General features: G+C 41.6%; 2 protein-coding genes across 9 annotated transcripts; one reads left to right on the plus strand and one right to left on the minus strand.

The window, feature by feature from the left end:
- Nucleotides 1–3444: 3444 nt before the first annotated feature.
- On the minus strand, nucleotides 3445–14248 carry stmn2b (stathmin 2b). Its single transcript, XM_060942043.1, has 5 exons — nucleotides 14230–14248; nucleotides 10196–10291; nucleotides 9172–9347; nucleotides 8634–8825; nucleotides 3445–3522 (listed from the first exon to the last, which is right to left on the minus strand). Exons 1-5 carry the CDS (start codon nucleotides 14246–14248, stop codon nucleotides 3445–3447), a joined length of 561 nt encoding a protein of 186 aa, XP_060798026.1.
- A 33045-nt stretch (nucleotides 14249–47293) lies between these two features.
- si:dkeyp-120h9.1 (Y+L amino acid transporter 2-like) lies at nucleotides 47294–117071 on the plus strand. Of its 8 annotated transcripts, none has more exons than XM_060942735.1 (11): nucleotides 78755–78884; nucleotides 79681–79734; nucleotides 85873–86483; nucleotides 102651–102776; nucleotides 106304–106448; nucleotides 106535–106658; nucleotides 113373–113476; nucleotides 113746–113842; nucleotides 113967–114116; nucleotides 114217–114400; nucleotides 116559–117071. In XM_060942735.1, the coding sequence occupies exons 3-11, from the start codon at nucleotides 86039–86041 to the stop codon at nucleotides 116654–116656; spliced, it is 1473 nt and encodes a 490-aa protein (XP_060798718.1). In that variant the 5' UTR covers nucleotides 78755–78884; nucleotides 79681–79734; nucleotides 85873–86038; the 3' UTR covers nucleotides 116657–117071. The 8 variants fall into 8 exon arrangements, with proteins under 8 accessions (XP_060798720.1, XP_060798716.1, XP_060798718.1 ...); XM_060942732.1 differs by lacking the exon at nucleotides 79681–79734 and adding an exon at nucleotides 83086–83192; XM_060942734.1 differs by lacking the exons at nucleotides 78755–78884; nucleotides 79681–79734 and adding exons at nucleotides 80889–82175; nucleotides 83086–83192.
- The last annotated feature ends 27108 nt before the right edge of the window (nucleotides 117072–144179 follow it).

The raw sequence follows: 144179 nt of genomic DNA on the forward strand, positions 1-144179 counted from the left end.
GTAGAATAGGATAAAGCAGCTACAGATAATGAGATGAGACCTTTAAAAAGTGAGGCAACAATAGTATACATTACATTACTCACAGTATTAAAAGCTAAAAATAAATATATGAGTAGTTTTCTTATCGGGCGGCATGGTGGTGTAGTGGTTAGCGCTGTTGCCTCACAGCAAGAAGGTCCGGGTTCGAGCCCCGTGGCCAGCGAGGGCCTTTCTGTGCGGAGTTTGCATGTTCTCCCCGTGTCCGCGTGGGTTTCTTCCGGGTGCTCTGGTTTCCCCCACAGTCCAAAGACATGCAGGTTAGGTTAACTGGTGACTCTAAATTGACCGTAGGTGTGAATGGTTGTCTGTGTCTATGTGTCAGCCCTGTGATGACCTGGCGGCTTGTCCAGGGTGTACCCCGCCTTTCGCCCGTAGTCAGCTGGGATAGGCTCCAGCTTGCCTGCGACCCTGTAGAAGGATAAAGCGGCTAGAGATGATGAGATGAGATGAGTTTTCTTATCTCCCATCAGTTCTTTTCTGGAAAAATGAGTGTTCCAGTCTTCATTCTGAATAATCACCACAAACACATGGCTCAGATCAGTCTTTGTATGTGTGTTACTTTGATAGTTGAGATATCTTTTCCAAATATTACAGAATAAATAATTAATTTGTATGTTAGACAATGTGCTGAAGTAGTACTGTGTCCTTTCATAGTATTTGTTGTGTCCTTCCTTAGAATTATGTTAATGACTGAAATATTAGTACATCTTTCCCTTTGAAGCAATGATGAGCTGGAACAGTATTGTAAAATGAAACACATGATAACTCATGATATTACCAGTGACTAGATGGCTATTGGTTCTCTAAGAGATATACTGTATCATTATTGCATTACTCATAATGAAGTACTAAACAATTACTGTATTATTACTACTGAGCAATTACTGAGTATTCACTAGGAGGCAATTGTAGTGAATTAGGTGTTAATATAGGCCTAGTACTAGTAGATCATTCACTTCTGCTTCATCCCATGTAATTGTGGAGGCATAAAAAAGAGGCTGGCAAGGGAACGACGGTTATTATTCTATCCACATTCACTGGATATGAGCAATCGTGCATTCTGATTGGCTACTCTACTACTAGGCGATCAGCTCATATACCATGAGTAGAGAAAAACAAAATGGCAGAGCGTCTTGTTGAACCAACCAAGGATGAAATAAAAACTCTAGTCGAAAACAAAGCCCCCAAAATTGTTATCAAGTATTTAAAAGAAACAGAAATAGCTAAAAGAATATGTTCCCCACCACCACCACCACCACCACCCCACCCAAAAAAAATAATAATAATAATCTCAAGTTCCATGCTCCAGCCCAGTTGGTGGTGGTAATGCACATTTAAGTTGGTTTGCCAACCACCACAAACAAACAAACAACCTGAAGAAGAAGAAGCCAAAAAAAACCAAAATACCAAAAAAAAGCAACAAACTATGGAATAAAAGTATTTGATGACAAGAACGTATCTTTTTTATTGTCAAGAATTATTATTATAGCATTTTTCACAAACAGCTACTGTCATTTGGTAGGTTTATTTACATTCTAAGCGGAAATTATTTGGTCGGACATTTTGCATAAAGTTTTTATTTATCGAATTTGTAAAAAATAAAAATAAAAATGCTCTGTTTCTCAAAATCCAGTGAATGTGGATAGAATAAAACAGTTATTCCACTCAGTCTCGTCATACACGGCTTATAACTCATGTACGACTCGATTTTATGGAATAACTGTTAAATAGCTGCTATTAACATAAGTGACAACATGAACTTTCTCATGGATGTTCCATGACATTAAACATAACTGTAAATGTATGAAAAATATGACAGGCAGTTTAGTTAAAAAAAAGTATCAATTGTATTCATTGGCAAATTGCTGCAGAATAAGAGGAATAAAACACTTTTGGTGTGCTGTTATAGAAAAATAATCAACTATTTACGTTTTTATTTTTAAATTATTTACACTATAAAAATAATCATCTATCACCCTGCCTTGGATTATTTCCACATAATCCAATTATGAATTCTTCATAGACAAGTAAAAAAAGAAGAAGAAGAAGAAGAAGAAGAAGAAGAAGAAAGCAGAAAGTAAACAGCCACAGACACATCCTGTCATTCACAGAACCCCAAACCTTTATTCATCACAGCTTGCTCACATCAATACATGTGTTAAGGGAAGAAAGCACATGAACAGGAGAAAGAATGCAGAAGGAAGGTCTGTGACAAGGGGATGTTTCAAATCCCCTGCTCACACAAGCGCACTGAGACACTCCCTGTGGTCCACCCACGTCTCTTTAGACACATACACACACTTACACACAGGCACACACACTTTGCTATGGATGAGAATGTGAGGTCACCTTGCTCTCCGTCGTGCCTCTGTGGTGTCAGATGTGCTATCTTCAGACATCCAGCAGTCCCTGGTAGGCCTCTATGGCTACAACTTTAGTTTCTCTCTGGCATGCTTTGATTAGAAAGAGAGAACCGTAAACGAGCCACTACAGAATGGAAATTTGCGAGATCGACTGTACATAAGTGGCATCCAAGTGGCCATGAGGCATAGATGTCATATCACATAATCAAGTACTGTGACTGAAGATTTAGTGAGCTCCTCGAGCAGGATGTCATCTTTGCTAAATCCTGTGTACATTTATACATGGTGTGTATGAATGTATGTATGTATGACTTATATATTGGTGTGTGTGTGTGTGTGTGTGTGTGTGTGTGTGTGTGTGTGTGTGTGTGTGTGTGTGTGATCTAACTCTCATGAAAATCTGAAATGTGTGTGTGACCTGATGTGACTAAATATGTTCTTCACACCCATATACACACATAAAAACATGGCCATTTGGGGTTGAAGAGGTCAAACCGCTAAATATCAGCTAGCCAGCAAATTCACAAACACCAAAGCCTGTTATAAGAGAAACTGCAGCAGATCGGAGAGATACAGTGAGAAGAAATGAATACATCCATTGATATATCGAGAGAAAATTATAAAATGGCACAATGCAATACTTTTGTCGCCTCATATATATATAAAACAAAAAAAGGAAGTATTTACAAAAACAGAAAAATCAATACCCACTTTTGACTTGTTTCATTTTGAATCGAGCAAAAACATTCTTGTTTAGGGAGCAGTAGGATGCATGATGCTTCTGGCTTTCATTTTTTCACTTTTTTCTTTTGGCAAGGGGAAGTTGGGAGAGGAATGTGCTGTTGGTGCAGACTGGGTTTGTCCTTCGCCCTCGGGTTAGGAAGTGAAGAGCAGGGGAGTGTATGTGGTGTGTGTGTGTGTGTGTGTGTGTGTGTGTGTGTGTGTGTGTGTGTGTGTGTGTATGAGACTCGTTTTCTACATGGGACTGGGTGAAAGGGAGAGAGGGTCTCTGACTTGGTCAGGTAGGTGATGGGGAGACATATTAGAACTGGAGATCTTCTTCTGCACTCAGCTCATCCCGCAGTTCCTTGTTCCTACGTACCACCTGGGCATGTCTCTCCTGGAAACACAGAACCAAAAATAAACATCACATTACGCTTTATATTTGAATCCATGTGTCATTTTTTTTCTTTCCTATACCCTCTGTGCTATAAAATAAAAATTCTAGTAAAAGTTATTTATAGTGACAGTTCTTTAATCATTTTCTTTTAGCGCCACAGAGAACTGCACTTTGCACCAATAATGTTTACGATATGTGCTGCAGCATGGAAAACCATTTCAAATGGTGACATTTTGACATTTTTTTTCATATATAGTTCTGAAAACTACATTTCCCTGAAATGAAATGCACTGAATTATCTTTTACACGTATCTCAAACAGAAGTAAAGTTTTAGCATTTTAAAGTCACATGGAATGACATGATCTTGTTCCAATTCAACTGAAAGACGCTGACACGCTAACTGTCTAAGTGTCTATCATTATTTTTGCTGCTGTGTTTGTTTAACTGCCTCATTATAGAAAGTAAATAACATGATTTCTGGCTTAGTAGTTTCATAACCACACACCACTAATTCAATATAGGACTCGTGATTGAGCAGATATCGAGCTATTGTGATGCACAGTTTCAAGTGAAATGCAATGAAGATTACTGTATTACAGTAAAAACCCATGTACTGTATAAGAACCTGGATTTTTCCAAGTTAGCCTAAACGGGTTCTTATATAAATGGTATTTACTGTGAAATTAGGCTATTTATGTTCTTACATGGGTTCTTATTTTCTTACGAAAAGAGCTACTCATTGCCATTAGGTGTGGTCTATCATTAATGTAAATTATGTATAAATTTTCTCCAAATGACTGCGATCTAAGCAAATACAAATGAAATAATACAGATAAGCACGTACTGTATGTAAAATCAAGGAAACAAAACGTATACAACTGTAGAATGTATAGCCAAGTTCCCTTTTCAGGCTCTTCAGTTGTATGGCATGGTAGTAAACTTGTTTGTAAAAGGTCATAAAAACATGCAAATGATGCCTTTGGGTTTAGTTCTTGTGGCAAGGCAAGGCAAGGCAAGTTTATTTATATAGCACATTTCATACACAGTGACAGTTCAATGTGCTTTACAGAAGTAAAAGCAAAACAGTAAACAATAGAGAATAAAATTACATAAAATAAATGGGAAAAATATAATAAGAATTAAACAATAGTAGAAATAAAATAATAAAATGAAGTAGAAGTTCAAATAGGGGGAGAGAAAAAAAACAGCAGAATAAAATAGAATAAAAGTTAAGTAAAATTTGAAACATGCAGAAACTGTAAAAGTACAGATTATAAAAACATGTATAGAAGACAATATTAATTATTTAACAAAAAGCATCTGAAAACAGCTTGGTCTTTAACCTAGATTTGAAGCTGCCAACAGCAGGAGCATTTTTGATGTCCTCTGGCAGTTGGTTCCATAGCTGCACTGCATAGTAGCTAAAAGCTGCTTCACCATACTTTGTTTTAACAACAGGTTTTAATAGTAAATTTTTCTGTTGCGATCTGGTAGATCTGACTGGGTTAGGCCGCTGCAACATATCAGAGAGGTAATTGGGCCCTGTACCATTTAGAGATTTGTACACCAGCAGCAGTGGCAGCGGGGGCGTGGTCAAGCGTCGGTCTGTGAATGGAGAGTGGAGTCAGGGAAGGTAAGTGGCAGGATCATTGCACCTGAGGGGAATTAACCTGTGTTTGTGTGTCTTCCCCAGTGACCGCGCCCTATAAGAGGAGAGGGAGAGCAGAGGAAGGGAGCTCTCCCCAACCTGAACACTGGTGTGCATGCGTGTGGCTGGGAGAGTGAATGGTTGCAAAGCTGAAAAGCAAAATAAAAGAGTTAGTGAGAACTCAGTTCTGGCCTGCCGTGCTTCTGTGCTCCACCCACCTTAAACCATTTCCACAGTTCTTAAACGCAGAAGTCTAAAAAGAACAGGGCTCTAGTCCTTGAGGTCTGATTTGATCATCAGAACCATCAGCTGTAATAAGGAAGCCAGTCCTCTGAAATAATTTCCGAAAAAGTGATTTGTCTGCTGAAAGCTCCTTCCAAGCATCAGCAGTCCATTTTGTCATGAGGATTCGTTTCTTCTGAGCAGTAAGCTTATTTTCTTTGATCAAAATGTTTTTAGTTTTGACTCCATTTGAAAATAACAACCCGCTTTTAAAATTTTAGCCTAAGATAGGTTCTTATGTAAAAGAAGAACAACAACTTTATTCATCACATGTACACTTGTGAAATTACTCTCTGCATTTAACCCATCTGAAGCAGTGAACACGCGCACACACACACACACACACACACACACACACGTCAGCAATGAGCGCGCACACACACACACACACACACACACACACACACACACACACACACACACACACAGAGCAATGGGCAGCCATGCTAACAGCGCCCAGGGAGCAGTTAGGGGTTAGGTGCCTCAGTCAAGGGCACTTCAGCCTAAGGTCACCCCATGTTAACCTAACCACGTGTCTTTGGATTGTGGGGGAAACCAGAGCATCCGGAGGAAACCTACACAGACACAGGGAGAACATGCAAATTCCACACGGACAGGCCCCCGTCAGCCACTAGGCTCAAACCCAGAACCTTCTTGCTGTGAGGCGACAGTGCAAACCACTACACCACCATGCTGCCCCAAAGGGGGTCTAAACAGAAAATCTTAGCCTCACAGGTTCTTAAAATCCAGGTTCTTATACATGGGTTTTTACTGTATTTGAAGTAAAGCTATGCTGTGCTGAGTGTTTAGCTCTGCCATATTTAAAACACTATACAGTGAAATGCAGCTGATTATTGAGCTGATTACACTTCATAGTGACTTGTATCTAGCTCACAACTACTAAGAAAACAATGTAATGAAGGTTTCATTGTGCAAGAAATAAAACATAACGGGGCGTACGGTTATAGGAAAGTAATCAATGACAGGGTGGTGTGAAATTGATTATTTTTCCAATAACAGAATGTCCTGAAATGTTTTATTCTTCTTCTACCACAGTAATTTGATTACAATGCTAATAATTTTGACTTAGTAATGAGTGACAATTTGTACTTTGGAACAGTTTACAGTAATATTTATGTTTTTGTTATCACTTACTTTAAAACAGCTATAAACAGTTGTTTCCTCACCAATTTCTCTTTTTTGTCTCTCTTAATGTTAATAAGACAAAAAAAAAACCCACAGCTTGTCATGTTACGAATGAAGCAGAATAGCGCGAATGTTCTCTGTTGTTTTGAAAAACTTACTTAAAACTCTTATAAAGTAATAACTGTGGAGCTCTTCCATAAATAAACATCACCACACAGAAGATTTCACCAAATCCTCAACTATACTCTTGTTTTATTAAATAACAACATATTTTTATCTGTTTATTTTTGGCTTAATCTATCACGCAAGTCCCTGTGTTACATTGTTACTATAGAAATGATCATTCATCAGAATGAGTCTGGTTTCCTGAACTACTGTCAGAGATGCTGTTACAGAAACTTTATCAAGACCTTCTGACCAATCAGATTTAAGAATTCAACAGTGCTGTGGTATATACTGATTATATTTGTTTCATCTATCTATCTATCTATCTATCTATCTATCTATCTATCTATCTATCTATCTATCTACAGTATATATATATATATATATATATATATATATATATATATATATATATATATATATATATATAAAAAAGTGAAATATCTGACTTAATATGATGTGAAATTGAGTCGTACATGAGCTGATAGCTGACGAGGCACATAGCGCCAAGTAGGCTATAAGCCATGTATGACAAGATTGAGTGGAATAACTGTTTTATTCTCTCCACATTCACTGGATTTTTAGAAACAGAGCATTTTTGTTTTTATTTTTTGCAAATTCGATAAATAAAAACTTTATGCAAAACGTCCGGTAAAATCATTTCCGCTTAGCGGACACGTAGCAAATTGCATACATGCATAGTAAAATATTCAAATTTGACAAGATTTACATCAACAGTTAATCAATGAAAACACATTTTATCGAAAAAAATTAAGCTTCAAACTTTTTGAGTGGAGTTTTTATTTCATCCTCGGTTGATTCAACAATGCGCTCCGCCATTTTGTTTTTCTCTACTCACGGTATATGAGCTGATATCCTTGTAGTAGAGTAGCCAATTAGAGCATGCGATTGCTCATATCCAGTGAATGTGGATAGAATAAATATTTATATATATTTATTCTATCCACATTTATATGTTTATTCTATCCACATTCACTGGATATGATCAATTGCGAGCTCTGATTGGCTACTCTACTATGAGGCTATTAGCTCATATACTATGAGTAGAGAAAAACAAAATGGCGGAGCGTGTTGCTGAACCAACCGAGGACGAAATAAAAACTCTACTCGAAAACAAAACCCCCAAAAAATACAAAAAAAAGCAACAAAACATAGAATGAATGTATTTGATGGTAAGAACATATCTTTTTTTATTTTTCAAGAATTATTATTATAGCATTTTTCACAAATTGCTACTGTCATTTCGCTGGTTTGTTTACATTCTAAGTGGAAATTATTTTGTTGGATGTTTTGTATAAAGTTTTTATTTATTTGATTTGATAAAAATAAAAATGCTCTGTTTCTCAAAATCCAGTGAATGTGGATAGAATAAAACAGTTATTCCACTCAATCTTGTCGTACATGGCTTATACCCAACTCAGTGCTATGCACTTCATTGGCTATCAGCTCATGTACAACTCGATTTTGTGGAATAACTGTTAAATAAATAAATATATATGACATCCATGCACATAAAATTAATGTTGGTATGACTGTAGGTCAAAGAAAAAGACAACCTAAAAGATGATATGCACAAATCATTTAACATGTGGTTGTTGGGTTAATTGTGGGCCATTATCTTTTGGTTTCTGATAGCTGGACATAGGATTACTCCTAAGCTACTTAGCATGTTCCTCTGTAACCTCTAGATAGTGTAAATATATGATTCCAGTGTGCCTCTAGTCCTTCCTACTGGAAACATATTGCATTTCAAATAACTTTTTGAAATTCAATTTAGTCCAAAAAAATCAATTTCTCATCATATTCAGGAAGGTGCTGGTTTTTTTCCTTACTGTAGGAAATCCTCACCTTCTCCTGTAGGCGCTCCAGCATAGCTGTGAGCAGAGCCTCACGGTTCTTGGTGATGTGCTCCATCTTCATGATAAGCTTCTCCTCTGCCATTTTGCTGAAGTTGCTGTTTTCCTCCATAGCCTTGAGCAGCACATCGCGCTCGTGCTCACGTTTCTCGGCCAGAGCCTTTAGCACCTGAGCCTCCTGAGACTGCACACAGAAAGGGAAGAGTAAAAGTTTCAGGGTAGGGGGAGGGGAAGGGGGAGAGGAACGGAGAAAGACCAGAGAGACAAATTAATTGTGAAAAAAAATTTTGAATGATGCCTGGCTACTCAATTCCTACCAAAAAGTTCTGATCAATAAGTGAGAAAGCAAAAATTGTGAATGACTTAGCAGAAACATCTATAACAAAATAATTAATGATGGTTTGTATAAATCAATGCAAATTTCAGGTTCAGAATGCAGCTACGACTATTAATGCTAACTTCCTGCATTTTCACCAAAAAAAAAATGCAATATTCTGAAGAAACACTGATGAAGCAAATGTGTCACTCACTTTCCTTCGGTCCTCAGCTGCCTCCAGCTTCTTCTGAATGTCTTCCAGGGAAACGTCCCTCTTCTTGGGGGGAGAGGTGATGCTGTAACCCCCCTCAGATGTAGGGGAAGGCGTTTTCAGGATCACTTCAAAGGCTTGTCCAGAAGCTCGCTTGTTAATGGGCGTAACCTTCATGTCTAAGCACAGACACAGCACAGTGAGACGTATGGACAACAAGTGATTAAGTGATTCAACATTAGGACCACCTATTCATGCTTGTAATGAATCGGGGCCCATCAAAAAAGATCCCCAATTATTTTGGCTCATTTATTCTATTAGAATCTAATAATCTATTGTAAAGTGTATTAATGGGATGCAACTTCACTCCCTGTTACAGATGGGAGCACAGGAATTAAATAAATGCAGTAAAAACAAACTGTTTTTAATTATAGGTATTGAATTTAAAACTGTGTGGATGTGCCAGAAGCCAAAGGGCATTCTCAGCCAAAAGAGATTAATGATCCAAAAGTGGAGTCTGGTCCATTAACATAAGAATTTATTGCCATGTTTGTGTACAGCAAACAAGCAAGTTATTAAAACCAAGAAGCCAGTCGGTCAATTAAATGCAAAGGAGGAACGTGACAATAATAAAGACTTGTTCTTCTTAATTTACCCACAAATGTATTTATTCCACTTGAATGATGTACGTCAAACCAGCTACCAGATTTGGGACACTACAACATCCTGAACTACTTAGTATTTGGCTTCAAACTTGAAAAAAATTTCACGGCCCACTAGATGGCGCGTCGCAGCCCACCAATGGGCCATAGCCCGGTGGTTGAGAAAAACTGCACTAAACAACATTATAAAGAAATCTAATGCAATGTTGAGACATTTATTGATCTTTTGGTTGTGAATGTCTCCGCAAAGTTTCTTGTTGGCATGTATACCTCAAGTTGTACACGTTAAAATGTCTCATCTAACAATTTGCTATAAATGTTATCTGATAACTTGGAATTTATGCAACTTTTTTTAAACTTCCTACCTTCGAACTCGCCCATCATCTTGTTCCGAGCCTCTGGGTACAAGCAGGAGCAGATGAAAGAGACAAGGGACAGCTCCTTCATCTTCTCTTTGTAAGCTGCAGCAAAACACACCACATCAAATAAGTCCTTGGCCCAGATCTGTTATCTCTTTATATCAGTGTATATCATGCAAAATGGGTATTCATTTTCAACTGAGATGGAAAACAGCATCACAGCAGGCTCTCAGAGGCCTGAATTAGCCACGGCATTGTTTCCAATTATGTGCATAGTTCTTATAGCTGAGGAAGAGGCTTGATGCCATGAAATTCAAATAAGCATATTCCCCATAGTCTTCCTCTTCCTTCCTTGAATGTACATTAAATTATTTATTTACTCAGCAGGCGTCTAACTGCATAACTCCATTGCGATGCTTTTTTTTTTTTAGATTCAATTGTGCAAGTTGGCAGGATGATAACCTACATAATGACTCTTTCTAGTTCATTGGTTTTGCTGAGTTGTTAGAAATCATGTGGGTCTTTGGAGGATGATATTGATGATATATTACACCTTACAGGAACTCTGCATCGCCCCTGCAGATGAGTATCAGCTGATAAATCTGTCCTCTGATGTGTTAAATTTTACATTTTTATCAATCCAACCCTATTTTCTCATCACAGTGGCATCCCAGCATCCTGTCTCATTGCTCCAGCCATTTCGAGAATTCTCCCACACGCTTATCACCATGATAACCCAACACACTGAAGAAACACAGGTCAGAATCAACAAAGACAGGGGAGGCACCCCACTGAGATTAACGACCACGGACAGGCAAATTAAAGCTGTTCGCTTTGGGTGGTGTGTGAGCCCTAATTTGTAATTATCAGAGTGAACCATCTGGGTGAGCAGAGCGGGGTGGGGTGGGGGGTGGGGGGGTGTTGGTGGAAGAATACTAAGGATGCATACTGAGCATTCAGACATGTCAAGGCACCGTCCCTTTTTCTACGTCTCAGTCAGGATGAAAGGAGAATGACTGACAGTTCAATGGAGCGTTTAATTTAGGTCTTCTGATGAGGTGGTCAGAAAGGAAATTCCAGACAGGATAAAAGTCTGTGCTCTGTAAAATCCGTTTTAATTATTGAGCATCATCAGAGACCACACCCATACAATGACCACTGGGTTATAATTGCACAATAAAGCTTCTTATATTAATGAAAGAATAAGGTAAAATAAGTGCAGCTTTGCGATGATCAACAATCATGCACTAAGAATGCAATAAATAACGCATTTGGATTTAATTCCATCTACAAAGTGACATAAGGAGCACAATGTCAACATTGCAAGTATGACCACAAAATCCATATCAGTAAGAAAATGGCTGTCTTTGTGTGGCAGGTTTGATAATGAAACAGCTTGGCCAGGCTAAAAATCAATAATCTGACCCGCCCTACACTCACCCTATGTCCTGCATACATACATGTAACCTTTATGAAAGGAAGGATCATACTGTTTTATATTTCCTGTGGCACTATAAATACAGATCGAGCATAAACCTTAGTGGTGCGTGATCAGACATATTGGTGTCTGTGTATTTATAACTATCAAACAATGCGGGTTGCTTGTGCATTTGTGTCCCTGAAATAATCCCGTTTAATTGCATGTTTGGATAACGTTTCTTACATCTAATGCGAGCTGTAGAATCAAAATGTAATCAAAACTGGACTCTGCTTATGAATACAAAGCATGACACAGTGACTCTTGGACTTTCTGAATAATTAAATTTTTGCATGTATGCATGTCAATTTTTTGCCAAATATTAGTTTTTAGAGCACACTAAGGAGTGCCTACACCTAATTATTTATACTGTATATAGAACAAAACTGCATTGATGCAAAGTGAATGGATGCACAAGCAGCTTCATAATTCCTCTAAAGTCACTAATATATAGGGATCTGATCAAAATACCTACACCAAGATAATCATTGAAATCAACATATGGTTCGTTACATCTTCATGAACTGCAACCTCGTAGAGATATGATTTGAGGTCATATTTCAAGGATGGCAGCTCTCACCCTAAAAGATTATATATATATATATATATATATATATATATATATATATATATATATATATATATATATATATATAATGGGTTTTTTTCAAGGGCAGAATACACCAATCATCAAAGATATTTAATAAATACATGATGATGATGATGCTTTGTACAGTAATAAAAACCATAAAGTACAATGCAGGGATTTCTAGGATGTTACAGATGAAAGTGTTTTATCAGCTATGCAGGCGAAGCAAGAAGCATTATGCAATTTTTACAAGCTCTATGTTTATTACTGTATTATACTGCAGCTACTCCCTAGACTATGGTGTATTATATTATTGTTATTCACTTCCAAGTCATCCGTTCTGTGAAAGCAGCAAGATTTTTGGAAATAATCCATAAATGTCTAAGTGATTAGATCTACCCAAAGGCTTTTAATATTCCAACAACTGATTGACATGCCCTGCATCATTAGTTGGAATTTGCTCATAAATCTGCAACAACAACAACAACAACCTTTCCTTTAGTCCTGAAAAATAGCTATATAAAAATCTGACAGAAAAGTAGCACTAGATTAAATGGCCAGTAGACTTCATTCTCTGTAAAGCAATATCTCACCTTAAAACAGCCTCAGACTTTTTGATTCAAATAAAATCATTGCTGCTTTACTGACTCATTTCAGTGCAACAATCCAGAACTGCAGTCGCAATTACTTTAAAATAACGAGAATTTTTTAAAATAAATAAATAAATACAAACAAAGCAAGGGAATTACCATCCCTTTTTAATTTTCTTTATAGATCTCAAGTATGTTGTTTTGGCATGAATTACCACTTCATAGCTCCACTATAACGTTCTCAATAACTTCCCAATCATCACATTTTGTTGTTTCAGGTGTCACGAGATGAAAACCAATCTAGCGAGCAGGCCCACAACCCCAGCATCCACCCATCATGACTCAATAGTGCCAGCATCTGATCCGCCCCTGTACTCTACTCACCCAAATCTATACAAGCAATAAAATATGTCTAACAACTTCAGGTCACATTTCCATGACATTCTTCTCTAACAGCATGCATGCATACATCTAATCTATCTATCTATCTATCATGGCTCGTGACAGCAGCTTCTTGGCCAGAAATCCATGCACATGCATAGAATGGAACTGCTCATGAATAAATCATTTATATTGCCTATAGTCTATCTTGTAGGCTTGTGGTTGAATGCAAATAAAAAGCAGATAGCAGCACTAATGTCATTTCACAGATGTTGCAAAGTCTAATAATAATTAAAAAAAGGCCTGTGTGACTAAATAAATATGATGTAGCCTTGTGAGTAACAAAATGTCGGCGTGGTACCACAAATTCGCCATGTCGGGGATTAAGAAGCGACAGGATGAGAATTCGGGTCTGACCGCATAGCATCCAGTTTAATCGCTTTCAGAAAAGAGTGCGTGGATTAAAACGAAGCCGAAGATCTTGGACAGGGTTCTAAGAGTCCGCTGTCCGTTATTGTGCTGCTTAAGTCGATCATAAACCGAGAGCGTGATCTTGGGTGGGGTCCCTTCTGCATCATGCTGGAGAAAGAAGCCTGTGATGGGCAGGTGCAGCACCATCCAGCCCGGGATTTAACGCATTCTCAGCTGATCGACAGCCATTTATTTCCATACACACCTCACCTCACAAATAATTTCATGCATTCACATATTTTCAGAAATCAGCTGATGCAAGTGATGCACAAAAGATCCAGGTGACATCTAAACATTCATCATCATACTCAAATGTGTCCATATATTATATAAATACACACATTTGTTAGGCCTATTATATTTTATTTTTCATATTATAGCAGGCTCCAGTAGGATGCTGTTTTGGATGGAGCTCATGCATGCAGGCGGGGATTTTGTGCATCATGGGTGTCGTCTCCGTTCTGTAGCTTCTCATGCATCATCAACCTCAAAAAGATAAAAGTGGTTTCCAGAATCAGCCAGATGAACTTACCGACTGCGGTTTTGGCCATGGCTGCGGCTGTCGTTGCTGTGGGCGAAAACGAGCTGGAGTTCCGGACGGTGTGGAGATACAGGTCTGTTCTGTAAGGCACTGAGTCAGCAGAACGGCGCTCTGAGGCGGAGGAGAGGAGCGAGGAGACCGACAGCTCGAGATTATTAACACACGGTCGCGCGCTCCCGGTACCCTAGGCGCGCGCTTGGATATGGTGCGCCAAATAGTCCATAAACGACTCATAACCGACACTCCAGAATAAATAAGATTAATTTATTCTTAAAACGTTCTAAGGTGCATTTGCACAACAAATGTGGTGTTCATGAAAATATAGCTAGTTTAAAAAAAATCTGATCAGACAGAATTGTTAGTGTGACTTTACATATACCGTAAAATACCAAATAATAGCCGAGTTCCAATTAACCGCCGAGTTCCCTTTAACGGCCGGGTGTACGCGTGTGTTGTGACAAATAAAGGCAGGTTCCGAATACTCGCCGGGGTCTAAAAAAAAAAAAAAAAGCGTCCGAACGTTCTATCTAGAATCTTGAGGCCCAGCACTTTTCTGGTTTTCTGGTGTTTAAACGATTTTGCATTGCATAGTTTTCTACCGAAACAATATGAATGAATGAATGAATGAATGCAAAATGAAATTATTTCTATAATACTGTTTACAACATTTTGTTACGTGATAATAAACATGCCATTTCAATGTTATAATCTTGGTCTACCGTAATATTTCTTGAGGAATGCAACTCCGTAACTTTTGACAGATGTCTTAGCCACCCCTTTGGGTATACCCAACGAAAGCCAGCGTGTGTGGTGACATTGAGGACTGCGGGTTTCCAAGGTTGGACTGCTGCTTCTGTTAAACGACCTAAATTGCCGAATGCATGCGTCAAAGCACACACTGAGTTTTATTAAAGACCTTATACCATTTCACTTGCCCTTACCCATTCGGATCTGGAAGACGCTTTACAAAAAAGGTGAGAGCGTTCTAACATGCATTTCAGTCTGCTCGCGGCCAATCTAATCCAAGGGGCCTTTTCAACAAGTAATCTGTCGTGCAAGTTGGGCAGAAGCACGCGTCAGGCAGGCAACATGTAGGCCTACAAGTCAGTAACCTATTCAACTAACTTTCATCCGAACTTTAAGTTTTCTACGGGGTCGAGCCACCGTACCAACTCACTCGGGGAATAGGCTCATATCGGCCAAATAGGGAGACGTCTTGGAGAGAAACGTGAGAATGCAAGATGACAGTATGTAGCCACTGCAGGTCACTTATTTTTCAGCATAAGAAAAAACCCTTTGGTTTGACACTTCGCACCCTAATTATGTTGCTTCAACGTCGCGCCCTCCATGCAATTTCAGATTGACAGACATCGCGAAGCGCAAAGGGTGGAGGCTGCATGGGTGAGGGTGATAGCAAGTGACCATAACTTTGCAGAGTAATTAAATCACAGTGCTGCGCACAGACAATGGTGTGGTTTCTTGATTATTTTGTAAAGCATGCGCTTAACTAGTCATTAACAGGAAAAGGTGTGTGATTTATCCTTTATCCACCCCGACTGTGCCATGCGAAGATGCATTCTGCGTCTTCAAAATTCCCCGAAGTCGGCACCGTGCTATCTGTAATCTAACTCTAAACAAACTGTAAGTTATACTGGTTAAAAGTAGGCCTATCTGAGAATGATTTTTTCCCCGTTTTGAGGTAGATTTTGGGGAAGGTGTTTGTGAAAAAGGAATTAATCGCCTGTTCCAAATAGCCGCCTAGTCTCTAATACGCGCCGGGTCTCTTACGTGATTGAGACAAATAATCGCCCGGGCTATTATTTGGTATTTTACGGTAATTGGATTGAATTGGGGGCGGCACGGTGGTGTAGTGGGTAGCGCTGTCACCTCATAACAAGAAGGTCCGGGTTCGAGCCCCGTGGCTGGCGAGGGCCTTTCTGTGTGGAGTTTGCATGTTCTCCCTGTGTCTGTGTGGGTTTCCTCCGGGTGCTCCAGTTTCCCCCACAGTCCAAAGACATGCAGGTTAGGTTAACTGGTGACTCTAAATTGACCGTAGGTGTGAATGTGAGTGTGAATGGTTGTCTGTGTCTATGTGTCAGCCCTGTGATGACCTGGCGACTTGTCCAGGGTGTACCCCGCCTTTCGCCCATAGTCAGCTGGGATAGGCTCCAGCTTGCCTGCGACCCTGTAGAACAGGATAAAGCGGCTAGAGATAATGAGATGAGATGAGATGAGATGGATTGAATTGGGGACGGCACGGTGGTGTAGTGGGTAGCGCTGTCGCCTCACAACAAGAAGGTCCGGGTTCGAGCCCCGTGGCCGGCGAGGGCCTTTCTGTGTGGAGTTTGCATGTTCTCCCCGTGTCTGCATGGGTTTCCTCCATTGCTCCGGTTTCCCCCACAGTCCAAAGACATGCAGGTTAGGTTAACTGGCAACTCTAAATTGACCGTAGGTGTGAATGTGAGTGTGAATGGTTGTCTGTGTCTATGTGTCAGCTCTGTGATGACCTGGCGACTTGTCCAGGGTGTACCCCGCCTTTCGCCTGTAGTCAGCTGGGATAGGCTCCAGCTTGCCTGCGACCCTGTAGAACAGGATAAAGCAGCTAGAGATAATGAGGTGAATGAATTGAATTGGATTGAATTGGATTGGATGGCACGGTGGTGTAGTGGTTAGCACTGTCAACTCAGAGCAAGAAGGTCCTGGGTTCGAGCCCAGCGGCCGTCGGGGGCCTTTCTATGTGGAGTTTGCATGTTCTCCGCGTGTCTGTGTGGGTTTCCCCTACAGCCAAAAGACATGCAGGTTATGCTAATTGGTGGCTCTAAATTGACTGTGGGTGTGAATGGTTGTATGTCTCTGTGTGTTAGCCCTGCGATGACCTGGCGACTTGTCCAGGGTGTACACCGCCTCTCACCCATAGTCAGCTGGGATAGGCTCCGGCTTGCCTGCAACCTTGCAGGATAAGCAGCTACAGATAATGGATGGATGTATGAATTGAATTAAATTGACTTGATGGCGGCATGGTGGTGTAGTGGTTAGCACTGTCACCTCACAGCAAGAAGGTCCTGGGTTCGAGCCCAGCAGCCGACGGGGGCCTTTCTGTGTGGAGTTTGCATGTTCTCCACGTGTCTGCGTGGGTTTCCCCTACAGCCAAAAGACATGCAGGTTATGCTAAATGGTGGCTCTAAATTGACCGTGATTGTGAATGGTTGTATGTCTCTGTGTGTTAGCCCTGCGATGACCTGGCGACTTGTCCAGGGTGTACCCCGCCTCTCGCCCATAGTCAGCTGGGATAGGCTCCGGCTTGCCTGCAACCCTGCAGGATAAGCGGCTACAGGTAATGGATGGATGGATGAATTGAATTGACTTGATGGTGGCATGGTGGTGTAGTGGTTAGCACTGTCACCTCACAGCAAGAAGGTCCTGGGTTCGAGCCCAGCAGCCGAAGGGGGCCTTTTTGTGTGGTGTTTGCATGTTCTCCCTGTGCCTGCATGGGTTTCCTCCAGGTGCTCTGGTTTCCCCCACAGTCCAAATACATGCAGGTTAGGTTAAATGGTGGCTCTAAATTGACCGTAGATGTGAATGTGCATGGTTGTTTGTCTCTATGTGTCAGCCCAGCGATAATCTGGTGACTTGTCCAGGGTGTACCCCGCCTCTCACCCATAGTCAGCTGGGATAGGCTCCGGCTTGCCCACGACCCTGCACAGAATAAGTAGATATGGATAATGGATGGATAGATGGATGGATTGAATTTAATTGACTTATCTTTATTGTCATTGTAAATGTATACAAGAAGGGCAACACAATGGTGTGGTGGTTAGCACTGTCGCTTCACAAGGTTCTGGGTTCAAGCCCACTGGCCGATGGAGGCCTTTCTGTGTGGAGTTTGCATGTTCTCCCCGTGTCTGTGTGGGTTTCCTCTGGGTGCTGCAGTTTCCTCCCACAGTCCAAAGACACACAGTTACACCAATTGGCTACTCTAAATTGCCCATAGGTGTAAATGTGAGTGTGAATGGTTGTTTCCTAAGCCCAGAAATGGTAGGGTTGGGGCAGGAAGGGCATTTGGCGTAAAACTATGCTCCAATTAATATGACATGAATCAGTAGGGTCCACATCGACCCCGATCTGGCAACAGTGCTGGACAAGGAGGAAGAAGAAATGTAGACAGTGAAATTAAAATTGCCACTCTATGGTGCAAACATAGAAAGACAAAAAAAGACAAAATGAGAATTGTGATACTAGAAATTAAATTAAATAATCTGTATAAAAATAAGGTGCAGGTGCATAGCAGCATGAATGAATTATATTCTTATTTGTGTTTATTATTATTATGATTTCAAGTGCAAATTGCTTTCGGAGTCTCACTAAAGTGAAGCTTGACTGATCTTCTTCAAATAAGACCCCATTTATTTTGGTTTTAAAATGTTTTTTGGGTGAATGGGTCACAAGTGGATAGCGCTAAATACAAGTATAAACGATCACCAAGACACATTCACTCAAACCACTCACCTAGGAGGTCTGGGATGCATCTTTTGTAGTGTAAATGCTAATGTGTCATGATGCGTCCCCGACAAGGATGCAACAGGAAAATACATCTTAAATGCAGGAAATGATGGTTCTTTTGGTGACAGCGCACCAACACTCTTCTTGTTCTGTGCTCTTTTTCAAGTTGCAAATGACTGCCAATCTCAACAGTTGGAATAGCCTGTACATGTATATAATTTCTTGAAATGTTTTCGTTTGGCTAACCCACGCTAAACATATCTGGAATTTGTCTGGCAAGAGAGATTGATGTAATAACTGTACGCAGGGCCCTTTGACCTTCTAGAGGAAGTAGCATAGGCAGTAACGAAATCTGAATACAAGTAATCAGCAGGACACCTTGGAGACACACGATAGGCACAGGTGTAAATTGCAGTGTGTCTCAGCTGTCCACTTGTGACTTGATCACCCAAGACGCATTTTAGAACCAAGTGAAAACGGGGCCTAATTAGCATGAGGTACTGCAATTTTATATAGGGACTATGCTGTTGAGTTTAAATAGGCTAGCGTATTTATTTCAATTCATCACAAAAGTAATGATTTAGTTTCAGAATAATGACTTGAAAGAAAGCAATCAAAATAATTCCACAGTTGATGAAAACTAGATCTAGTCATTCAGTTAGGATAAAAGAAATGGCACCATGTAAAATCATAAAGAGTTAGAGCTTGTCTATGGTCGTTGATAGTATCACAATGACTGAGCTGCATTACTGGAACATTTAGCACATGCCAGGTTTAGGAAGCACTTTTTTACTGTTTAGTTGTTAATTTGTCATTTCAGCTCTCTGTGAGCTTTGGTTTGGAGTTTTGTGGGTGTCACTAAATGTTGCTGTGCCATGTAGCCGCTTAGTAAAGTTATGGGCGATTGGCATTTAGGAGCATATGCACATCAGTACAAAGAAAATCTGACAGGATTTTTGGGGGCCTGCAAAAATATTTACACACATTGATAAAATGCTGATGCATGAGGCCCAATGTATCTATCTGAAGGCAGGTGTATGATAATTATGAAGAAGAAAAAGAAGAAGAAGAGGAAGAACTTTATTTATCACACATACACTTAAATACAGTGAAATTCTTCTCTGCATTTTACCCATCAGCGGCACGGTGGTGTAGTGGTTAGCGCTGTCACTTCACAGCAAGAAGGTCCGGGTTCGAGCCCCGTGGCCGGCGAAGGCCTTTCTGTGCAGAGTTTGCATGTTGTCCGCGTGGGTTTCCTTTGGGTGCTCCGGTTTCCCCCACAGTCCAAAGACATGCAGGTTAGGTTAACTGGTGACTCTAAATTGACCGTAGGTGTGAGTGTGAATGGTTGTCTATGTGTCAGCCCTGTGACGACCTGGTGACTTGTCCAGGGTGCACCCCGCCTTTCGCCCGTAGTCAGCTGGGATAGACTCCAGCTTGCCTGCGACCCTGTAGAACAGGATAAAGCGGCTAGAGATAATGAGATAAGATGAGATTTTACCCATCTGAAGCAGTGAACACATACGTGAGCACTGAGCACACACACATACCCAGAGCAGTGGGCAGTCATGTTACAGCTCCCGGGGAACAGTTGGGGGTTAGATGCCTTGCTCAAGGGCACTTCAGCCCAAGGCCACCCCGTGTTAACCTAACCGCACATCTTTAAACATAATAAAAAGTTCTCCCAATTTCACCCATTCATTTTTTATGAAGACAGGCAAAATCATTCACAGTTGAGAAAGGAATATTACCAGGTGGTGATCAGATTATTGAAAGCACACAAACTGCCTTTTGAGATCTCAATCAATGATGCAAATGCTTGATAATATGAGTTTGCTGTCAACAACCAACAAATTTGCATTTTCAAAACATGCTGCAAACACACTGCACAAAGTATTATGTGCAAGTCATATCTTTCTCCCTTTCTCCCACCTCTCTCTCTCTCTCCCTCTCTCAAGCGCTCTCTCTCTCTCTCTCTCTCACACACACTACACTATGAGCATCGTTAGAATTCATCATTAGCATAATTTGAAATAGACTATACTCCATTTTTACTGAATAAATGCAGACAGACCCAAAAATCATTCAACATTTTGCATAATAATCATGAAAGCCAAGGCTAGCATCATAAAGTGAATGCATTTAGCATGGCTTACCTTTAGAAGTGTTGAAGGTGATGCGTGAAACATATTAGCGCCTAAGTGGCCTCTGACTTGCTAACTGTACCTTATGCACAAAATTATGTTGAATTAATGACAAGTCAAACGTACTACTTCCCCAAATATGACCGACAGGGTGTGTGTGTTTTTTTCTTTTCTTGTTTTTGTCTTTATTTTATTTCATTCAGCCAAAAGCTTTTCATTATTAAAATAATAAATCTAAATCAATTAGCCTAATAAAACACAAAATTTGGTGACAAAAGCTTGGCCTGAGGGTGGGGGAGGGGAGTGAAGCTGGGCACAAGAACTCCTTTGGGGGGCATGGCCTACAAATGCATATGATACGAATGAATATGACCGACAGGGTGGGGTTTTTTTCTTTTCCTGTTTTTGTTTTTATTTTATTTCATTCAGCCAAAAGCTTTTCATTATCTCATCTCATTATCTCTAGCTGCTTTATCCTGTTCTACAGGGTCGTAGGCAAGCTGGAGCCTATCCTAGCTGACTACGGGCGAAAGGCGGGGTACACCCTGGACAAGTCGCCAGGTCATCACAGGGCTGACACATAGACACAGACAACCATTCACACTCACATTCACACCTACAGTCAATTTAGAGTCACCAGTTAACCTAACCTGCATGTCTTTGGACTGCGGGGGAAACCGGAGCACCTGGAGGAAACCCATGCGGACACGGAGAGAACATGCAAACTCCGCACAGAAAGGCCCTCGCCGGCCACGGGGCTCGAACCCGGACCTTCTTGCTGTGAGGCGACAACGCTAACCACTACACCACCGTGCCGCCCTAAATCTAAATCAATTAGCCTAATAAAACACAAAGTTGGGTGGCAAAACTTGGCCTGAGGGTGGGGGAGAGGAGTGAGGGTGGGCACAATAACTCCTTTGGGGGGCATGGTCTACGAATGCATATGATACGAATGAATATGACCGACAGGGTGTGGTTTTTTTTCTTTTCCTGTTTTTGTTTTTATTTTATTTCATTCAGCCAAAAGCTTTTCATTATTAAAATAATAAATCTAAATCAATTAGCCTAATAAAACACAAAATTTGGTGACAAAAGATTGGCCTGAGGGTGGGGGAGGGAAGTGAAGGTGGGCACAAGAACTCCTTTGGGGGGCATGGCCTACGAATGCATATGATATGAATGAATATGACCGACAGAGTGTGGGGTTTTTTTTTCCTGTTATTGTTTTTATTTTATTTCATTCAGCCAAGAGCTTTTCATTATTAAAATAATGAATCTAAATCAATTAGCCTAATAAAACACAAAGTATGGGTGGCACTGTGGTGTAGTGGTTAGCGCTGTCGCCTCACAGCAAGAAGGTCCGGGTTCGAGCCCTGTGGCCGGCGAGGGCCTTTCTGTGTGGAGTTTGCATGTTCTCCCTGTGTCCGCGTGGGTTTCCTCCGGGTGCTCCGGTTTCCCCCACAGTCCAAAGACATGCAGGTTAGGTTAACTGGTGACTCTAAATTGACCGTAGGTGTGAATGTGAGTGTGAATGGTTGTCTGTGTCTATGTGTCAGCCCTGTGATGACCTGGCGACTTGTCCAGGGTGTACCCCGCCTTTCGCCCGTAGTCAGCTGGGATAGGCTCCAGCTTGCCTGCGACCCTGTAGAACAGGATAAAGCGGCTAGAGATAATGAGATGAAAACACAAAGTTGGGTGGCAAAAGCTTGGCCTGAGGGTGGGGAAGGGGAGTGAGGGTGGGCACAAGAACTCCTTTGGGGGGCATGGCCTACGAATGCATATGATATGAATGAATATGACCGACAGAGTGTGGGTTTTTTTTTTCCTGTTATTGTTTTTATTTTATTTCATTCAGCCAAGAGCTTTTCATTATTAAAATAATGAATCTAAATCAATTAGCCTAATAAAACACAAAGTATGGGTGGCACTGTGGTGTAGTGGTTAGCGCTGTCGCCTCACAGCAAGAAGGTCCGGGTTCGAGCCCTGTGGCCGGCGAGGGCCTTTCTGTGTGGAGTTTGCATGTTCTCCCTGTGTCCGCGTGGGTTTCCTCCGGGTGCTCCGGTTTCCCCCACAGTCCAAAGACATGCAGGTTAGGTTAACTGGTGACTCTAAATTGACTGTAGGTGTGAATGTGAGTGTGAATGGTTGTCTGTGTCTATGTGTCAGCCCTGTGATGACCTGGCGACTTGTCCAGGGTGTACCCCGCCTTTCGCCCGTAGTCAGCTGGGATAGGCTCCAGCTTGCCTGCGACCCTGTAGAACAGGATAAAGCGGCTAGAGATAATGAGATGAAAACACAAAGTTGGGTGGCAAAAGCTTGGCCTGAGGGTGGGGAAGGGGAGTGAGGGTGGGCACAAGAACTCCTTTGGGGGACATGGCCTACGAATGCACTCCCATGACAGTGACCCTGTCGTTTTACATCTGGTCGTAGAAAATGGACAATGTTTTTGGGGTGCTTATGAACTATGTGGCTTTCCATAGTGACAGGCTGCCGCACTCACTCGCCCCTGCTTTAGCACACCGGAGAATTCTGTGTAAGACGCCAAAAATGTCTTCTCCATCGTCTGTTTCCTGGCTAACATGGGTATACACACGATAATTAAACTAATCTACCCTTCCATAGTCCATGTCCCGAATAAATAAGCCATCTAGAGATCATTTTGTAGCTGCTACTGTGCTTGATTTAAGTGCATCTGTAATCAGGGTCAAATCAATATCGCTCCTGTATCCTTGTTGATGTACAAATGAAAACTCTCATGCTGTGGGCCGAGCATGAATAATGAAAGAAGTAGTGTCTGTAATATGTATTATAAAAGCTGTAGCCTACTGTCTGAGCTAAACAGCTGATGATAAATTAAATAGCTGGTGCACAGCCAGAGCTCTGCTGGTCAAGTCAAGTTTATTTTTTATAGTGCTTTTAACAACAGACATTGTCGCAAAGCAGCTTTACAGAATATTAAAGACTTAAAACATGAGCCAATTTTATCCCTAATCTATCCCCAGTGAGCAGGCCTGTGGCGACAGTGGCAAGGAAAAACTCCCTCAGACGACATGAGGAAGAAACCTCGAGAGGAACCAGACTCAAAAGGGAACCCATCCTCATTTGGGTGATAACAGATAGTGTGATTATAACATTTTTAATAGTTTTAACGTGAAGTCTGTTTTGTTGATCTCATCTCATCTCATTATCTCTAGCCGCTTTATCCTGTTCTACAGGGTCGCAGGCAAGCTGGAGCCTATCCCTGGATAGGATAGCTGGAGCGGGTGAAAGGCAGGGTACACCCTGGACAAGTCGCCAGGTCATCACAGGGCTGACACAGACAACCATTCACACTCACATTCACACCTACGGTCAATTTAGAGTCACCAGTTAACCTAACCTGCATGTCTTTGGACTGTGGGGGAAACCGGAGCACCCAGAGGAAACCCACGCGGACACGGGGAGAACATGCAAACTCCGCACAGAAAGGCCCTCGCCGGTCACGGGGCTCGAACCCGGACCTTCTTGCTGTGAGGCGACAGCGCTAACCACTACACCACCATGCCGCCCCTGTTTTGTTGATAATAATAATAATAATAATAATAATAATTCATATAGCGCCTTTCTCAAAACCCAAGGTCGCTTTACAATTATAGGGGGGAAAAAAGTCCACCAAATAGAGGTCAGGATGCCATTCCAATGGTGTAGCAGCCACAGTCCCACCAAAAGGCGCATGAAAACAAGTCCCACAACACCAGCACAGCTGCCGCGCTACCGCCAGGCAACATCACTCAGAACACCACGCCATGGATCCACAAAGCGAGCACAGACGCACCACCACGCAGAGCTCTGGTATGTCCCAAACGGCCTGCACAGCTGCCGCGACGCCACCGAGCAACATCGTTCGGACGTCACACCAAGCACTAAAGCACTGCTGCACAGAGCACTGGACAACCATGATGTTAAAATGAGCAACGAGCTCACTGCAGTCCATAGCTAGGAGCACAGGCATCACCCATGGCAAACCAAGGCCTGGAGGGAACCAACGCCCAAAACTGGGTCCGGAGTTACACTACAACCGGGGGACAAAAACACTCAAACAAAAACAAACATCAAACTACACAAACACACATACACAAAAAAAAAGCTCCGGTAAGAAGCGGCAGACAGAGTGCGCACGACATACTCTCAGCTGGAAACGGAAACTGTACAGTTGTTCTGTGTTGATGTTATAAACTGTTCATTGATGGAAACTTGAGTGCAAAACTGTTCATGACAACTGCAGTCCTAAAGTTAGCAAGTCAGCTGTAGTCCTCAGCCATAAAAGCATTACTGTAAGTGTCCAGAGCATCTTCCAAGTGCAACTTTCGACTGTTCATATGGGGCCGTCCTCCACAGGAGCAATATGATGAGACTCCAGCCAAACATAGGGCACCAGGATGGATCAGGCAGGTCTGAGGAGCAGAAGAGATCAGCATCTCGATCTCAGGATTGACATGTAACTCAGAGGGACAGACAGAGTGGGGGGAGGGGAGAGAGAGAGAGAGAGAAAGAACACAGGTTGTTAGGTATGCCCAATGTCACCTGAATAAGTAGGAACAGTATACATATTACACTGAGTACAAGCAGGGACTCCGGCAAAACTAACTATGACAGCATAACTAAAAGGGGAGAAGGTAACACAGGCATGAGGGAGCCCCGGGATATAAAGCAGCAGCCACTACACCGTCAACAAACTTGAGTGAGCAAGCAAGTGGGGACTGACAGCATCCATACATCCCAGTTTATCAAAACATTCTATGTCTGAGGACCCTCCAGATCTACACCTTTACCTAATAAACACTATTAACAAAAGGCTTGACTAAACAGATATGTTTTCAGCCTAGACTTAAATGCTGAGATAGTGTCTGAGTCCCGAACACTACTTGGAAGGCTGTTCACTACCAGTCAAAAGGTACAAACATTGTTCGCACAGTACCTAAGCGAACTTCCGGTCCTTTATGACCCACCATGCCTACTTAGATCAAAAGGTACAGGCTATCTGCTGGTACCTCGTATAGTAAAGGCTACATCAGGGGGCGAAGCCTTTTCTGACAAAGCCCCACAGTTAGGGAACATCCTTCCAAGTAGTGTTCGGGACTCAGACACAGTCTCAGCGTTTAAGTCTAGGTTGAAAACATATCTGTTTAGTCAAGCTTTTTGTTAATAGTGTTTATTAGGTAAAGGAGTAGATCTGGAGGGTCCTCAAACATAGAGTGTTTTGGTAAACTGGGATGTATGGATGCTGTCAGTCCCCCACTTGCTTGTTCACTCGAGTTTGTTGATGGTGTAGTGGCTGGCTGCTTTATATATCCCAGGGCTCCCTCATGCCTGTGTTACCTTCTGGCTCTCCCCTTTTAGTTATGCTGTCATAGTTAGTTTTGCCGGAGTCCCTGCTTGCACTCAGCACAAAACGTATACTGTTCTTACTCATTAGGTGACATTGGGCATACCTAACAACCTGTGTTCTCTCTCTCTCTCTCTCTCTCTCACTCCCACTCTGTCTGTCCCTCTGAGTTACATGTCGATCCTGAGACCGAGACGTTGACCTCTTCTGCTCCTCAGACCTGCCTGATCCATCCTGATGCCCTACGTCTGGCTGGAGTCTCATCATATCGCTCCTGTGGAGGACGGCCCCATATGGACAGTCGAAAGTCGCACTTGGAAGATGCTCTGGATGCTTACAGTAATGCTTTTATGGCTGAGGACTACAGTTAACTTGCTACCTTTAGGACTGCAGTTGTCATGAACAGTTTTGCATTCAAGTTTCCATCAATGAACAGTTTATAACATCAACAAAACAGACTTCATGTTAAAACTATAATGAGTTTCCTGGTTTCACAGTTATACTTTGTGACTATATAGGACATGGTGTAGGTACATTCAGTCTGTCTCTTTAAGAAACTACATTTCCCATCAGCCAACTTCCGCGTTGACCTACGTCACGCGTGGGCGGGATCATCTACGTCACATCCTCCAGGAAGGCATAAACCACCTGGAAACTCCTAGCTCCTCCTCTTTTGGCGCCGTGATTTCAACACGGACACAGGGAGGAATCCCTCGCTCCGTGAGCAAACCCAAAAAGACATCTTTTCTTTTCTTTCTTGCAAGAATCAGAGTTTCGCGCTTTTCTTTGTTTACCTTTGGCCACGGTAGACTCTAAGATTGCGCGATTTTAAACTCAGCTTGAGTTACAACCGGTTTTTTATTTGTTCCTTATAAGTACTTACAACACTGCAACCAGGCAGTTATTTTAAAGTTAAGAAGCGACTAGATCCTTTTTAACTCAAAAGCTGTGCACATTGTTTAATCAGAGACTTTCTTTTCATCACGAGCGACCACGCGTCGGATCAAGAAGTCCTCTGCTCCACGGAATCGATTCATGGAGACCTCCACAACGGTGAAACTCCAAAGTCTCAGAACATCTCTTCATAATTTTGCTAAAGGCAAGATACTGAGTAAGACTGGCATTTGGTCAGATAAACCTAGTCTTAGGAATTAACTTTTATTGAAGTAGTGTGAATTTACCTCAGGAACGGTTTGTTACACTGTAAACACGCAGCGTGTTGAATTGATTTATTGTTTTGTTTTAATCTCTCAGTTGTTTTAATAGATAGGCTGTGCATGCTTCTCTTTATTCCTGACTAACACTTTAATTTCCTTATCACACATTTTGACCTTATCAAGGTTTCAGTGGATTCAGTACTGTTATAAGCTAGTGAAATTAGCCTACGGCTAATTTCTTTTGTCCCATTAGCATCCAAAGCTAAGTGTATTGTCTTAGAAACATGTGGCAGTCCTCCCACACACACACAGACACACCTTAGCTAGCTTTCCTTTGCCTTAGCTAAACACAAGGCTAATCTAGGCCTACACAAACATGTGGCCTCTCACAAACACACCTTAGCTAGCTTTCCTTTGCCTTAGCTAAACACAAGGCTAATCTAGGCCTACACAAACACGTGGCCTCTCACAAACACACCTTAGCTAGCTTTCCTTTGCCTTAGCTAAACACAAGGCTAATCTAGGCCTACACAAACACGTGGCCTCTCACAAACACACCTTAGCTAGCATTCCTTTGTCTTAGCTTAGCCACACGAGGTTAATCTAGGCCCACACAAACACGTGGTCACAGGCCTCACCTGGCCTCACAAATACACCTCAGTTAGCATCCCACGCTAGCTTCTTTCTTTTGCTAGGCCATAGGCCTTACCACGTGGTCAACTCCTCCCCCCACAAACACACGTGGAGTTAGCTTCTTCTTCTTCTTCTTCTTTTAATTGGCGGTTGGCAAACAACTTTTTGGAAGCATTACCGCCACCTACCGAAATGGAGTGTGAGTCTGGGTGTAAACTATCTCTACTATAAACAAAATAATAATTAAATAAAAAATATATATTATTATTATAATAATAAAGAAAATTAAAAAAAAGTAAAGAAAGAGTGAAAGAAATGAAAGAGAGAATCCATTATATTCTTCTAATCAGTCCAGTGACTTCCATAAAGTGAAATAAATGCTTAAAGCACATCTCGCTTGAGTTCCTCTGCAAAATTGCTTTTACATTAAAAGGCACACTTTCTGACTGTAATCCAAGGATGAGGTGCTGCCTCTCCTGCTCAAACTTGACACAATGTTCAATTGCATGCTCCACAGTCTCAATAGAACCACATACACCACACTTTCCATCCACATGCTTTTTAAAGAGAAATAGAGTACTGTTCAGACCAGAATGCCCAAACCTCATTCTAGATATAATATCCTCCTCTTTGGTGGATCTTGCTGTTGGCCTTGCATGACCTACCACCCTTTGAATTGCATAATATTTCCTCCCAGTAGCTGCACCATTCCACTCACTCTGCCATAACTCTCTGGACTTTGACTTAATTAGTGACTTTACCTCAGTCTTACTATAGGCAATTTCTAAGGTGACCTCAGGGGTCACACATGCTTTTTTGGCGTTCATGTCTGCCATGGAGTTAGCTACCAGAGCTAATCCTTTTTGTAGGCCACACACAAGGCCTCTCTCTCTCTCCCATGTGGACACACACGAACATACCTAGCTAGCATCCCACGCTAGCCTTCTGCTCAGGCCATAGGGCCTTTCACTCACACAGGCCACACACACAAGCACACATTAGCAACACGTGCTAATTCTTTGTTTTACTTAGCAACACGTGGTCAACTCCACCACATGGACACAAGGCCTCACATCCACAAACACACCTTAGCAACAGAGCTAATCCTTTGTTCTACTTAGATAACATTCCTTTGTCTTAGCTAGCATTCCTTTGTCTTAATTAGCACACAAAGCTAATCTTTTGTCTTCACACACACACACACACACCTCACTGTTTGTATATTTCAACTGCCATTATCCATTTTTATATTTGTTATAATAAATTCATTTATTATTGAAACTGTGTGTTTATTTGTGTTCCAATATCTTTGAAGTCCCCAATCTCCAAAGAATTCTAAAAGGTGCATATGATTTATGTAATATGGTAAGTGATCATAATTTGGAATATACCATAATTTAGCTGTTTGGTAATTTATTATTAAGCACCAAAATTAATGGTATTAATTAATGAGACTGATTCCATGAAAATGATTCAATGGTATGATTCAAATGAGACTGATTCAATTTTAATTATTAACCTTCAGGTTTAATGAGATTGATCACTCAATTACCCAAATGCACCCACAATGGTTATAGAAGCAAGTTATATATAATCATGTTGTCTGTTATCACCCAAATGAGGATGGGTTCCCTTTTGAGTCTGGATCCTCTCAAGATTTCTTCCTCATGTCGTCTGAGGGAGTTTTTCCTTGCCACTGTCGCCACAGGCTTGCTCACTGGGGATAGAGTAGGGAAAAAATTAGCTCATTTTTAAAGTCTTTAATTTTCTGTAAAGCTGCTTTGTGACAATGTCTGTTGTTAAAAGCACTATAAAAAATAAACTTGACTTCATTTTATTACAGTGCTAGAAATCACATGGATTCACGAATTCAAAAAACAGAAAGGCCTGTAATTTGTTATATAGTGGAAATGTCATAAATGTAAAAATCTGTATAGATCCAATATATACAGTTAGGTCCATAAATATTTGGACATAGGCAACATTTTTTTAATTTTGGTTCTGTACATTACCACAATGAATTGTGAACAAAACAATTCAGATGCAGTTGAAGTTCAGACTTTCAGCTTTAATTCAGTGGGTTGAACAAAATGATTGCATAAAAATGTGAGGAACTAAAGCATTTTTTAAACACAATCCCTTCATTTCAGGGGCTCAAAAGTAATTGGACAAATTAAATAATTGCAAATAAAATGTTCATTTCTAATACTTGGTTGAAAACCCTTTGTTGACAATGACTGCCTGAAGTCTTGAACTCATGGACATCACCAGACGCTGTGTTTCCTCCTTTTTAATGCTCTGCCAGGCCTTTACTGCAGCGGTTTTCAGTTGCTGTTTGTTTGTGGGCCTTTCTGTCTGAAGTTTAGTCTTTAACAAGTGAAATGCATGATCAATTGGGTTGAGATCAGGTGACTGACTTGGCCATTCAAGAATATTCCACTTCTTTGCTTTAATAAACTCCTGGGTTGCTTTGGCTTTATGTTTTGGGTCACTGCCCATCTGTATTATGAAACGCCGCCCAATCAGTTTGGCTGGATTTGAGCACACAGTACATCTCTGAATACCTCAGAATTCATCCGGCTGCTTCTGTCCTGTGTCACATCATCAATAAACACTAGTGACCCAGTGCCACTGGCAGCCATGCATGCCCAAGCCATCACACTGTCTCCGCCGTGTTTTACAGATGATGTGGTATGCTTTGGATCATGAGCTGTACCACGCCTTCGCCATACTTTTTTCTTTCCATCATTCTGGTAGAGGTTGATATTGGTTTCATCTGTCCAAAGAATATTTTTCCAGAACTGTGCTGGCTTTTTTAGATGTTTTTTAGCAAAATCCAATCTAGCCTTTTTAGTCTTGAGGCTTATGAGTGGCTTGCACCGTGCAGTGAACCCTCTGTATTTACTTTCATGCCGTCTTCTCTTTATGGTAGATTTGGATATTGATACGCCTACCTCCTGGAGAGTGTTGTTCACTTGGTTGGCTGTTGTGAAGGGGTTTCTCTTCACCATGGAAATTATTCTGTGATCATCCACTACTGTTGTCTTCTGTGAGTGTCCAGGTCTTTTTGCATTGATGAGTTCACCAGTGCTTTCTTTCTTTCTTTCTTTCTTTCTTTCTTTCTTTCTTTCTTTCTTTCTTTCTTTCTTTCTTTCTCAGGATGTACCAAACTGTAGATTTTGCCACTCCTAATATTGTAGCAATTTCTCAGATGGATTTTTTCTGTTTTCACAGCTTAAGGATGGCTTGTTTCACCTGCATGGAGAGCTGCTTTGACCGCATGTTTTCTTCACAGCAAAATCTTCCAAATGCAAGCACTACACCTCAAATCAACTCCAGGCCTTTTATCTGCTTAATTGAGAATGACATAACGAAAGAATTTCCCACACCTGCCCATGAAATAGCCTTTGAGTCAATTGTCCAATTACTTTTGGCCCCTTTAAAAACAGGGTGGCACATGTTAAGGAGCTGAAACTCCTAAACCCTTCATCCAGTTTTAATGTGGATACCCTCAAATGAAAGCTGAAAGTCTTGACTTTATGTCCATGTCCATTATATAACTATAACTTGAATATGTTTCAGTAAACAGGTAAAAAAAAAAATTGTGTCAGTGTCCAAATATATATGGACCTAACTGTAGCTAAAACTTTACTGTACATGTTGCACAATAAACAATGAACCTAATGTTTAAATATTTGGATTATGTTTTTCTTCTGCTTATTATTATTATTATTATTATTATGGAGGCACGGTGGTGTAGTGGTTAGTGCTGTTGTCTCACAGCAAGAAGGTCCTGGGTTCGAGCCCCGTGGCTGGTGTGGGCCTTTCTGTGTGGAGTTTGCATGTTCTCCCCGTGTCCGCGTGGGTTTCCTCCAGGTGCTCCGGTTTCCCCCACAGTCCAAAGACATGCAGGTTAGGTTAACTGGTGACTCTAAATTGACCGTAGGTGTGAATGTGAGTGTGAATGGTTGTCTGTGTCTATGTGTCAGCCCTGTGATGACCTGGCGACTTGTCCAGGGTGTACCCTGCCTTTCGCCCGTAGTCAGCTGGGATAGGCTCCAGCTTGCCTGCGACCCTGTAGAACAGGATAAAGCGGCTAGAGATAAATTATCTCTATTAATACATACGTACGTACATGTGGAAAAATATCCTCCATCTCATGTGTCACTGAGCAAGGGGCAAAGATCAATCCGTAAAAAAATTAAAGAACACAGGGATTCCAAGATCCATAAGAAAGCAGAGGAAATGTCCAAACTGGCAGACCGAGATGAAATAACAAAGCATGTTGCAACTATGCATAAATCCAAGACTGAGACCACTTGTCGTGTGTTTAGAACCGCGTACAAAATAGCAAAACACAGACGCCCTCTATCTGACATGCAAGCCGATGTAACCCTGCAAAAATTAAATGGCCTGGACATGGGGCGAGTTCTACACACCAATAAAACATGTTCTGAAATAGTAGATCACATCGCTAAAGAGATGAAGAAAACAATGGCGAATGACATCGTGTCACACCAGCGCAAACTGTGTGTACTGATAGATGAGTCAACTACCATCAGTGGCAAATCAGTTCTAGTTATTTGCCTCCGGACAGCAGTGGCCAATGGTGATGATCCCGACACATTTTTCTTTGACCTGGTCGAGTTAAATGGTACCACTGCTACTGAGATCACGTTCACATTGCTGTCCTTCCTCCTGAAGCATGGCTTCACTGAAGATTTTTTACGAGAGTGCTTTGTGGCTTTTGTTTGCGATGGAGCATCCATTATGCTGGGCTGAAAAGCTGGAGTGGCAGCGCAGTTGTGTGCGAAGTTTCCCCATTTGTTTGTCTGCCTCAACCACAGGCTTGAATTAGCAGTTGGGGATGTTTTAAAGCAGATCAATGGCATAAACAACTTTAAGATCTTCTTCGACAAGCTGTACAGCCTTTATCAAGCTTCACCAAAAAATCAGCGTGAGCTGAGCAGCTGTGCGCAGCGCGTTGAGCAGCGCCTTCTTGTTATTGGCCACGTCCTTTCCGTGCGCTGGGTCGCATCCAGTGAGCGCACCGTGAGAGCGGTTTGGGAAAACTACAGGGCTCTCAGGGAACACTTCCACGAGGCTGCTCAAGATTCTTCGAGGGATTCCAAGGAGAGGGCAAAGTACAGTGGCCTGGAAAACGTTTTCACGTCTGATTCTTTTGTGACAAACCTGGGAATTATGTATGACACGCTAACAGAATTGAGTGATCTCTCGAGGATGTTGCAAAAACGTGAAACCACCTTGCCTGATGCTGAGAGGCTTCTTTCTCACCAGATTCGAGTTTTTGAATCAATGATGACAACCCCTGGTCCCTACACACAAGCAGTGCTGCAGGCAGAGAGAGAGAAGTCATTTCAGAGCATCCACATGCAAATGGAAAAATTGTGAAGATAAATCCTGCCCAGTTCTTCCGCAGCATGGCAGAAAATTTATCTTCTAGGATGGCTGCTTCTACCTCTTCTCATGTCAGTCAGCATGGCACTCAGGAGGAATGCAGAATCTGACTGACATGAGGGTTCTTCAACCAGATACCTGGCCAGTGGAAATGGACATTCAGCATGGTGATGCAGAAATTGGGCGATTATGTGAGATGTTCAGAGTCAACAAGAGGGAGAGCATCCAGGGATTCAGAGAGTACAAGGAAACCAGAGCCTCAAGGACCCCAAAATCCCTCATGCCTCTTCTGAAAGCTATGCACACAATTGCCATTTCCACCAGTGAATGCGAAAGAGCTTTCAGCTCCATGAATGACATTCTCACTGCAAAAAGGAATGCCCTTGCTATCGATCAAGTGTCCAACCTCGTCTTTCTCAAAACAAATGGGCCACCATTGGAGCTGTTCCACCCTGAGAAGTATGTCCAGTCATGGCTAGCGCATGGGCGGAGGTCTGCAGATGACACAGCTTGCGAAGCTCCTCATCCTCCCAAAGATGACGACCCCAAGCAATTTTGGAGCCTTTTTTAAGTAAGTCTATAATTCACCCCACATTGAAATGCAAATAAGTGAAGTAGTATTTTATCATTTTATTTCTTGCAAGTGGAAATAATTTCCAAAAAAAAAAACTTCTCCAACAGTGCCAACTCTTGGGCATTTTGCCATACATTGCAACATAGCCACACCAGCCTGTGGCTGACTAAAATCCATTGTCTTTTCTTTTGGTTATTATGTGTACTCAGGTGGAGAACATGCCAGAGCCCTCTGGGAAATGGAGCATCTCTTGACCTGTTGACTGGACATGCCCCATACCAAATGTGCACACACACACACACCCCACTTACTATGCGCACATACACATAAAATCTAATATTCTTACATATGCACACACAACACACACACACACACACACACACACACACACACACACACACACACTCTGTTTGAGTCTTCCTGTAGTTCAAACTATTTGAATTGTTTGTTTCAATATAAGCATAAACCAAACATAAGCATCCAGTAGGTGTGCTTTTCCAATCAGTGAAGTTATCTACGTTACATATAGTTACTGGTTATTTGATTACTAAATGTTAAAATTACAAATTGCATTAGGCCTACATGATATGTGATTAGTGAACTTAGTTAAACTTAAAGGTGTTTATGTATGTGATTAGTAAACTTAAAGGTGTTAAACCTTCTTTTGCTTTTCTTTTAGTGCAATACGTGCACTAATTACTCTTTTTTATTTTTGAAACTTAAAGTAATGTTGTGATGACTTGTTTTTATTAGTTTAAACTTAAAATGATGCAATGTTTTTCTGTTGTTCTTAAGGTTATCAACCTAATCAAGCCCTAATCAACCCCTTCATCACCTTTGAACTTCAATAAAAAACAAAAAAGGGGAAAAACTGAGTGTTCCTTGTGTGACCAAAGCTCTTTTGAAGTTGGGGCACAAAACTGGGGAAAATCATACACAACTTGACAATATGGTTGTGGTTCTTAGTTCTGATTTGTTTTTACTCCAGCTGTCTACAAACGAAGACGCTTCGTTCAAAAATAATATCTCAGAGAGTCATTGTGAAAACACATCTGTTCAAACAACAAATACTGTAGCACAACAACAGATGAAAAGAGTAGAGCATTGTCCTTATGAGCCAAGTTTTGCAAAATGCGTGAAGGCAATACAAAAACTGTGAAGTTTTCAATTAAAAAATTTGAACTTGATTTGAACTTATTTGAATGACCAGGATGGCATTGTCAGAAAATCAGGGTTCCTCCACTTCTTTTTTCCACTTCAAGCACTGGAGATAATGAGATGAGATGAGATTATTATTACAGTTAAAGGGCTCCGTCTGCAAAAAGTTTCTTCTCTTCTCTAAATTGTAATTTTATTTCAAACCACAAGATGGTAGTAGTAGACTTAGACCTATTCTATTCAGTCATTTGAATCAGAATAAATTCTTCAATAAAGTTATTAATCCTTCGTCTACATTAACACCCCAGGGCACTTTATTTTCTGTATTTACAGTTTTGATTAGTGCTGAAGTTGTGTCCCACCTTTCAATCTTGCCAAACCCTACCCAACCCTTTAAAAAGGACACCAATTGATAATCAGTTACACAAGTTGCTCCCTTTCATCACAAATACAGTCAGTCAACCAGCAGACAAGATGATGGACAGAGAAATACACCCAACAGATAGACCAACAAAAATATACGTACACATACAGATAGAGAACATTTTTACACTATCAATCTTCAATAAAAGCTTTTTATCCTTGTAGTTGTCTGTTTATAATAATTTGTTTGTATGTATATATCTAGTTATTATATCCGCATTCACTGGATATGAGCAATCATGCGCTCTAATTGGCTACTCTACTACTAGGATATCAGCTCATATACCGTGAGTAGAGAAAAAGAAAATGGTGGAGCGTGTATCGTTGAAGCAACCGAGGACGAAATAAAAACTCTACTCGAAAACAAAAACCCAAAAATTTTTATCAAGTATTTAAAAGAAACAGAAATACCTAAAAGAAATCACTAAAAGTCCCACACACACACAAACACACCCCAATATTTCCTGTTCCACACTCCAGCCCAATGGGTGGTGGTAATCCACCTTTAAGTTGGTTTGCCAACTGAAAAAAAAAAACTAAAGAAGAAGAAGAAGAAGACCTGCCCCCCCCCCCCCCCCAAAAAAAATATATAAAATAAAAGCAACAAAATATAGAATAAAAGTATTTCATGGTAATAACATATCTTTTTTATTTTTCAAGAATTATTATTACAGCGTTTTTCACAAATTGCTACTGTCATTTCGCCAGTTTGTTTACATTCTAAGTGGAAATTATTTTGTCGGATGTTTTGTATAAAGATTTTATTTATTAAATTTGCAAAATATTTTTAAAATGATCTGTTTCTCAAAATCCAGTAAATGTGGATAGAACAAAACATTTATTCCACTCAATCTCATCGTACATTGCTTATAGCCGACTCTGTGCTATGCACCTTGTCAGCTAACAGCTCGTGTATGAATCGATTTCATGGAATAGCTGTTAAATATACGCCCTTGACCCTGTGACCGCAGTGTGGACACACACTGTTTCAATGCACTGCAGTTTGCACACCAACCGGGTGGCCCGGTGGTGTAGTGGTTAGCACGGTCGCCTCACAGCAAGAAGGTTCCGGGTTCGAACCCAGTGGCCGGCGAGGGCCTTTCTGTGTGGAGTTTTCATGTTCTCCTCGTGTCTGTGTGGGTTTCCTCCGGGTGCTCCAGTTTCCCCCACAGTCCAAAGACATGCAGTTAGGTTGATGTGGGGTGGCCTTGGGCTGAGTTGCCCTTGAGCAAGGTACCTGACTGCCCCCCAGGTGCTCTGGTGTGGCTGCCAGGGGCGCAGATAGGATTTTTGAACTGGGGGGGACTGAGCTGTCAGCAAATGATTCCATTTTGTATATATATATATATATATATATATACATACACACACTACTGTTCAAAAGTTTGGGGGCACTTTGAAATGTCCTTATTTTTGAAAGAAAAGCACTGTTCTTTTCAATGAAGATCACTTTAAACTAATCAGAAAATACACTCTATACATTGCTAATGTGGTAAATGACTATACTAGCTGCAAATGTCTGGTTTTGGTGCAATATCTCCATAGGTGTATAGAGGCCCATTTCCAGCAACTCTCACTCCAGTGTTCTAATGGTACAATGTGTTTGCTCATTGCCTCAGAAGGCTAATGGATGATTAGAAAACCCTTGTACAATCATGTTAGCACAGCTGAAAACAGTTTAGCTCTTTAGAGAAGCTATAAAACTGACCTTCCTTTGAGCAGATTGAGTTTCTGGAGCATCACATTTGTGGGGTCGATTAAATGCTCAAAATGGCCAGAAAAATGTCTTGACTATATTTTCTATTCATTTTATAACTTATGGTGGTAAATAAAAGTGTGACTTTACATGGAAAACACAAAATTGTCTGGGTGACCCCAAACTTTTGAACGGTAGTGTGTATACATGTTATTTCACCTCCCTCACTGCCATCACCAGGAACTACCTGCAGGCCAGGACAATGAGAACATTTTAACATAGCCTATGGAAATCCAAAGTTTACACATTATCATCACGCACAGAAATTGCAAAACTGCAAAACTAGTTTTAAAACCGCTAAGTTCCAACTGTTAAACATAGCGAGAGGCTGGGCTACGTGTGTGTGTGTGTGTGTGTGTAAAGTGTAAACCAGTGCATACTGACTTTCTAACTATGCCTGTGTGTTGCGTGAGCGGCACTCAGTCAACAACTCTTCGCAAAGTTTCCTTATGAACCAATATGCTCGCTGAAATTATGGCAAGGAACGCCAGATTAAACATTAAAACTGCCTTCTGAGCACTGTATCTACAGGCTACCACCGAAAGAAGGAGGCTACCAGAAAGGCATCTCTACTCCGTACGATTTTACTTTCACTACGACATTACTTTGAACAGACTATCAAAAAATTGCAAGGTGATATGATAAAGTAAGGCACAGTTTACTTACAGTTGTTTTTTTTTTGAAAAAACGATGCAATCGTTTTCTGCCTTTTGGCACCCTTCATCATGACGTGTTGGGGTCCTGAACTAGGAACTGTCCCCGATATGCCTGTCAAACTTGTTGTGGGTAACCATAGCAACCAAGCTCGAGCTCGCAACCTGTGCAGTCTGCGCAGTTGCAACTATGTATGTACTGCTGTGCACCTCAATAAACCGAATGGTAATTAGTCTTTTGATTTTTCCGTGAGGTTTGCCTTATGCAAAGAAAGACAGCATAGACGTTTTTTCCTCCCTATAAGTGGGGGGAGGACCGAACGAGGTGAATTTAAATCTGGGTGGGACGAATCCCCCCCGTCCCCCCCTCTATCTGCGCCCGTGGTGGCTGCCCACTGCTTCAGTGAATTTCACTGTGCTTGAAGTGTGCATGTGACGAATAAAGGTTTCTTCTTCTGATTAAGTTGACACTATTAATGGATCACACACTTATAATACAGGTGACACACTCATATACATTCATCCATTATCTGTAGACGCAGATTAGGGTCGCAGGCAAGCTGGAGCCTATCCCAGCTGACAATGGGCGAGAGGTGGGGTACACCCTGGACAAGTCGCCAGGTCATTGCAGGGCTGACACAGAGACACACAACCATTCACACCTACAGTCAATTTAGAGTCACCAGTTAACCTAACCTGCATGTCTTTGGACTGTGGGGGAAACCGGAGCACCTGGAGGAAACCCACGCAGACACGGGGAGAACATGCAAACTCCACGCAGCAAGGCCCTTGTCAGCCGCTGGGCTTGAACCCAGGACCTTCTTGCTGTGAGATGACAGTGCTAACCACTACACCACCGTGCCACCCCGCTCATATACACACACTTATTAGAAACACCTGTATACCTGCACATTCTTGCAGTTATCTAAACTCTTGATCTGTATCTGCATTATTTTTTTTCACTTCACTGCTGCTACTGTACATACAACCCCGATTCCAAAAAAGTTGGGACAAAGTACAAATTGTAAATAAAAACGGAATGCAATAATGTACAAATCTCAAAAACTGATATTGTATTCACAATAGAACATAGACAACATATCAAATGTCGAAAGTGAGACATTTTGAAATTTCATGCTAAATTTTGGCTCATTTGAAATTTCATGACAGCAACACATCTCAAAAAAGTTGGGACAGGGCAATAAGAGGCTGGAAAAGTTAAAGGTACAAAACAGGAACAGCTGGAGGACCAAATTGCAACTCATTAGGTCAATTGGCAATAGGTCATTAACATGACTGGGTATAAAAAGAGCATCTTGGAGTGGCAGCAGCTCTCAGAAGTAAAGATGGGAAGAGGATCACCAATCCCCTTAATTCTGCGCCGACAAATAGTGGAGCAATATCAGAAAGGAGTTCGACAGTGTAAAATTGCAAAGAGTTTGAACATATCATCATCTACAGTACATAATATCATCAAAAGATTCAGAGAATCTGGAAGAATCTCTGTGCGTAAGGGTCAAGGCCGAAAAACCATACTGGGTGCCCGTGATCTTCGGGCCCTTAGATGGCACTGCATCACATACAGGCATGCTTCTGTATTGGAAATCACAAAATGGGCTCAGGAATATTTCCAGGGAACATTATCTGTTAACACAATTCACCGTGCCATCCGCCGTTGCCAGCTAAATCTCTATAGTTCAAAGAAGAAGCCGTATCTAAACATGGTCCAGAAGCGCAGACATCTTCTCTGGGCCAAGGCTCATTTAAAATGGACTGTGGCAAAGTGGAAAATTGTTCTGTGGTCAGACGAATCAAAATTTGAAGTTCTTTATGGAAATCAGGGACGCCGTGTCATTCGGACTAAAGAGGAGAAGGATGACCCAAGTTGTTATCAGCGCTCAGTTCAGAAGCCTGCATCTCTGATGGTATGGTGTTGCATTAGTGCGTGTGGCATGGGCAGCTTACACATCTGGAAAGACACCATCAATGCTGAAAGGTATATCCAGGTTCTAGAGCAACATATGCTCCCATCCTGACGACGTCTCTTTCAGGGAAGACCTTGCATTTTCCAACATGACAATGCCAAACCACATACTGCATCAATTACAGCATCATGGCTGCGTAGAAGAAGGGTCTGGGTACTGAACTGGCCAGCCTGCAGTCCAGATCTTTCACCCATAGAAAACATTTGGCGCATCATAAAACGGAAGATATGACAAAAAAGACCTAAGACAGTTGAGGAACTAGAATCCTACATTAGACAAGAATGGGTTAACATTCCTATCCCTAAACTTGAGCAACTTGTCTCCTCAGTCCCCAGACGTTTACAGACTGTTGTAAAGAGAAAAGGGGATGTCTCACAGTGGTAAACATGGCTTTGTCCCAACTTTTTTGAGATGTGTTGTTGTCATGAAATTTAAAATCACCTAATTTTTCTCTTTAAATGATACATTTTCTCAGTTTAAACATTTGATATGTCATCTATGTTCTATTCTGAATAAAATATGGAATTTTGAAACTTCCACATCATTGCATTCCATTTTTATTCACAGTTTGTACTTTGTCCCAACTTTTTTGGAATCGGGGTTGTAATTGGCTGATTAGATAACTTGTATGAATATGCAGGTGTGCAGGTGTTCCTAAAAAAGAAAAAAAAAAGGTGAGTATATGTCCTGATTCTAATGAGTGTATATGTCTGTATACTTCTCTCTTTTCCAACCATGTCTAATGCTCTGCATATAGTAGAAGACTTTGAAAAGACTCTGAAAGGCTTAAAAGACTAAAGTCTAACACTGTCTCACCTCGACAAACAATGTGTTTCACAGTCACAGAGTTATGTGGGCCTTACACCAAACCACTTTCCAAGTGATTATCTATGATTTTGCAAAGGGCACCTTGCAGTGTTACCACTTGCATGAGCCAAGATTAAAGATAACATTAAACAAGGCTGATTTTATTGGAATGTCAAGAGGAGAAAAAAGACTGACTTAAGAAAGCTATCCTGACCAGCTTACACCAAACTATCGAGATGACAGGAGCGCGCCCTGACTCCAGCAACACTCTCATGATTTTATGCTGATATTGGCAATTTGTCTGCAACAGTGAAATCACTTGAAGAGATGTTTGTGTAAGGACAGTATAAGTCAAAATATGTAGGTTTCCTGCTGACTCTCCCAACAGGTTACCCTGTCCTCTACACACACAGGCATGAGTTAATATTTTCTATGACGTTAACGTTGTATGAAGAATTGTGTTGTCCATATAACCACAGTTTGTAACCCAACAGTGAACAGTCATTCCAATCTTTGTGTGTTGCTTGGAATATAACACTGGATTTAGAAGATGAAAGAATTAAGCATAGTCAACAACTAGCGTACTACCTATTATTAGCATAAGCTAGCTGGTACTGTAGATAAAACAAACTAGCTGACCTTGCTGGCTTGCTTAAAACGTTCACCTTTCCTCAGAAACAAAGCATGAAGATTTTACACTTTAACACAAGCCATTCCTTTCCTCTCTCCTTTTTGAAATTCTAATTTATTTATTTATTTTATGTATTTGCCAAATATTCTTTTAGTGGCAACTCAACAAAGCTTATAACATTCAATCGGACAGTGAATTAAACAATTTTTGAGAGAGTTTTATAGTTAGAAATCTTATTTCATCAGTAGAGGTGGACCTTATCATTCATAAGCAAATTTGTTACTGACATAATGGCCAACTGCTCCTTCATTCTGGCTTTGCTTCCACTGCTTATTTGTTGAGGCTTTCCTGAGCTGTTTTAATTATTCCTAGGCCTGAGATCATCTGAGGTGAACTGTATACAAAGTGGAAAAGTGTGCTGTGGTCTGATGAGTCCACATTTCAAATAGTTTTTGTAAATCATAGACATTGGTGCCTCTGGGCTAAAGAGGAAGAGGACCATCCAGATTGTTACCAGCAAAAGTTCAAAAGCCAACATCTGTGATGGTATGGGGGTGTGTTAATGCCCATGGCATGGGTAACCTGCACATCTGTGAAGGCACTATTAATGCTGAAAGGTATAGGTTTGAGAGTAATATACGCTGCCATCTGGAAAACATCTTTTTAAGGGATGTCCCTGCTTATTCCAGCAAGACAATGCCAAGCTACATTCTGCATGTGTTACAACAGCATGTCTTCGTAGTAAAAGAGTAGGGGTGCTAAACTGGCCTGCCTGCAGTCCAGACATGTCTCCCATTGAAAATGCGTGGCACATTATGTAGCACAAAATAGGACAATGGAGACCCCAGACTGTTGAGCAAGTGAAGTTGTATATCAAGCAAAAATGGGAAAGAATTTCATGTTCAAAACTTCAACAATTAGTGTCCTCAGTTCACAAATGCTTACTGAGTGTTGTTAAAAGAATGAGTATGTATTTACAAAAAAACCCCAATAAAGTTTATCAGTGGGCGGCACGGTGGTGTAGTGGTTAGCACTGTCGCCTCACAGCAAGAAGGTCCGGGTTCGAGCCCCGTAGCCAGTGAAGGCTTTTCTGTGCGGAGTTTGCATGTTCTCCCCGTGTCTGCGTGGGTTTCCTCCGGGTGCTCTGGTTTCCCCCACAGTCCAAAGATATGCAGGTTAGGTTAACTGGTGACTCTAAATTGACCGTGAGTGTGAATGGTTGTCTGTGTCTATGTGTCAGCCCTGTGATGACCTGGCGACTTGTCCAGGGTGTACCCCGCCTTTTGCCCGTAGTCAGCTGGGATAGACTCCAGCTTGCCTGCGACCCTGTAGAACAGGATAAAGTGGCTAGAGATAATGAGATGAGATGAGACAACATCAGATTTTCACACAAGTCCTAAAAGTAGATAAAGAGAACCCAGTTAAAGAAATGAGACAAAAATATTATACCTGGTCATTTATTTATTGAGGAAAATGATCCAATATTACATATCTTTGAGTGGCAAAAGTATGTGAACCTTTGCTTTCAGTATCTGGTGAGACCCTCTTGTGCAGCAATAACTGCAAATAAACGTTTCCGGTAACTGTTGATCAGTCCTGCACACCAGCTTGGAGGAATTTTAGCTCATTCCTCCATACAGAGCCACTTCAACTCTGGGATGTTGGTGGGCTTCCTCACATGAACTGCTCGCTTCAGGTCCTTCCACAACATTTCGATTGGATTAAGGTCAGGACTTTGACTTGGCCATTCCAAAATATTAACGGAAAGGAAATTTTAAAATGAGATCTCTTCTCTTTCTCAATTGTTTCTCCTAGACAATAATGAGATCATAGTGATATTAAAATGAGATTATTGCTTTTGTCTCCTGCTTCTCAGGTTTGTCTCTGGAGCAAAAGAGTTAAGTTATCTCATTGTAGACTCCCTTTAATCTACAAATGAGATCTCAACAATGTTTTAAATAATGCTCAGTGTTGACCAATTTATACATCTCATACTTTACTCAGGCTGATCCACCAGAGAGCTCTCTCTGTAAACTCACACAATTCTCATTTCAGATCTATTTGGTGAGTCTCAGATTAGGCTCTGTCAGTTTTGTAAAAGAGGTCTCTACACAATCTTGAACCATTCTCATTCTAGTCATCTCAGTTTAGTCCTTTTTTGATTTACAAAAGATATCTCAACAAAGGCTTAAACAATACTCAGATTAGAGGTCTGCGCGGGACAGAATTTTCAGTCCCGCTCCCGCATTGTGCAGTCCCGCTCCTGCAAAGAATTATGATTTTCAGTCCCGCTCCCGCCCGCACCTGCCATATTTTGTCCCGCTCCCGCCCGCAAATCCTACATGATGCAGACGTTCGCGTTATTTCTCATGAAAGTTGAAATTAGTCAACTAATAAAATAGTCTTAGTTGTGGCTCAGTTGACTAAGGTGCCATACCATAAATCCGGGGACCCGGGTTTGATTCCGACCCGAGGTCATTTCCCGATCCCTCCCCGTCTCTCTCTCCAGCTCATTTCCTGTCTCTACACTGTCCTATCCAATAAAGGTGAAAAAAGCCCCCCTCCCCCCAAAAAACTAATATCTCTTTTGTGACTCCTACTTGTCTCATTGCTATGTCTCATCTTTTGCTTCTTTTATTTCTCCTAAGGCAAAATTAGGAGAAAGAACTGTGACAAAAGTAATACTTAAATGATCCTTAAAAGAGAATCACCATTTTGTCTCCTGAGCAACAGAAGGGATACAAATGAGAAACAAAATTTTCCTCTGGGTTATTCTTCTTTAACCATTCTTTGGTAGAGCAACTTGTGTGCTTAGGGTCGATGTCTTGCTGCATGACCCACCTTCTCTTGAGATTCAGTTCATGGACAGATGTCCTGACATTTTTCTTTAGAATTCGCTAGTATAATTCAGAATTCATTATTCCATTAATGATGGCAAGCTGTCTTGGCCCAGATGCAGCAAAACAGGCCCAAACCATGATACTACCACCACCATGTTTCACAGATGGGATAAGGTTCTTATGCTGGAATGCAGTGTTTTCCTTTCTCCAAACATAACGCTTCTCATTTAAACCAAAAAGTTCTATTTTGGTCTCATCCATCCACAAAACATTTTTCCAATAGCCTTCTGGTTTGTCCACGTGATCTTTAGCAAACTGCAGACGAGCAGCAATGTTCTTTTTGGAGAGCAGTGGCTTTCTCCTTGTAACCCTGTCATGCACACCATTGTTGTTCAGTGTTCTCCTGATGGTGGACTCATGAACATTAACATTAGCCAATGTGAGAGAGGCCTTCAGTTGCTTAGAAGTTACTCTGGGGTCCTTTGTGACCTCGCCGACTATTACACACCTCCCCTTTATCTCCAAGATCCTTGAAAAAGCTGTGGCACAGCAGTTATGCTCATATTTACATAGGAATAACATCCATGAAATGTATCAGTCAGGATTTAGACCTCATCATAGCACAGAGACAGCTCTGGTTAAAGTAGTAAACAACCTACTGTTGGAGTCTGATCAGGGCTGTGTCTCGCTGCTTGTGTTGCTTGACCTTAGTGCAGCATTTGATACCATTGATCTGGATAGACTATTCTTCTGGATAGACTAGAAAATGTTGGGTGAGTTAAAGGAACGGCCCTCTTCTGGCTCAGGTCTTATTTAACTGATCGCTATTAGTATGTTGATGTAAATGGTGATTTTTCTAGACATACTGAGGTAAAGTTTGGTGTTCCACAAGGTTCTGTCTTGGGTCCACTGCTTTTTTCTTTATATATGTTACCTCTAGGTGATATTATTTGTAAACATCATATTAGTTTCCATTGTTATGCTGATGACACACAGTTGTATGTTTCTGCAAAACCTGATGAGAGACACCAGTTTAATAGAATTGAGGAATGTGTGAAGGACATTGGACACTGGATGCTTGTTAACTTCCTTCTGCTTAACTCTGACAAGACTGAAGTGTTCGGCCTTGTGAATATCTTGGCCTCTAGAGGCCGCTATTATATCTTTGTCATGTCATGTTTGTTTTGACAGCTAGGTGGTTTGTGTTTGTTTTGACAGCCATGTGCTTCTTTGTTTTTGATGTCATGTGCCTTGTGCCCCACCTATTCTTAATTGCCAATTATGTCCTGGTCATGTGTTCAATTACTTTGGGTATTTATACTACCCCATTTTGTATTTCTAGTCATGGAGTCTTTGTGCTGTTTGATGGTGAGTCACTCTTTGTACTGTGTACCTCTGCTTGTTGCTGTTTGTTTTTGGAATACTGCTCTTTAGGGACTTTTGGACTATTTTTTTTGTTAACTTAGAACTTTGCCATTTTTTGTATCTTCTGAGTGTTTGGATTTTTGCTTTCTCTTCCTTGGTTTTGGATTTTTGGACTCTTAGAACTTTTTTTTTTTTTTTCTTGTATCTCCTGTGTTTGGATTTTCCTGTCTGGCTGAAATTTTACCTTTTGTGGATTGTTTTTATCACAAGCTGTGGATTTTTCTGGACTTCTGAGCTTTGGCAAAAACTTTATTGAACCTTAGTTTTGATCTCACTCCTCTGCACTTGAGTCATCCCTCTGTTTTAGTCTAGTGGGTGTTTGCTGGTAGCCTGGGCTTGCCCATCCTAAGTGTGATGCAACACAAGGGCCTGTTGCAAGCTTAGTCTGGCAAGGCAAGCTATCTCCAGCTCTTCCAAGCTCCTGAAAAATTAGGAGCCAATCAACTTTGAGCATCTCCAACGGCCCTGGGTAGAAGTGTGTTCAAGGCAGTGATGTAGTAGAACTGCAACCGGAAGCCATAGATTGTTTACAGAATCTATGCCGGAAGCGCTTCATTCACTAGAAACATTACGAACATGGAGCAGCGGCAAGCCTTTGACGCAGCGGTAGATGCTGTATTGAAAGCATTCAATGGGAAGTTCTCATTGAAAATGGAGCGAAGAGCAGCCCTGGAGGTATTTATCTTCCTGTTACTCAAGCAGTTTCTGTCGCGTCAGAGGAAAGAGTGATGTGATTGGTTTAAAGGAACAGTCCACCGTACTTCCATAATGAAATGCTCTTATCTGAATTGAGACCAGCTGCTCCGTACCTGTCCGAGCTTTGCGCAACCTGTCAGATGCGCTGTCACTCCTGTTAGCAATGTAGCTAAGCTCAGTATGGCCAATGGTATTTTTTGGGGCTGTAGTTAGATGCGACCAAACTCTTCCGCGTTTTTCCTGTTTACATAGGTTTATATGACCAGTGACATGAAACAAGTTCAGTTACACAAATTGAAACGTAGCGATTTTCTATGCTATGGAAAGTCCGCACTATAATGACAGGCGTACTAACGCCTTCTGCGTGCTTCGGCAGCGCATTGATATCTGAGCTCCGTATCAATGCGCTGCCGAAGCGCGCAGAAGGTTAGTACGCCTGTCATAGTGCGGACTTTCCATAGCATAGAAAATTGCTACGTTTCAATTTGTGTAACTGAACTTGTTTCATATCACTGGTCATATAAACCTATGTAAACAGGAAAAACGCAGAAGAGTTTGGTTGCATCTAACTACAGCCCCAAAAAATACCATTGGCCATACTGAGCCTAGCTACATTGCTAACAGGAGTGATGGCGCGTCTGACTGACTGGGAGGTCGCGCAAAGCTCGGACAGGTACGGAGCAGCTTGTCTCAATTCAGAGAAGAGCATACTTCATTATGGAAGTACGGTGGACTGTTCCTTTAAGCTTTGTCACAGCCTTTTCTGGCTTCGACCAGTAGCAAACAGGCATTTCAGGGAGGTGGGTCAACCATGCCTTTGGGAAACAGCTGGGCTTAATCTTTGCCAGACCAAATGCTTGCAGAGCTTTGAAGTCGCGTTAGCCAGACTAGTTTGCTGGGTTACTATGCCAGTGACTCAGGTTCAATTCCCAGCTCAACCTAACATGAAGTACTTGTACTAGGACCACCTGCAGCTAGAAGTAAGTTTTCTGATTACATAGTAACTCTGGATAGCCTTTCTGTTTCTTCACATGCAGCAGTAAAAGACCTTGGAGTGATTTGACCCCAGTCTTTCATTTGAAACTCACATTGATAACATTACCTGGATAGCTTTCTTTCATCTCAAATATTGCTAAGATAAGAAATTTTAATGTCACTACATGATGCAGAAAAACAAAAGCATGAACTAGTTACCTCTAGATTGGATTATTGTAATGCCTTACTGTCTGGATGTTCCAATAAGTGCATAAACAAGCTCCAGTTAGTTCAAAATGCAACAGCAGGAGTCCTTACTAGAAAATATGACCACATCCCTGTCTTATCCACACTGCCTTGGCTCCCAATCAAATTTTGTATTGATTTTATAAAATACTACTATTGACCTTTAAAGCACTGAATGGTCTCGCACCACAGTACCTGAGTGAACTTCTGGTCCTCTATGACCTGCCACGCCTACTTGGATCAAAAGGTGCAGGCTATCTGCTGGTACCTCGTATAGTGAAGGCTACATCAGGGGGAAGAGCCTTTTCTTACAAAGCCCCACAGTTATGGAACAGCCTTCCAAGTAATGTTTGGGAATCAGACAGTCTTGGCATTTAAGTCTTGGCTGAAAACATTTGTTTGGTCAAGCCTTTTATTAACGGTGTTTGAGATAAAGGACTAGATCTGGAGGGTCCTCAGACAGTGTTTTGGTAAACTGGGATGTATGGATGCTGTCAGTCCCCCACTTGCTTGCTCTGTCAAGTTTGACAGTGTAGTGGCTGGCTGCTTTATGTCCCAGGGCTCCCTCATGCCTGTTACCTTCTGGCTCTCCCCTTTTAGTTATGCTGTCATAGTTAGTTTTGCCAGAGTCCCTGCTTGTACTCGGTGCAATATGTATACTGTTCCTCCTTATTCATTGGGCATACCTAACAACCTGTTATCTGTCCCTCTGAGTTACATGTCGGTCCTGGGATCGAGATGCTGACCTCTGCTGCTCCTCAGACCTGTCTGATCTATCCTGGTGCCCTGTGTCTGGCTGGAGTCTCATCGCATCCATCCTGTGAAGGATGGGCCCCATATGGACACTTGAAAGTCACACTTGGAAGACACTCTGGACTCTTACAGTAACGCTTTTATGGCTGAAGACTACAGTTGACTTAACTTTAGGACTGCAGTTGTCATGAACAGTTTTGCACTCAAGTTTCCATCAATGAAGAGTTTATAACATCAACAAAACTGATTCATGTTAAAACTGTTAGTCAGTCATGTTGTCTGTTGCCCAAATGAGACTGGGTTCCCTTGAGTCTGGTTCCTCTCAAGGTTTCTTCCTCATGTCGTCTGAGGGAGTTTCTCCTTGCCACCGTCACCACAGGCTTGCTCATTCGGGATAGATTAGGGATCAAATTGGCTCATGTTTTGAGTTGTTCAAATTCTGTAAAGCTGCTTTGCAACAATGTTTTATTGTTAAACATGCTATACAAATAAACTTGACTCTTGGAGTGATCTTTGGTTGACCACTCCTGGGGAGGGTAACAGTGGTCTTGAATTTTGTCCACAATCTGTCTGACTGTGGATTGGTGGAGTCCAAACTCTTTAGAGATGGTTTTGTAACCTTTTCCCACCTGATGAGCGTCAGTAATGCTTTTTCTGAGGTCCTCAGAAATCTCCTTTGTTCGTGCCATGATACACTTCCACAAACATGTGTTGTGAAGATCAGACTTTGGTAGATCCCTGTTCTTTAAATAAAACAGGGTGCCCACTCACACCTGATTGTCATCCCATTGATTGAAAACACCTGACTCTAATTTCACCTTCAAATTAACTGCTGATCCTAGAGGTTCACATACTTTTGCCACTCACACATGTAATATTGGATCATTTTCCTCAATAAATAAATGACCAAGTATAATTTTTTTTTTTGGTCATTTGTTTAACTGGGTTCTCTTTATCTACTTTCAGGACTTGTGTGAAAATCTGTTAGGTTATTTATGCAGAAATATAGAACATTCTAAAGGGTTTGCAAACTTTCAAGCACCACTGTCCATTGAAAAGGATTTGCAAATCAGTGCATTCTGTTTTTATTTATGTCTTACACAGTGCACCAGCTTTTTTGGAATTGGGGTTGTACTTTGAGATCATATGTCAGTGGTAAAGTTTAATATGCAAGTTGTTTAGGTTGGTTTCTGTGTTTTTAGACTTTTTTTTTTTTTTTGCTGTCTCCAATTTTGTTCAGTTGTTTCACCTTTTACTAATCTTTTTTTTTTTTTTCTTTTCCATGATACATTTTTCTCTTCACAATTTATTTTGTGTACAATAGTGCAGACAAAAGCAGCGTAGGAGGGAATAACAGGTCCTATGAACACAAGGGTGTGCACCAGTCAAGGTGCTAGTTTGGTACCAAGCTGCCTATACCCTAGCCCACCCCACCCAGTGTGTCCCATGGCCTACATAGAGAAATAGAATGAACCCAAGACAGAATAATTAGGTAAAGTAATAAAGATAAAATGTAGTAAATAAGCACGTGTAAAAAAAAAAAAAATAAATAAAATAATAAGTAAATAATTAAGGGGGGGAGGGTACTAACCATCCTCTGGGTGGATAACAGTCCTATTTAGGTATTCGATAAAAGGCCTCCAGGTCTTATCAAATGACTTATTTGATTTTGCAAGAGAGAATTGAAATTTTTTTTTTCAAGTTTAATATGGTTCAGAACCTCCTTGAGCTAGCTGTTTTGTGAGGAGGGGGGGGGAGTACATGTTTCTATTGGAATAAAATAAAGTGCCTTCCCAATAAGGTTGTAAAGGCCAAGACCTGCCACTTAGATGCAGAGAAGTGTTCCAGGTGATGGAATCCCAAATAGCGCTGTGAGTGGATCAGGGTTAAGAATTGTATTGAATATTATTCCCAGTGTATTAATTTGTCTCCAAAAGTCTGATAGTTATGGGCAGGACCAAAACATATGGGTGTGGGTAGCAGGTGATTTCTTTGTATCTATTGCAGGTGTCATCGGTATTTGGGTAGATTTTTGCCAGTCAAGCATTACTGTAGTGTGCTCTAAAGAGGACCTTGCATTGCAGTAAGCCATGCCTAGCACAGATCAAGAGAAAGACATCGGTCCTTGGTATGCCAATTTCCCATTTCCAAGTCTGTCTCAGACTAGCTGTCGGGTTGGGGTTAAGAGAACCAATGGAGCTTTACAACATGGAGATGGAGTGTTTTCTGAGATGGATCTAAAGCAAGTAAAGAGTCAATTGGAGAGCCGGGTGGGTGATTAGGAAAGTGGGGGAATCTGGAGAAAGCGGAAGAAATGTGAGTTGGGCAGGTCCAGCCTGGCTGAGAGCTCTGAGAAATCAGTGAAGGTTCCATCTTTTATAAAGGTCTTTGACACTAACTAGGCCCTTGTCACGCCAGATATGAAAGGTAGGGTCAGAGTAAGGGGGGGGGGGGAACAAGTGGTTCCTGAAAACTGGGGCCAAAGTTGAGGGCTTGTTGAATCCAAAATGTTTGCGGAATTACAGCCAGATTTTAAGTAAGTTTAGTACCACTGGGTTGTGGGAAATAGAGTGCACCTTCAGGAGGAGTTGTGCTGTGAGGAGGGATTGGAGAGAGAGAACTTTGAAGAGAGAGATTCTAATTGAGCCCACAGTAGGGGAATTACTACATTCCCACCATCCATCCAGTGGAGTAGTTTATCGATGTTGCATGCCCAATAGCAGAGATGGGACCAAGTCACACATGTGTAAGTCTCAAGTCTTAACCTTCAAGTCCCAAGTAAGTCGCAAGTCAAGTCACAGGCTATGTCAAGTCCAAGTCAAGTCACCTTAGGCGTATTGGTGTAATTTTAGCAGCAGAATATGAATTTAATACATTGAAAAGGCAATACATAAGTAAATGTCAGTAAACATCCCTGGCACATGTGCCCAACCTGTTAAATATTTACATTTTAAATAGTCATGTTCTGTAAAATACATGATGGAATAAAACAAAACAGTAATGTCACAAAGTTATTTATTGATGGCAAGATTGAAAGCCAACTAAGTTTCTCACATTGTCATCAGCCAACAAGAAAAATAAACAGAGAATTGGCATTCTGTTATGTGCGTAGTTAAAAGAGGGTAGGACGACACCTTGGGTTAACAGGGGCGACACCTTGGGTTAACAGGGGCATGAGCTCCTCTAATCACGTCAGATGAGATGATTATTATTATTAATAAGATACATGTGGAGAAACCTGAAGTGACTTCGATGTATGTTTGCGCCAGTAAAAAAAAAAAACAAAGGATAGAGAAATGTGTCAGACATAATTTAGGTCTCAAAGAAGACCTGTTCACCCGTGCAAAAGTGACATCATCTTACCCCATATGACAAGCTACAGAGGTGTGTGCAAAAGCGCTCTCTCCCTCTCCGAGGCTGCCTCAGCCTGTGCGGAGCGGGGACATATAGAACGACTTTGGCGCGGGAGTCTTGGTTCCCGCTATAATAGATTGTTACGAAAATAAATGTTAAATGAAATGCATCCCGCGCATTCCTTTCCACAGGAACTTTGCTCACAACGTTTCGGTCATGGCTAACGCACTGTCCTCCTTACAAGTGCAACGTTTCGGGAACAATACGGAAAGGACAGTGCGCGGGATTCATCTTTCCTTGAACAATTACCCAGAGACTTTTTAAATTACCTCACTGGGAAATATCCAGTGCACCTGTTCAGTTACAGAGTTGTGCTCTCTAAATTCAAACCATTGTTTTGGCGGCCTGGTAGCCTGATATACTAAATGTAAATTCATGGTTTGGATGACTGCACAATTTATTTTCGTAACACTGTGTTACAGCGGGAACCGAGACTCCTGTGCACAGTCAGCCTATTTTGCAGAGTTTAGTATTGCTGCTAGCCTGTATTCAAACAGTGAGTGGCATGCCGGGGAATCCAAATCGTGGCGCTTTTTTCAGTAGTGCATGATAGGCAGTGGGACGGAGTTTTCTTTTCTTTTTTGATCGGGTAGTGTGACAAAAAATGTGCAGGTTGCTGCACTGCTATTTCAAACGGCTATGATAAACTCCCCTGCCTCTATGCCCTATGGACAGTCTGGCTAATGTACAGTGGTGCTTGAAAGTTTGTGAACCCTTTAGAATTTTCTATATTTCTGCATAAATATGACCTAAAACATCATCAGATTTTCACACAAGTCCTAAAAGTAGATAAAGAGAACCCAGTTAAACAAAGGAGACAAATATTATACTTGGTCATTTATTTATTGAGGAAAATGATCCAATATTCCATATCTGTGAGTGGCAAAAGTATGTGAACCTCTAGGATTAGCAGTTAATTTGAAGGTGAAATTAGAGTTAGGTGTTTCCAATCAATGGGATGACAATCAGGTGTGACTGGGCACCCTGTTTTATTTAAAGAACAGGGATCTATCGAAGTCTGATCTTCACAACACATGTTTGTGGAAGTGTATCATGGCACGAACAAAGGAGATTTCTGAGGACCTCAGAAAAGGCATTGCTGTTGCTCATCAGGCTGGAAAAGGTTACAGAACCATCTCTAAAGAGTTTGGACTCCACCAATCCACAATCAGACAGATTGTGTATAAATGGAGGAAATTCAAGACCATTGTTACCCTCCCCAGGAGTGGTCGACCAACAAAGATCACTCCAAGAGCAAGGTGTGTAATAGTTGGCAAGGTCACTAAGGACCCCAGGGTAACTTCTAAGCAACTGAAGGCCTCTCTCACATTGGTTAATGTTCATGAGTCTACCATCAGGAGAACACTGAACAACGGTGTGCATGGCAGGGTTGCAAGGAGAAAGCCACTGCACCCCAAAAAGAACATTGCTGCTCGTCTGCAGTTTGCTAAAGATCACGTGGACAAGCCAGAAGGCTATTGGAAAAATGTTGTGGATGGATGAGACCAAAATAGAACTTTTTGGTTTAAATGAGAAGCATTATGTTTGGAGAAGGAAAAGACTGCATTCCAGCATAAGAACCTTATCTCAACTGTTAAACATGGTGGTGGTAGTATCATGGTTTGGACCTGTTTTGCTGCATCTGGGCCAGGACGGCTTGCCATCATTGATGGAACAATGAATTCTGAATTATACCAGCCAATTCTAAAGGAAAATGTCAGGACATCTGTCCATGAACTGAATCTCAAAAGAAGGTGGCTCATGCAGCAAAACAATGACCCTAAGCACACAAGTCATTCTACCAAAGAATGGTTAAAGAAGAATAAAGTTAATGTTTTGGAATGGCCAAGTCAAAGTCCTGACCTTAATCCAATTGAAATGTTGTGGAAGGACCTGAAGCGAGCAGTTCATGTGAGGAAACCCACCAACATCCCAGAGTTGAAGCTGTTCTGTACGGAGGAATGGGCTGAAATTCCTCCAAGCCGGTGTGCAGGACTGATCAACAGTTACCGGAAATGTTTACTTGCAGTTATTGCTGCACAAGGGGGTCACACCAGATACTGAAAGCAAAGGTTCACATACTTTTGCCACTCACAGATATGGAATATTGGATCATTTTTCTCAATAAATAAATGACCAAGTATAATATTTTTGTCTCATTTGTTTAACTGGGTTCTCTTTATCTACTTTTAGGACTTGTGTGAAAATCTGATGTTTTAGGTCATATTTATGCAGAAATATAAAAAAATTCTAAAGGGTTCACAAACTTTCAAGCACCACTGTACACGAACACACATGACTTTGTACTGCTCATGAACGTGTACATGTTCACAAGCTGACCATTAGCTTAACCCTGAAACAGAACAACAGGGTAGGAAGCTGCTTATGTTATTCAGCATCACGACTACAAAGTGCACAATCAACTTACTACTGATATACAATATCATTAAACTTGACGTAACTATATTGCTTACCAGCATTCACATAAGAATTTCACAATAATAAACTGAATCCCTAGCTACATCTGCAACGGCTAAAATCCTCCTACCGCTCATTCTCGTGGCTAACGAGGAGTTTAGCTGCTATCACCAAATAACAACACATTAATAAACTTACTGGGCAGAATGGATCTTCAAATGCCGGATGAAATTGGAGTTCGTGGTCTGGCTGTCAGAAATCGCCACGTTGCAAATCTTGCACTGCGCCATTCATCGTTTACCTTCTAGGCAGTAGCCCTTGAAGCCGAAAGTGATTACTCTTGGGATGGCTGACATGATATGATGTGAAATCTGTGAACACATCGTGGCATGGGGCGTGGTGTATATAGCCCACGCAGAGAGCGTGCCTGATGGACAGGGCGGTGACAACGCAATGGCAGTGCAATCAAAATTACTGAAGTATGTGCATATTACATTTTATTTTCACAATAAAAACACGATGGAAATAACACTCAAGTCACTCAAGTCATTGTGTGTCAAGTCAAGTCCCGAGTCTTAAACTTCCAAGTCAAGTCTCAAGTATTTTCATGTTTTGTCAAGTCACAAGTCATGAAAACAGTGACTAGAGTCCAAGTCCCCAAGTCTCAAGTCCCCACCTCTGCCCAATAGTATTGGATGAAGTTGGGTAGTGCCAGACCGCCAGAGCTTTTAGAGAGTTGTAGGGTAGATTTCTTAATACAAATCCCTCCTCCCCTCGAAGCCAAATGGCCAAGGGTTCGATGGCTAGTGCAAAAAGAAGGGGAGAGAAAGGGCACCCTTGTCTGGTGCCACAGCGAAGGGGTAAGGGGGAAGATCTAAGGCCATTTGTGAGAATGCAGGCGACAGGAGAGTTATAAAGCAGTCTAATCCAAGCAATGAAGTCTGAGTTAAAGCCAAATTTGTCCAATATGTAATACCAATATTCCCATTCAACCCTTTCGAATGCTTTCTCAGTGTTTAAGGATATTATTACCTTGGGAGTGGTAGGATCAGGGGTGTTAATTATGTTGAAGAGTCTCCTAGTGTTATGTGAGGCGTATCTACCAGTCATGAAACCAGTCTGGTCTGCAGTGATAAGGGATGGCAGAACCTTCTGTAAGTGAGAATCCAATGTCTTAGCTAGGATTTTTTGGTCCACATTCAAGAGATATGGGCCTGTAGTTACTGCACTCGAGAGGATCTTTACCTTTCTTTAGCAGTAAGCATATAGTGGCCTCAGATAGGGTGGGGGGAGCCGGCCATTGATGAAAGACTCATTGTAAACCTTGGTTAAAAGCGGAGCGACAATGTTTGAGTACGCTTTATAAAATTCCACAATGTAACCATCCGGGCCTGGGGATTTGCTGTTTTGCAACATTCTGATAGTCTCTTGGACTTCAGCTGCTGAGATTGGTGACCCTAGCTCGTTAGTAAGGTTGGCATCAATCTTGGGAAAAGTAATCAGATCTAGGGGGTTGTGACCGTTCCAAATGTTGGAGGAGTATTCAGAGGAATAAAGGCTATGATAAAAATCCAAAAAAAACTTTGTTCACCGATTTTTGGGTCTGAAACAACAGACCCAGATGGTGACTTTATTTTGGGAATCAGCCTTGAGAGAGCCACCACCCTGGCTTGATGGGCGAGAAGTTTAGCTGGTTTATCTCCCATTTCAAAGTAGCACTGTTTTGATTTCAACAATTGTTTTTCAATCTTGGACGACATTAAGAGATCAAATTCTGCCTGAAGCTTAAGACGTTGACTGTAAAGAGGGGGACCTTTATGGGAGTGAGAGACAGCATACAGGATTAAGAGGAGATTAAACACAGACACACCTAGTATACCCAGTAATGTTTGTCAGAGTGAAACCTGACCTTTTGTGTGTGTGTGCGCGCTTAAAATAGAGAAGGGTGTTATCTTGAGCATCTCATGCTTCTCAGTCTGACAAACAGGACCAGCAGTTGAGCACATCTGTAGTCGTACTTTACTTTTAAGGTTTCTTTTAAACGTAATATTTTTCTTTTAAGTGCTTTTATGTATGTACTTGGATTTGAAACATAAGAATGGAAAAATACACAATATTAGTGTGCTTGGTGTGTACTGTAATATTAATATAGTACAACTACATAACTGGGGAGTTATTTATGTATATTAAAGTCTGAACTCTGTGGGTCTGTGTGTGTGTGTGTGTGTGTGTGTGTGTGTGTGTGTATTCTGAACTTGGGTCAGAGCTTGTGTCCTTTGTCTTGTTCCTAAAGAGAGAAGCATGCAACAAGTTCACTACAGAGCACACATCTGAAGCTCCTCAGTAGGAGCTGAGATCATGACTATGCAAGGTTTTCCTTGCCTGTGTTTATGCACAAGCGGCCAACACTTTCCGAGCAGCCTGTGTACAGAAGGGGATTCTAACGTTATTCATTTTGTCCCTGTCCCATACACTGCTGCCGGAGACACTGAGCGTGACTGGAATACTAATCAAAATGAGCTCTGGGCTTATGAGTTGGTATTCACCATTCTGAAATATGTCACACCATTTAATAACTTGGACATTCATTCATTAGCCTATAGATTGAGTTTTTGAACTTGCTTAAGTATATTTAAGAAAATATTAAGTGAAAATACTCTGAACAATTTCTGTGGATGGTCCCACAGAGATACCCTAAGTATTGCACTTCCCAAAAATAGTTCACAACCAAGTCGTCCCCTTGCTTCAGAGGATAATTTCACCTAGATTTTTCACCTCATTTTCAGTGTGAGAGAGCGCTACTTCGCCAAAAGGTGGATTTTTTTTTCTCACCCTTTTTACTAATCTTGCTCTGTGTGCGCGCGCTCACTGCTTCACATGGGTTAAATGCAGAGGGAAAGGCCTACCGGCCTTTTTGGATAGCAAATGTTTGTCATGTCTCGTTCAAAATGGCAATCATACATTTATTGGGTTACTGCAGGGTAAGTGCAACATGTATAAACAGAGGGTGAAACTAGGCAGTCCTAGGTAATGGCATTCTATCTAGCTATCTAAAATAAATAACCCATATAGTTTACGTTCTACTTGTTCCTCTAACTTCCAGTCTTCTGTACATAAATAGTCATGACCCATTTGCATATGCACAGAGCTCCAGCCCGGTAGGTGAGGTTGATGTGTTCGGCAGAGTTTAAAAAACAAACAAACAAAAAAACAGCCTGTACAGGCCCAAACGGCTGAGAACCCGGGGGGGTATCTTACATACTTCATTGGGTAAATTTTAATATTCTTGTGCAAGTGCTCACAAAACTAGTAAAAAAAAAAAAGCAAGGCTTACTTGGATCAATTGCATACTAAACTGATATGAGGTTTTTGAACTTTTTCCATTTGCAGAACTTTAAAGGTGCACTACATAAGGTTTAGTGGCATGTAATAGTGAGGTTGCAGATTGCAACCAACTGAATACCCTCCTTCACCCTTCTCTTTCCAAGCATGTATTTGAACCTACAGTGGCCATCAAATGCGATAATATGTCTGCAGAGCTGCAGTTTTATCCCAGCAGTTTCATCCCAGTAGCTACACATGTGCGGGAACTTTTTTTTTTTTAACCTTTACAACTGTTAGACAAAAACATTTCAATCATTTTAGGTGGGTTTCCAATAAATTTGATATAAAACTAAAATAAAACAATGCTAGTGTCATAAACACGTTTGAATCTTTGATGGTTTTCTTCTGTAAACTGAAGCCTGATATGTGGTTGGTAGGCTGGTGTTTGCCTGAGCTTCATGTGTACACTTACACGACATGTGCAGGAATAAAAGTTTACTTCAAATATGCTTAAACTGGGAGGATAACATTTATTTTACTGGAACTACCAAGACAATTACAAAAGCAAGAATACAACTTCACTGACATTTACTTCATCTTCCTTTCTTTTTCTTCTTTTTGGTGCTGAATTCAAGCTGCCACTTGTAAAAAAAAAAGAAACACAAAGTGCTCTCTAGAGCCAGTGCTTGGTTTGTCTGTTCTGGGCTGGTGTAGAAACATGGCAGCACAACATGGCAGGCTCTGTGGAAGAGGACCTGCTCCCGATGTAGATATGAAGGACTGATTCTAAAAACAATTTGTAGTGACAGTGATCATGCACTAATGAAAACATAATTATGAATATATTCCATTTCTGCGAATAGTCCACTAAATTCTAGTGCACCTTTAAACTGATTTAATTTTGAGTGAATAGATGGGCTGTGTTCAATAATTATTGTTTTGTGTTGGTTTTAAACCCTAAGGCTATTGTATTATGAAATGTTTTGGGCAGCACGGTGATATAGTGGTTAGCACTGTCGCCTCACAGCAAGAAGGTTCTGGGTTCGTGCCCAGTGGCCGACGGGGGGCCTTTCTGTGTGGAGTTTGTATGTTCTCCCCGTGTCTGTGTGGGTTTCCTCCGGGTGCTCCGGTTTCCCCCACAGTTCAAAGACATGCAGGTTAGGTTAACACGGGTGACCTTGGGCTGAAGTGCTGTTGAGCAAGGAACTGAACTGAATTCGCATATTTTATCGCAATTGTTGTCTCCAACTAGTCGCAGGCTGTCACAGCCCAGTGAGATACTGGCTTTATCTTTCTGGCTGCCTATTGTTATTCTGATTCTCACTATCCTTCCTTGTTTATTCTTCCTGCCTTGTCTTTGTTGTCTTGCTCGCCAATTAACCGACCCTTGCTCCGCTCTCCTCTGCAATTACATCTGTAAGTGCCTGCTAGAGGTCTGCGCGGGTCGGATTTTTCAGTCCCACTCCCACCCACGCCCGCATTGTGCAGTCCCACTCCCGCCCGCGCCCGCCAGGGCTTTGAACCGGTTCAAGGAACGAAAACCGGGAACTTTTTCTATTTCACATGGAACAGAAACGAAACCAGAAACTTTATTTTTTATGTTCCGGAACAGAAACGCTTATTAAAAATAATGGTAACCGGTTAATACCGGTTTTGATTTTGTTCCTCAAAGTTTCCGTAGCCTACAAATAAAGTCAGTCATTCTTCTCCTGCGCAAGTTTCTATGACCCGCTGGGGTTCACTTCCTGTGTGACGTTCGCTGACTGAATGGAGAGAGTGGGAGGGTGGACTACTATCACGTCTCCACATCTTAAATAAGAGGTAAATATTGCAGTCTATCGTTATTCAAAAACGTCAATTTCAAACACGATATCAATATATTTGTCCACGTTAATGAGAGGCTCGCGAACATTAAATGACGTTAACCTCTGTTAGCCTATCAATGCATAGGGCCTGACTAGCCTTTGGTAACACACTAAATGAATTATCTTTCATTTTTGGCACTTTTTCTGTTTGTGTAGATGGGAAGACATACTGAGAATCCAAATCGCCAACATTTGAAATAATTGTTTTGAATTATTTCTTGTTTTATTTAATGAAGGTTGTAATAGAATTAGCCTACATTTGGCTTAAGCTGGATGAGACAGAGACATCATTTTATAGCCATTTGTTAAACAGCTGACAGGGAACGTAATTAACCGTTCCGGGAACGAAATATTTTTTGTTCTAACCGGTTCGGGAACGTCTATTTAATGGTGGAACCCAAAACCGGAAACGTTAAAATTCCGTTTCTGTTCGGAACCAATAGGAAAAAATTCTGGTTCAAAGCCCTGGCGTCCGCAAAGAATTATGATTTTCAGTCCCGCCCGCGCCCACAAAAAAATTGATTTTCAGTCCGCTCCCGCCCGCAAATCCCGCATGATGCAGACATTCGCGTTATTTCTCAGGAAAGTTCTTGTCTTGACACAGCGTGATGGTGCCCCGCCCCCTACTTTGAGTGGATTTGAGCATAAATATCTACAGCTCACGTTTATTGTTTACCTTACTTCTGAATTCAGTACGTAGTATCTCCAATAATAATAATTACTGCTGTCAAACGATTAAAATACTTAACTGCAAATCACACACTTTTATCACATGAAAAACCATTATAATTCTCTAATCAGCATAAAAAAAAAGTGAGTGGTCTTGCTTCGTACCTATGTGTGTTTCTTTTTTTTTTTAAATTGCAAAGCTAGTAAAAGAAATGAATTGATTTTCTGCTTGCGTTAGTCTACAACTTTAGTCAGAGAGACAGGTTACACAGTGACGGTAGGCTTGACTCAATGCTATCCCAGAAATCCTTTCTGTAATATGCAAATTTGGCCGCCTCTGATTGGACAGCCAAATTTGCATATTACAGGAAGGATTTCTGGGATAGCATTCAGTCAAGCCTACCGTCACTGTGTAACCTGTCTCTCTGGTTAAAGTTGTAGACTAATGCAGTAAGTACATCGATTTATTTATGGTTCTCTTGCTAGCTGGGTGTGAATTGCGAGTCAGTAGGGTGATCAATGGCAAGTTTAAGATGCTATTTCTCAGGTGCGTGTTTAGCTTATTTTTGGGGGTGCTCAAGCACCCCCAAAAACGAGCTCAGCACCCCCTAGCTCAGCACCCTCAAAAACACTGCTTTTGGATGTAATTTTCAGAAATAAGTGCCCTTGCGCAATGAATGTGTGCGCGGGATTGTGTGTGTTCTTGAATTCACCTGTTACGTGATAGTTCTATGAGCAGTAAAATCCCTCTCCTCCTTGAGTCCTCTCTGATTGGGTTGCCTGTCTGCGCGAGTGCTTGCTACGACATGGTGTTTTTTTTAACTGGATTCCACGCCGATGAGGAACTAACGTGGAAATAAACACGGAATAAACGTGGAAACACCGTCATTCAAGCCAGGTGCCTCTGTCAGCTCTGGGGGCTAAGCACCCCCAAAGATCAGATGCTAGAACCGCCCCTGCTATTTCTCACTCAATCCGGCAGTCTGCAAATTTAGGCATCTTAAAATGCTTTTATTAATGCTAAACAAAATATCCAGCATAAATTATATATGATAAACATAAATTAATAATTTATAAATTTTATTTCAAGCACGTTTTCAGTTAGCGGGACTGCAGCTTATCACCGCTCCCACCTGCGCCGCATATGTGCATTTCCGGTCCCGCCCGCAATGAGCTTTCAAAATTTGTCCCGCGCCGCACTGCTTTGCGGTGGGAGTGCAGGGCTCTAGTGCCTGCGCCCTGACAGTCCCCTTTCTTTTCTTTTCAAATATTTTCTTTCTTTGAAATAAATTGAAATTTCTTTATTCAAAATCCCCTCATGTGAAGAATGTCAGTGTGTAACAGTCGATCTTCAAATTTGTTAGCAACATCTGAAACAATCTGTCAGCTAGAGACTAATTTCTATAGGAGATAATAAAGAATTGTTTAGTAAGGAGTTTCTTTACTTTAAAGGGAACATTATGAAGAATTCACTTTTTCAGTGCAAAGAAAGAAAGCACAACTATATTCATCACACACTTGTGAAATTCCTCTCTGCAATTTTACCCATCTGAAAGAGTGAACATGCATATGCAAGCAATGAGCGCGCACACACACACACCCAGAGCAGCAGGCAGCCATGCTAACAGCACCCGGGGAGCAGTTGGGAAGTAGGTGCCTTGCTCAAGGGGCACCTCAGCCCGAGGCCGTCCCATATTAACTTAACCGCATGTCTTTGGACTGGGGGGGGAAACCCGAGCACCCAGAGGAAACCCACGCAGACACGGGGAGAACATGCAAACTCCACACAGAAAGGCCCCCGCCGGCTGCTGGGCTCGAACCCAAAACCTTTTTGCTGTGAGGCGACCGTGCTAACCACTACACCACCATGTGCTTGTGCATATTCATATATCTGGACCCTACCAACCCTACCAAAGTCTGTCCTAATTCAACTCAAAGCTTCTTTTCAGATCCTTCCTGAGGTGTGTGCGAGAGCCAGGAAATCCAATAATGGGATATGGACCATTGCTGTTAATAAATGGGGAAAATTGTCTATTAAATTTCCTATTACTACCGTATATTGGCCTAGGCCATTTGGGGACAATTAAATTTTATGTATTGTATTCCCAATTTATTCTCATGAATTTAATTTAAAAGCTATCAGCTTCAGAGAGGTACTAAGGTTATAGTTTACAATTGCTGTATCTTTAAAAGTATGCATTCTCATGTACAGATTTTGCTGGGAATGGGTTTGGATGGTAAACTGCTGACATTTCAGTGCTGCCATGTTGCTCTGCTTACAGAACCAGATTTCAGCTTTATCTCAGTTAAATAACACACACACACACACACACACACACCAATAATTTTGGAATAGTGCTGCAACAAAGATTTGTAGCTGATAAAGGTATTTTCTTCTGACTGCAATTATTCACCTTGCTGTTTGAAACCAACCAGAGCTCTATGTATAGATTCCATACAAGCATGAGTAGCTTCACCCCTATCTATTTTATATTAATTAAAAGACACTTCCTGTCTTAAAGTAATGATGGATGTTGTTTCTCTTTACTTAGTTGAGCGGTTCTTGACATAATATTGATTACTACAGTTGTAGAATAGGGGTATTCAGGGGCGTAGCTAGGATTTTTCGGGGGGGGGGGTCACACACTGACTGGCAGCCTGAGTACCCGTACATACCCGCAGGTTTGTAAATGAAAAAATACATTTGAAAAAATAACGTGGTCTTTGCATCATTCTTTCATCTCATGTTGCGAGCTGTTGAGATGATGCATCTTATTTTGAGTCTGTTTTATCATAAAAAAATTGACTTAGTAATAGAATAGAACTATGAAAAATATGTAACAAAAAATAATTGCCATTGCTAGTTTTAGGTAGCTTTGAAACCAGCTCTTCCATTATTGCTGTTTCTTCCACGTTTTCTTGATGTGTTCTAGAAACAGCACACTAAAACTTAACTTCGAAGCCACAGAATGCAACTTTGATGGAAAAATATATAATAAATTGCTTACCTCTCTTCACGTCGAAAGAAGGAGGAAAGTTTCGCTTGTTTTGATATGGCGAATTATTAACACAAGAGGAAAGAGGAAATACTCATAATTCGCAACTAAAAAGACTGCAGCTACACTGGCAGCTTGACCATGCTTTCTAGTGCGATTGTGTTGCGCTTGCGCAGAACTGGGTTTTCGCACCCAAACCACAGGAAGTCCATACAAAGCGGCTATTGAAAAAAATGTATGGTCCAACAAAGGGAGGGTCACGGGCACCCCAGGACCCCCGAGCTACGCCCCTACTATTTACTGTATTTTTATTATTTACCAGAGGTGGACAAAGTACCAAAATTCATTACTTAAGTCAAAGTGCAGATCCCACTGGTCAAATGTTACCCTGATACAATTGAAAGTTGTACAGTCAAATTTTTACTTAAGTTAAAGTACTGAAGTACTTGCTTTTAAAAATGCTTGAGTATTAATAGTACATTTTCTGTCAGCGTGTTGTTGTATTATTGCCACAACACTTACAAAACCTAATGCCTCTGAAGCAACCGACTGGATTTACTGACTAACTTGTAGAACCTGTAGAATAAATGCCTGGTAGAATGTTACAAAATGAGAACTGAATTGACAAAAAAGATCCATTGCAATTATTTATTTATTTGTTTTATTTTAACACTCTTACCCACCCCCATAAAGTAGCATGGTAGTGTTCTGACACAGCTCTGGCAGTGTCAGAATCATCAATAAGATGCTAGCTAGTTTTTCCTCGGGCTACTGGTAAAAAATGCATAGTAGCTATCGTAATTATGCAAGGTCACTGTGAGGGAAATTTAGTGAATGAACATTCCTATGGACCACTTGCATGTGACGTCACAGCCGATCCAGATTGTAAACAGACGCCATCTTGTCGGTCAAACGCCATATTTCCACCTTCTACTTCTGGTTCTGCTTCTGCTTCTACTTCTACCTTTTCTTCTGGAAAACCCTACTATATACAATTCTACTACAACGTCAACTCCACTGAAAATCAATAAAATATAAGACGAGTGGAATCCTGTGTCTGAGTCCTTCCCTTTCAAGTGTGGGAAACCCATGATGCTCACATACACTTGACAGTAGGCTGCCACGGGACCCTGACAGGCATGCAAAATGGATTGCTGATATCAGGTATACCATATATACAGTAATAGTGATAGACTACTGATACTTGATCTAACTGATAATATAAAATACTCAACCATAATAGTGGATATGGTGGCGCATGATGGGGATGCTGCGGCTACAAGCTCTCCCTACCTGTGCACGTTTATGTTTTTGTGTGTATTTTTGCGTGTTGTTCGTCTGTACCGGACTTCAATATCCACTACAACCGTATGGACTTACTGGACATTGGTTTCCAGCAGAAAATGACGGTTTGTAGCGATTTCCATCGCATGCACAACATTCCAGATGAGATAGCGAGACCAGTGGGGTCTCCGTGAATTGTTGTCGGGTCTGGCAGGCGAAGAAGGCGGCGTCGGGAGAGGAAGCAAAAGCAAGGCTGCAGAGCCGGCCTGTTGACTAAGCTCAGAAAACAGCCACTCAAACATCCACTGCCAAGCCTCTACCTCTCCAACATCAGATCCATGGTAAACAAGACAGACGATTTGGAATTACAGCTGGAATTACCTTATTTTATTCTATTCTATAATCGGCTGGTCAGTGCTATACTAGATACTACTGATATATCTAGTATCAGTACTAGTACTCAATACTTAAGTGACTTACCCGTCCAATGAGGATTGTTATTTTCTTGTTTACAAGATGCCACATCTGAGGGGGTCTGACAAATCCTGAATTTCTGTAAAGATAACTGTCCAGAGATTTATAAGCATGCAGTGCTTCACCACTGAACAGTGAGGGAAAGTTAATGAGGTAATTATACACATCTGGGTATTCCACCTCTGGCAGTTCCATATCCACTGACACAGTCGTGTAAACTACGTCCGGTAAGCGATAAGGGTCACTAATCTGTAGGTCGTTTATTTTAGACATGTATCTAGTTATCTGTTCATTAGAAAAATGAGCCGTGTAGTCCGTCGGTTGAAATTGATCCATTTTTTACACGAGTGCAGCAGTATTCAGCTGTGTTGTTGACCGACAAGATGGCGGCTGTTTACATTCCGGTCACGTGACTGCAAGAGGTCTATTCTCTGTGTTTCTGTGTGTTGAGCTCAAGTGGCTTAGTGTACTGAACTTGTTTTTCCACATGCTGTAATCGCCTTTCTGTGGCATTGGCTGGTGATAAGCAGGGTGCCTGAGTACTCCCTAACTATGCATCCGCCTGCACATACCAGAGCACGCCAGGTGCACGCTTTAACAAAGCTGCATAGAAAATCTTGAGCCAATCCCGTGAAGATGCGAGCAGGCATCACTGAAGTGGTGTCTTCTTTTCTTTGTCTTCTTTTTCCTTTCCTATTTTATATACAGTTGAACTCAAAATTATTAGCCCCCCTTGTGGAATTGAACATAATTCTTGATTTCTCCATGAAAATGACCATTGACAACAAATGTTTTTATTCTTGAAATAAATGCACTATGAAGACATTGTCCAACAAGTTTCATTACGATATCTTATTATCACACTGAGTTTCAACCAAAAACAGCAAAAGTGAGATGTTCAAAATTATTAGCCCCCTGACCATTAGTAGTCAATTGTGTACCCTTTTTGACCCACAACTGACAACAACCTCTTGGAATAGTTTTTCACTAGGTTGGCACAGGTCTCCTGAGGAATTTTGGCCCATTCCTCCATTGCAAACTGTTCCAACTGGCCCAAATTGGATGGTTTTTGTGCATGGACGTTCTTTTTCAGCACTTGCCACAGGTTTTCTATTGGATTGAGATCTGGGCTCTGTGCAGGCCACTGTATAACGTTGGTCTTGGTATCCTTGAAGTATTGCTGGACTATTTTAGATGTATGCTTTGGACCCAACGACGACCTAAGCGCAAAGTGAGAGCAGACTTCTGCATGTTTTCCTTCAGTATTTTTAGGTAATCTTCCTTTTTCATGGTGCCATGCACCCGAACCAGACTGCCTGTACCTGAGGCTGCAAAACAGCCCCACAGCATGATGCTGCCACCACCATGTTTAACTGTGGGAACTGTGTTCACAGGGTTGAAGGCCTCTCCCTTTCTTCGCCATACATAGGCAATGTCCATATGCCCAAACAGCTCCAATTTCGTCTCATCTGACCAAAGCACAGACTTCCAAAACTCATCTTTCTTCTTCAAGTACTCACGGGCAAACTTTAGTCGGGCTTTGATGTGACGATGTTTTAGTAAGGGGGTTCTTCTGGGACGATAGCCCTGAAGCCCATTCCGATGAAGAGCCCTCACAACAGTGTGCCTTGACACACAAACTCCAGAAGAGGCCAGGTCAGCAACAATTTCCTTTGCAGATGTACGGGGCTCTTTACGGACATCTCTGACAATTTTTCTTTCCAGAGTTCTTGAGATCTTACACTTGCGTCCACGACCAGGTTTGTTCTTGACCGAATTTGTCTCCTTGTACTTGGCAATGATGCACCGAACTGCAGTTCTGGAGACTGTAAACCTCTTCGAAATGGCAGTGTAGCCTTGGCCCTTGTCATGAGCCTCCACAATCTTTTGTCGGAGTTCAAGACTTATTTCTTTAGTCTTCGGCATTGTGACAAATAGTAATCCTCCTCATTCATTCAAATGCCCTGTTCCTTGGAGTCCTTTTAAACTGTTGAATGGAGCCAATTGACTACAGGTGTTGCTAGGAAGCCAATTGATTGCACAGGTGTTGTTTAAAAGCTGATTGGTTAATTAACTGTGTTTTAAAAGCAAGAATCCACATGGGGGCTAATATTTTTGACCAACTCATTTTTACCATATTTCATATAAAGACAGCCTAAAACTAATTTCATATTCCAAAATGCACCACAAACATCTGAATAGTACTGGTGATTGTTTGTGTATATCAATTTTTATCAATGCTTTAAACATTTGGAGGATATTTGGGAAAATGTTCCAAAATTTAAGGGGGGCTAATAATTTTGAGTTCAACTGTATCTGTTTTATATAGGGTGACCAGATTTCCCCGAGTCTAAAACCGGGACACTTTGCGCGTGACTGTGATACTTGTGCACACACACGCGTTTTGATATAAACGTGTCGGCTCAAACCATGGCTCAGACAGGTGCTTTTATCATTTTGTAGAAGCTCACTTTTATCAACATTTCAGAGAATAAAGTATTTTCTTGTTATCTACATGTACTTCTATCACAATTCAGTTAAAGTAAGAAAATCAGACAATAGATGTGATGATAGGGAATAGGCCAATAGCCTAAATTTCAACTGATTTATTTCACCTTTGTGAAAGCGCCAAGAAAATGCATTGCTTGCATATTAACATCAACATTTTATGTGATGAACTTTTTTTTTTTTTTTTTTTAAGCAATAGGCTATGCATTGTAACAGGAACGAGTGAATGAGCCTAATCGTTGTCACAGAACCTTTACCCAAAATGCCTCTGTTTAATCTTAACTAGTGTAGGCTATTAACTATTTTGAAAACGTGAACCCTGAGTTGACAACAGCATCAAACAAGTCAAGACAATCTGTGATACAGATTAAAGACAGATGAAACAGATGAAAGACAACAAAAAATGTTTCAGAAACACAGCCAACCACCCTAAAGAAGATGCCATTTTATTGCATATATTTACATGATGAGTGAATGTGCTCCAGTAGCGCTTTATTGCCCGAGAGCCTGCTGTGAAACTGCGAGCAAGTATAGTCAAAATTGGCCTGGTACTTTGAGAGTAGGCACGGTCATGTGATTCCTCTAGTCAGTCCAGGTGTTGCTCATGAGTGAAAATATTCGCTCAACTGGAGCATTGGTGCCAGGTAGGCACATGGCAAACTGGCAAAGCTGGCTGGCATTGCTGTAAGGACTCTCCCTACTCTTGAAGTGCGTGAACATCTCCGCCCAGCGCTCATCCGTGCGGCATTGTCGCGCAGTAGTTGACAGCCGCTAGCGCAAAAAAACGTTATAACACGGCCTCTATATTGCAACACTGTACAAATAGACATTGTAAGGTTGACTGCGCACACACGCACATTGATGCTGAATTGCTAGAAGCTTTATTGACATCTCGTTGGCTATATATGATCGCTGTAACCGGGACAGTTTGTTAGCGTTTGGTGTAAACCGGGACATTTCAGCGTCCCGACGGACCTTTGTCGGGACTGGGGACACGCAATTCAAAATCGGACTGTCCCGGTCAAATCGGGACGTCTGGTCACGTTAGTTTTATATGATCTACTATAATAAATAACTGAAAAGACAACTGCTAAGCATTCTGAAGTGCTTATTAGAAGTTTCCATTACAGTCACAAAAGCTACAGTGTTAACATTACCAAAGACAGATATGTGAATTCACAAAATGAATGCATGCTATGCCATCATGGTGATTTAATGTTAGGCTAGCTAATCAGTGAAACTCCTGACATGTTAGCAAACTCTTTTCAAACTCTAAATCATATTGGATAGCTAATGCTACTAGAAAATAAAGATTTCTACATTTTGTTTATTTGGGAAGAATATGCTAAAACATGTATTTCTGAAAGGACTTCAGATAAGTTAACATTATTCATGTTAGCGTAACTCTGTTTTTACACGCTAACTAACAGTGTCCAAGTTAACTAGCTAGATTAGATTAGAATCAGAAGCACTTTATTGCCAGGTATGTTACACACACGAGGAATTTGACTCTGGTTCGACTTAGCTTTCATAGTACAGAAGTACGAGAGAGCAAAGTCCCGTGGCAGCCGTCTGTGGCGCCATCTTGGATGGAGATTAGATTAGATAAAACTTTATTGATCCCTTTGGGATCCTTCAGGGAAATTAAGATTCCAGCAGCATCATTACAGATATACAGAGAAAAGAAATAGAGAAAAACTTCTAGATAAATTAAAATAAATTAAGTATTTACATGTACAAATATAAAAAAGAATAAGAGAGGGGAAGGGGAAAAGGGGGGGGCAGCAGGAGAGATATTGCACTTTATATTGCACATTGTCCAGTATTGCTTATTGTTAGGCTAGGCTACTGCTCCTTCCCATCCTCTGTCCTCCTGTTACCCCTCCTCCCCCCAGAGAGGAGTTGTACAGTCTGATGGCATGAGGGACAAAGGAGTTTGAGTCTGTTCGTCCTGCACTTGGGAAGGAGCATTCTGTCACTGAACAGGCTCCTCTGGTTGCTGATAACGGTGTGCAGAGGGTGACTGGCATCGTCCATGATGTTCAATAGTTTGTCCATAGACCTCTTCTCTGCCACCGTCACCAGAGAGTCCAGCTTCATGCCGACCACAGAGCCGGCCCGCCTTTTTTTTTTTTTTCCAGACTTTATTTATAATGAGGGTGGCACTAAATAGCGATGCTAATGAACTTGTGGCCCTCCCTAAAATAAACTATAAAAACTATTTACACTAAATTACTATAAAAACAATACGATAATCATATTAATGGATATAAATAAGAAACAAATTATTATAAAATTATATTACAAAATGATATAGTAAAAGACGCTGCTCAGAAAACGCCCGCTCTCTGAGAGATTCCTTAAAGGGCGTAAGCTGTTCGATTCGCCTTGTAGAGAGGGGGAGAGTATTCCAAAGGCGGGTAGCAGAAACAGAAAAAGTTTGATCAGTTTGTCCAGCCTGGATGTGTCCTTCCCCCCAGCACACCACGGTGTAAAACAGGACACTGGCAACCACAGACTGATAGAACGTCCACAGGAGTTTCCTGCAGATGTTAAAGGACCGCAGCCTCCTAAGGAAGTATAGCCTGCTCTGTCCCTTCCTGTATAAGTGATTGGTGTTGCAAGTCCAGTCCAGCTTGCTGTCCAGCCACAGCCCAAGGTACTTGTAGGAATCCACAGCCTCCACCTCGACTCACTTGATCAGAACTGGTCGTGACCTTGGTCTGGACCTCCCAAAGTCAATGACCAGCTCCTTGGTTAACCAGCTTTTTTTTTTTTTTTTCTAAAACATGATTTTTTTTTTTGCAGGTGACACTGAGACTGTCAGTAATCACTAGGGTCACGGCACATCCATACACTGGATAAAATCAAGTTCAGTGATTTCTCCACAGCATTATTTAAACACGATCAGATGATGGCAGCTATGTGTTAATGTTAGCTGTGGACAAGGCTACGGCAACTTGCCGGGCAAATCCATAGAAAGTTATTTGACTAACCAGACTGCATAGCTACATTATCACTAGCTCTAAAAGCACAGACAACTTTATTGCAAGCTTTCTCTTGGAATAAAATGTTTACAGACCTCAATATGCAGGTCAGACGGTGAGTTTTTGTTGGCTGTGATATGGTTCGTTTTAGGCAAACAAAGCAAGCATTTAAAATGAAACAAATCTTTAATCCTTTAAGAAAACTGAAACATGGGTTCTTGGTATGTCCATGGGTGTGTGCATTTTCCCGAAGAACCGCCTCCTTCCATTCTGCCATCATCTGATCGTGTTTGAATAATGCTACAGAGAAATCACTGAACTTGATTTTATCCAGTGTATGGATGTGACGTGACCCTAGTGATTACTGACAGGCTGTCTCAGTGTCACCTGCAAAAAAAACCAATCATGTTTTAGAAAAAAAAAGAAAAAACATCCACTTTCAAAGCTGCTTCATAGTAACAAGTAATGAGGACTTTGATAGAAATGTAGTGGAGTGAAAAGTATATTTGTCTTTCAAATGTAGTAAAGTTAAAGTCATAAGTTCTCATCTCATTATCTCTAGCCGCTTTATCCTTCTACAGGGTCGCAGGCAAGCTGGAGCCTATCCCAGCTGACTACGGGCGAAAGGCGGGGTACACCCTGGACAAGTCGCCAGGTCATCACAGGGCCGACACATAGACACAGACAACCATTCACACTCACATTCACACCTACGCTCAATTTAGAGTCACCAGTTAACCTAACCTGCATGTCTTTGGACTGTGGGGGAAACCGGAGCACCCGGAGGAAACCCACGCGGACACGGGGAGAACATGCAAACTCCACACAGAAAGGCCCTCGCCGGACCCGGGGCTCGAACCCAGGACCTTCTTGCTGTGAGGCGACAGCACTAACCACTACACCGCCGTGCCGCCAGTCATAAGTTTCCAAAAAAAATAATACTCAAGTACAGGTACTCAAAAAGTGGACTTAAAGGTCATAGGCAAGGGTCGGAGGTGGAACGTAGAATATCAACTTTACTTTCTAGAAGCACGACCCAAAAAGCGAATTCAGTCTTCCTGGTGTCTAATTTGCACCCGAAAATTGAATAAAACAGTTAAACATACTGGTTTGCGCAAGTTCCAAAGATTTGTTTACATCTCACTTACGTGCACTTTTACTCCCAGGGGACAGTCGTCGTGACGTCATTCAAGGCAAACGGACCGGGAGCAGTTCTGTGTTTACTTGCGAACCGAGCACACGTGTACGGACTTTGGTTGTGTAAAATGTCTGAAAGCGATAGCGATTTTGAAGTGTATATGTATGAACCTATGGCCGTTGCAAAGCAATCGGTGAATGTTGCTCACTGGTTTGAATGTGTGGCCTCGGAATCGGACAGCGACTTGGCCGACTCTGATCGCGGTGACCCCGGACCTCAACAAGACTCGTGCCCAAACGATTTATCTTGGTAGTTATGATAAATTCTTACTTTCGTCATAATACAGCCCCGATTCCAAAAAAGTTGGGACAAAGTACAAATTGTAAATAAAAACGGAATGCAATAATTTACAAATCTCAAACTGATATTGTATTCACAATAGAACATAGACAACATATCAAATGTCGAAAGTGAGACATTTTGAAATGTCATGCCAAATATTGGCTCATTTGAAATTTCATGACAGCGACACATCTCAAAAAAGTTGGGACAGGGGCAATAAGAGGCTGGAAAAGTTAAAGGTACAAAAAAGGAACAACTGGAGGACCAAATTGCAACTCATTAGGTCAATTGGCAATAGGTCATTAACAGGACTGGGTATAGAAAGAGCATCTTGGAGTGGCAGCGGCTCTCAGAAGTAAAGATGGGAAGAGGATCAACAATCCCCCTAATTCTGCGCCGACAAATAGTGGAGCAATATCAGAAAGGAGTTCGACAGTGTAAAATTGCAAAGAGTTTGAACATCATCTACAGTGCATAATATCATAAAAAGATTCAGAGAATCTGGAAGAATCTCTGTGCGTAAGGGTCAAGGCCGGAAAACCATACTGGGTGCCCGTGATCTTCAGGCCCTTAGATGGCACTGCATCACATACAGGCATGCTTCTGTATTGGAAATCACAACATGGGCTCAGGAATATTTCCAGAGAACATTATCTGTGAACACAATTCACCGTGCCATCCGCCGTTGCCAGCTAAAACTCTATAGTTCAAAGAAGAAGCCGTATCTAAACATGATCCAGAAGCGCAGACGTCTTCTCTGGGCCAAGGCTCATTTAAAATGGACTGTGGCAAAGTGGAAAACTGTTCTGTGGTCAGGCGAATCAAAATTTGAAGTTCTTTATGGAAATCAGGGACACCGTGTCATTCGGACTAAAGAGGAGAAGGACAACCCAAGTTGTTATCAGCGCTCAGTTCAGAAGTCTGCATCTCTGATGGTATGGGGTTGCATTAGTGCGTGTGGCATGGGCAGCTTACACATCTGGAAAGACACCATCAATGCTGAAAGGTATATCCAGGTTCTAGAGCAACATATGCTCCCATCCAGACGACGTCTCTTTCAGGGAAGACCTTGCATTTTCCAACATGACAATGCCAAATCACATGCTGCATCAATTACAGCATCATGGCTGTGTAGAAGAAGGGTCCGGGTACTGAACTGGCCAGCCTGCAGTCCAGATCTTTCACCCATAGAAAACATTTGGCGCATCATAAAACGGAAGATACGACAAAAAAGACCTAAGACAGTTGAGCAACTAGAATCCTACATTAGACAAGAATGGGTTAACATTCCTATCCCTAAACTTGAGCAACTTGTCTCCTCAGTCCGCAGACGTTTACAGACTGTTGTAAAGAGAAAAGGGGATGTCTCACAGTGGTAAACATGGCCTTGTCCCAACTTTTTTGAGATGTGTTGTTGTCATAATTTAAAATCACCTAATTTTTCTCTTTAAATGATACATTTTCTCAGTTTAAACATTTGATATGTCATCTATGTTCTATTCTGAATAAAATATGGAATTTTGAAACTTCCACATCATTGCATTCCGTTTTTATTTACAATTTGTACTTTGTCCCAACTTTTTTGGAATCGGGGTTGTACTAAATAAGAGCCCTTTTGAAGAATAATTAAACTGCCCTCCCTGGTGGATATAGGTAACGATTACTTGACAGTGCGCCGGTAGGCCACATTAGCCTGCCATCCGCGGTATTTCCCGGTGTCAATATATTGGGCCTGACATCTCATCTCGTCTATCAATGATTTTTTTTCAACTACCGAGCATTTAAATGAAAAGTGGAAAACAAATACCCAATACTGAAAAATTCTGCAATCAAAAACTTCACTTAAATGAGGTATATTTTTCAGTTACAACAAAGGATGAAGTGAAGTCAAAGTGCCAAATGATCAAGTGTCAAACTACTCATCATGAACATCCTGCGTTCATATGTTTTTGGTCTAGCATATAGCCAATAATTTGTGGTCGCGGTTTGTATGAAACCCGCCAAACAGGGCTGGAAATGTATATACTTTTCTATTATTGCTGCAATTTCCTGTTCTAGGGATTTGTGCGTAGGAGGTATTTTTAGTGTGAATATGCAGTCTCTCTTATGCCATTGAGGGATGAGTTTTCATTGTTCGTGACACTTGTCGGAAGGAAATTCTCTTCCATATATACGTGGAATGTTTCAAAAGGTATCCTGATTTTCACAGGTGTAGCTGTGGAAATTGTAGGGTGATGCCTACTGCAGCAGAGTGCAGATGTTGTCATTTTTATCCATCAGTAGAAGTTAGAATCCCTGAGGGTCATAAGTACATAGTGGAGGCCCAAGGATTCCAGTCAAACTGCCTGGATATTGATGTTTTGGGGGTGACCTTCCTGGAGTACAACAAGGATGAAAGTCCAGTTGGCGACAATGAGCCAAAACATGAGTGAGTATTGCAATCAGTGGGTTGTTTCAGATGAGGTATATTTTAAGTCATTAAGTGACAGAATCTGTCACTTGATTCTATTTTCAAAACATTCAGGTACATGTCAACGATATTTAAAAAAATAAAACACAAGATTTATTTCGATTCAATAAGATTTTATTACAATCCCTTTTTGTTGTTGCATGAATGACATCAGTCACTAGAAAGGGTCTATTCTACTCCATCATGAGTGAAAACAAACTTTATTGGGTAAAAGTTTGTTGTTCCCTTTTTATGCCCTGCAAATAACATCATTTGGCAACCCCTATTAACAGTATAAACTATAGGTGACCTAGCAACAGGGCCGGTTCTAGGCAGGCATATATGAGGGGGCAGTCAGAAATGTGAAGGGGGCATCATGTGTACACATCAGGCTCCAGCACTTTTTTTTCTGTGCTTATAGTAAGTGTTCTCTTCATGGAATTAGGTTGTTAGCCATGTGTCCAACCCCAGCCTGGAGAAGTGGATTGCACTTTGTCAGGCCTCTACCTTCAGACCTGTCCAATTTGGGTGTCCCACCTGAAGACTAAGCTCCTGCTGGTATAGCTCTTAAGGTCACTGAGGCATGCAAACCCCCTGACCACAATAAGGTGGTAATCCCTCAGGGGAAAACTGAAAAATAAAAAATAAAATATCCTTCACCCAGATTTTAACAACCAACAACATAACATTTATCTTAACTGGATGGCCTAATTCTCAAATTTGAACCTAGAATAAGACTTCACACACACTAGTCAGTAGCAGTGGATACATGGGACATATCTAGCAAGCTTCTTTTGGAGCAGAGCTTGTACACCTCTTACCCCACTCATCACAGAAGCCCCATCATAACACTGGCTAAGTATGTTGTCAGCACTGTAGTCAGCATCAGAAAGGTGTGTCAATATCTCAGAGGTGATGTACTCTGCATCAAGTTGATGCAAGTCAAGCAACCCAATAAGATGCTCCTCTGGCATGGAATTGCTGACAAAGCGACTCATCACAGACAAATTTTCCACATTGCACCTGTCCCTGGTCCCATCACTTTTGAGGCAGAACCCCGCAGAATCGGCATTTTCATATTTTTTCCTGACCTCTCCAAGCACCATGTCTGCCAGTGTTTCAATAATTTCATTTTGGATATCCTTAGATGTGTATTTTGCATTCTTTGGGATACCCTTAGCAATGCTTGCTAGCTTCTCATCCTTCTCTAAGGTATACTCCATCAGTTTTAGAAAGAGACCTGAAGCAACGTCGTCATTACTAGCTGCATCATGCCTCAAAGTTTCTGCAGTCCCACGGAGCCCCAAGAAGGCAATGCCCCTGCGTAGAGCCAGCCTCAACTAGTAATATGTTATCCATCAATTTAACATGACACCAGCAGATAATATAAAAGGGTAAACCTGTTTTGACAAGCGCCTGTTGACAGCTGGTACTAATTCACCTCAGGAAATGCAAAGTCGTTCAAGCACTTCAAGCTTGTATTTACCCGGCTGCCAACCCTCTCGCTTCACGCACACAATCCACTCTCTCCACCTCTTCTCCTCTCAGAAAAAGGTCAAAACTTCTTCCTGAATCGGTACCGTTGTTACAGTTCCCTGCACAACAATAAGGCATGGTTTTTCTTTGGAAATTCCCAAATGCACGTCTGCACTCAAGCTGAACGGCAATGCAAATAAACTGAAGTGGACTTAACTCGGACGATTTGTTTGCCTTGAATGACGTCACGCGCCGAGTGGTCATGAAAATCGCCGAGCAGAAATTCGCCGCGATCCATGCTAACTTATTTTAATTATTACTTATTAACAATACTTCTTGGGACCAGAAGAAAATTAGAGGGTTTTTTTTAACATGTAAAGTTTCAAATGTGCATAAATTGAAAACCTTTGCCTATGACCTTTAAGTACAGTACTCAAGTACTTTGTTACTGTCCACCTCTGTTATTTACTACTTACTGTTTGATCTCAAACACATTAAGAAGATAAGAAATTGCACTAATTAACTTTTGACGAGGCACTTGTTAATCGAAAAGCATTCCAGGTGACTGCCTCATGAAGCTGGTTGAGATAATGCCAATAGTGGGTGGCACGGTGGTTAGCACTGTCACCTCATAGCAAGAAGGTTCTGGGTTCGAACCCAGTGCCCGACAGGGGCCTTTCTGTGTAGTTTGCATGTTTTCCCTGTGTCTGTGTGAGCTTCCTCCGGGTGCTCTGGTTTCCTCCAAAGACATGCAGTTAGGTTAACATGGCCTGAGGTTGATTAGGTTGGGCTGAAGTGCCCTTGAGCAAGGCTCACGTGGGCAGCATGGTGGTGTAGTGGTTAGCACGGTCGCCTCACAATGAGAAGGTTCTGGGTTCGAGCCCAGTGGCTGGCAAGGGCCTTTCTGTGTGGAGTTTGCATGTTCTCCCCATGTCTGCGTGGGTTTCCCCCACAGTCCAAAGACATGTGGTTAGGTTAATATGGGACGGTCTTGGGCTGAGGTGCCCTTGAGCGAGGCATCTAACTCCCAACTGCTCCCTGGGTGCTGTTAGCATGGCTGCCTACTGCTCTGGGTATGTGTGTGTTCATAGGCGCCAACTTCATGTCAACATTGGAGGGTCAGAATTATGTTCTTGCACCGTGACGTCATGACGTCGGCAGTGTATGTAGTTGAATATCAAAGACTCAGTTGTAAGTCATTTTCATTCATTACTATTCACCATTGCAAGTGGGAAGCGCCCATTTTAATGATAACTTATTATGATGCATTAAAAAAATCTCACGACTTTAAACATTGTATGAAACACAATTTATTCAATAAACAAATTTAGTTTCATGCAATTTTCTTTGAGATGAATTCGGCAGACAACTGTACATGAATGTAGTTTCTGTTAAGAGTTAATGGATATGACAAAGTTAATTTTAATCTTACTTACAAACTTTAACAACACATCTCTTTCATGGCGACGGAAATTAACAAGTAGGCAGTGAGAAAATCATATTCATGAACATGAGAAAATCATATTCACCCTAATAGCCCATCAGCCCTAAAACTTCGCAAAAACATCACTACTTCTGTCACAAGCGCTGAACTCATTGGTAATTTTTTTCAAATCAATGTGGTCTGTATGTTCCGTGTGTAAAGAACAGCCAAGTAATTCAGTCTCGGAGCAGTCATGGTGCTCCGCAGGTAGGTCTTAAGTCTGCGCAAAGCACTAAAGGACGTGTAAATTTTGCGTAGTGCAACCTGTCAATCACTCACTGCCAACCATTGGAATATTGCAAGCGGAAAAGGGGGCGGGTCATGTCCGATAATAACATTTTAGGTGACGTTTCTATAGATTACTTATTTTGCATTCAAAGCTAGGCTATTATTTGTTTAGGTGGTTTCAATCGTCAGTTAACATGAGTTCATCTGTACTGTTTACTACTTTTTTTCATTATTGGGGTGTTTTTGCCCCCCCCAACTTTATCTTTGGGGGGTCAAAAAGGTCCGTGCCCCCCGCAGATGGCGCCAGTGTGTGTGTTCACTGCTTCAGATGGGTTAAATGCAGAGAGGAAATTTCACAAGTGTGTGATGAATAAAGTTGTGCTTTCTTTCTTTCTTTCTTTCACTGCTCTGGGTAACTGAATTAGAAGGTGGTACGAATATATCAGGGGAAAAAAATCACATCAAGGGGTTGTTTTACAATCAGGGTACAAAGTTTGTGTCACAGGGGTCCAAAATTCAAATTGATTCAAACTGGTTCTTGTACCAGTTTTTAAGTGAAGGACAAGTTAAAGAACAGATTTCAGATAATTTTTTTACATAATGTGTATGGTAGTTTTGTGTAATTTGCTATAAGATGGGAGAAACAAATGAAGTGATTCTCGGAGAGGACTTTTTTTTTTTTTTGACAATTCAGAATCCACTACTTCCATAGTGCTTTTAAATATAAGGCTGTAAGCTTTGTGTTAGTTGTCTCTAATATTTGTCCCAATATCTTGACCACATTTTAGGATGAAAATAATCATTTTAGATATGTTATTTTATATTGAAAAATTAGCTGTCTCGGAGAGGACTTTTTTTGGACACAATTACATACTAATTTGATCAAAATAGTCTGAAAACTTACTGCCATTCAACATTAAAACTCAACTATGTTTCCAATGATATGGAACCAAATATGTGTTTTATGGTATAAAGAATGATTTAAGTGCATCCCTTCTGGAGCTACCTGTGGTCAAAAAAGCACTTTTTCTAAATGACACGAGTAATTTTGCTAAATATGACATATATTGCCATACATTCACCAAAAATAACGTTATCACCAATTTTTTTTTGCATGGTAAATAGAGCTATCACAGGGCTACAATAAACAACCAAGTTTATTTCGTCAAGCCTTTTGATATTGAAGATAATAAGTGTTAAATGTGATTTTTAGCTTGCGTACCCTGATTGTAAAACAACCCCAAGCAATTTCATTGTAGTCTCTGAGAAAGGAATCAAATGTGCTTTGGTTCGAAAGAATCGAATCAGTCGAGTGTCGTGTTCACCATCGCTGCTCCAGCGGTTTATTTGTATGCCATGTAGGGAAAGAGGAAGCTTTCATCATCTGTCTCCACACACAGAGCATGTCGGCGTGTTCACATCGTGTGAGGAGTTTCAGAAAACGAGGCAGTGGTGGGTTTTTTTATTTTATTTTATTTATTATTTTGTTTTAAATGCCACAGAGGGGTTCTCTTAAAGGCACGACCTGATAACCAGGGCTTGTTTTGCTAGCTTTGCTAGCTGAGCTGTGTAATGTTGGATTTAAAGAGCTAGCTCATGGTCCTCTTAGTTAGTCTTACTAACGTGGCGATGCTAAGCTACCGGCTAATTTGCCTGAATTGGGAGATGTTTCCATATGTAAATGGACTATATGTGGTTTGTACATCAGTTTCTAAACGTTTTAACCCTTTTTACGGAGATTTAGAAAGTGTAAACTGAATATTATGTGGTAGAAGTGGATATGATCCTGAAATAACCTCTAAAGTCCAGGAAGATGTTTGCTAGTATGAACTCGACAGTGTGGTTTTGTTAGATGAGCAGTTTAACTATCCGTCTACTTTCCCTGTTTTGTAACTGTGGAGGTGTATTAAAGAGAGTCACTTTTGGAAGTTATTCTACTTATTTAGCCTCCGTTATGAGGATGCTGTTTGTACTGTGTAACACGTGTTCTTCCTCAATGATCTGCTGAGTTAGATACAGTATTAACTCTGCAGGTCTGATACAAGACATCTTACAAGAGCTTACAGAATAGATTTTGTTCTTGCTTTTTTTTCATTGAACAAGAAGTAACTGACTTGTGTACAAACAGGCGTAACATTTTCCTTATTGACACAAGGAGACATCAAATTCTCACGCCAAAGTGCAATAAATGTAAATGAATAACTTCATCTCATCTCATCATCTCTATCCGCTTTATCCTGTTCTACAGGGTCGCAGGCAAGCTACGGGCGAAAGGCGGGGTACACCCTGGACAAGTCGCCAGGTCATCACAGGGCTGACACTTATGGCCCTTTTCCACTACCCTTTTTCAGCTCACTTCAGCCCGACACGGCTCGCGTTTCGACTACCAAAAACCAGCACGACTCAGCTCGCTTCAGCCCTGCTTAGCCCCTAAAACTCGCACCGTTTTGGAGTGGGGCTGAAGCGAGCCAAACCGTGCCGAGTGAGGCTGGGGGCGTGAGCAGACACTCCCCTGTGCACTGATTGGTGAGGAGGAGTGTCCTCACATGCCCACACACGCCCCGCGAGCAAGCTGGGATCTGTAAACACCGTAAACCCGGAAGAAGAAGAATTCCGAATTACGAGAATTTCTGAAGCCTTATGCGCCTCGCCTCATCTATATGCTCTTGCCAGTATCTGTCCGCGTTGTCGGTGACAACAAGCCACAGCACCAAGACCAGCAACACTAACGACTCCATGTCCTCCATGTTTATTGTTTACTATTCGGGTCGTGAGACTACCGCTTAAAAGCTCACTGATGTCACTGTTTGCGCCGCCTAACGACATCACCTGACGTCCACCCACTTTCGCTAACTCCACCCAATGTGTCCACCCACTTCCAGCCAGCACGGTTCAGCGCGGTTGTAGTCGAAATGCAACTCCAACAGCCCCGCTCAGCCCGACTCAGCACGGCACGGCTCGGCACGGCTCAGCCCGACTCAGCCGCGTTTGTAGTGGAAAAGCGGCAATAGAGACAAACAACCATTCACACTCACGGTCAATTTAGACCAAGTTTACATTAGACCGTATCTCAGGGCTTGAAATTAACTTTTTTTCTTTGTGTCCCCCAGTGGTCCCGAATTCTGTGTTGCATTGTCCCGAATGGAAGCAATAGTGTCCCCATTTTTTTCCTCTCTGAAATAACCAGTGGTTAATATTATCATATGAAGTTACTATTATATTTGTAACTATGCAATTTTGAACCCTTTATATCATTTTTACAATAAGTCACAAGACACAAGCGACACATGTCCAATACATCATCTACTTCAAAATTACAGTTATTGCATTTTCAGTTTATTAAACTTTGGCGATCTCACTGTATGAATAGATACCCGTTTATTTAAAGGGGCCAACTAGCTCATTCAGAAAATGTTTCAACTCCCTACATCTGCAGTACACTTTAGTTGAAAATAAGACCCCTTTTATGTTCATTTCATCTACTTATACCTTGAATATCTGTTGGCACTTATAAGGCCAACTTATAATTTTCACCATTACCGTTATCCATTTTATGAACTTTCGCTGCCGGGTGCAAACGTTAGCAACATCAGCATAGTGCCAGGTCCGAGCTTAGTTGTGCTGCTGACTGACTAAACTTTCTGAACTAGAAAGACACCAAGAAAACTCACTTATTCTGTTGAACGGTATCTTCCGTCAATATCATCCACATCATTCCTGTTGTATTTTATAACGTGTCTAACAGTGTTCATTAAGTTCATTTAGTTGCTAGCGTTGCCTGCAGACCAGGCGATGACACTTTGGATCCTGAAGGTCCCGGAGACGTTATGTCTGGGCTTTCAGTTTCTTCCCCGCGGTCGGTCCGCTTCAACCACTTCAGCATTTTTGTTCTGGCAAGAGTCGGCGCAGCGTGTGCGGTAGCAATTCCATTCCAAGTCCATATAATGCGGACTCCGGCCAAAGATTCTAGAACAGAATGCGCTGCTCTGTAGCCTACGGATGCAGGTGCATCGAAAGTGTAGCTACTATGTATTTTTCGCTGTTAACGTTTTAAAATTAAAATTGACAAGTTAGGTGAATGTCTACGTATGTGTTACGGCTTTGTAAATAATATTAATGTAGAACTTTTTTTCTAGATCTATTTTTTTCCATTGTCCTGAGATTGTCCCAGATATAATAATTTTGTGTCCCGATGACATTTTTTATGGTCCCCGGGACATCGGGACACCATTAGTTTCGAGCGCTGCCGTATCTGTCTCGTTTTCTTCACGGATGCACTGTCCGTTCACATTAAAACGCCGGGAAACACCGGGAAACGGGAATCCGCCAGAGCCCACGTATTCAATCCAGTTTGTGTCTGATCCGGTGCTGTGTAAACATTGAGAAACGAGGATACACTGTGCTGAGCTCTAGCTGACGTCATCATTGGACAACGTCACTGTGACATCCACCTTCCTGATTCGCTGGCGTTGGGATCACACACACAGCGGCTCAGTCCCGAATCACTGCTCGTGCACTTCACTCGCGCACTCTGTGAGCTGCGCAGGGCCGGAGTGCGCACCCTCCAGAGGGCACTCGCTGTTCAGGGCGGAGTGATTTGGAGCGCAGGAGGAAGCGCTGAGGTTTATTTACACATTTCAACCTCCTTCAGGCGCTTAAACTCAGTGAGAACATGAACATCACAGCCAGGTGTGTTTATCTGCTGGAGAAGGTGTTCGCTTGCCATCCTTCCACTTGCAAGTGGTGAGTGACTTGCGCATGCCCGATATGCACTGGGATCATGTGATGTGCCGTCTAATTAGTCATGTGATTAGCGTATCCGTGTATTGGCGTTGCTGTGTGCACGGGAATCGTGTATTGGCGTTGCTGTGTGCACACTAATCGTTTTAAAAACGTTAATCTGATGATCCGCTGATTCGAAATAATGTAAACGGGGCCAGAGTCACCAGTTAACCTAACCTGCATGTCTTTGGACTGTGGGGGAAACCAGAGCACCCGGAGGAAACCCACGCAGACCATGCAAACTCCACACAGAAAGGCCCTCGCCGGCCACGGGGCTCGAACCCGGACCTTCTTGCTGTGAGGTGACAGCGCTAACTGCTACACCACCGTGCCGCCCTGAATAACTATATATATATATATATATATATATATATATATATATATATATATATATATATATATATATATAATAAAAAAATTAGACAAAAATATCACTCCAGGAAAACAAATAAAAACAAGACAGGGTCATCTATATACCCCGTCCTGAGCAGCATGGTGGTGTATTGGTTGGTATGGTCGCCTCACAGCAAGAAGGTTCTAGGTTCGAACCCAGCGGCCGGCGAGGGCCTTTCTGTGTGGAGTTTGCACGTTCTCCCTTTCGTGGATTGTGGGCTTCCCCCACAATCCAAAGACGTGGTTAGGTTAATATGGGACGGCATTGGGCTGAGGTGCCCTTGAGCGAGGCACCTAACTCCCAACTGCTCCCCGGGCGCTGTTAGCATGGCTGCCCACTGCTCTGGGTATGTGTGCGCGCTCATTGCTCATGTGCATGTGTGTGTTCACTGCTTCAGATGGGTTAAATGCAGAGAGGAAATTTCACAAGTGTGAGATGAATAAGGTTGTGCTTTCTTTTTCTTTTTTATATACCAAGTTTCAAGATCACGTTTTTCCAAGTTCTGCTGCAGGAAACCAACCCTACCTCTTTATGCTGATCTCAATAGCAAGCCCATGACACAAACCACTGGACCTTTGGTCCAGGTGAGCTAAAAATTTTAAAATTTCTCACATTTCTTAGTATCAAAAGGCACAAATACATTACTTAATCAACACATACAGTATACCAACTTTCCAGACCATACCACTCATACTTTTCAAGTTCTGCTCCAGAAACAAAACCTACCTCTAAGACTAACCCGAGAGACCAAGTCTGAAATTGTTTCCATGGAAACATGAAAAATTAAAATTTCTTAGTATGAAAAGGCACATCTACATCACCTTGTTAATGTATACCAAGTTTCAAATCCGCATCATGAATAGTTTTGAATATATGCTCCGGAAATGAACATTGCTCTTAGAAACGAAGTCAGAATCTATTTTTTGTGTTTTAAAATTAATTAATTCATTCATTAACAAATGAGTTTTTTTCAAAACTCCAAATAGCAAAAGGCACCAGTTCACATGTTGCTTGATATGTATACAAAGTTTCATGAAGATATCTTCAGTAGTTTTAAAGATATGGCCCAGAAATGAAAACATGACTGGATGGACGGACATCTGGAACCCGTTTCTATATCCCCTGCCAGACTTGGTTTGGGCGGGGGATAACTAGAAGGGCACTCGGTAGAGTGTATACCATCACCAAGCCACATATTCAGATTTGCATCAAAATCTAGTCAATTGTTCCTTGGCCCATGGCTCACCTTTCCTCCAAATTTCATTAAAATCAGTTCAGTACTTTTTGAGTTATGTTGGGAACCAACCAATGGAGGTGAAAACGTAACCTTCAACAAAGCTGGTGGAGATAATAAGCATAAAAAAGCAAAAATAGATAACTGTACAGGTTATACATAAGGAGAGTCTAGGGTCTTTTTGTCAAAGATCTCATTATAGGCCTAATGTTTGAACAGAGTATTAGTATTTTTTTATAATTCACCAATTTAAGTGCTTTAACCAGACTATTTCATTCTAACAGAAATATTATACATTTAGGGATAGGCTTTAGAAACTTGTTTGTGGTTGAAATACTTGGCATTAAGAATTTAAAAAAGAAAATGACCACAAACTTGACACCTTTTGTTGTCATTACCATCATCAAATACGATATGCTATATCCTTGAGAGAAAAACCGTAAATCTTAGTAGTAGTGAGAAGAGCCATGTGGTTGGTTTGCAGCACATTTCTTTCAGGATGCATCAGTGGACAGTAAATGGATGATGTTATAAAGGTTGGTTGTATAGAAATTGATTACTACTATAAAAGCTAATTTTTAACTTGATGCACTGATGTGGACGGGGGGAAGAAAAGTCATAGAAACACCACTCACTCACTCACCCAGGGGACTATCATTTAACTACATGATCTCGTTGTTCCTTATCTAAGCACACCGCTACATCTCATCTCATCATCTCTAGCCACTTTATCCTGTTCTACAGGGTCGCAGGCAAGCTGAAGCCTATCCCAGCTGACTACGGGCGAAAGGCACCGCTACATCTGTATAAACTAATTTATCTTTCTGGTTAAAGATGGAAGAACATGAATAGTCAAGAGTGGACTAGATTCAATATGTAACCTTTTATCTAAGCTGTAAACCATTTGATCAACCACTGGAGCATCTAATAAAGATGGATGGACATAAACATATCTGATCTTGACAGTAACTATTGCAAATATTGTTTCTGAGCACACTCCTATCACAGTGATGAATGTGTTTGAGTCTCATGACCTGGAAGGATGTCAGTAGTAGATCCATATCAAGTGTCGGGTTAGTGCTCTGAGTTACTGGTGCTGTGGCTATAACAGGAACAGGGGATATCTCAGTGCCTGTTAGTAAACGTCGGGGGGACGGAACTTAGAATCCAGTGCCAGTAAAAGTATGGGGGGGGGTTGAGTTATATGTGCTTCACAAAAGCACAGATGTGCTGTGGTCAGTGCTATAATTCAGGTTTTAATTCTCGTGTTCTATAGCTTTATAATGATGCCTTGCAAGAAAATGCGTGGTGCCAAATTGGTTTGTGCTACGCACAGATGCTGACATCTGCAGTTTAGCGGTATCATTTATAGTTTTTGACCATTTGCTAGGGCTCATCATGAGATGCGGGAAAAGTTTCTGCTTGGTCTGACCACTGGTTTAGTTGACAATCATGGAAGAAAAGAAAACGAGCCTCAGTCCTGTGAACCTATAGAAATCCAAAATCACATCCGAGTAGGATTCCCTGTGATTGTCTGTTTTAGAAAGGAAAACATCGTTTGACAGTGGCAGAACCAACACACTGACATGTTCAACTCGATGGTATCGCATGACCAGTTAGCCTGCATGCTCCAGAAAAAGTTGGACTGGATCCAGGCAGAGAAATTGAAATCGGTTAACTGTATGCAAAAACATTAAATGCCAACTATTCACCAACACATGTTGGGTGAAATTCAGAATTACTTGATTAATCCCCAGAGGGAAATTCAAATTTGCTACCAAACTCTATCAGAGAAGAAGTAAACGTGTCTAAAAATAGAAGATAAAATTGTCTGAAAAAAGAAATAAAAAGAATAAAATTCAGGTTTTGTGGTAATTCAATTTTGATTTTCTTGTTAGAACTGTTGATGTGACCAGTTTGAAATCCTTTAAATAAAAGCAGCATGGTGTCTTTTTAAAAATATTTGTGAAAATGTGCCTTTTTGGATAGCGTTTCTAGTCTTTCTGACTGTTTTTCTTTTCTTATTTTAGAGACCTGGCCCAGTGACAACAGATGATAAGCTATCACTAAGATTCAAGCAGTCCTGATTTTGTCATCTGGCACCGCCCCCTTGACTTTTTTTTTTTTTTTTTTTCTCCCCCCTCCCCATCCTTTTCTGCTTCTCTGACCTCAACAGATTGTGTTCAGATTGAAGTCATGGCTAAAGCTGTGAACACCGATTCCACCAACTCCGTGCGTCTGAAACAGGAGATCTCGCTATTACATGGAGTCTGCCTAATTGTCGGCAATATGATCGGCTCAGGCATTTTCGTATCACCAAAAGGTGTGCTGCAGAGCACAGGGTCCTTTGGCTTCTCCCTGGTGGTGTGGGCTATCGGTGGTATCTTCTCTGTGTTTGGTGCTCTCTGTTATGCTGAACTCGGCACCACGATCCGTAAATCAGGTGCCAGCTATGCCTACATCCTTGAGGCCTTTGGTGGCTTACTGGCATTTGTTCGTCTGTGGACTTCACTGCTGATCGTAGAGCCGGCATGCCAGGCAGTCATCGCTCTTACTTTCTCCAACTACCTGGTGCAGCCGTTCTACCCGACTTGCTCAGCTCCGTATGCTGCTGTGCGTCTCATCGCAGCTCTCATCATTGGTGAGTTTCATCATTTATAGGACATGAGGGAATTTGTGTACTTGGCTATTATTTGTGTACTTGGCAGTGTATTAGATTTGCAGTTACAGTGGTATACAAAAGTTTTTATTTGTAAAAAATTTTTTTTTTTTTTTTCATCTTTTACATTTTCAAAATGACAAAGGAAAAAGGCCTGAAGCAAAAGTTTGGGCACCCTGCATGGTTAGTACCTAGTAACACCCCCTTTGGCAAGTATCACAGCTTGTAAACACTTTTTGTAGCCAGCTAATAATCTTTCAGTTCTTACCTGAGGGATTTTCACACATTCGTGCTTGCAAAAGGCTTCCAGTTCTACAAGTTTCTTGGGCTGTCTTGCATGCACTGCTCTTTTGAGATCTATCCACAGATTTTCAATGATGTTTAGGTCCAGGGACTGTGAGGGCCAGGGCAAAACCTTCAGCTTGTGCCTCTTGAGGTATTCCATTGTAGATTTTGAGGTGTGTTTTGGATCATCGTCTTATTGTAGGACCCATCCTCTTTTTAACTTCAACTTTTTTACAGATGGTGTGATGTTTGCTTCCAGAGTTTGCTGGTATTTATTTGAATCCATGCTTCCCTCAGCCAATGAAATGTGCCCTGTGCCACTGGCTGCAACACAACCCCAAAGCATGATCGATCCACACCCATGCTTCAGAGTTGGAGAGGTGTTCTTTTCCTGGAATTTGGCACCCTTTTTTTTTTTTTTTTTTTTCTCCAAACATACCTTTGCACATTGTGGCCAAAAAGTTCTATTTTGATTTCATCAGTCCACAGGACTTGTTTCCAAAATGCATCAGGCTTATTTAGATGTTCATTTGCAAACTTCAGATGCTGAATTTTGTGGCTAGGATGCAGGAAAGGTTTTCTTCTGATGACTCTCCCATGAAGGTCATATTTGTTCAGGTGTCGCTGCATAGTAGAACAGTGCACCACCACTCCAGGGTCTGCTAAACCTTTCTGAAGGTCTTTTGCAGTCAAACAGGGGTTTTTATTTGCCTTTCTAGCAATCCAACGAGCAGTTCTTTCAGAAAGTTTTCTTCATCTTCCAGACCTCACCTTGATCTCCACTGTTTCTGTTAAGTGCCATTTCTTAATAACATTACGATCTGAGGAAACGGCTACCTGAAAACACTTTGCTATGCTCTTGTAGCCTTCTGCTTTCTGAGCATCAATTATTTTATTATTCAGAATGCGACGGAGTTGCTTAGAGGAGCCCATGGCTGTTGATTTTAGGGACAAGTTTGAGGAATCAGAGAATTTATACAGCTTTGAAATCTGCATCATCTGACCTTTCCTAACGAAGAATTTGAACAAGCCACAGTTCAATAAGCTAATTAAGGTCTGGAACCTTGGTAAAAGTTACCTGAGAACTCAAATGTATTTGGGTGCCTAAACTTTCGCATGGTGTTCCTTTTCTTTTTTCACTCTCCAATTGTACAAAACAAAAATAATACACACATCTTGCAGAAAACGCTGAAAAGAAATGTCGTCTTTACCTTTATGCCTTTTGGTGATCAGTTCATCTTCTGCTCACTTAACTATTCACAGTAACAGACATTTTCAGCAAGGGTGCCCAAACTTTTGCATGCCACTGTATGTTGTAGTCGTATATTGAATGATGATTTACATTCATGAATGCTGCACCAGGGGAACTCTCCATAGGTTATTAGGTGATGTATGTGATGCAAAAGTGAAAATGAGTCAGTTCAGGTCACAGCAGGGAAAAAAAAAACAACAAAGCAGTAGCATAACTGCACAGAAATGCATCCTGGAAGTTAAAAGTGACAAGTGCCACTTTTTCAAAGTATAGAAAAATGTGTTAAAGATGTTTTGGGGACGGCACAGTGGTTTAGTGCTGTCGCCTCACAGCAAGAAGGTCCGGGTTCGAGCCCTGTGGCCGGCGAGGGCCTTTCTGTGCGGAGTTTGCATGTTCTCCCCGTGTCCGCGTGGGTTTCCTCCGGGTGCTCCGGTTTCCCCCACAGTCCAAAGACATGCAGGTTAGGTTAACTGGTGACTCCTAAGGTGGGGTTTACATTAGACCGTATCAGCGGATCATCAGATTAACGTTTTTAAAACTATTAGTGTGCACACAGCAACGCCAATACACGATTCGCGTGCACATAGCAACGCCAATACACGGATACGCTCGGCTCTGCAGGCATCCTGCGCTCCAAATCACTCCGCCCTGAACAGCGAGTGCCCTCTGGAGGGTGCGCACTCCGGCCCTGCGCAGCTCACAGAGCACGCGAGTATAGCGCACGAGCAGTGATTTGGGACTGAGCCGCTGTGTGTGTGCTCTCAGTGCATGTCGGGCATGCGCGTCACTTACCACTTGCAAGTGGAAGGATGGCAAGCCTAAAGACAATCATAACTACACAATGGGCAGTATTTGCATCAGTATTTGCAGTATTTTCATACTTTTATACTCTTTAATGAAAGGTGATACAAGGCGGAAGTCCGCGCCGTTTTTCAGCAGTCGCGTCACATGACCAACGCCAGCGAATCAGGAAGGTGGATGTCACAGTGACGTTGTCCAATGACGACGCCAGCTAGAGCTCAGCACAGCGTATCCGCGTATCTCAATGTTTGCACAGCACCGGACCAGACACGATTTGGATTGAATACGTGGACCCTGGCGGATTCCCGTTTCCTGGCGTTTCCAGGCGTTTTAATGTAAACGGACAGTGCATCCGCGAAGAAAACGAGACAGATGTGGTCTAATGTAAACTAGTCGTAAATTGACCGTAGGTGTGAATGTGAGTGTGAATGGTTGTCTATGTGTCAGCCCTGTGATGACCTGGCGACTTGTCCAGGGTGTACCCCGCCTTTCGCCCGTAGTCAGCTGGGATAGACTCCAGCTTGCCTGCGACCCTGTAGAAGGATAAAGCGGCTAGAGATAATGAGATGAGATGTTTTGTTTCATTTTGGGTCTTTTTTTTTTTTTTTTAACAAGTGCACAGTGGTTTAGGATTTGAATAATCATTAAAATGTCACCTCAGGGATCTGGAATTTCCAGCAGGTGTGTGTGTGTCTTAGACGTACAGTGACTGTAATTAAATTCCAGTCTTTGTGTTGCTGTTGGCTCTGCATTGTAGAAGACCATTAATGTTTAACAGTTATTTGCTAAATGCTCAATAATTCACTGAGCATGAGGTGGATAATTGATAAATACGCAGATGATTTATTTTAAAAAAAATTGTATTAAATTTATTTTGACCTTCAAAAGCGGCATGCAAATGTAATAACAGTGCAGTACAGAGTTGTCCCTTATCTATGCCGGCTCACATAAAATACTTTGTTTTGAAATGGATAAAATAAATCACAATACCACCGTACCTTTGAATAGTTTTACACCAAATTTCGTAGCATCTTTAGTGCTTTTAGGAACAGCATTTCCTTTCATAATTTGTAATTCTTCCTACCTTACGGTGACCAAGTGACTGGCAGTCATTTTGCCAAGTCGCTCGAGGTGGTGATCAAGAAATAGTCTGAATTTCTCGACCAATCAGCATGTGATTTTTCTATAATCACCTGCGTGTTTATACTAATGACCTTTATAAAAGCCAGAGCTAATCCTCTATAAAGAATAAGAGAACAAGGTGGGACTTGTATTTTACTTTCTGAATAAGCCGTCCTCTTGAATCGGACACTTGTAATCTAATGCTCAAGTCCTAACTATGGCAAGATCTCCAAGAAACATTGTTCTTGTTAGACAGGTTGTCTTGCGTGACATAAAAGGCTTGCAATACACACATTCACTGTTTAAGAACATTGTGTATTAAGAACGGAGTGTAAAGTATTTCATAAGAAGTTCTGTTTTATCACATGAGCCCAGGTGAGAATTTATGGAAGGGGGAGGGGTGTTGAGCTTTATAATTTAACTGTATATTTGACATGGGTGCACCATTCAGCTGAGATCTTCTAACAAAACCTTGAAAGATTTTTGTTTAGAAACACAAACCAGGTGTTCAAGGGGTTATTTGACTGTACTATGCATATCCGTGCAAATATCAAGTCAGTGTTTACTGTAAATGTCATTCCTTACCTCATTTTACTACTTGTGGTGTGCAATATTGATCATTTCTCATGTGCTCAAGCATAAGCATAGTTGCGCGCCCCCCCCCCCCCCCCCCCCCCCCATTCCCAAAGAAGTTGGCAATTAACAAAAGATCTTGAAACAAAAGAACAAAGAGGCTAAGGCTACATCCACACGACAACGGCAACGAGATTTTTTTTTTTTTAAGCGGGTAAAAAAATATCGCGTCCACGTGGGCAACGGATCAGTAAAATATCAGGTACATATGGCAACGCAACGCTTGCTGAAAACGATGGAATACACATGCCACACCTCTACGTGCGCTGTAAGACGGTCCCATCGGAGACACCAGAACAATAGAAGTAGGATGCATGCGCATAAACCCCTTCTAGTCATGTGGTTGTGACGTCATTGTAAACAAATCTGTTCTTCTCATCCAGATGACTTCGCAACGGCGCCGTTGCCAGATTTTTCCACTCTGGAAACCGTTCTCAAAAAATATCGTTTTGGGGCACCCAAAACGCCGGTGCTGTGTGGACGAAACGATAAATTTTATCGTGTGGACAGGGCCTAAGGGGGGCAAACAGTGGTGATCAGTGATTAACTGTGGTCCAGCCCACAACCATCAGTAATTGGTTGCAAGTCAGGAGTTATACTGTGAGTCGAGCGAACCTGCTTTCTAAATCCGTACAACAACGGCTATGGTGTGAGCTGGAGAGTCGGATCAAGTTCAAAACAGTCACGGAAAACGTTGCTAGATTCGTCACTAGGCATTTTTGTTCTCGGTCATTAAAGGGGTCTAAAAATTCATCAAATCTAGTGATGGCTTCTCCATGTTGGAAACGCTGAAGGGTTGTTTGCCCCAGAAATGGTTATTAATGTCAGACTTAAAGGGCACATCTTGGGTAAATTCAGGAGTAAGATCAATGTAATTCTCCTATTTTATATTAAACTTTGGTCAAACTTTTTTTTTCCCGTTTCCGGTTGAGAGTACGTCGTGCGCATTCTGGCTGCCGCTTCTCACCAGAGCTTTTTAAATTTTATTTTCTTTCTTTTTCAATTTTCATTTTTTTTCTGTGTGTTTGTGTAGTTTGATGTTTGTTTGAGTTTTGTCCGCCGGTTGTGGTGTAGCTCCGGACCCAGTTTTGGGCGTTGGTTTCCCTCCAGGCCTTGGTTCGCTGTGGGTGATGCCTGTGCTCCTAGCTGTGGACTGCAGTGAGCTCGTTGCTCATTTGACATCGTGGTTGTCCAGCGCTCTGCGCTTTAATGCTTGGCGTGATGTTCCGAGCGATGTTGCTCGGTGGCGTCGTGGCGGCTGTGCAGGCGGTTTGGGACACACCAGCGCTCTGCGTGGCAGAGCTTCTCTGCTCGCTTTGTGGATCCACAGCATGGTGTTCGAGTGATGTGGCTGACGGTGTCGCGGCGGCGGTGCTGGAGATGTGGGACTTGTTTTCGTGTGCCTTTTGGTGGGACTGTGGCTGCTACACCACGGGAATTACATCCTGACCCCTACTTCGTGGACTCTTTATTTATTATTTATTCATTATTATTTTTTTCCTTTTTTTTTATTTTTTATTTTTCTTTGTTTATAATTGTAAAGCGTCCTTGGGTTTCTTGAAAGGCGCTATATAAATTCAACTTATTCTTATTATTATTAAATATCTGTCACATTTTGCATTTTGTGCAATTTTTTTTTACCTTGTGCAATACCAGAAAAATTCAGTTGAAATCAAGCCATTTGAGGCGAATTGGTCCGCCTCTGAAAAAAAACATGGCATTTGGATTTCCCGGGGAACGTTGATTTTCATGACGTCACATGCGGGACGCCTCCTTCTGAATCCTACGTCAGCGCTGGTTTGTTTATGAGGAAACGACCTGGTGGTTTTCTGTAAATTTCTTCAACGTTATCGCATAATTATTAAAATGGTTAACAGATGTATCGTAGGAGGGTGCAGCAACACCAATCTTGATGGGATTAGTACTCATCGTTTTCCAAAAGACCGGACAATGAGAGAGAAATGGGAGCGCTTGGTCTACACAGGCTGTGCACTGAGACTGCGTAAAGCTCCCGGAGCCTGCGCCTGTTCTCGCAGCCTGCTGGCACTTCCGCAGGTGACGTCACGAATCTGGCTCCAGACTCCCTTGGGATTTTTCCAGACGCCTTTTTTTTTTTCCTGCTGTAGACAGATGGCCTTGTGCAAAATTACCCTTCTGGATGAGTGTGTAAAGGGACATGCTTTCATATAAAAAAAAAATGAAATTGGTCCAGGATATGCACTTTAATGAGCAGATAGGAAAGCAGCAGGGTTTTTTTTTGTTTTTGTTTGTTTTTGTTTTCATCTCCTCTCTAGCCGCTTTATCCTGTTCTACAGGGTCGCAGGCAAGCTGGAGCCTATCCCAGCTGACTACGGGCGAAAGGCGGGGTACACCCTGGACAAGTCGCCAGGTCATCACAGGGCTGACACATAGACACAGACAACCATTCACACTCACATTCACACCTACGGTCAATTTAGAGTCACCAGTTAACCTAACCTGCATGTCTTTGGACTGTGGGGGAAACCGGAGCACCCGGAGGAAACCCACGCGGACACGGGGAGAACATGCAAACTCCACACAGAAAGGCCCTCGCCGGCCACGGGGCTCGAACCCAGACCTTCTTGCTGTGAGGCGACAGCGCTAACCACTACACCACCGTGCCGCCCTATACAGCTCCCTATTTTTTTTTTTTCTTTCGTACAAACTAAATTTTTATACAGTGTGTACTAATAATTTTGTGTAACTGACTGTTTTGGAAAGTGTGACATGATGCAACGTAAAATTACCCAAGTGAGTTGTGCCTGTCGAAGCTGTTGTGGATTGAAAGAATTGTGTGAGAAGTTATTTAGCAATGACTTAACAGTTTGGGTGTGAATACGTTTTACAATTATCATAGTCACTGAGTGAGTTCCCCGTGGTGGTTCATGAACAAAACTGCGTGTATGTTTGTTGTGGTATCTGCTTACAGTTTGTACATGAAAAAAAATCCAGCACTCCTTCCCAGGTATCTTAATTCCTAAATTTTATATCTGTTTTTCTTAATTGTTTGTGGCCTAACTAACACTTTTTGAAGTATAATTATTTACTTCCATATCAATGTTAATATATTTGGACTTCCAGTACCTGCAGCTTTTTTAGCACCAGTGCTGCCTGTTCAGATCATTAATCTATAGTGTTGTAATTAATGCTAACATGCTTTAAGATGCAGATGTGCGCGCACTGCCTCACTACCACACTGATGTAACAGTGGCACCGGCTCAGTGGTCAGTTACTGTTGACTTGCTGCTAATAATGTGCAGTCTTAAGCGGTTTTATTTTCTGTCGAAATCAGTGTTTCTCAACTGGTGGGTTGTGGACCCTTTATGATTAGGTTGTAGGCTGCTGGGAAGAAGAAAAAATTGTTGCTAAATGCAAATAGTAAAGCCTAACATGGAAAATTGTGGAAAAATATGACCAAGCAAATTGTTTTACCAAAGGAATAAATATTATTGTTAAGTCAAGCTGTGGTTAAGTTGAGTACGTGTCTGTCTGCATGTGTACGTACGTGTATGTATCTTGTTTGGGAGACCAAAAAGTGAGTGTGTCTTCTGCATGACGTCACATGCGGTGACGTAGGTTCAGGTTTGCCAGGAAGGAAATGAGTTTAAATGGTGGTGCACCGAATGCTAGTATTTGTGTCTGAGTAGTGTGTTAAGAACGTCTGAGAAAGTTGGAGAGGCAGCCGGTAAAGCCTAGGTCACAACCGGACGTACGATTTTTTTGGCCGTGCGATTTTTGGCGTTTCCCAAATCGCTGCTTCTTTTTTTTTTTCTTTTTTTTGTTCATGGAGAAAGACGCACGTTGGCCGTAAGTTTGTCTTGCAACCTGAAAAAAACGTAAGCGCCCGTAGAGTTTTTGACATGACGAAGAACCTCTGCGGCCGGTCTACAGCTCGAAAATCAGCATGTCACACGCGCGCCCTCTGTGCGTTTTTTGCACGTAGACCGGCTGTAGGAGCACGTACGGCCGGTTGTGACCGAGGCATGAGAGAGAGAGAGAGAGAGAGAGTGTTTTCTCATCTTTTGTTTGCTTTGAAATCCTGGTGATTTTTGCCGTTGTGGTTTTGTTTATGCTACGTGTGAATTGTTTGTATGATGTGTTAAGCGATAGTAAGCCATAGCAGCGATTGTTTGTTGTTAACCAGGAAGTTGTGAATGATTGAATGTAAACGAGTGATGTGAGGGTTAAGGCATTATGGAAGGAGGTGATGAATTGCAGTAATTTGGTGTTATTTAGTGTTGCATGTTTGTATAGTATGGTGTGATGTTTTCTTTTGCTGTGTTCACACTTGTACCGGTACGAAAGTGGTATCACTGTATCGATACAAAGTATACCGGTACAGTTTAGTGCATCTGTCCACACTAGCGAGAAATGTTTGCAGTTTTCTTTCACGGTAGTTGAAATGAGCGTGCGCGAAATGTTTCCGTGGTTACCGAGTAATTTCCTTCCGAGAATATATGGCATCCGTTATTTCGAGATCTCGAGAAAACAAAACAATTATTCCGTGATCTCAGCTGGATCACTGTATCTCCATCGGTAGAGACGAAGCCGGGCCAGTCTTCTGCGGAGGTGCCGCAGACTAATTTTGAAATGATCCCTTATTAAAAGACTTAATGCAATCTCTCCCTGTGTCAACCCCTGATCAAAACATTGCCTTATTAGGTGATCGATTATTCCAGACATTCTAATGACCAAAGTTGCGTCTATACAGAATGAGAAATAGTCTCAAAGTCAGTATATCACAAGTCTCTTGGCGCACCTGAATGAACCATTTCTCAGCTGTTTTCTCGAGATCATGAAATAATTTTGTTTTCTCGAGATCACGGAATAATTTTGTTTTCTCGAGATCTCGAATTAGTTGTTTTTCTCAAGATCCTGAATTAATTATGTCGTTATCTCGGGATAACGTGAATTTAAAAAAAAAAAGGATTATATGAAGGGCCTCTCTCGGCTTCTGTACGGATGAAACAACGTGTGTGTGTGCTTTTTGTTGTCAATGTACAGTCTGTATTTCTGGTGGTCATTTATTCAGTCGAATCGTATAAAACGCGCGAGGCAGTTGAGAAAGAAACGAATCTCCGTTCTTCACTATTTTATTCAGCGAAGACATCGATTGAGGTGTGTGACTTTGCGCATGCGGATTATATTTGTATCGATACAGAGCCGCTTCATCTGTCCACACTACAGCGAAACGCTACAGTACCGGTACTGTACCGGTACGAAACCCATACATTTGTGGGGTTCGTACCGATACAGTTATACCACTACAGTACCGGTATAGTTGCTAGTGTGGATAGGTGTTGCGGTACGAAAGTAGTTTCGTATCGGTACAAAATCCCTAGTTTGGACAGGGTATTTGTGTATTGTGTGGTAGATTTTCGGTACGATTTAGAATGCATGTTTTCTATTGTTATTTTGATGGCAATTTGTGTACAAGTTTGTGTATGATCAAATTACTTGCACATTTGTGCATTTGGAATATGTGATTGCCTATTACATTTGCCCTGCATGTTTGCACATTTGAATAATTAGTCATAATATTTTTCTGCGTATTTACCCATCTTAAAATTACTCACTACTTTGGCCTGTGTATTTAAATATTTGATAAGATTATTTATTTTTGTATTTTCTCTGTTTGTCAAGTTGTCAGTTTTGTTTGGTTATTTCTGTGCAATTTCCCCAACTTGAATAAAGGATTGTGGCATCTGGTGGAGGTTTAGGGTAACTGGACTTCACTCAAAGGATTCGACAAGACAACTGTTTCCATTTCCTCTTTTTCCTCTTTTTTTTTTTTTTTTTCTTTTTATTAAAGTTCAAGGCACATCCATAAAGTTGCAATGGCAGGTAGATGATAGAAACAGTTAACAGGTCTTTAGTTTTCTCTTTAGCCTTTAGTTCTCTTTAGCTCTTAGCACTTTTCCTTTAGCTTTGTCTTTAGTTTTCTCTTTAGGTAAAAAACCTTTGAAAATATAAAAATAGGGAAAAAAACACACAACAATTATTAACAGTTAAAGTGCAAAAATGCAATGCTTCTGTACAAAATACGCATGTAGAAATGCACTATGCAAATATGCCTTAAATACTTATGCAAAATAGACATACGAGAATAAATATTTTAAACTACAAACCAGATAACACTTAAATATGACTAGAAAAATAGGATTTAACTACTTAGTATACACATTAAAATTACAAGGAAATAAACTACCAGAAGAACCAATACAACTACACAAGCCATAGCAGTACGCTCAATTTGGCCATTCACAGCTGCTTAAAGCCTAGGTCACAACCGTACGTGCGATTTTTGGCGTTTCCCAAATCGCTGCTTTTTTTTTTGTGTGTGTTCGTGGAGAAAGACGCGCATTGGCCGTAAGTTTGTCTTGCAACCTGAAAAAAAAAACGTAAGCGCCCGTAGAGTTTGACATGACAAAGAACCTCTGCGGCCAGTCTGCGGCTGGAAAATCAGCACGTCACACGCATGCCCTCCGTGCGTTTTTTGCACGTAGACTGGCCGTAGGAGCACGTACAGCCGGTTGTGACCGAGGCTTTAAGTAGCCCGCAAATCCACTGCAACTACCAATACCATATAATACAGATAAATATTGCAATGAAGGAACTGCAGTTGAACTGCAGGGGTACGCGGGGGGTTGTTTAGCGCGTGGCACGCATGTCCGGTTGAATTGCAGGGGTGCGCGGGGGTTGTTTAGCCTACTAATACTACTAAACTAAGACTAACAAAGAACAAATTCGTTGGTATTGGTTATGCACCTTGTATTTTATTTTAGCATGTTGCTACAGAGGGCAGTCTTACAAGAACATATTACAGATAGCAACCAAACCAGAAATCCTACAATACTTCACACCCTGAACTCTTACAAAAAGTCCTACAAAACAAGGACTTCTAGTTCTGCTGTATGTCAAAAGTGACTTTGACAAATGCCTGCCCTATTTACAAAGACCACACCCTGCACTTGTGCATTTGATTTTTATTGGCTTTGAGAAAGAGTTCGAGTGCCCTTTCATAATTTATATCTTCTGGTTGTGGCCCGTTAATGGAAATCCTCAAGCAGGTGGCCAGGCGCTCTCCTTGCAGTCTGTTCCGAAGGTCCGTTTTGACCTAAAATGGCAAACAACTTGTTACTACAATGAGTCATGTGATTGTAGCGCTCACTCTGAAATATTTAATTAAGTGAAAGTGAGATTGAACTTCAGTGGAATTTGAGCATAAAAACAATGGGTAAATTGAAATTCACATCACTGGTTTGCCTGCAGATGTCCTTACCCTGTTCATTGTGGAAAAGTCTCGTTCACAATTCACGCTCGACACCGGCACAACAAGGGCAATCGCTGCCAAGTGGCTGAGTAATGGGTATATCTGCCCCCATTCATCGCACTCACTTGCTAGGAGTGTTATACCAATTTGACATCCTGACAAAGACAGCAAGCAGTTGATGTTAGGCCTACCTCAGTCACTACCTCTTCATCCTAAGGTGAATTTCGATCCCTCTTTTTGAAATAATTCAAAATGCTCATGATCTGAATTAACAAAATAAATTTAGCATCGGTTTAATAAGGATCGGAGATTTTCTGTTACAGCTGTAGCATCTACAATAAGGCTGACATCGTCACCTGACATTCAACGCGTTGCATTAAGGCCTGCGTTAGTGGAGAAACACTCTTCACCAGTAAATTTGAAAACGATCAAATTCAAGTCAAGAAGTTAATTTAATTAAGTAGGTAACTAACATTTACATTCCCTTAATTATGTGGCCTAAATGCTTCACCTTTAGAAGGTAGCCTATTAGAAAAGGCTAAAAATAATTTAACGTCTTCCATCTCACCAGTAACAAATTGCGTTAAGGCTACTAGCACTAATTCTCAAAAGTGGCATCGAAGTTCGCTCTCTGTCAGAATAGACTACTTTTCCATTTTAACATGTACATGCAGACCTAGATTAGTTTATCACTGCTGTCATTTCACGTTTCCATCACTTGGATAGACTGCGCACATACAATGTCAAGCGGGAAGCACTTCGCCGGTGAATTTGGAAACGACCTGATCCTGGTAGGATGATAAAGTTAATTTGACGAATTAGATAACTACGTAGGGCTAACTAATATTGCCTCAAAATAGCCTACTGTTGCCTTACAGAAAAGTAGGTTTGCCAGTACGAAATGGACAAAGTAATTTTACTGAAACAATACACTTAACGTCATCCATCAATCAGTCCCCCCAGGATTTCGCGGGCCTTTTTTGTGATTGTTGCAGGCTAAAATGTCTGATGTTGCAAGGGTTTTTCCAAAAAATTGCGATGAAAGTTGCAGTGTTTTTTAGGTTTTTGTTGCGATTACATTGCGGGAGGAAGTGAAAGTTGCGAGAAATTGTTGCGATTTTCTTTTTTTGTGATTAAAATTGAGTGATGTGTTAAATATTAAGCTATTACTGAAAAACTATTGATTAAAAAAACAAAGACACTGAGAAATGGTCCTATAAACAACTTTACCAATATAAAAGATTACCAGGACTACAAAAATGCAGAAAAATAGGCTTTACTTATCCAAATGCACCTGTTGGTCCAAAAGTTAAAGTGCATAGAACCTTACAGCACAACATGAAGTTACCTTAAAATATAATATAAATGCCTCAGCTTTCATGTAAGAAAAAACACTATTAATACTAGTACTGTGTGCAGGCAGTCTCTCCTGAAGACTAAATTAAACTAATTATAAACTAATAAAATAAATGGCTCAGGCTTCATAGAAGAAAAAAACAATTTGAACAGAATCTCACAGTATGATGCTGAAGCTGCCTAAACAATGGAAAATAAAATACCATTTTGGCAAAAACGTTGGCATCCATTAATTTATTGTCTTAAGTAAAATAAAATAATGTAAAGTGCACACAGTCCTTCACTGTAAACATAACACACTTTCAGTAACAGAATTTAAGCCTACATAAACACTGACTCGCACATGCAGTGTTGCCAGATACTGCTGACATTTTCCAGCCCAAAATATGTTCAAAACCCGCCAAAATGCACTTGAAACCGCCCAATCTGGCAACACTGCACACATGCTGCTTCTCTTGAACGTATACACGGAAGTAAGGCGGAAGGTAGTTTGTCGACGCCACCTCAAGACGACGCCAACGATTGGTCAAATTTGCGGTGATTGCATATAATTGCAACACTGCCCTGAATTCGTGGGGATTGGTTGAAGTTGCAAATCGCAACATCGCGAAATCCTGGAGGGTCTGATCAATGCACTCTCCATACACCTATAAAGCACAATAGCGTAGCCTAAATGTCACCGCCTCAATCGTGTCAAAGGCTACATAAAGTTGTATAAACTTGCCTTAACATGTAGATGCAGACAGGATGTAGCTTATCAGAGTTGTCTCCTCACGCTGTCTCAGATAGGCAACGCACGCAAGGTCAGGCCGGGTGCGTCAGTGTCGCCGTGCGTGCGGGCGCGGACTGAGACTATGGCGGGCCGCCATAGTCTCGTCAATGTGTGGGAAACACTGTTATACCGGTAACTTAAATACACAATACAAGTTACATGTATTAACCTAAATGCAGGTAAACTTTTTTTTTTTATCCAAATGAGAGTCAGAGCTTACTCGTCTGTTTTCTCGCTTCTTGAAGGCCGATTGTTTTTGAAACAATCTGACTTTCAGTTGTTTGTTCAGTTCTCTGTTCATTCACTTCTTCCATGTGAGGGCGAGATGGCAGCGATATCCAGTTTAGAAATAAGATGGCTGCTCCACTCATTCATTTTTCTTCATACTGTGTAGTCTGCCATTACTGCTGGGCTCAGGCAATTACTAAAACCTGGGACGGAACGGGACGTCACCGGTTTTAGCAACAACTGCAGGGAGGTCACTGCCCGAGCGGTATGTCCCATCCCGTTCCGTCCCAGGTTTTAGCAACAACCCTCAGCTCACTCCGGGAGGACTGGTGCAACTGAACTCACTTTTCTTTAAAATAAATAAATAAAATACTTGTAGTTTTCTTTTTCTTTAATTGTTGGTACTGCACCCTCTTTCAATATGGGCTTATAGCCAATGCTCCTCAACAGATCAGAGGTCTTGTACAAGTCTTCAGTAAAATGTGCAGAGCAGAGGAGAGACCACTTCGTAGGCGCCCAATGTGCCCGTGAACAACTCTCAAAACGCGTCCAAATCTTTGCAGTTTGAACATTCTTGGGCCATGAATGCAACATAAATCCACCTTCTGTCGTGTTGCTGCACCCGCCAGCAACACATCTACATGGCATGGTGATAAATTAGCTCAAAATGGAGGATCGGAGTTGCAGTCAGCTCTGTGTTTTAAGCCCTCTGCATGCTCTTGCGACAAGGCTTTCGCAGATAGCTTTTCGCAGACAGTTGTAATTTATCGTTGAGCGGGGAGTAATAGGCGTGTGCGATGTTATTCACCGCCACAATGCAAGGGGGCGCGAAGTCGCTAGGAGTAGTTGGTGGGTGTGGTTAGTGGAGTGTTTATCCTCCAGTTACTTATAATGACTAGAACTGGAGTTGTATAGATGTACGTACTTCCTCAATCAACCGCTCTTCATGCTGCTCCATCTTCGCTCGTGTTTTTAAAAATGGCGGTCGTGAAAACAAAACAAACCGGGAAAGTAGGGAAACGGAAGTGCGTGTACAGCGGATGTAGAGTGGACCAATCGGAGCCCTCTTGTCTGCGAGGCTTCTGCGGTGGTCACAATTTTTGGGAGGTGCGCGCAGAGCGTCTGCGAAGGTGGGGGGGCTACGCAGACGCCATCTGCGGCACCGTCTGCGAGGACTGGGTTGTCAGCGTAAATTGGCCTTTAGTCTAGCGGAAATGGCGATGAGACCGATAGATTTCCTGTTGTGACGTTACAGACGTCACGGTCATTCACTCAGACCGCTGCCTATATAAATCACTTTAATCGTAAAAATTACTAGATTAGATTTATTGTTAATGCTTAAAACTATTCCTGTGCCATTCTTGAGGTCTTAAGGCATTTATAAACGAAAGTGAGGCCATGGCTCTGCGTATATGCTTTAACACCCTAGCTTCAGGCTGCTAGTTTTGCTAACAAAGCACCAATAAGGGGAACGTCAGTTTCGGAGATTTTTATCCAGCATTTACACGTGTAATTATTTTACAAGAAAATTTTCTGCAAAATGTTCCGAGCACACGAGCTGCGAATGTATAGTAGAAATCCTGTATAGTAAAGCAGTATTTGTTTATCCTCTTTCTGCGTTGCCGCGGGGGTTGGACTGCCTACCATGGTAATTACGGTAGGCTAGCCTGGGGATGTCTTGATGAAATTTTTCATGAATGAGTCAAGAGCATGCTAACGAGTAGTATAATGCGTAGTTTGAGCCTCATTTTACAGGTAGAGTTTGGGTTTGTCCATAAGTCAGGGCTGCATCTCATTAATACACTTCTTTCAGATGTATAGTGAAAAAAATCGACATCGTCACCTTAGTAGACTTTTCGCTTTGCCCCTTCAGTACTGAAGAGCGATACTCAGCCTTGCACCCAAACGAGATCACGCATCGCCCTTCCAACAGGCAACATGGCATCCTCCTGGTGGCATTAGAGCAGCAAAACAAAAACGCTCACAACTTTCTCATAAATGGTCAAATATGCCCGAAACTTTTCTTACAGGCTCTCAGTATTACAAGCTACCGACCCATGCATGTACGGTATTTACTTTACATTTTCTGTTCCTTTAATGCTATTATCACAAAATTAATACTGTCATATTGTCCAGCCTTACTGTATCATATATTTTCAGAATATTCCATGGTTTTCAGAATATTACTTGGTTGTGCGGTTTGACAAATTAATTTTAAAAGAAATTAACCCATATGAAACATTTTAATAGAACTATAGTGCAGTAATTCAAGCTGATCAAGTGAGTACAGAACCTAGTATTTTCCACATCAGTTTGTGTCGTGGCTCGTCTTGCCCAGAAGACAAATTGCTAATTTTAGAAAATTGCTCACTGATGTTTAGCTGATTTTGCCTTCCCTCTCTGCAGCTCTGCTGACCTTTGTGAACTGTGTGAAGGTGAAGTGGGGGGCCATCCTGCAAGTCATCTCTACTGTGGCAAAGGTGCTGGCTCTCATTGTCATCATCATTGCTGGTTTGGTTATCCTGGCCCAAGGTACTTCAAAGTTCTCATTGTTAAGTCCCATCATGTGTCTTTTGAGATTTGGATGTGCTTGCTTAAAAGTTTTTGTCCTGTCATTAGGGAGTTTGTGTTCCTGTATTAGCCATATCAGGCACTCGCTGACCGTGCTGTGAAAATTCTGCATGTGGACGCTTATCTAATTTTCCAAATCTGTCATTGCTTAATTCTTGAATATTTTCTATCATGAATACTATCATTAAAAAGCTTATCTGTGCTTTCCAGAGAGATTTATCTCGGTAAGTTCTGTTCAGTACTTTGGGAGTAACGGCAGGTTGAAGTTGGCACAACAGAGTACACTCTGTGGTCGTGTGACGTCAGGAAACTGCCGGTGCTTTTTGAGTCATGGGAAAGCGGTCAGGCTGTCTCTCTTCTGACTAGATAACTCGTGAATATCAGTCAGATAACTTTTATAGGGCTGTTCTCTTGCTCTCACTGTTTCTGATGAAGTATTCAGCAAAATTTTTTGTCAGCTAGTTTTGATATGATTCACAGGAGACTTTGAAGAGTTTTCATAGCTTTACGTACTTTTTTTTTCTTCAAATCAAACTGATTTCATGTAAATAACTATTTTAGAATATAACTGTAGTTGTTTTGATGAAAACTATTGAGATCTTAGTGGTCAGAATGATATTTTAAAAACCGGAAGTCAGAAACTTGTCAATTTCAATTCGATGAATAGGAATTGTTTATTGGATGTGGCTCACACAGTTTTTTCGAGGTTAACCTTGAACGCTGCGAATATTTTCATTTATATTCTTTCATATAAACACTAGTAGGCCCTACTTTTGAGAAGTACAAAGGCCTACAGAGCACAAAGAGGGTATTGGAAATAATCTTTTAGTACTTTTTTACTGAGTGTACAGATTTAATGTTTTGCCCAATTAGCATAATTAATACTAATTAAATACTAATTTGCATCATTTTTTAAACAAATTTTTCAAGCTTTGTATTCACAGGGGTGATAGCGTTCCGGCGCCGCGCCAGATTTCCGGCGTACCGTGGCTGGGGAAAAAAAAAAAAATCTAGTTCGCCCATTGTCCTGTGTCATTCTGAGATGCGCAGATAGACAGTAAAGGGAATTCCGAATTCCCTTTACTGTCTATCTGCGCATCTCAGAATGGCACAGGACAATGGGCGAACTAGATTTTTTTTTTTTCTTCCCCAGCCACGGTACGCCGGAAATCCGGCGCAGCGCCGGAACGCTATCACCCCTGCATTCAGTATACAACCATCTATGTGCATGCCAATTTCCATGTACTAGTGCATCTCAAAATTAGAATATTGTGAAAAAGTTCAATATTTTCCATCAGTTATTTAAGAAAGTGAAAATGTTATATATTATAGACTCATTACACATAAACTAAAATGTTTCAAGCATTTTTATATTTTAATTTTAATCAGTATGGCATACAATACAAAAACATTAAAAAAAAAAATCTCAAAATATTAGAATATTTCATTTAGAGTTTGAGTAAAACAGGATGAACACAGTGTATCTCTCGGTCTAGTTCAGTACACACAACCACAATCATGGGGAAGACTGCTGACTTGACTGTTGTCCAGAAGATGGTCACTGATGCCCTCCACAAGGAGGGTAAGCCACAAAAGGTCATTGCTGAAAAGGGTGGCTGGAAAAGGTCCACAAGCAACAGGGATGGCCGCAGTCTTGAGAGGATTGTCAAGAAAAGTTGATTCAAGAACTTGGGAGAGCTTCACAAGGAGTGGACTGAGGCTGGTGTCAGTGTATCAAGACCCATCACGAACAGACATCTTCAAGAAAGGGGATACAACTTTTGCATTCCTAATATAAAGCTACTCCTTAGCCAGAGACAATGTCAGAAGTGTCTTATCTGGGCTAAGGAGAGAAAGAAATGGACTGTTGCTCAGTGGTCCAAAGTCCTCTTTTCAGATGAAAGTACATTTTGCATTTAATTTGGAAATCACGGTTCTAGAGTCTGGAGGAAGAGTGGAGAGGCACAGAATCCAAGGTGTTTGAAGCCCAGTGTGAAGTTTCCACAGTCTGTGATGATTTGGGGTGCCATGTCATCTGCTGGTGTTGGTCCACTGTATTTTATCAAGTCAAAGTCAACACAGCCATCTACTAGGAGATTTTAGAGCACTTCGTGCTTCCATCTGCTGACGAGCTTTTTGGAGATGCTGATTTCCTTTTCCAGCAGGACTTGGCGCCTACCCACAGTGCCAAAACTACTACCAAATGGTTTGCTGACCATGATATTACTGTGTTTGACTGGCCAGCCAACTTGCCTGACCTGAACCCCATAGAGAATCTATGGGGTATTGTCGAGGAAGATGAGAAACACCCGACCCAAAAATACAGATACGCTGAAGGCCACTATCAAAGCAACCTGGGCTTCAATAACACCTCAGCAGTGCCACAGACTGATCACCTCCATGCCACACCGCATTGATACAGTAATTCATGGTAAAGGAGCCCCAACCAAGTATTGTGTATAAATGAATATACTTTTCAGAAGTTGGACATTTCTGTATTGTAAATCCTTTTTTTGATTGAGCTTAGGGAATAGTCTAATAATTTGAGATACTGGATTTCTGATTTTCATGAGCTATAAGCCATAATCATCAAAATTAAAACAAGAAAGGCTTTAAATATTTCACTTTACATGTAATGAATATAGAATATATGAAAGTTTACCTTTTTGAATTAAATTATGAAAAAAAGGAACTTTTTCATGGTATTCTAATTTTTTGAGATGCACTAGTAAATATCTTGAAAAATAGAAAAGTAATTTTTTTTAAAAAATAAACATTTGATCTCATTCATTAATGAGGCCCATTTTGGACCATGTTATCCTCATACAGAATATTACGGCAGTTTTCTAAAAATTAAGCCATGTTTTCAATCTTTGATTTGTAATATCTCAAGAACGGCTAAACATACTTTGTACAGAATTAAAATATGATGTTCTGAATTCAATGAGAGCAGTTTCAAGCAATTTGGGCCACACCAATTCAATTAGTTGGTTCTCGGAATCGCTGCTTGAAGAAAATGCAAAATGTAAAAATAAAAATCGAAATCAAACTCCCGCCAACAGAAAAGGTCACGTGATGTCGAAAACCAATCAAATCGCCCCTTTCACTTTCGATAAAGACTTGTGGAAGAAACATGCCTGTGGAGGGGAGTCCTGTAAAGCCTGTGTTTGTGATTTGTTAGGATATTCAGCGAACAGAAGCGTAAAATCTTTGACAGGTGTGTTGAAATTCTGTTTACTGGTTTGCCTGTATTGTTTGGTCTATTTCCACCACTAATTTTACCATCAGAGCATTTTTTTTTTTTTTTAATTTCGCCCGCTCACTTCATATTTTTCCTGAAAAAATCCGAGAACCAACTAATTAAATTGGTGTGAATTTGAATTTTCACCTGATATGCCTACCTGTATAAAGTGTGCTGAGGAAGAGGTAATGCTAGACTAGTTCCAGTTTTCTATAGATGGGTGTGCAGCCTGTGTATTATGTTACAGGTAAGACAGAGAACTTTAAAGACTCGTTTAAGGACACTAATCTGAATCCTGGAGACATGGCGTTGGCTCTGTATGCTGCTCTGTATGCATACTCTGGCTGGGACACTCTGAACTTCATTACTGAGGAGCTCAAAAACCCAGAGAGGTCAGAACAGTCATGAACATTGAGCAATGAAACATTTACTTTGACAATTGTGGTAATGCCTGCCTTTTTGTATTATCCTTCACTAGAAACTTGCCACTGTCTATAGCCATCTCCATGCCCATCGTCACGGTTATCTACCTCCTGACCAACGTGGCCTATTACACAGTGATGGATGCAGACACCGTGCTGCATAGTGAAGCAGTGGCTGTGGTGAGTGTGGCCTTCTGCATTTAACCACATCGCGACTACAGATAACCCCAGGCTATCACTGAAGAAATCGATTCACCTCGTCATTCAGTGCCAAGCAATACTCCAGTCTACTGATCTTATGATCTCCCACATCTGTAGCATATGTGCATTTCTCACAGACAAGGATTTTGATGTTTCCTTGTACTGAGAATGGAAAACTTGTTCACTTGAAACTGTCTACGGGTGGTGGTTATTGAATGTTTGTTTAATAAATGTGAAAATTTAAACAACATTAAAACTACAGCTGGTATACTGCAACCCTTAGTTACATATTTAGGTATGGGTTGTTTTACAATCAGGGTACGCAAGCTAAAAATCACATTTAACACTTATCTTCAATATCAAAAGGCTTGACTAAATAAACTTGGTTTATTGTAGCCCTGTGATAGCTCTATTTACCATGCAAAAAAAAATTTGGTGATAACGTTATTTTTGGTGAATGTATGGCAATCTCATCTCATTATCTCTAGCCACTTTATCCTGTTCTACAGGGTCGCAGGCAAGCTGGAGCCTGTCCCAGCTGACTACGGGCGAAAGGCGGGGTACACCCTGGACAAGTCGCCAGGTCATCACAGGGCTGACACATAGACACAGACAACCATTCACACTCGCATTCACACCTACGGTCAATTTAGAGTCACCAGTTAACCTAACCTGCATGTCTTTGGACTGTGGGGGAAACCGGAGCACCCGGAGGAAACCCACGCGGACACGGGGAGAACATGCAAACTCCGCACAGAAAGGCCCTCGCCGGCCACGGGGCTCGAACCCGGACCTTCTTGCTGTGAGGCGACAGCGCTAACCACTACACCACCGTGCCGCCCATGTATGGCAATATGTCATATTTAGCAAAATTACTCGTGTCATTTAGAAAATGTGCTTTTTTTGACCACGGGTAGCTCCAAAAGGGATGCACTTAAATCATTCTTTATACCATAAAACAAATATTTGGTTCCATATCATTGGAAACATAGTTAAGTTTTAATGTTGAATGCCAGTAAGTTTTCAGACTATTTTGATCAAATTAGTATGTAATTGTGTCAAAAAAAGTCCTCTCTGAGACAGCTAATTTTTCAATATAAAATAACATATCTAAAATGATTATTTTCATCCTAAAATGTGGTCAAGATATTGGGACATAAATATTAGAGACAACTAACACAAACCTTACAGCCTTATATTTAAAAGCACTGTGGAAGTAGTGGATTCTGAATTGTCAAAAAAAAAGTCCTCTCCAAGAATCACTTCATTTGTTTCTCCCAGCCCTGCTTAAAGCTACACTTAATCTTCTTTATCTTATACAGTAGCAGATTACACAAAACCAGGGGTTAAATTGGGATTGGTTATGTGGGGGGGCTCTGCCTCGTACCCGCCCCTGCCCCCGCCGCCCTGCCCCAATATACTTTTTGGAAAATAACCCTCTAATTTGATAACCATATCATATTGCACAGAGATATACATCTTATCTGTGTGTTGTAGGCCTATGTGTGTCTCGTAGTGCCCCCCTACACATTATGGCAGTTTGAATGTAGATTGGTTGGCCAATGTAACAGATTGTACAGGTTGTTGTACATTGGTTTGAAGGAAATGATTAGTGGGGGGTCTGGGGGTCCTCCCCCAGAAGTTTTTTATTATCATACATGTTATTTGCTGAATTCTGGTGCATTTTAATAAGTTGTTAGCTGACTTTACAGAGGTAGGTTGAGCAATATCATGTTAAATCTTGTCACATGCCTACAGGTGAAAAATGTGAAGGAGAAATGTTCAGTGAGAAAATTTGAAGGCTTGCACAATCTTAAACCAAAACAGTTGATTTATTTTGGAGGATAAATGTTAAATATGCCAAAACACTGTCAGTCAAATTGTCAATCAAATATATTCATGCAGTGAATGCAACCAAATACAAACACTAACATTGGAAGCATTTATTATTATTATTATTATTATTATGTATTCAATTATTTATTTGGCATGTGGTGCTTTTTGTATTGTCTAGAACATACATAAGATGAGCATATTATAGCAGCAAAATAGAAGCACAATTATTTGAATGCAGCAAAAGTTTTGCTGCATTCAAATGATTGTGCTTCTATTTTGCTGCTATAATATGCTCATCTTATGTATGTTCTAGACAATACAAAAAGCACCACATGCCAAATAAATAATTGAATACATAATAATAACAATAATAATTACACTAATAATACACTAATAATATTAACAATAAATAATAATAAATTAACATTAAATTAAAGATTAACAATAAATAATAAAACAATAATATTAACAATACAGTGAACACAATCATCATATTTTTTATTATTAAAAACAAAATATCAAATAATACTGAAGAGGGGAAAAAATAATAATGATCTAAATATGTTGTGTTTTTATTTTTAGACAGTATGTGTTTTGCTAAACCGGACTCTGAAACTGTAAGCTCAAATCTGTAAGCTTCCTCCTCTTTGCTTTCCTCATTTTTAACCTTTAGCTGCTGACCTCTAAAAATCCAAGACAACAAAACAATTTATTAACCTTCTTGTATAAAAGTGAAATTGACTGTATCGACAGTTAATTAAGGCTAGAGCACAAGACGAGTGTTTTGTTTGTTTGCCAAAGGTAGTTAACTTGAGGCAACGTTAGGCTCAACTTTTGGTCAATCTCAGTAGCTAACTTTAACTGACATCTCCCCCTTCCCCCTGGCTAATTTCTGTCGATAACTGGGGACTATGGAAATTGAACTCGCCAAATGCACAGACAGTTCGTTCAAGCACCTCTGATGGATTAGGATCGTATGCAGGTAAAAGGGGAGACGGTGTACGGAGAAAATTATAAACAAGTCACAACGCTGAAACACAAGCCCAAAAACCCGCAAACCACGACTTCTGATTTTTTTTTTTTTTTAAAGCGAGCTCACAAAAAAAGAAACCCCAAAGTCGCTTATAAAAAGCGGAATTGGCAACCCACGCAGTGTTCCAGAAACCAGAATCTCTGATCGCAGGTTCTGTTCTAAATAGCTTTGACAGGTCGTCTTATCAGGAAAACTATGATCTATCTCATAAAAGTCATGGGTTTATTGATTAATAAAACGATATTTAATTATTCAGAACTGAAAATCGTGAAAAGGGTTTGTTGCTTTTGATGTGTGCGTGATCATATGCCATCCGCTCTGAGCTTATGTGCCGGGGCTCAGCCCCGGACAGCCCCGGCCCAATTTAACCCCTGCACAAAACTACCATACACGTCAAAAAATTACCTGAAATCTGTTCTTTAACTTGTCCTTCACTTAAAAGCTGGTACAAGAACCAGTTTGAATCAATTTGAATTTTGGACCCCTGTGACACAAACTTTGTACCCTGATTGTAAAACAACCTGTATGTCTTTGTGGTTAATCTTTCCTGAATGTTTTCTGAGATCCATGCACAGTCAGATATAAACTGAGCAAAGTAAACTAAAGACAAATCCCTTGTTTATCTTCACTATCTGCTATTTCCTGGTAAGGTTTGCAGTGGATCTGAAATTTAGTCTGGGAACACTGGAAGCCAGTCCAGCACAGGGTATAATGTGTGCGCGCGCACACATTCGCACACTCCTTTACACCTACTGCACTGCTGCCTGATAGGGTCCCCAGTTCAATACTGAACTCAGGTTGTTTGTTCCGAGTTCTGCATGTTCTTTTCATGTCTGTGGGTTTCCTCCAGGTTCTCGGGTTTCCTCCCAAAAACAAGCAGGTGGGAAAATTGGTTCTGCTAAATTGTCCTTTGGTGTAATGAACGTGTGTATGTGGTGCCATACAATGGTGTCCCATCCGGGTGAATTTTTCTGCCTTGCGCCCAATGTTCCTGGGGAAAAACAAGGACAAAACGGTTACTGTCGATGAATGAGCACACCTGTTGGCATTTTTTCAGAGGAAACCCACATGGAGCAAACCTACCCAGGGACAACATGCAAAACTCTGTACAAACCATAACCTGGGTTCAAGATCAAGCTGGGGAATCTGTATTAGCATTCTGTTTTGCAAAAAAAAAAGTGTCAGTTGCGTCAATTGAAATAAGAAAAATGGCAATCTTTCCTGATGCATAAGTTGCAGATGCAGTTAGATTGATGTCTTGCAAAACCTGATCGAATGAATACACACGCTGTCTTTGTCATGGTACTACTTTGCTCCAGGAAGTCACGATGCAAGTCCTAATTGCCAGTATCTGGTCAGGGTCATTCAGATCTTACCATTTTCATCTGCTGTTCTACTGATCCAGTTAGGCAGAGGAAGCCTCAGGCAGCAGACTCTCTAGAGACTCTGCAATATTATTCCACAACAGGAGATGAGATGCTCTGTTGCCTGGTAATGACTGTGTGGCACTGAACCGAAGACAATTAGTCCTCCTCCTCTTTGTGATTTTTGTTTTTTCTTTTTTGCAAAACTTTTTTGAGAGACTTGCTGAGTAAAGATCGTTGTGTAATGCAAAAGCAAAAAAAATTAATGAGCCAAAAACTGACCTGTTGGTGTAGTTGCATAAGAAGAACAGCAGCAGCTTATCACACGTACACTTAAGCACTGTGAAATTCCTCTCTGCATTTAACCTATCTGAAGCAGTGAACACTCACGTGCGTGCACACGTGAGCAATGAGCGCACACACCCAAAGCAGTGGGCAGTTATGCTATTGAGGTATTTCACCCACGTGACCAAGTCACGTGACGCAGCCATTTTGGACGGCACGCTTAAGTCCTTCAGTGCAAGGCGGTATGAGGTGGTGGAGACCTTTGCACATTTTAACAAGAAAGTAAGCTGTGATTCGTGTTAAATTGGATCTGTCTTTTATCACAAACACTGTACCCAGCCTTGGTATGGAGCCCTGTTTATTTCTGTGTCCCGTTTCTTTCTAGCCTCTGTTATTGCGTTTTATGTCTGATGTCTGCTACATGCAACCCTAGACAAATTAACACTGCCTTGTTTCACTGCTCAGATGGGTTAACAAACACTGACCCGTTTACTTTTTGCTATATATTTTATCAAAATTGCGTTAGCTGATAAACTAACCTGAAATGAAATGATCACTGCAAAGTCTGGAGTACTCTTTTGGCTCCCAATCCTGTCTCTTCACAGCTGCAATCCATTTGGCCCTCTTGTCTGGGTCAGTAGGAAACCGGTAGTGATGTGTCGGTCGCGAACGATCCGGTTCAAAGAGCCGGCTCTTTGAAGTGAACGACGGGAGCCGGCTCTTCGGTGGGAGCCGAATTAGTTTTTTGTCCTTAGGTGCCTCAGAGAGAGAGAGACTTTCACAAAAAAAGTTGCTGTCCGATTGCATCTTTGTGTTGTCTATTACCATTCAAAGGAAAAAAAGTAGCATGTGTACGCCTACTTTTTTTGGTTGGGGGGGTTGATGTCATTCACAGCTGCGAAAATACGAAAATTGGTGTAATGCTTAAAGCTGTGGAGCGCAGGGGAGAGGAGTCTGTGAGGCACCTGAGGAGAGGAAAATCAGCTGTGTATTTTATATTGGTAATATAACACAGTTTTGCATTATGTTTGTGAGAAAATAATTTATTAATTGGTAAGTAAGTTTTATTTCTATAGCTAGAACATTGTTACACTGCTATACTTTACAAAGCTTTACAATGGATACAAAAACTAAAAAATAAAATGGAAAACATCCTATTGATAAAATATAAATAATGTAATTAATTAACTAGTTAATTGCAGCAATTAAATCAAAAATAAAATCTCAGGAGCCGTTTGGGAGCCGAAAGAGCCGGCTCCTTATAGTAAGAAGAGCCAAAAGAGCCGGCTCCCGAAAAAGAGCCGAAATTCCCATCACTAGAAACCGGTAAAAGGAGAGTCCTGCACGCTGTCCCTGTCTGTTGTGGCAGCCCACAGCACAACAAGCAAACACGATGGTTATTTATAGTGCTTACTGACAAATTATCTATTCTAGGTGTCTGTAACACGTTTTTTTTCAAGCTGGTTCTCCCTCTCTGTCTGCAGCGTTAGTATGTAGCTTGACGTTCAAAATGGCGGACACCGGGGCGTCACGTGACCCTGTGACGTCAGGTGAAATACCTCAATAGTACCTGGGGAGCAGTTGGGGGTTGGGTGCCTTGCTCAAGGGCACTTCAGCCCAAGGCTGACCCCGTGTTAACCTAACCGCATGTCTTTTGAACTGTGGGGGAAACCGGAGCGCCTGGATGAAACCCATACAGGGAGAACATGCAAACTCCACATAGAAAGGCCCTTGTCGGCTACTGGGCTCGAACCCAGAACCTTTCTTGCTGTGAGGTGATGGTGCTAACCGCTACGCCACTGTGCCGCCCTAAATTTGTCTGTGTAAAGATTGTTATTGCTATATTTCTTTAAGAGCCAGAGAAGGTAAGAAATCTTACCTTGAGTTAGTATTAAAACATCATAAGAGCTAATTATGTTCCAGTATGCAAATGCAATGAAGGTGTCACTGTTCTACCAGGGGAAGGATGTACGGTATGTAGTGTAGGAGACGTTTTAATTTTGCATGTTCATTTGCATCTCTGCTTTTTTTCTTTTTTGGTTTTGGTGACTTTATTGTGGAACAGCTCAAGACAATCAAGCTAACTATTCGATATAAAAACATGGTTTTCAAAACAAATTTCCAGTAACTCTAAATTGAGGTTTGATGTGAAAACGGTGTATGTTATGTGTGCAGACGTTTGCTGACCATGTTCTTGGCTACGCACGCTGGCTGATCCCCCTGGCTGTGGCCATCTCCTGCTACGGCGGTCTTAACTCCTCCATCATTTCTGCCTCCAGGTCTGTTATAACTCAATCAGGTGTACAGCAAAGTCCAGCAGTCTGAGAACTGACCATACTGTAGTCTGTTTTACAGTGCTTTAATAAACCTTGTAAATCCCCTGTAATAGGATGCTTCTAATGATTTCTTTGTTCCCTCAGGTAATATGAGGATTTGATTTCTGAGTTTAGATGATCAGTTTGCTTGGAAGTCAGGCATAGTGTGACACTTCTACAGCTGGGAAATACTGTAATTGCATTCCTCAGTATTATCATATTTTGCCCTTCAGGTTGTTGTTCGTAGGCTCTCGAGAGGGTCATTTGCCTAATGTTCTGTCCATGATCCACGTGACGTGCTACACACCAGTCCCAGCCTTGCTGTTCAACGTGAGTGTGTGTGTGTGAAGATTTTGGTGAATTTTGTTTTATGAATATCCATAACCATCCACGTTCTTTAAGACAGAGCTGGTTTGTTTTGTTTTTTTTTTTCTCTTTTTCCTCCCCCCCTTAGGGTGGCATGAGCTTACTTTATCTGTTCGTTCAAGATGTGTTCCAGCTCATTAATTATTTCAGCTTTAATTACTGGCTGTTCATTGGCCTGTCTATTGCGAGTCAGATCTACCTGCGTATAAAGGCTCCTGAGATGCCTCGCCCTGTAAAGGTAAATCCTCCTTCTGTCTTCTGGCTTTAGTACATACTTAATAGACTCTTTAACAACTCTCTTTGTGTGCGTGTGTGTGTGTGTGTGTGTGTGTGTGTAGCTTAGCCTGTTCTTCCCCATAGTATACTGCTTGTGTAGTGTGTTTTTGGTGGTGGTGCCGCTCTACAGTGACACGACAAACTCTCTGGTGGGCATCGGGGTGGCTCTCTCCGGCGTTCCATTCTACTATATTTTTGTGTACCTGCCTCCCAGCTTCAGACCTGCATTCTTGGGAAGAATGTTTGGTAAGTTTGCACCAGGGTTGGGCAGAAAGAAGTTAAAATCCAAGCTGTTATGGCTGCTGTCACGTATCCAAAGGCCTTTGGTATTACCGGTACATTATGTTTAGTCAGGTCTTTGTAGCTTATTAAAGGTGAGTGAAAAGCACATACTATAATCAGTAATGGTGTCTGTATCAAAGAATTCAAGAAACTTTTGTTCTATTCAGACTTTTTAAATATTATGTGAATGCAGTGTGGTTATAATATTGTTTTTAATATAACCTTATATATGTGTAAAACTTTGGAAAAGGTTGAGGTCATTCCCAGTTTTTTTTTTTTTCTTTGCCCCTGCTTTCCTGTACAAGAAAGAGGTGTTATGTTTTTGCCTTAATCTAACAGTATACAGTGTCTTGCAGAAGAATTCATCCCCCGTGGTGCTGCATTACAAGATGGAATTAAAATGGATTTTTTTGGGGGGGAGGGGGAAGCACCATTTGCTTTACACAACATGCTTACAATTTTAAAGGTGAAAATTGTTTTATTGTGACACAAAATAATTAAGATGAAAAAAACAGAAATCTGGAGTGTGCATAGGTATTCACCTTCTTTCGTATGGACCCCGACATAAGAGCTGGTCCAACCAATTCACTTCATAAGTCACATAATTAGTTAAGATCCACCTGTGTGCAATCAGTGTCACATGTCTGTATAAATCAACCTGTTCTGGAAGGACCCTGACTCTGCAACACTACTAAGCAAGCAACATGAAAACCAAGGAGCCCTCCAAACAGGTCAGAGACAAAGCTGTAAAGAAGTAGAGATCAGGGTTGGGTTATAAAAATATCCTATACTTTGAATATTCCACGGAGCACCATTAAATCCATTATAGCAAAATGGAAAGAATATGGCACCACTACAAACCTGACGAGAAGGCTGTCCACCAAAACTCTCAGACTGGGCAAGGAGGGCATTAATCAGAGATGCAACAAAGACCCCAAAGATAACACTGAAGGAACTGCAAAGATCCACAGTGGAGATGGGAGTATCTGTCCATAGGGCAGCTTTAAGCCGTGCACTCCACAGACCAGGGCTTTATGGAAGAGTGGCCAGAAAAAAAGTAATTGCTTAAGAAAACATGTTTGGAGTTTGCCCAACAGCATGTGACAGACTCCCCAAACACATGGAAGAAGATTCTCTGCTCAAATGAGTAAAACTGATCTTTTTGGCCATCATGAGAAATGTCATGTGTGATGCAAACCCAACACCCTGAGAACACCATTCCTACAGTGAAGTATGGTGGTGGCAGCATCATGCTGTGGGGATGTTTTTCATCTGCAGGAACAGGAACACTGGTCAGGACTGAAGGAAAGATGGATGGCACTAAATACAGGGCAATTCTGGAGGAAAACCTGTTTGAGTCGGCCAGAGGTTTGAGACTGGGACGAAGGTTCGCATTCCACTAGGACAATGACCCTAAACATACTGCTAAAACTATAGTGGAGTGGTTTAAAAGGAAGCATTTAAGTGTCTTGGAATGGCCTTATCAAAGCCCAGACCTCAATCCAATTGAGAATCTGTGGCATAACTTGAAGACTGCTCTACACCAACGCAACCCATCTAACTTGAAGGAGTTGGAGCAGTTTTGCCTTGAGGAATGGGCAAAAATCCCAGTGGTTAGATGTGCTAAGCTAATAGACATACCCCAAGAGACTTACAGCTGTAATTGCAGCAAAAGGTGGCTCTACAAAGTATTGACTTGGGGGATACCTATGCACACTCCAGATTTCTGTTTTTTAATTTTAATTATTGTTTGTGTCACAATAAAACAATTTTCACCTTTAAAGAAGTAGGCATGTTGTGTAAATCAAATGGTGCTAACCCACCCACCTAACCAAAGCCATTTTAATTCCAGCTTGTAATGTGACAAAACAGGACAAACACCAAGGAGGATGAATACTTTTGCAAGACACTGTACTTTTTATAAAGATGTTTTGTAGAAACAAAGTTGTGGTTTTCCAACTACTGCTTTAACAATAAGACATAGTAAAGCTGTGTGTGACCTCCAAATCTGCTTTAATTACATAGTAGCCATTGAATTCTTATCCTTTAAGTATGATCTGATTAAAGGCTGGAATGAATCCCAGAAACAAATTTTCAAATGAATCTTTCTCTCTACATTCAGATGAGCTCTCATTCTTCACCCAGAAGTTATGTTTCTGCTGTCTAGCAGATCCAGGCCTTGACCTCGACAATCCGCCTGAAGTGGCCAAATCAAAATGACCATGGACTGAAAATTCAGCTTCCCTTTTCTGCTCCAGCGACAGTCAGGATTGGGGAAATTTTAACCAAAATGACAATTTAAAAAAAATTAAATCGTTATATATATATATAATTTTTTTTTTAATATATTTTGTTCATATATTGCAAATTAGATTGACAGCTCAAGTGTGTATATTTGGACCCAGTTTCAGAGAGAATGAAAAAATGGACTGAGAGGTGTTAATGGTGTTAGGAATCTAGGATCTTCTCGTGCGTGCACATGTACATGTGTTTAGTAATGCAGTCTTGGATCTAATGACAATTCCACACCCATGTACTGTATATTGTACCTTAGCCTTAGGAAAACACTGGCACAGGCATATGAAGGATCATGTTTGGTTGATGCCCAGAATGGAGGGCCCCCCCCCCCCCCCCCCCCCCCCCCCCCCCCCACACACACACACACACACACACACACTGAGTCATATCTCTTCATTGATGTTTTTTGTTTGTTTTTTTCACTGGAGCCTTATAGGCCTTTATACATGGCCCGTGGCATGGAGCTGTTTTCTGCTATTTGCCAAATTTGTCTTGTGGCCTTTGTATAGCCAGACAGCCTATGCATAACGTGCAAACTTGCTTATTTCCATAGCATTTTGGCAAGAATAGTCCCTCCAGTCCTCCTTGTTTTTTACGTCCAACATATTCTTTAAGATGTTCAAACAGGTTTCGTTCTCAAAAAAAAATTCACACTGTGTGTCTGGGGAAAAGTGTAGTAATGGTGTCTTGTATTGTTCTCATGAGCTGCCTTCTAAGAAAGGGGCAGAGCCTGAGCACATCTGTTCTCACTCAGGGCAGAGTTTATGTCCAGGCCAGAAAAATGCACACAGGTACTTGAAATTTAGAAACTAGAAATATCTGATGCAATATTTCAGATCACAGATTTTGTAAGGTAACTTTTTAACATATGATTATTATATGCTAATCACTTTATGGCACAAGGACACCTCTTAATAGCTCTTTTAGTGTTCGATTTCAAGACAGCACAGTCTAGCCTCAGGCTAAATCACAAGGTGTTTTATTGTTCACATTTTAATTTCTTGTAATTAGCCAAAGCTAAAAATTAGGTTTCTGTTCCTGAAGAACATGTTTTGTTGCAACAAGTGTATTTCTAAATATAATATGATTTAGGATAATGAGTTTTATTAAAGCTGGGAGTGTTTATTCTTCAGCCTCAGTCGTGTATGTTGTATTCCGTTATAGGTTCTAACGCACTAAAACCAAAATTTGTTGATTTTGAAGGATTTTAAGGAAATGTTACTGCTTTAGTTGGTGTTTTTGCCCAAAATCTCATCACAGACCTTTGCAGACCAGCAAGTTTTATCATCTTTAGGCATGTTTCACTGAAAGAAATTTTTGGAGATGTCCTGTTTCCACACCCATATACTATATATTGTATCTTTTCACATATGAATATTTTTGTGATGTTAATACATTGTTAGTATATGTACAGTGGTATGCAAAAGTTTGGGCACCCCTGGTCAAAATTGCTGTTACTGTGAACAGTTAAGCAAGCTGAAGATGAAATGATCTCCAAAAGGCATAAAGATGACTCATTCCCTTTATATTTTAAGCAAAAACTATTTTTTAATTTTCATCTTTTACAGTTTCAAAATGACAAAGGAAAAGGGCCCAAAGCAAAAGTTTGGGCACCCTGCATGGTTAGTACTTAGTAACACCACCTTTGGCAAGTATCACAGCTTGTAAACACTTTTTGTAGCCAGCTAATAATCTTTCAGTTCTTACCTGAGGGATTTTCTCACATTCGTCCTTGCAAAAGGCTTCCAGTTCTACAAGTTTCTTGGGCTGTCTTGCATGCACTGCTCTTTTGAGATCTATCCACAGATTTTCAATGATGTTTAGGTCAGGGGACTGTGAGGGCCAGGGCAAAACCTTCAGCTTGTGCCTCTTGAAGTATTCCATTGTAGATTTTGAGGTGTGTTTTGGATCATCGTCTTATTGTAGGACCCATCCTCTTTTTAACTTCAACTTTTTTACAGATGGTGTGATGTTTGCTTCCAGAATTTGCTGGTATTTATGTAAATCCATGCTTCCCTCAGCCAATGAAATGTGCCCTGTGCCACTGGCTGCAACACAACCCCAAAGCATGATCGATCCACACCCATGCTTCAGAGTTGGAGAGGTGTTCTTTTCCTGGAATTTGGCACCTTTTTTTCTCCAAACATACCTTTGCACATTGTGGCCAAAATGTTCTATTTTGATTTCATCAGTCTACAGGACTTGTTTCCAAAATGCATCAGGCTTATTTAGATGTTCATTTGCAAACTTCAGATGCTGAATTTTGTGGCTCGGACGCAGGAAAGGTTTTCTTCTGATGACTCTCCCATGAAGGTCATATTTGTTCAGGTGTCGCTGCATAGTAGAACAGTGACCACCACTCCAGGGTCTGCTAAATCTTTCTGAAGGTCTTTTGTAGTCAAACAGGGGTTTTTATTTGCCTTTCGAGCAATCCAACGAGCAGTTCTTTCAGAAAGTTTTCTTCATCTTCCAGACCTCACCTTGATCTCCACTGTTTCTGTTAAGTGACATTTCTTAACATTACGATCTGAGGAAACGGCTACCTGAAAACACTTTGCTATGCTCTTGTAGCCTTCTCCTGCTTTGTGGGCATCAATTATTTTATTATTCAGAATGCGAGGGAGTTGCTTAGAGGAGCCCATGACTTGATTTTAGGGACAAGTTTGGGGAGTCAGAGAATTTATACGGCTTTGAAATCTGCATCATCTGACCTTTCCTAACAAAGAATTTGAACAAGCCACAGCTCAATAAGCTAATTAAGGTCTGGAACCTTGGTAAAAGTTACCTGAGAACTCAAATGTATTGGGGTGCCCAAACTTTCACATGGTGTTCCTTTTCTTTTTTCACTGTCCAATTGTACAAAACAAAAATAATACACACATCTTGCAGAAAATGCTGAAAAGAAATGTCGTCTTTACCTTTATGCCTTTTGGTGATCAGTTCATCTTCTGCTCACTTAACTATTCACAGTAACAGACATTTTCAGTAAGGGTGCCCAAACTTTTGCATGCCACTGTATATTGTATGGTGTATCTATGTATAACGTATTTCTGCGACTTGTCTCTGTGCAACTTTTCTAGAAGAGCATTTATTTGTGACTGGGTGTGAATGTGATTTTATTTCCAGTCACCCCTGTTTCACGATATGCTGATCTTGTTCATGAGCGTTGTGCATCTGTGCATTGTTGTTGCTGGCTGTACATGATGGGTGTGGGGTTTTTTTTAAATTAAAAGATGCTGAATTTTATATACCAAATAAAAAGTTGCTGTAAAAATGTTTCTAAATGTTGTGGGGGGGGGTTGTTTGTTTTTTACTTTGTGCAGTGAACAGGACCATCCTCTGGAGGGTGCTTCTGCACAACTGGAGTACTCTTAATGCCTCAAGTCATTTTTAGTTTATGAAGTCAGTTTGCTTTATGATTGCCACTGGTTTGACACTAATTTTTGTGGGAAGATGTATTGACTCAAATGCCTTGCTTGTGTATGTACCGTAGGTAAATTCTCTATACTTCTTTTAGGCAAATCTGCATTCATGCCTTTTCTAACACCTTGAGTTTTACATCTGTCTGAGAATTACAACTAGTTTTCAAGTATAGACACATACAAGTTAATTTATGCGTGTATGTGAATGTGTTCCTTTCTTTGTGAATCGATGGCATCACGTTACTGTGTGTCCATCCACCTTCCTTCCTGGCTGTGAATAGGTGCTCCTGACTGGGCCGTATGGGGAGTTTGTTTCCCCTGACTCATGCATAAAATATTGTGCTGAGGTAATACAAACAGACCCAAGGATACAAGAGACAGCAACCAGAGCCACGATCGCAACAAAAAACAGTCACACTGGAGAAGCTTCTCCATGTTTCTGTCTTTAAACCAAGGACGTGCAGGATCCAGAGATTGTCCAGTTGTGCCTGTAGTCATGAGCTCAATGTAAGAAAGTGGGCCTGTTTTAAGGTGGACATTAACTGAATGAGTTCCTGTGGATGGACGCTGGCGCGAGGCCATGGAACTGCCTCAACGGCTACGCTGGATCCACAACCGGCCCTGGAGGGCACGGGCCCATCGCAGGGAGTTCAACAGTGAGTGTGAGAGAGGAAAACCGTTTATAAAGCTTTATACTTTGTCTTTTTGTTCATTCTCTTTAATGAGCAGAAGAGAGAGATCTTGATCACCACTACTGTTCATTTGAAACTCTGGAAATGGGCCATTATGCAACACTGTCATTCTAGTGTTTCTGTAGTGTGAGCCTTGGTGTTGGCAGGATCTTTATTTCAGCCCCCTGTAACAAGTTCTGTCAGCTACTTCCTGGATCATGATTTATATCATGGTTGTTTATGCATATTCATACTTGTGTATATGACTCCCGATATGTATTTTATAGGTTTACTTTGTGTTATTTACACTTGAGTGCCTCATCTGTGAAAAGCCCCGGGAGTGTATGGGATCAGGTGTTGCTCAAATGCTGATCCAGGCACCATGTTGATTTGGCTGTCAGCCAGGTTTGCTTTAATGTGATGAAGTGACTGACTTAGTGTCTGTTCCAGTCATTTTGGTTAGTCACAGCCAATCAGAGGGGACCTCAGCTAGTCTGCTTAATGCCAAAAATGTATCCTCACTGAAGCACACAGGAAGTGAACCTGTGCTGTACTGAGTAGTGCTAAACCAATTGGTGAAAAATACACTCAGACTGTTCATTCACAAGTATTCACTCACTGGATGTTTGATGTACTGCAAATGTAATAGAATCATGGCTGTATCATGCTCACTTCCTGCAATAGGCTACACTTCATCATTTTGCTTTAGAGAAGTAATCTGTCATGATTAGAGCCTTCTGAGGTGTTGAAAATGACAATTACAGTGAAAATGTTGACAGGGTTTCCCCTTCTCCATAACCATGCCAACCTTCTCTGTTGCAACTACAAGTCTGAGTTGATATTTAAGGACGGGTGGCAGCTCTGTTCCAGTTGGGGTTAGAGCAAATTTATCAGCTGAAAAAATAGGACCCAAAAACAAATAAACTACCCAATAAGCACATCAATAAGTATAAGTGAAATTCATTCATTCATCATAGCTGCTTTATCCTGGTCAGAGATGCAGTGGAGCCAGGGCCTGTCCCAAGAGAGGTGGGGTGAAATACACCCTGGATAATTCACACTCCTTCACCTATTGAGGTATTTCACCTGACGTCACAGGGTCACGTGACGCCCCGGTGTCCGCCATTTTGGACGGCAAGCTAGCTAATGTCAACAACAGTAGCTAGTATGTTACTGTAGCAATGTTTACGTTCAGTCATTTGGATGACTGTTAAAACCTTTCAGTCTCAAGTTTTTCCTTTACTGGATTTACTAGTTTACTGAGCCAGCCAGCCCCGGAGCGCTAGCTAGCCGGCCAGCCAGCCCCGGAGCGCGCTCAGTAAACTAGTAAAGGAAAAACTTATAACGGGCCATGTCTCAACAGACTAAGAAGTTATTTCAATGACATTTAATAACATTTTGTTTATCCTGAGGACCGAAAGTAAATGAAAATGTGAACAAACCTTAGCTGTCCGTGAACAATCCTGGTGGAAGCAGGTAAATGTCATTCTCTAAGCCTGCTAACCTCAATTTTTGCAAATACCTCTCCCTCTGCTCGCCCTGTAAATGCCCTACGTCGCTGGATAGTGAAGGTGTTTTCTGCATCTCGCTCCTTTTTCTATTATGTTTTTCGTTTGTCGCCTTCCTCGCATTCAAACTGATTCGAGCCGTGCCGTCCAAAATGGCAGCACCACATGACTTGGTCACGTGAGTGAAATACCTCAATAGGGGCTATTTTGAGTAGCCAGCATGTTTTGGGAGAGTATTGGAGAACTCCCAGGTAACCACACAGGAAGAATATGGAAAACTCTGTACAGACAGTAACCCGAGCTCAAAATTAAGCCAGGAACAGTGGGAGCTTTCAGACTGCCGCACTACCTGATACACCCCTGTCAGACTGCATTCAAATTACTGTATATGATTTTTTTTTCCCATTTAGAAGCACTTTTTAAAACTATAAACCACTTTTACATAGGGTGTATGTGCAGGCAGCTCAATCCTGTCTTCATTTCATCATATCCTTCAGTAGATACAGATACAGCAGGCAAGAAAGTCTGTCAACAAATCACTGACCTACAGAATGTATTTTTGCAGTGCCAGTGTGTTGAAATCCTAATTCTTTTTAATTTGGCATCCAGTTCAGCAACCGGCACAATGAGTGCGCTGCCATGGTCACACAAGTGTGTGAGAAATTAATCAGCAGTGTATTAAGTGGGACATGAAATGCTAATTATCCCTTCGTGCTGAATCCTTCCACTTGCTTGCCAAACTGAATCAGAGTCTGTATTTTCACAGTCCTCCCACTCTGTGATGAAATCCTGTTTTACACATGACGGAAAAGATTTAGACAGAGTTCATCAGCTGAATTTAACAGCCACTGACAGCAGAGGCCCCACAAACCCTGAGCATGGCTAATTCGTTTTATTCTATCCATATTCACTGGATGTGAGTAATCGCGCACTCTGATTGGCTACTCTATTATCTAGGATATCCGCTCATATACAGGGAGTAGAGAAAAAATGTCGGAGCATTTTGCTGAACCAACTGAAGACAAAATAAAAACTACTTGAAAACAAAACCCCAACAAAATATGGAATAAAAGTATTTGATGGTAAGAACATATATTTTTTTTATTTTTCAAGAATTATTATTTTAGCATTTTTTCACAAATTGCTACTGTCATTTTGCTGGTTGGGTGGCACGGTGGTGTAGTGGTTAGCGCTGTCGCCTCACAGCAAGAAGGTCCTGGGTTCGAGCCCTGGGGCCGGCGAGGGCCTTTCTGTGTGGAGTTTGAATGTTCTCCCCGTGTCCGCGTGGGTTTCCTCCGGGTGCTCCGGTTTCCCCCACAGTCCAAAGACATGCAGGTTAGGTTAACTGGTGACTCTAAATTGAGCGTAGGTGTGAATGTGAGTGTGAATGGTTGTCTGTGTCTGTGTCAGCCCTGTGATGACCTGGCGACTTGTCCAGGGTGTACCCTGCCTTTCGCCCGTAGTCAGCTGGGATAGGCTCCAGCTTGCCTGCGACCCTGTAGAAGGATAAAGCGGCTAGAGATAATGAGATGAGATGAGATTTTGCTGGTTTGTTTAAATTTTTCCATCATTAAGCATTAAAATTTGCAGAATTTTTGTTTTAGACTGGTTCAAAAGCTCAAAGTTTGAAAATTACATAACTGAAATGTCCAAGGAAGAATGTCTAAAGCAATTATATACCTCGGCATGACAAGAAGATGGTACTTTCTACAAAAAAAAAGCACAAATCAATTTGTGCAGCCCTCAATAGGTTTTTAAGAAGTCTGCCTAAGCTGAAACGATTTTGTTGGACATGTGTAAAGTTTTTATTTATCAAATTTGCAAAAAAATAAAAATGCTGTTTCTCAAAATCCAGTGAATGTGGATAGAATAAAAGTTATTCCACTGAATCTCATCATACATGGTTTATAGCCAACTCAGCGCTACATGCCTCGTCGGCTATTAGCTCATGTATGACTCAATTTCATGGAATAATTTTAATTAGCCATAAAACGTCCTTCGTAGCTGCTGATCGTCAGCCAAATATCTCACATGTCTAAAGCACAACAGTTGCTGACCATATGCTTTTCATTCCACAATCCTGTGTTATATTTATGAGCATTTAGAAGCCAGTTGGAAAGGATTTATTTTTGACCAATATTAACCCTAATTCTTGTTTGGTGTTTAGGATTTCTGTATTTGCAAAATTTTCTAACGTTTGCAACTATTTGCATATTGAATTGCAGAATCTACAGAGCACCTTTTCACATGTTCAGTTCATTTTTCCCCCCCAAGATTGATCTCATCAGTTGCTGTACAGACACAAAGACTTTGTTTCTTTGTGTATAAAGGTCTCCTAACTGAATCCCACACCACCCATATAAAAATAATTATTGAAGGATGAAGCACCACGCATGCTTGAAGGCTCCTTTAATTTCAAAACCTTTCTTCATCTTGGTGACGAGTGGATTCGGGTTGTCTGCTTCACAGATGGAGGGGAGAGGTTTCTTTTTTCTTTCCAGCTGAACAAAAGGCAGTGTGGGCTTGATCCTCCCCACCTAAGGTGAGTGAGGGATGAGGCTAAATCTCCCAATTCTCTTCTGTCTTAACCTCCAACCTGGTAAACCCCACAAGTTCCTTTGATAAGGAAGGATTATGAAGGCCCATGGCTTCCTTTTGCAATAAAAAAATCCACCGAGACTTCGGCTTTGAACTTCACTTTCCATCCAAATGGTGACTGGGAGATCAAAATGGTGTATTGATCTCGGATCAGATCGGTATAAGATGCCTTTTTTGCTGTCTAGTCTTACTGTAAGGTGTTGGAGTTTGTTCTCAGAGAAGAGCCTAATTGGTGTTATTTGTTAGAAATCGATTACCTCCTCCTTTGTCGACTGCAATAAGAGAATGATCACTATAGTGTTCATTAATTTTACCATATAACAATTCTGGTAGTAAGCGAGCGGAATGGTGTTTTAGCAACATGGCTTCAGGATCCCCAGTTTGACTCTGAGGACAGTGCGCTCTCTCTCTCTCTCTCTCTTTCTCTGTGCATTTTCTTTGCATATTCTTCTGAATGGATTTCTTCCTGGTTCTCCATTTTCCTTTTGCCTCCCAAAAGGATTGTCTAATCTGCTCCCATATATTGCAGTGCAAAGCTCAAAGCTATGGACAATCACTCTGAGAAGTAATAAGCGCTCAGATGTCAGGCTTGTTTTTGGGCTTTGCACTATAATGAAAGTTACTTCCATTTCCCATGTTATTTTTGTAGAAAAAATTGCCAGAACATGTTAGTGGGTGAATGACTGTTTCACATTGTTTTTTGGATGTGCACTTTTCACATCATCACATCATCTTTATTTTCACAGTCAATCATACTCTTTCTAGGTTCAGGGGTGCTAGCTTGTAATTCAACCTCTAAGACTTTCATCTTAGTTATTGGTGTAGATGTCAGTGTTGTAAGTAGCTCACGTACATTTTCTGTAAGAAGTAAAAACATTTTTTCTGAGTGTCAGTAGTGACATAATCCTCCATAATCTAGTTGTAAATGTGCATATGGAATTATATTGGTGTCTTATCCGGGGTGTATTCCAGCCTCACATCCAGTCTTCCTGCAATAGGCTCTGGATCCATCCATCCATAACCACTTATCTTGTGCAAGGTTACGGGCAAGCTGGAGCCTATCCCAGCTAACCATGGGTGACAAGTCGCCAGATCATCGCAGGGCTGACACATAGAGACAAACAACCATTCACATTCACACCAACACTCAATTTAGAGTCACCAGTTAACCTAACCTGCATGTCTTTGGACTGCGAGAGAAAACGGAGCACCCGGAGGAAACCCACGGGGAGAACATGCAAACTCCACACAGAAAGGCCTTCGTTGGCCACTGGGCTTGAACCCAGAACCTTCTTGCTGTGAAGCAACAGTGCTAACCACTACACCACCATGCCACCCTGCTCTGGATCCACCAAAACCTTAACTAGGATAAAGTGGTTACTGAAGTTGAATAAATGAAATGGTTGATAATCACTTAATAGCTGAGTGGTAAAATTAACTTGACTAATCCCACTCAGTAAAATCTATAGCTCTGTTTGTGGTCCAGCAAAGTGATGAAGCAGGACTTTAGATTCCAGCTCTGTTTCTCATCAGCTAACTGTGTATTAAAGACTGACAGGGAAGGAAAAGGTGCTATTCTTAGCTGGCAAAGTGTGTGTCTGTCTGCAATCAGTCAGCAGCTCATTAGTGCTCCAATCAGTGCCTCGATTGCATTGCATCCTGAAACGGCAGGGAGGCTGCAGCTGTCCACCCACAACCCTGGTGTTTGTGTCAAAGGTGCACAGAAGTTCGGCTGTGTCAGAGAACTATATCTGAAAATGGATTTGATCTGTTTTGCTATTTAAATGTTTTAGTATAGAATTTCACTGAATGTACTTTAATCCTACATATCATTTAGACTGGCATAGCAGTGTTACTTATTTGCCCAAAAATTACCACTAGGTGGCTTCACTGCAGTTCTCTAGCAGGGAGGGTTTGCAGTAGCAGCCTGAAACATTTCAGATAAGCGTTCAACTCACTGCCAGAATTTTAATGACAAAAATAAATAAATACATAATAATTATGGGTGGCACGGTGGTGTAGTGGCTAGCACTGTCGTCTCACAGCAAGAAGGTTCTGGGTTCGAGCCCAGTGGCTGATGAAGGCCCTTCTGTGTGGAGTTTGCATGTTCTCCCCGTGTCTGTGTGGGTTTCCTCCAGGTGCTCTGGTTTCCCCCACAGTCCAAAGACATGCAGGTCAGGTGAATTGGTGGCTCTAAATTGACTGTAGGTGTGAATGGTTATTTGTCTCTATGTGTCAGCCCTACAATGATCTAGCAACTTGTCCAGGGTGTACCCCGCCTCTCACCCATAGTCAGCTGGGATAGGCTTCAGCTTGCCCACGACCCTGCACAGGATAAGCGGTTACGGATAATGGATGGATGGATAATAATAAAAACCTGTATGGGCCTGTAATACAGAGGAGTTGTTATTGCTGTTGTTCTGATGTTGCTTCAAGCTTTGTTGAAGTATTAACACTTTTAACTGCCATCTTGCATACCTCTAGCTTGAACTAGACAAAAAAATGGGAAAAGTAAATATGTTCTCTAAAAACAGAAGTAATTAAGCAATTAATTCATGAATAAAAACTCTTACTCATAACTGAAAGGGAAAGGAAGGTTCACAGCTCATTTATGATCTCTGTTGCTCTGAGTTTAAACTATTTCAGTGTTGGAGGGAAATGTTTTGCAATGGATGGTTGCACATGGTTAACTTCATGGAAAATGAAAGAGAAATGAGGAAAGCTTTTGCAATACATGTCATTTAAATGTTTTCTTCATTTCTCACAGATTCTTGCAGATGTGACACACCCTGTCAGAACTTCTGCAGATGGATAATAAAATCTGAATTATGGTCCTAAAGCGAAACTTTACAATGGGCTCAAGAGTGTACTTTAAAAATAAGCTCTCTCGTGAATCATTGTTAATATCAGTGAATATATTTAGAAGAAACGGTGCATATATCCTCAGTGCATGATTCTTATTACCCTCATGATGGTTTGTTTGCACTGTAGACATAGTATTGTTAATGTTTGTGTGTGTCTGAAGTTCTCTGGTGGCCCTGAGATTTAAACTTAGATCCTTCTGATAACTAGTTCGAACTGTGAGCCACTGAGCCAACATATACAGGATGTGAAAACAAATCTTAGAGTGAGGACGCAACAATATTTCTTCCATGTTCTCTATCTTTCGGTCTCTTGATATATACAGTATATTCAACAGGCAGAACATCTTCCCACTCCATGGCAACACGCCTCTCTCGTGCTAAAGCCAGGCTGTGAGAACAGCACAGGGAAGAGCAGAGAGATGAAGTGTGCTGTGATTCACCCTCACTCCCTCGCTATCTGCTCCACTGCAGACTTATTCATTCCAGTGTTCTTTTCTTGTCATTTCCTCTTATTATTCCTCTCAGTTCTTGCTTGCCTTGACAGCAAGAAGTCACTGCTTTAGAAATCTCAAGTGTGTGTGTGTGTGTGTATGTATATATAATATATATGGGTCTGTCTCAGAAACTGGGTACTGTGGGGGTGCCTCACTACTGTAAATATACTCACTGTCAATAAACTATACGGTTTTGAATGGTGATGTTGGTTTTAATTTGAAATAAAATGGTGAAAGAAATAATACAGATAAAACAATCTTTGATGTAAATACTCTATTCAGAATTTGGCAAAAATTCTGCAAATTTGTGGAAAAATGGCGGCTTGATCTGGGACATGATAAATGGTTGAATACATCGCATTCCCTTAAAAAGGTTGTAGTCCACTGAAAAGTCTACAGTTATCACTAATTGTATTTTAAGTTGTAACTTTATACAACCCCGATTCCAAAAAAGTTGGGACAAAGTACAAATTGTAAATAAAAACGGAATGCAATGATGTGGAAGTTTCAAAATTCCATATTTTATTCAGAATAGAACATAGATGACATATCAAATGTTTAAACTGAGAAAATGTGTCATTTAAAGAGAAAAATTAGGTGATTTTAAATTTCATGACAACAACACATCTCAAAAAAGTTGGGACAAAGCCATGTTTACCACTGTGAGACATCCCCTTTTCTCTTTACAACAGTCTGTAAACGTCTGGGGACTGAGGAGACAAGTTGCTCAAGTTTAGGGATAGGAATGTTAACCCATTCTTGTCTAATGTAGAATTCTAGTTGCTCAACTGTCTTAGGTCTTTTTTTGTCATATCTTCCGTTTTATGATGCGCCAAATGTTTTCTATGGGTGAAAGATCTGGACTGCAGGCTGGCCAGTTCAGTACCCGGACCCTTCTTCTACGCAGCCATGATGCTGTAATTGATGCAGTATGTGGTTTGGCATTGTCATGTTGGAAAATGCAAGGTCTTCCCTGAAAGAGATGTCGTCTGGATGGGAGCATATGTTGCTCTAGAACCTGGATATACCTTTCAGCATTGATGGTGTCTTTCCAGATGTGTAAGCTGCCCATGCCACACGCACTAATGCAACCCCATACCAGCAGAGATGCAGGCTTCTGAACTGAGCACTGATAACAACTTGGGTCGTCCTTCTCCTCTTTAGTCTGAATGACACGGTGTCCCTGATTTCCATAAAGAACTTCAAATTTTGATTCGTCTGACCACAGAACAGAAATATTCCTGAGCTCATTTTGTGATTTCCAATACAGAAGCATGCCTGTATGTGATGCAGTGCCGTCTAAGGGCCCGAAGATCACGGGCACCCAGTATGGTTTTCCGGCCTTGACCCTTGCGCACAGAGATTCTTCCAGATTCTCTGAATCTTTTGATGATATTATGCACTGTAGATGATGATATGTTCAAACTCTTTGCAATTTTACACTGTCGAACTCCTTTCTGATATTGCTCCACTATTTGTTGGCGCAGAATTAGGGGGATTGGTGATCCTCTTCCCATCTTTACTTCTGAGAGCCGCTGCCACTCCAAGATGCTCTTTTTATACCCAGTCATGTTAATGACCTATTGCCAATTGACCTAATGAGTTGCAATTTGGTCCTCCAGCTGTTCCTTTTTTGTACCTTTAACTTTTCCAGCCTCTTATTGCCCCTGTCCCAACTTTTTTGAGATGGGTTGCGGTCATGAAATTTCAAATGAGACAATATTTGGCATGAAATTTCAAAATGTCTCACTTTTGACATTTGATATGTTGTCTATGTTCTATTGTGAATACCATATCAGTTTTTGAGATTTGTAAATTATTGCATTCCATTTTTATTTACAATTTGTACTTTGTCCCAACTTTTTTGGAATCGGGGTTGTACACCTAAGGATTGGTGCGCTCACAGAATAATCATAACCGTAATAAAACATCATGCAAAATATTTGATCACCGTTGTAACTCCATTTTCCGCAGACCCAAAGCCAATACGATCGTGTGTTTTGATCTAAATGGAAAGCCTCAGGGTCGAGGTCACCACCTCACCAAAAGTAGTAACTTAAAATCACTACGCCATATAAAAATTTAGTTATAAATCTGCGATTTTGTTTTTTAAAACGAAAGCTGAAAGTTCGGTATAGAATATGTTTCTTACAGAATATGTTACGATGGTAGCTGGTCTTGTATGAATTTCTGAGCTATAAAATGAGTTGTGGTCTATTTTTTACCGTAGCGTGTTATTTGTGTGCAGGGAAGGACAGACATTAACAATTCGCATGTGTAGAATGGAATTTTCCACTCCAACAGTTAGAAGTTGATCGTGCTTCCATTTGCAGTCTTTCTGTTACGCGAGTGATCTGTTCGGACGTGATCACTGAAAAGGTGAGTTTTGACAGTTTTATTTTGTTTTAGTCTTGCAGTATAAGGCAATAGAATGTTTCTTTTTCATCTTACTTTCATATTTCATAGTGTTTGTATATTTTTGGCCAATATTTTGCAACCATGGTCAATTTAGATCGAACTTTTGATAGAATCTATGGCCAGTCATTTTGCCCCAGCCCCGCCTCGTGCTCCGTCCGGTGCGGTAGTGATGTCCCATTGCTCGCACGCCGCAGCAGAGACCCGCACGACCTTCAGCCGGTACAGTCGCTGTTCTTTTACCACCGCCGTTATTCTCATCTTTCCGGTGTGTTCTTGATTTTTCCATTGTGTCCTATTTCACCATATCTCATCTCATCTCATTATCTCTAGCTGCTTTATCCTGTTCTACAGGGTCGCAGGCAAGCTGGAGCCTATCCCAGCTGACTACTGGTGAAAGGCGGGGTACACCCTGGACAAGTCGCCAGGTCATCACAGGGCTGACACATAGACACAGACAACCATTCACACTCACATTCACACCTACGGTCAATTTAGAGTCACCAGTTAACCTAACCTGCATGTCTTTGGACTGTGGGGGAAACCGGAGCACCCGGAGGAAACCCACGCGGACACGGGGAGAACATGCAAACTCCGCACAGAAAGGCCCTCGCCGGCCACGGGGCTCGAACCCGGACCTTCTTGCTGTGAGGCGACAGCGCTAACCACTACACCATTTCGCCATATCAAATACCCAAAATGTATCCTGTTATTCATATTTAAGTGAATAATCAATTCAGTCATCATAACTTGGCATTTTTAACCCAAGCAATCAAAAAGAGGAAATTTATTCAATATTTTCACTCATCTGTGAAGGAAGGGCTTTAATTCTTCATGATGTAGTTATTTTATATGGAAATCAATTTTACAAAAGCATTTGAATTGTAATCAAACAAAAATTTTCCACAGTGGAGGCCAGATAAAGCAAGGTGCTATCTTTATTCTTATTAAACATGACAAAAGAACATTGAGTGTTAGAGAGACCAGTTTCTGAGACAAACCCATATATATATATATATATATATATATATATATATATATATATATATATATATATAAAATTTCTTTGCGATTTTCTGTCAAAGCCAAAATGGAGCAACTTTTCTGACAAGCAGCCTTAATTATACAGCTTTTAAAAGATAAAAAGTGAGCTGAGAACAAGGCCTCTATAATACACCAGCTTCTCGTCAGATATTCTGATGTGCTTTAAGCACATTCATCATATTGACACTAAGCCTCAGTGGCCTCTGCTGGAAGAAAGATTATTTTTTAAACAGTAGATCTGCAGCACAGCAATTTGCCATCTTTTTATAACATATGGCAGCACAAATATTGACATGCAACAATGAAAGCCTTATCATGTTTATTGGTTCTGTATAATGCATTTAAGAGGATCCAGAAAATCTTCACTGAATGTCTGCAGTGCAGTCAGTCAATAGGCATCCTTGATATTTACTTCAGTATTAAAGGAATTATTCTACTTTGCTTTGTTTTCATGTACAAAGTCACTCAAGTCAAGAAATTCATGTTTCCTTGTACCAAAATAAAATCAGCGAACATTTTACTTGAAATTCTCAATGGCTGTTTAAGGGCAATTGTTGTTGAATTTAGTAAATAAATATTGAAAATACATGATGCTATAACACAGTCATTAATTAACTACAACTGTTATAGATACAGGAAAGACATTTAACAGTTATTTCATGAAATCGAGTGGTACATGAGCTGATAGCCGACAAGGCATGTAGCGCCGAGCTGGCTATAAACCATATGAGATTGAGTAGAATAACTGTTTTTATTCTATCCACATTCACTGGATTTTGACAAACGGAGCATTTTTTTTTGCAAATTCGATAAACAAAAACTTGATACAAAACATCTGATAAAATCATTTCTGTTTAGAATGTAAACAAACCGGCGAAATGACAGTAACAATTTGTGAAAAATGCTATAATAGTAATAATAATAATTCTTGAAAAATAAAAAAAGATACGTTCTTACCATCAAATACTTTTATTCCATATTTTCCTTGGTTTTTTTTTTATTTTTTTGGAGTTTTGTTTTCGAGTAGAATTTTTATTTCATCCTCGGTTGGTTCAGCAACACGCCACCATTTTGTTTTTCTCTACTCACGCTGTATGAGCTGATATCCTAGTAGTAGAATAGCCAATCAAAGTGTGTGATTGCTCATATCCAGTGAATGTGGATAGAATAAAAGTTGTTGTTTTATGCAACTTTAAAACACAAGCAATACAATAAAAAAGCAATTTGGTTACTTAATGCTTTTATAGAAGTTGCATAGGCTACTACCCATGGGCAAATTAAAAGGGAAAAAAACAGTGGGCGTGTTATGCTATGGGGGATATTGCTGGTATCACTGTAAATCAATACTAAGTTCTTCTGACTCATTACCTTTCTTCTATGATGAAACATTTTTACCCTGATGGGAGCGGTGTCTTTCAGGATAACCCTGCCTCATCCACAGGGAATGGTCATTGAAGATAAAAAATGATGTAAATCATAAGCTCTGGCCTATACAGTCAACAGATTGCAACCCAGTTGAACATGGAAGATTTTGGAGCAAAATGTTCGATAGTGGTGTCCACCACCATCATCAAAACACTGACTGAGGGGAATATCTTATCTCGATGATATTCATTATGCCATCTTTAAATAATATTGGTGAAGACTCATCCAGTATCATGCTAGCTGAATGGAATATATCTGATATACCATGAAAAAAGTCAGCCAATATTATTATTATTATTATTATTATTATTATTATAAATACACATTCCTTTTGGGTGTTTAATATGTCTTTCTCTTTCAAAATCCTCTCAAAATCTTCTGTATTTAATGAAGCAAACCTGGCGGCCATGTTTGTTTACAAATTGTCACAGTCAATCGCTAGCACAGAAGTTTTACATCTCTGACGTGTGACGTCATGTTGTCATGACAACCATGCAATATCGCAAACCATATTCAACGCTCGTTCTCCATTGGGTAGTGATGTACTACACGTAGGATAAGCGATATGCTAACAACATTGCATGCTATCAAACCAAATGAATGAAACCCACTAGAAGAGAATAGAATGCATGTTTTTATTCCATCAAAAAGTGTCCTGTATGTACAGTAATTGTTATTGCTGCATGTTGTTTTTTTCCCTTATTCTGTCACAGACCAGTATGTTGACTATACTGGTAATGATATCCAAATTATTCTCTCTAAATAAAGTTGTCTCCTTGCTGACATGACAATTTATACAGTTTTAGGGCCTAATTTACCAAAAACCTCGACTGAAAAATTCCTGAAAATGTCCCATAAAAAGGTATTTTATATTAAAAATGTATTGTGCACAACAACAGCTGCCCTTAGGCTTCCACTATTAGTGACTTTTCAGGAAGTGGGTTTTCTGTTTTTTTTTTTTTTCTAGTACATGCAACCATGTCTCCATTCCTGTCTGGGGTAATTGTACATACTCAACAGATCATCATCTTCTTCTTTTGGCTGCTCCCGATTAGGGGTCGCCACAGCGGATCTTTCGTCTCCATTGCTCCCTGTCTTCCGCATCCTTCTCTACCACACCTGACATTCTCATGTCCTCTCTCACCACATCCATGTATCTCCTCTTTGGCCTTCCTCGATGCAGTAGGTAAAAAAAATTATATAGAAAACCCTGAAGTATTGCATTAGATGAATGTAGATGTGAATCACATTCACTTTTGCTACAAATAGAAAGGTGCAGGGTGAAAGTGTCATGGATAACTGAGAATTTGCAATCAACACTGATGATTAAACTCACTGTGTAAACAGAATGTGGTATTTAGTGGACAAACTGTGTTTTAGCAGTCGGAGTCTCAGCACACAGCACTGAGCTGGCTCTAATTCTCTGTATCTGCTCTGAGAAAAGTCATAAGTGAGTCACACCAGCCAGGACCTCCAAATAATGTCAATCCTCAGGAACAGCCTGCAGGACAGCATGGTGCAAAACAACACAGCAGCGCTAAGCTCATGCTTGTAAATCAAAAAGGATTTTTTTTTTTTTTTTTTTAAACAAGTGAGACACTGGAAATAGCAATATGAGGGTAGTGTGTTCCAGAGATATTGGACTGCATAGCAAATGGAGATTAGTAGACCTTTATGAGTAGCTATAAAACCCATGACCCATTTGCCTCATATTTTACTCCCTGCAACTACAAAGCTGATGTCCTTCCCAGATATGTGAGCGTGAAACATGACACAGCAATACGTGAGGGGTCTCACACTTTTTCATCTACAGCAATAGGGTTTTACATTCAGTTCCCTTTCGACAGAGGACACTGTGCTTTTCTCTGGACTCCTGCTTGCTTTGGAAACAAAACTCATTGAGGGCCTTTGCGCAATGCCAGACTGCCTTGGTTGGCTCTTCTGAATGTGCAGGCGTGAAAGCAATTCGTGGGAAGACCTATTCTCATGCAGATCAACCAGAGAGAGGCCCTTGTCTAATTTTGAGCTGCATATTAGAATCACTTCACGCTCAGACAGAAACCGGTAGTTTGTAGACAGCATGTTCCAAACGTGCTTAGCATACGTACAGGATGATGGAGAAATCTTACAGCAAATAAGTTACGAGTTTCAATTAGAGCAAGGAAGAATAACATTGAGCTTTTTTTTCATCCAACCTCTATTGCGCCATTTTATACCCCTTTAACTCTAATGGAATAAATTTCACATTTTTTTGGTTCACCACTTCTTTGATGGCACGGTGGTGTAGTGGTTAGCACTGTTGCCTCACAGCAAGAAGGTTCTGGGTTCGAGCCCGGGGGCCTTTCTGTGTGGAGTTTGCATGTTCTCCCCATGTCTGCGTGGGTTTCCTCCGGGTGCTCTGGTTTCCCCCACAGTCCAAAGACATGCAGGTTAGGCTAATTGGTGGTTCTAAATTGACCGTAGGTGTGAATGTGAGTGTGAATGGTCTCTATATGTCAGCCCTGCGATGACCTGGCGACTTGTCCAGGGTGTACCCCGCCTCTCGCCCATAGTCAGCTGGGATAGGCTCCAGCTTGCCTGTGACCCTGTAGAACAGGATAAAGCAGCTAGAGATAATGAGATGAGATGAGAATTACGTAATACTAGTGAAATTATCTTGCTGCATGGACAGATATTTTTACTTGATAAGACATCTTAGAATAAGTTGGTTGCAATCTAGAACTAGGTTTAATAGTCTCAGAATTGGTGCCTTGTATTCTTCTAATAGGAAATGCTAGATCATTTCAACTATTTTCAAGATATTTTCACTTGCTAAGATATAATTTTTTTGCAGTGCAGGATAAGCATGGATGGACTGCATGTTCTTTGACTTAAAGAGTATATTTTCTGTCAACCTAGAGATATTGAGCTAACTAGCAAATCAGTGTAATGTCCAGAAAATGTAATGACTCAGGAAATTGTTGAGGATGGTAAGATTTTGCAACAACATACCATGTAGTATGTAGACTTTATGTAATCTGAGGAACAGAACGTGATCAGGAAGTTTCCATTTAGAACTCGGGGGAGGAAGGCCTCTACTGATGGGGAGGTGTCCTGCGCTAATGGTACATCCAATTTGTGGAATATTTCATTCTGTCATCAAACTGTTCCATAAATTTGGAGGGAAAAATTGGTAGATTGTTTTGTAGCATGATGTATTACTCACGCTATTGTTTTAAATAGCCTAAAGAGAAACTTACCGCGAGCTGGCTTAGTGGTTAGCGTGTCTGCCTCTCGACTAGGAGATCGCAAATTCTACTTGTGGTCGGTTCATACCAAAAACCATTATAAAATTGGTACCTACTGCTGTCTGGCAAGGCACACTGCAAGACAGATGCGAGTGGGGAGTCAAACTCTTGTGGTTACCAGAGGACAGGCCCCCCACTGTAATCCTAGCTGTATATTGAGGTATTTCACCTGACGTCACAGGGTCACTTGACGCCCCGGTGTCCTCCATTTTGAACGTCAAGCTACATACTAACGCTGCAGACAGAGAGGGAGAACCAGCTTGAAAAAAAACGTGTTACAGACACCTAGAATAGATTAATTTGTCAGTAAGCACTCTATAAATAACCATGGTGTTTGCTTGTTGTGCTGTGGGCTGCCACAACAGACAGGGACAGCGTGCAGGACGCTCCTTTTACCGGTTTCTAGTGATGGGAATTTCGGCTCTTTTTCGGGAGCCGGCTCTTTTGGCTCTTCTTACTATAAGGAGCCGGCTCTTTCGGCTCCCAAACGGCTCCTGAGATTTTATTTTTGATTTAATTGCTGCAATTAACTAGTTAATTAATTACATTATTATTTATATTTTATCAATAGGATGTTTTCCATTTTATTTTTTAGTTTTTGTAGCCATTGTAAAGCTTTGTAAAGTATAGCAGTGTGACAATGTTCTAGCTATAGAAATAAAACTTACTTACCAATTAATAAATTATTTTCTCACAAACATAATGCAAAACTGTGTTATATTACCAATATAAAATACACAGCTGATTTTCCCCTCCTCAGGTGCCTCACAGACTCCTCTCCCCTGCGCTCCACAGCTTTAAGCATTACACCAATTTTCGTATTTTCGCAGCTGTGAATGACATCAACCCCCCCAAGCAAAAAAGTAGGCGTACACCATGCTACTTTTTTCCCTTTGAATGGTAATAGGCAACACAAAGACGCAATCGGACAGCAACTTTTTTTGTGAAAGTCTCTCTCTCTCTGAGGCACCTAAGGACAAAAAACTAATTCGGCTCCCACCGAAGAGCCGGCTCCCGTCGTTCACTTCAAAGAGCCGGCTCTTTGAACCGGATCGTTCGCGACCGACACATCACTACCGGTTTCCTACTGACCCAGACATGAGGGCCAAATGGATTGCAACTGTGAAGAGACAGGATTGGGAGCCAACAGAGTACTCCAGACTTTGCAGTGATCATTTCATTTCAGGTTAGTTTATCAGCTAACGCAATTTTGATAAAATATATAGCAAAAAGGGGGCGGCACGGTGGTGTAGTGGTTAGCGCTGTCGCCTCACAGCAAGAAGGTCCTGGGTTCGAGCCCCGGGGCCGGCGAGGGCCTTTCTGTGCGGAGTTTGCATGTTCTCCCCGTGTCCGCGTGGGTTTCCTCCGGGTGCTCCGGTTTCCCCCACAGTCCAAAGACATGCAGGTTAGGTTAACTGGTGACTCTAAATTGACCGTAGGTGTGAATGTGAGTGTGAATGGTTCTGTGTCTGTGTCAGCCCTGTGATGACCTGGCGACTTGTCCAGGGTGTACCCCGCCTTTCGCCCGTAGTCAGCTGGGATAGGCTCCAGCTTGCCTGCGACCCTGTAGAAGGATAAAGCGGCTAGAGATAATGAGATGAGATGAGATATAGCAAAAAGTAAATGGGTCAGTGTTTGTTAACCCATCTGAGCAGTGAAACAAGGCAGTGTTAATTTGTCTAGGGTTGCATGTAGCAGACATCAGACATAAAACGCAATAACAGAGGCTAGAAAGAAACGGGACACAGAAATAAATAAACAGGGCTCCATACCAAGGCTGGGTACAGTGTTTGTGATAAAAGACAGATCCAATTTAACACGAATCACAGCTTACTTTCTTGTTAAAATGTGCAAAGGTCTCCACCACCTCATACCGCCTTGCACTGAAGGACTTAAGCGTGCCGTCCAAAATGGCTGCGTCACGTGACTTGGTCACGTGGGTGAAATACCTCAATAGGCAAAAGGCTGAGGGCTATAGAAGCAGAGATTGGCGCCGCCCAATGCATCTCAAGGGCCTGGTTAGTACTGGGACAGGAGACTGCCTGGGAAGACCAGGTCCTGGCGTAGGAGGGACTTTGACTTTTGAAAGATAAACTTCCATCCAGCATCTTTGTTGTTGAAACGTCAAGTAACTGTTGATGTTTTTGAATGTTTCTTATTTGGAAACTAGAACCTTGTTTTATTGGCTGTGCCAAAGGCATCCCAGTGAATCAGAGCATCTAGTGTCTTCCATCTGACAGGAATATATGAGTCTGCCTGGGTCTGTAATGACGCAGTCTGTCTGCAGCTTACATGTTTCAAGGCTTTTATGTATGTAAGTCTGAAAATGTTCTCTGGTGTAATTCTGTTATTGTAACAACTTTCTAACTTTAGGAAACAGAGGAACAGGAAGCAGGCTTCAGAACAAGTGAGTTCATTTTATTAGCACACTTTTCATGACACAACACACACGCGACAGGATGTCACAGCTCTCTCTCTCTCTCTCTCATTCCTGACTGTCTGAAAGATAGGTTCAACCTACCTCCTCGCTGTTTACTGTTGATGCTCGACCACGTCCCCGCTGCCACAATCATATACACCATAGTGCTGTCAAATTCCCACTTCTGATTGGTTCAAAGGTGTTCATTAATTTTCTATAACAGCAGCTCTGACAGCAATGCTGGCAGCAAGACAACTCACAGATTTGTATTAACATGCTCAATCTAACATATTATTCTTTCTACACTCACCGGCTACTTTAATAGAAATTTGTTCTTGATTCTAAGATTCCTGTTCTTGGCTGCAGAAGTAGAACCCAGTGTGGTCTTCTGCTGTTGCATTCTGAAATCCTTTTCTGCTTACCACAGTTGTAAGGAGTGATTATATGAGTTACTATATCCTTCCTGGCAGCTCAACCCAATCTGGCCATTTTCCTCTGACCTCTCTTATCAACAAGGCATTTGTTTCCACCCACAGAACTGTCTCTCATGCAGTGGTTTTTTTTTTCTTTTTTGCACCATTCTGTGTAAACTCTAGAGACTGTTGTGTGTGAAAACCCCAGGAGAGCAGCAGTTTCTGAAATACTCAAACCAGTCCATCTGGATCAAACCAACACCCATGCCACAGTGAAAGTCACAGAGAACACAATTTTTTTTCCCATTGTGATGTTTGAAGTGAATATTAACTGAAGCTCTTGATTTGTATCTGCATGATTTGATGCATTGGGCTGCTGTCAAGGGATTGGCTAATTAGATAACTGCATACAACGGCAGATGTGTGGGAGTTCCTAATAAAGTCGCCAGTGAGTGTATAGTAACAGCTAGTTCACGGGTATGGTAGATGCTTTTCATACCTTGTTTTGCAGATGTTCCGCAACATTAAACATAATGTGGATTAAATGTATGGCATGTTCTTTGATAAGAAAAAAGAGGTTAACATGAGTAATTGTTGTTGTATAAGAGGAATAAAACACTGTTTTAGGAAAATAAGCAATTTCACCATGGTAACAGTAACTCTACTTTGTGCTGGGCTGCATCGCACCACCCTGTAGTTGATTATTTTCCCATAACAGCATGCCTCATGGTTTATTACTTACTTGCACATAAGGCAGATCAGAGGAGCAAAAAGAGCATGGAACAGTGTCTGCTGGTGTGTAATCCCATCCCAGTAAATGTCTGCTTTCTGTGTGTGCATGTGGGGATTTCCAAGCCCACAGCATTATAACACAACACTGTTCTAGCCCTGTTACACCTTCTGCCACACACCATTGCGTCTTTGCAGGAAATTGGGTAAATTTGAAGTTGTAGCACCACTGAACCACACCTTACTCTTAATCACTTGAGATGAGACACACAGATCTTCCCTGTTCTCTCTCTTGCATATTGCACTTCTCTTTTCTCTGGTCACCTGCAATAGGAACGGATACTGTGGCATACCGCAGGTCACACACCCACTGCCTGGGCCACTCAACTGCATGTGTGTATATGTATGTATGTGTGTGTGTGTGTGTGTGTGTGTGTGTGTGTGTGTGTGTGTGTGTGTGTGTGTGTGTACGTACGTACACACAAAAGTTATACAAGTTTGGACACACTAGATTGAATATAGATGCTTTGATAAACAGCTATGGGTGAAAGGGTGTGTCTTTCTAAGACAAATACTGTGAGGGTGTGTGTGTATGTGTGTGTGTGTGTGTGTGTGTATATATATATATATATATATATATATATATATATATATATATATATATATAAAGAGAGAGAGAGAGAGAATATACTACTTTTTCAGTATTTTAGAATAACATTGAAAACCTATGAAGTAATTCAGTCAAGAACAAGTTAACGTCTCGTCTCGTCTCATCTTCATCTGCTTATCTGGGGCCGGGTCATGGAGGCAGCAGTCTGAGCATGGAAGCCCAAACTTCCCTTTCCCCAGACACCTCGGCCAGCTCCTTGGGAAGAGCACCGAGGCATTCCTAGGCCAGCCGAGAGACATAGTCCCTCCAGCGTGTCCTGGGTCTTCCCCGGGGCCTCCTCCCGGGGGGACATGCCTGGAACACCTCCCCAGGGAGGTGTCCAGGAGGCATCCGAAAGAGATGCCTGAGCCACCTCAGCTGATTCCTCTCGATGTGGAGGAGCAGCGGCTCTACTCCGAGCTCCTCCCGAGTGACTGTGCTTCTCATCCTATCTCTAAGGGAGCGCCCAGCCACCCTGCAAAGGAAACTCATTTCGGCCACTTGTATCCGCGATCTTGTTCTTTCGGTCATTACCCAAAGCTCATGACCATAGGTGAGATTCGGAACGTAGATCGACCAGTAAATCGAGAGCTTCGCCTTTTGGCTTAGCTCCCTCTTCACCACAACAGACTGGTAAAGCGACCGCATCACTGCGGAGGCTGCACCGATCCGCCTGTCAACCTCACACTCTATCCTTCCCTCACTCGTGAACAAGATCCCGAGATACTTAAACTCCTCCACTTGAGGCAGGACTTCTCCACCAACTTGGAGAGGGCAAGCCACCCTTTTCCAGTCGAGAACCATGGCCTCGGACTTGGAGGTGCTGATTCTCATCCCAGCCGCTTCACACTCGACTGCAAACCACCCCAGTGCATGCTGAAGGTCCTGGTTTGAAGAAGCCAACAGGACAACATCATCCACAAAAAGCAGAGATGAAATCCTGTGGTTCCCAAACAGGATTCCTTCCGGCCCCTGGCTGCGCCTAGAAATTCTGTCCATAAAAATTATGAACAGAACCGGTGACAAAGGGCAGCCCTGCCGGAGTCCAACATGCACTGGGAACATGTCTAACTTACTGCCTGCAATGCGAACCAGACTCCTGCTCCGTTCGTACAGGGACCGGACAGCCCTTAGCAAAGAGCCCCGAACCCCATATTCCTGAAGCACCCCCCACAGAATACCACGAGGGACACGGTCGAATGCCTTCTCCAGATCCACAAAGCACATGTGGACTGGTTGGGCAAACTCCCATGAACCCTCGAGCACCCTATGAAGGGTATAGAGCTGGTCCAGTGTTCCGCGACCAGGACGAAAACCACATTGTTCCTCCTGGATCCGAGGTTCGACTATTGGTTGGATTCTCCTCTCCAGTACCCTAGAGTAAACCTTCCCTGGGAGGCTGAAAAGTGTGATTTCCCCTATAATTGGAGCACACTCTCCAGTCCCCTTTCTTAAAAAGAGGGACCACCACCCCAGTCTGCCACTCCAGAGGTACTGTCCCTGACCGCCATGCGATGTTGCAGAGACGTGTCAGCCAAGACAGCCCCACAACATCCAGAGACTTGAGATACTCAGGGCGGATCTCATCCACCCCCGGTGCCTTGCCACCGAGGAGCTTGCAAACCACCTCAGTGACTTTGGCTTGGGTAATGGACAAGTCCACCTCTGAGGCATCAGCCTCCATCTCCTCTATGGAAGACATGACGGTGGGATTGAGGAGATCCTCAAAGTATTCCTTCCACCGCCTGACAATATCCCCAGTCGAGGTCAACAGCTCCCCACCCACACTGTAAACAGTGTTGGCAGAGTACTGCTTCCCCCTCCTGAGGCGCCGGACGGTTTGCCAGAATTTCTTTGAGGCTGACCGATAGTCCTTCTCCATGGCCTCCCCAAACTCCTCCCAGTTCTGAGTTTTTGCCTCCACAACTGCCCGAGCTGCGGCACGCCTGGCCTGCCAATACCCGTCAGCTGCCTCAGGAGTCCCGGAGGTCAACATGGCCCAATAGGCCTCCTTCTTCAGCTTGAAGGCATCCCTTACTTCCAGTGTCCACCACCGGGTTCGGGGATTGGCGCCACGACAGGCACCGGAGACCTTGCGGCCACAGCCCCGAACAGCTGCGTCTACAATGGAGGTAGAGAACATGGTCCACTCAGACTCAACGTCCCCCACCTCCCTCAGAAGCTGGGAGAAGCTCTCCCGGAGGTGGGAGTTAAAGACCTCCCCGACAGAGTGCTCGGCCAGACATTCCCAGCAGACCCTCACCATACATTTGGGCCTGCCAGGTCTGTCCAGCTTCCTCCTCCGCCAGAGGATCCAACTCACCACCAGGTAGTGATCAGTTGACAGCTCAGCCCCTCTTTTCACCCAAGTGTCCAAGACATAGGGCCGGAGATCAGATGAAATGACAACAAAGTCGATCATCGACTTCCGACCTAAAGTGTCCTGGTGCCACGTGCACTTATGGACACTCCTATGCTCGAACATGGTGTTCATTATGGACAAACTGTGACTAGCACAGAAGTCCAATAACAAAACACCACTCGGGTTCAGATCGGGGAGGCCGTTCCTCCCAACCACGCCCCTCCAGGTGTCACTGTCATCGCCCACGTGAGCATTGAAGTCCCCCAGTAGAACAATGGAGTCCCCAGTCTGAGCACCTCTCAGTACCTCTCTCAGGGACTCCAAGAAGGCCGGATACTCTATACTGCTATTCGGCCCGTAGGCACAAACAACAGCAAGAGCCCTCTCCCCAATCCAAAGGCGCAGAGAGGCGACCCTCTCGTTCTGGGGTAAACTCCAACACATGGCGGCTGAGCTGGGGAGCTATAAGCAAGCCCACACCAGCCCGCTGCCGCTCACCATGGGTGACTCCAGAGAAGTGGAGAGTCCAGCCCCTCTCGAGGAGCTGGGTTCCAGAGCCCAAGCTGTGCATGGAGGTGAGCCCGACTATCTATAGCCGGTACCTCTCAACCTCCCGCACAAGCTCAGGCTCTTTCCCCCCAACAAAGTGACATTCCATGTCCCAACAGCTAGCCGCTGTGTTTGGGGATCAGGTCGTCGAGGCCCCTGCCTTCAACTGCCACCCAATCCACACTGCACCAGCCCCCTACAGCTACCTCTGTGGGTGGTGAATCCACAGGAGGTCGGGCCCACGTCACCGCTTTGGGCTGAGCCTGGCCTGGCCCCATGGGCAAAGGCCCGGCCACCAAGCGCTCGCATACGAGCCCCAACCCCGGGCCTGGCTCCAGGGTGAGGCCCTGGCTGCGCCATACCGGGCGACATCATGGTCCTTGATCGATTCTCCAAAAGGGTTTTGGTGAACTGCTCTTGGTCTGGCCTGTCACCTAGGACCTGTCTGCCTTGGGAGACCCTAACAGGGGTGTAATGCCCCCGACAACATGGCTCCTAGGATCATTCAAGCACACAAACCCCTCCACCACAATAAGGTGGCAGTTCTAGGAGGGGAAAACTTAACAAGTTAACACTATTTTATATTCTTTACACAC

Source organism: Neoarius graeffei, chromosome 16 (genome assembly GCF_027579695.1).
Source record: "Neoarius graeffei isolate fNeoGra1 chromosome 16, fNeoGra1.pri, whole genome shotgun sequence".
NCBI lineage: Eukaryota > Metazoa > Chordata > Actinopteri > Siluriformes > Ariidae > Neoarius > Neoarius graeffei.

What these genes read in the sequence shown, in the direction of transcription:
- stmn2b (XM_060942043.1), bottom strand. An exon ending in GATGATGGGCGAGTTCGAAG is followed by an intron (nt 9,348 to 10,195) that starts GTAGGAAGTTTA and finishes GTCTGTGCTTAG; the next exon opens with ACATGAAGGTTACGCCCATT. An exon ending in CAGCTGAGGACCGAAGGAAA is followed by an intron (nt 8,826 to 9,171) that starts GTGAGTGACACA and finishes TTCTGTGTGCAG; the next exon opens with TCTCAGGAGGCTCAGGTGCT.
- si:dkeyp-120h9.1 (XM_060942737.1), top strand. Translation starts at nt 86,039, where the DNA reads ATGGCTAAAGCTGTGAACACCGATTCCACCAACTCCGTGCGTCTGAAA. An exon ending in TTTGGTTATCCTGGCCCAAG is followed by an intron (nt 102,777 to 106,303) that starts GTACTTCAAAGT and finishes ATTATGTTACAG; the next exon opens with GTAAGACAGAGAACTTTAAA. An exon ending in AGATGCCTCGCCCTGTAAAG is followed by an intron (nt 114,117 to 114,216) that starts GTAAATCCTCCT and finishes GTGTGTGTGTAG; the next exon opens with CTTAGCCTGTTCTTCCCCAT.